Genomic DNA, 144,179 nt, shown 5'->3' with positions numbered 1-144,179 from the left:
AGCTTATCCTTCAAGATGAACATCACTCTTGAGGAGTTAATCAATAAAATTTCAAAGACGATTCATGTTGGAAGTACTAGAAGATTGTCCTCACTTAAGTACAGATTTCCAACATCACTATTTTCGTTAACTTATACAGCGTTCGAACTCTCCAATCATGACAATGTTGTTATGATGGTTGATGCTCATAATCAAAATTCAGACTCTGTTTCACAAATGTATGCCACATTTGTTGAAGTATCTGTAATTTGTGGTATGTCATTATGCTCTCACTATGAGCTGGCTCAACAAGCTGATCAAGTTTACAGCACAACTCAAGTAATGTTTAACGATTTTAACTCGTTAATAGGAAATCCACATCTTGGTATCATCCTATCAAGTTCTATGGGGAGACATTCATTAGCAACTTGTTACAATCTCTACCGAGGTGGCTTCACGAACAATCTGTATGTTAACATCGCTTCCAGTTCAAGAGTAAATCATTTATCTGTCAATTTCTTTGACCTTAATATGGAGATGCCCTCGACGCAATAATCTGTTCAGTACTTATTTGACACGATGCCTTCAACTTTTAGGGGGAGGATTCAACTACGAGCTTCTTCGACCTCAATATGGAGATGCTTGCGACATAGTGCTCAGTTCAAAACCCGTTTGACACGATGCCTTCAAGTTCAATGGAAAATCATTCAATTGTCAGCTTGTTTGACCTAAATATCGACATCACAAAGGAACCCTCATATCCACCAGAAGAACCTCATCGTGAGCCATGTGAGGATGGTACAGAGACTGGACTATTCGTTGAGCATGAATCACATCAGTTCAACATGGACTCCATTGATAATGATGTATAAGAAGTTCCTATAAATACGATATACATCGAATCTCCAGTACACATGTATGAAGCTGACTATATTGCAATGTACAAGCCAAAATTTACAGATATGCCTAATGTTAGTGAGTACAAATTTAACTCATCAATCAACAATGGTGACCTATATTAGGGAATGGAGTTTCCTTCCAAAGAATAAGCGATGATTAAAATTAAGAATTACAACATTCATAATTCTATTTACTGCGGAGTCAACCGATCATCGAACGAAAAGTATGTCTGCCACTGCGTCCAACGTGATAACGGATACAACTGGATGGTTCGTGTATTGAAGAAGAATAGGAAAAACAACATATAAGAACTAACAGTATACAACGGTCCTCATACATGTTGTTCTAGAGAGATCAACCAGAATCATCCCAACTTGGACTCTGACATTATCTACCAAGCCATCATGCCCATGGTCAAAACAAGCTCCCATATAGCTATTGCAGTGTTGATTGATGTGATGGTTCATGTCGGGCAGCTAAGGACACGCTGAAAGCGCCTACTCTCCATCTACGAGTCGAGGGACGATGATGTTGTGATAATGGATGCTTTTCTCGGCGCCGATGAATGCTCATGCCTCGTGTTTCCTCGAAAAGTAGGAATGTCTTCCTGAACGTGTTGAACTACTGATAATAGTCAGTCGCAACCGAATAATGATCCACATAAATCGATTCCCTAAGGGGAATACATTCACGTTGAACCTCTTATATCATTATCCACTCCATGTGCTTTATCAGCCAATTGACATCCTTTTTGCCCCATCTATCGATGTTATGTAGATGGTCGATATTCCTAAGTGCTTCAGGAATATATTGTACAAAGCCAAATTGACAGAGCACGCGATCAACAGGATGACACTCGATAATAACCTAACATATCAGAGGGACCACCGCCATCAATACATTTGATAAGTCACTCAAATAAGGTGGGATGCACAACCTAATTTCTTTAGTAGAATACGGAGTTCATTCAAACTAAAACAAATATATAATTCTTATAAATAAAATATTCTAATTATATAACAATAATGAAAGGTAAGTAATAAAATTTAAATACATACCTCTGTACCATCCTTCCTATCAATGAGTAGCCAAATTTCTTCCAATTCATCTGGTATATCAAGATGATCTTTCCATCTACGTGATCACCTATTCAATGTAAAAAGAAATTCATTATATACTCACAATAAATTATTTATAAACGAACTCAGTGAAATTACCTCAACAATAACGAGAGGACCAATAAGTTATTCACGATCGGACATAAAAAGGGCATGTGATACCACTCCCAATATTGGAGAAGAATGAGACATCCGCCGATAGCATTTTTTCGATAATCATTTGCCTTACACATTTCTCTATACAAAGATATCAAAACTGTTGAACCCTAACTAAATGAGTCGATAACGTGAAAATCATCGAGGTGACATAACCACATACGATGAACTTGGTTGCGATATTTTTCGGGCATCAAGATCCCTCCTATGAGTTGTAATATGCAAGCTCGATCAAGTCTTTTAATTGTTCCTCATAACAGTTTTCACTCAAATTTTTAAAATTTGTAGCCAATTATGTTAATGGCATTCGACCACCGTTGAAAGTAGGCAAGATACCTCCAAGATACTCCTCGCACAAGGAATACCGATCACCATCCGCCACACCAAAAATAACTGTCTCATCTATCAGAAACCCAAAATGTATGCAAATATCCTCCAACGTAATAGTGCACTCCCACACAGAAGATGAAATGTGTGTATCTCTGGTCTTCACCTCTCAATTACTGCGGAATTAAGGGAAAGTTCAAGGTTACAGTACCCTTCATATATCGCTATGTAACCGAATCTAGCCTCGGCTAAATACGATTAGACACAATTCGATATCTCTAACTTAACGTTATGAATAAATAGATCTAATATACGATCATTCCCATAATTAAATAAATATTATATAAATTAAAATCTAAACTGATACTAAAATAAATAAATAAATAAAATATTTACAATAATTAAAATAACACAATTTAAATTTGTTATCGTATCGACAAAATGTCTAGAGATAACAGAATTTGCTTAAAGCTTACAATAATGATTGATAAAAGGAAAATAATAAAATTTTTGGTGTGGTTTGAGGGTTGCATTATGGGTATTTATAGGTGGAGAGGGAAGGGGGACAGGTGGAATTAAAGGGGATGGGGACAGTTGGATGATATTAAAAGAGATATTTTGGGGAATAAATTCGCGTCTTCCAACAAGCGTCAGAATCCCATCAAAGGTGTGTCTGAGGATTCGCACTTTACCCCGTGGCGCCAGCTTGGACGGAAGACACGCTTGATGATCCGCACCTTTCATCCACCTGTGTAAGGCACGTTTGGTCAACCGCCCTTTACTGCCAAAGGGTGTTAGATCGATAATATTGGAGAAACGATACATGATAGGTAAATAATATATTTTTGGGTAAAAACGCTAAAAAAATTACTTTAATTTCTAAAAACCATATTTTAATTTACTAAAATAATGGATAAGTCTACGTCATATTCGTACACTACAATATATCACTAAAGCGATTTACAAAAACATACTACTAACTAAATTATTCTTATTAGGTAAATATTAAAAGGTGAATCGTACATTAGTACTTACACAATTATTTTTATTTCATTCTAATATGTTATCACGTTATCACGTTGGACAAAGTAACAAACATATATTGTTCTTTTGTAGTCAGCCTGTACAAAATAACAAGTAGTAATGACGTACAGACAATAGTATTTTAATTTTTAAAATACTCCGCAATCGCAGGTTCTGTCACGTAGACTGACAACTTATGCATTGTGATGTATATCTTCCATTGGCCTCGATATTCCGAAACACATAATTTATTTTGTTCGCGGGAGATACATTGTAGTGTAGTTCTTTTCCATCTCGCAGACGAGGGGATCGGGAGGAACCGGTTTGAGTAGTTGAACGGTTAGGAGATCCTTGAGTACCTTAAATATACCATAACAATAATTAGTCCTTGACCATTCGATTAAATTAATTGAATAAAATCACTTAAAAAATATGTTTTTTTGGGTTTACGAGTCAGTTAGGAGGCTTTCTGGTTTGAATTTGGAAAACGAACTTCGAAATCAGACACAGGATGTCGAAAAACATAAAATGGAGCTTTTCGAAAAAATATTGACTTTTTTGTCAAAGTCAACGATCAACGGTCAGACCGATCAAAGCGATTCGGGTCGAGTAGGCGGGTCGGTTCTGCCTATACTGGTTCCATAATGTTATTGGACCGACCGAAGACCTCCACGTGCACTGTCGGTGCATGCGGCATAGTCTGGTACCTATTTCACCGGTTGAATTTTCCCAAATCAATTATGGCCTCAATTTCAACTAAAACCAATACAATAACACAAGTAAACCAATCCAACCATCACTAAACAACCAATTGTTAACTTACCCAACGGTGGTCGACGACGGGACGTCAATGGTGAACAAAACCGGTCGGGTTTTGAGCGCACAACGACGGTGAATCCAATGGTACAAGCGGTGAGGTAAGATATCGTTGGAGGCGGCCGAAAACGTCAAAAATTAGCGGCAGTCGGGAGTTTTTCGACGAAACTTCCTAGTGTATTTCACGGTGAACGGCGGCGATACGCGACGGGCTAGGGGTCGGGTTATGATCATCGTTCGACGGTGAGTCTATAGGTGGTGGTGGCTCGAGCTAGGGTTTAGGGATTTTAATTTTGGTTCTTTTATTCGGGTAGTTGATCTAGGGGATTAGTTTTCATTGGGTAACAAAAATTGGTAAATTCAAGTTCTAGTCCCTAAATTTTCCTACAACTTCTAAAGAAGCCAATAAATTCTGGAATCTTGCATTTTGTCCCCAAATTTTAACCAAATTAATTCTTTTATTTAATTTCTAATTTTCTAAAAAAATTGGGTTATGACAAAAATTTTCTTATATACTATGTCAATGATATATTCTCACCTTCATCATCATAATCTTCATTAATAGTGGAACAAGCACGTGTTTTTTCAAAAGTGTCTTTGTCATAAATAAATAAAAATTACATTATAGAATAACGTTAAATATAAAATTAAAATGAATGAAGGGGAATAATATAACTACTAATAAGTATAAAAAACAATCACATAAGAACTCAAGCGTCTCCCTCTATAAAATATTTATATATATTGTAAAATCTATTATGTCATTTATATATATTTATAAAATCAAATGTGGGCTTTTCTATAAGCGAGTGAACGAGTCTAAATCCGATATCTTAGTGTTATATCCGAACTCGGATCCGTATTTGAATCAGAAAATCCAATTCATATCCGAATATGACGGGTCCAAAATTTTAAGATTTATATCGTATGAAACGAATCTGGATCTACGGATTCGGGTTTGGTCCAAGATCCGTTGCCATCCCTAGTCACCACAGATAGAAGAACTCAAGGACCCTGGCTTCATCTTCTGGATCTCCTCCCTTGAGTATATACAATCTTGCGAACCATGGCACCAAAAGAATTTCACTTTTCTAAAATATTAAGTTCTAATATATACAATAACATATTATATACGTTATTAATTGATTAAAAGATAAGTAAATATTTTTTAACTAATTAAATTATTAAAAGAAATTCAAAAATTAAAACAGTGGTTGTCATTATTAGCTAAAATGAAATGCTGCATAATTAAGTGGTAGGAACGAGAAACTGAACGGCAAGTCAAGTGTAAATGAAAAGTGTCATCGGGTACAGTATGATGGGACCCACAATATTGTCTAAATCAACAAATGGTGGAATCTTTGTCCCAAAAAAAACTTACATGCAGAAAGAAAAATGAAATGTGCAAATGTACAGTAAGTGATTAAATTTTACTTTATTTTTCATTTAAGTCCGTAAAATAAATTTTAGTAAACACGTGTACTTAGAGTTTTTTTGTCAAAATAAGTATCTAAATTATTTTACGTCAAAATAAATATCTAAATTATTTTAATTTTTAATCTAAACTCTAAAAAATTGACATATGATATTAATAAAATAATACTTTAGACACTTAAATAAAAAAAAATTAAATACTTTAGATAAACATTGCAACCAAAAAGGAAACTTAAGATATTTATTTGATTAAAGGATACTTGAAGTACTTAACTGAAAAAATGATATACTTAACATACCGACTTTACTATTTTAAGTAAATATTAGATTATAAAATTTATCGATTGTGGACATTTGAGAGATTTGATCATCATTGTATCAAGCTTTAATATTTTGAACACATATTAGCTTACGATTATTTAATAAAAATAATAATTAACAAAATGTAGATAGTAAACCTAATTTATCAATTTCGCTCATATCGTGTTTTCGCATCAATTTAGCCCTCGAAGCTGCTCAGTTGCATCATTATGTATCCTACCTCTAACTTAAACCCTAAATCTTAACCCCATAACTTATAAACCCTAAACCCTACATCAAGGTTCATAATGCAAGGTTTTAAATTAGGGATAAGATATAAAATGATGCAATTCAACAATTTAATGGTTAAATTGATGTGAACATACGATATGAGCAAAAATTATAAATTAAGTATACAACAAAACAAAAGAGAGCAAAAATAATCCTTAAGCCTTAACAAAATAGTATATAAGAAAACATCCATAATCAGAGTGTAGGTAAATCGAGACTGACGTGTAGGTTACATTGAGTATATAATCTTATTTATATTAGCAAAATTTCTTAAATAATACAGCAAAAAATGACTTAAATGGGTGATGAGAAATTTATTTTCTCAACTCTAATGTTCGTTATGCTATCTATTAGGAATCCGTGGGAGATTCCAATGTCTCTAGAAAGATGATCGGATGATTTTGTGATTTATGGACTGTATAGTTCACCAAATCGTATATAATATGAGTAAGATGTTATATTTTTCATACATCTTTCGAAAAACGTTAAGTATTTTTAGCATCTTTTCAAAGATTTGTATAGCAACAAATATTTTGCAAATACGTAAAAGAATATAAAATATCGTGTGAGTAAGGTGAAACATCAGCGTCGGTGAAGTTGACACGACGTGCATCTGGTGGCTGTAGCAGAGCAGGGAAACAGGCAGACCCAGAATCAGGACTTACCATTCCCGGTAACGGGCTGCAGGAAAATATTAAAAAACCATAAATAAAGGTTAACTTTTATCGGGATAATACTATAAATAATCATAATATTTTTTAATTACAATTAATAAGTTATGTAAGATGCGTGCGTTAGTAATCAAGAAAATTTTAAATAAATATTATAATTATCCACACTATTAAAAAAAATTAAAATTAAGGGTTTTAAAAGCACGTAAGTTACATGTTTAATAATCAAATTAGCATTTTAGTTATATGTTAGCACTCAATATTTTTTTAAATCATCACTCATATTACATTTTTATTTTTTTTTCTTAATATCACTATTACTTTTTCAATAGCGAAGGACCAAAACAAAACGTTCGTGATGATTTAAAAAAATAAGGGTAAATTACACATTTAGAATGTAAACTATCCATTTTTGTCGTTTGAGCATTTAAGCTTTCAATTTTTTCGAAACAATGCCTAATGTTTTGTTTATATTTCATTTTAGTACCTAACCGTTAAAAACTTAACATGTTTAATATATAAACTATAAATTTTCGTCTGTTTTTGTACCAAAGCTTTTAAAAAAAATTCAAAACTCAACGTTAAATTTTGAACGAAATATTAAAACAAAACAAAAATTAAAGTGTATGTATGATTTTTAAAAAATTGGAAGATTAGATACTAAAATAGATTAAAATTGATAGTTTAAGTATTAAATGCGTAATTTGCTTAAATTTTATTTGGTGTAATTTACCTATAGAGTAACATTAAATAATAATTGGTTTTTGTTAAAATGGCTTATGAGTCACCTTTGCCCTGTAGTCGACCTAATTTATCACTTTCGCTCCTATCGTGTTTTCGCATCAATTTAGCCCGCAAAGTTGCTCAATTACATCATTCTATATCTACCCCTAACTTAAACCCTAAGTTATGATTTATAATTTAAGATTTAGAAGTTATGAGGTTGTGATTTATGGTATAGGTCTTATAATTGAGCAATTTTATAGGTTAAATTAATGCGAAACACGATAAAGACGAAAGTGATAAATTAATCTAATACAAAGGCAAAAAATTACCCTTTTGCCTTGTTAAGATTAATATTTGTAAAAATTTTAGCGTTTAAATAGATATTTTAACTGAAATAGTAAAAAATAATAACAGTAATAATAATAATCAAATTGTGACTGATAAAAAAACTCGTTATTATCGAGTATCGAACCTAGAAGATCTCTAATAAAATACATATATTGAAAAATGAACGGCAAGGGAGTAGCGAATCAGAGAAAAGCGGGGCCCACGGCATTGTTTTCTGTTAAGTTTTAAAGTAATCAGGTACTTGGGGGCCCACTTTACTTCTGTCCCCCTGTAGCATCTCTGGACAGTTCCTTAAATCTCTGACCTTAAATTTTTGACCCCTAACCATAGACAAAACTCCACGCCTCCCTTAATCAGTAATTTTATTACTAATTCATTTTCTTAAGGTGTGGAAAGTTTCTCAATTTTTTAAAAAGAAATTGAAAATTTAATATTATTTTAAAAATATTTTTAAATATCGAAAATTATTTAAAAAATCGACGTTTTATTTTACTAATATATTATAATAAAAATTCTTTTTATGATTGTAAAATATTATTGATTGTATCATTATTCGCCACGTAAAGAGTAAGACCAACAACGGTTACGGACTTGAAACGGGGATTGCATTACGGTTTTGGATTACTGCGTTATTTTCAACGGTAGTTGCGGATCTAAAATGAGAATCGTATGCGGTTTAAAGTATGGAGAAGCTGAAGGGGAACAATGGTCGTGTGCCACGTGGTAAAATGTCAGCATCTGGCGACACGTGGGCATCACAATTAAATGCCAGAAATGTCTTTGGACGATTCCTTAACTTGGGTAGAATTGGTTACGTCTTATCACGCAGGTTGCGTGACTTTTTGTTAAGTGGAGGATCGGATTTGTTTATTGTTACGAGCTTACGTCACTGAAGCTTTTATTCACGTTATTTTTGCTATTCTTTCTGGGACTCGTTTTTGTTTTACAAGTGTAAATTTTTTTATCACTAATTTAAATTATCAATTCATAATAATTTTATTCTTATACTATCCGTTTATAATATTTTAATTTTTAAAAATAAATATGGTTAGATTGATTACATGTCGTTTTAGTAAAAGGGTTACTTTTAAAAATGTGAGTTTTTGGGAAGTGATATGTAAAGGTCATTTCAGTTGGATTATCAAAAAGCTATTGAAGCGGCTAGAACTTTGTTCCTTCCTAGTACTGATTGGCATTTAATTAGCAGCAAATGGATATAGGGAAAAATCAGAACTAGTAGAGAGAAGGTTAACTGGCACAAAATCATTTGGTTCCCTGCCCATATTCCGAAATGTTCTCTCATTTCATGGATGGTCATCCTTAATAGACTGCCACTAAGGACAGGTTGATTCGGTTTGGTCAGGAAATGGACAACGGTTGTGTTATGTGTGGCAATGGGCTGGAAACACGTGACCACCTATTTGTTAATTGTCCCTTTGCTAAGGAGGTTTGGAATGTGTTCTTGTCGTGTGTGGGATTCGTTTGGTCTGTACAGCTGGGATGAACGAATGGACTGGCTGGTTGAGAACTTGAGGGGTAAGTCCCTTCGAGTGAGGTTTTTAAAGCTCGCCTGGACTGTTTATTTGTATCACATCTGGGAGGAGCGTAACCATAGGGTTTTTAGGAGGTTTTCGCGTTCAGTTGATGCGATTGTTACAAAGATTAAAGATACTGTTCAATACAAATTGTATAGACACTCTACACATAGAAGAGATAATGTATATAGGCACTTGTATATGAGTTGGGGATTGATATAGTGTTTACCATTGTTTTGTTGCAGCTTTTGCTGCTTTATTTGGATGAATACAAGTTACTTATAAAAAAAAAAATTAATAGATAATAAATATCAATTTTATTGATTTTGATGGGATAACATTGATGTTAAACTAATAATAAAATGGTATATATTATTTAATAAAAAACAACATTATCCCAATAAAAATCAATGCCCGCAAGGATTAGGGATGGGTACGAGACTCGAAGTTGGTGGGTTTCGACCCGAATTGATTAAAAAATTGAGTTCGAATAAGATTTTCTTGAATAGAAGTTTGGGTTGGTTTAAGTTTAGAATGAAATATCCGACTCGGTCCAAAAATAATATAATTTTCTCTTATATATTTAGTGATAATTGCAAGAATACTCTCCTTTATATTATTTTATTTCAATTAGATATTTGTTTTATTGAATGAAATTAATAACTTTTTATAAATATATTTATTTTGTTTGGATCGGATCGGATCGTATTTGAATTTTATTTAAAAAGCTTAGGTCGAATTTTCGGGTCAAATGACGTTACCTTAAACTCAGATCAGATTCGTATAGAATAATTACATTTTTCACATCATGGCGAGTTGAATGAAAATTTGACTCAACCCGACCTATTTCATCTCTAATAAGTACTTTATGGTGGTCAATATAAGCATCCTTGTTTTGCATTCAAAATCGAATTCCAAAGCCTTAAACTAGTGGCTTCTTTTCTCCTTTTAATCATAAGAAATTTGTGAAGCCGTTTTCAAGAAGGAGCCAAAACGACAGAACCCCTTTTGTATGGACTTCTCAACCACAACGTAAAACGACATGGACTTAGACTTGATAGATGCTCGGTATATCCCTAGCCCGAAATTGGTAATGCACAAGGAGATGCTATTTGGGTAAAGGATAAGCTGTGTCACTTTTGTTGTTATATTTATTATTATCATTATTCGTTTTCTATTTATGGGCGAAGATTGACAAATTCAAACATTATTAATTAAAAACAGCAGATTCCACAGGAACATACTTTCACACACTCGTTTTTCAATTCACGTGGAAACGAATATTCTGCATTTAATCTTGGTTCTGTTCTAGAATTAGAAGTCACAATTCATCATTGATCTAAAGTACAATGTTATTTAATGAGAATGCTTAATAATATTATTCAATTGACGCGTTCTTTTGATTCTTATAAAAATACAAAGGTCAAATAATGTTAAATTAATTTCTCAAATTTTCTAAATTCAATAATCTAGACAATTTAATGATTTATTTCCCAAAATAGACATGAAACCTAACAGCAGATAATTTTCAAAAAACAATGAAGAGTCGGTCCATACAGGGTTCCATGTCTTAGCTAGGGTTGAATTGGTGGTTTATTTATTTTGTTTTCGGATATAGTTTATTTTGGAAAGAGCATTACTCCAACACGACACTAAAATCTCGTAGAAAGTGTGAAGCCCCACCTTCCCCACTTTCTACCACGTTGAAATACATGCGTGGTGACCCAAACAGTTTTCCCCATTACCGCAGTGGCAATTAGGGATGGACGGTATCAGAATCTAATAGAATTTAATTTGATTCGATTCGATCAAATAAAGTTTTCTTTAAAAAATTCGAGTCCAATTCGGATTTTATCTCAAAAAGTTACATTGGATTCAATCCGGATGAAATCATCCTTAAACTCAAATTAGATCAAATTTCAAATAAAAAAATATATTTTTATTCATATTAACCGAAAATCCAATCCAACTCAACCTAACACGTATCCATCCCAGAGGCAACACCAGAAAACAAAACTGATGAGTGATGACAAATATAGGAGAAACTGTTTCCCAATGATGACGACCAACAGCTAGTGCGATGTGCTTGGTGATGAGATAATGGGAGCATTTTATTAAGATATGGTAGATATTATTTTATATTCATAATTTATTTGTTTTATGAAATTTTATGTTTCCGTTTATATAAAATCCTTCACTTTTATTTAATGTTATGATGAAAAGAGTTTCGATGAATATAAAATTCGATGACTCTTTAAATAAATGGGATCTTTTTCGAAAACATTATTTATATTAATACAATTAATTTAATAAGATATCTGAAATAGGCTTTTTTAGCCATTCGACCCACTGCCTTTATGGAACAAATCTAGTCCGTGGACTATGGTCCAATTACTTATTTTATGTGGTTAAAATTAGAATTTTTAAATAGACTTGATATCAAAATAAATACCTAAACTATATTATTTTTCTTTTCGAATAGGTGCATAAACTGTTTTTTTTACTCATCCCGATGCCTAATGATACAAACGTTACAACTTTAGGTGCTTGAGCTGTCAACGATATTAATTTCTCCCATTAAGTGACACGTGTCATAATATGACAATTTTAAAAATTTATTTAAGATTAAAAAAACAAAATTATATATTTTTAAAAGAAAACATGTAAATTTTAAATAACACAAACACTTTGAAAACCTTCATTTCAATCTCTAAACTCACGTCGGCCGTTGCCCTTTACCATCGACGAAGCTCCACCCGAACACACCTCCCTTCGGCGACCAAAACCCCTATGAAATCGTGATTAATCAACGATGAACGACGTTTTATACCCTGCGAACCCTATGATGAAAATAGCAATCCTACGCGACTCTGACGACTAATTGGCGACAACTATGGTGACATATGACTAGGAGGGTGGCAGGGACAACATGGGGATGGTGGTTGTGGTCGGAAAGGGCGGCTGCTAATTAAGGTTAGGATTTGGGGATTTTACGGATTTAGTTTTTTTTTTATAATTTAATATAAATTAAGTTATATATATTAAAATATAATTTTAAAAAATAAATTTCAAAATACCATATTATGACACGTGTCACTTAACGGAGAAAATTAACACCGTTAATGGGCGGACACTTAAAATAATAAAGTTTGTAACGTTAGACATTTGGATGGATAAAAAAATACTTTAGGCACCTATTCGAGAAAAATAATATAGTTCGAACACTTATTTTGGTATTAATCCTTTTAAATATTAATTTGTTATTAAATATAGTTACATTAATTTTTCTTTCCAAATTTCCGTCTTTTTCCCAAGAGAACGTCATTTGTAATAGTAACAACAAACGCTCAGTTTCCTCCTACTTCATTTCCTTCTAATTGTTCATTGTACCAAGCACGCACCAAAATCATTTTCTTTTCTTCCTTTCCATCTTTTTGAATTTTCAATTGTACAAAACATACCTAAAACACAATCATTTCTGGTAGAGAGTATTGGACCCCCTCCCATATTTCCTTTCAGATGAAAAAAGAGAGAGGAAAAATTGTACCCATAGTGAAATTGGAAAAATGTGACCAAATTGGACCACACAAATATCAGTCTCATACATACAAGTTCACTTGTTTGCCATGGGTCAATTGGTTGTATCCTCTCTTTTTTTTTTTAATTTTCTTTTTCACTTTGTTAAAGGGAAAGAAAAAGAAAATAATAATAATGGAGCACTCTTTCTTTATTGTTTTGGAAAAAGAAAGGAAAGATTTAAGTTGATAATTATATACCAATTTTTGAATCAAAATATGATGTTTACTGCAAATTTTATATACATGCCAAGAAGAAAATGTTTATGATGATTTGATTATATAAGATATAAACCGAGAATGAATCAGTGGTTGGTTTGATTATATTTAATCTTATATATTACGAATGAGTGACCGATTTGATTATATTTAATCTATATCGTTTCAAAACATTTTAATTTTAATTATAATATATAATAAATGTAATCACTAATTTAAACTATCTAAATATGAAATTCAATTTACTAACCAACCACTTAATCTAACAATTTTTTATCGACAGAGGATGCGACAACTGATCGAGGATAGATGCTCCATTGGATGGCTCTGTGCTGATTTTTGAGTCCTGCCCTCAGCTTCGTGCTCTTCTTTATACGGGTATTTAAGGTCCCCTTATCTTCGAATAACACGGTTGATACCAAGCAAAGGCTTTTGTCTTGAAACATCCTAGGAATATGAGCTTGATGAATCCAAGAATCATGTCACTAACTCTAGGGATACTGCCATCATCTTGATTGAATCTTTAGGTTATCAACTTTAACATTGGTAAATCTAACATCCATGAAAAATAAGTCTCCGCTTGGCATTATTTTGAATGCTTAGTTGGCCACTCACGTATTTTCAGTTGCAGTTTTTGTATTAACTAATGATGTTTATGTACTTTACGTTGATGGTTATTCTTTGGTCACGAGAATAGCTGACATCTCATAAGTTTTGTTTGCTTTAGAGTGATCCTATGGTGGTGGTTTACCGTGCATGCTGAGGAATGCTTTAGCTCAAAGACTACAGCAGAGATGACGTTGAAATGTTTAAATTTAGAATTCAAGGATCTTTTCTCAAAAAGTGTATGCATTGCAGATTTCAATTTTTCTTAAATCTGTCACATTTTGTCAGGAACGTTAACTGTCATCGGTGCACCTCTGGACTTGTCTTGCAGGATCCCATTTTGGTAATATCCAAAGTCGTTGAGGGTGGGATTTCTATTCCTGTATGTAAAACTGAAGTCTTAAAGAATGATCTCAACCCAACATGGAAGCCAGTGTTTTTAAATATCGAACAAATCGGAAGCAAAGTATAGCAAGTTTTTATTCGTACTTTTAACAGAAACTTCTATTTCCTTAATTTGTTACATAGCAGAGCAAGTTGGTCTTGGCCAGTCTCAATCAGCTATATAAGTTGCAGGTGTCTCTACTTAACATGTGTAACACCCTTAACCAGTATATGTCTCGTAATATAAGCTAAACATCAGCTATATCAGTATATAAGTTATGATGACTTACCGATACTGTCTGTAGGTTTGATTTTTCATAAGATGCTGGCAAGCTCCTCACTTCACGTCTGCTACTTTATTTGAACACGCATGAAAATCATCACGCGCTAAGTAAAACTTAGTGAGACAGAAATATAGTTAAAACATAAAATCCATAAAATATAAACAATAAACTGAAAATTTAATTAAAAATAATTAAAACTTCAAATCGGGCTAGTCACGCTGTTTTCTTTCTAAAAACCTGAAAATCATTATCTCATGATTTTATCAAAAATCATGTAAGTCTTTATCAAATATCATAAATAACTTTTTTTCTTTTCTTTCGAACATATTTCATAACTTTCTTTTCAATTATATGTTCTTTTCTTTTATATACTACCATAATTTTCACACTTATTGTTATAGTCCAATGTATATGTAAGAGAATATAAGGTACATGAGTATAAGGTGCGCACTAGGCATAATACGGTGTCGAATCATAACTGAAATTGTGATATGATGCACTTCAGTGCAATCATAACTTGAGCACCAACGGTGCTGAACATTTGTACACGAATGCACCAGTGCTGAACTAATAACTGATAACTAATAAATGATAAGCATTCACTTAATGACATGCCAAATATACCTATGACTCTCAATGCAACATACAATGGGCTTATATGTATCGTCATAGAATCATTTTATTAATAACTGTAAACATCTTATAACTGAAAATCATCTGATAACTGTAAATATCTGATAACTGTGAAATGTCTGATAACTGTAAACATTAAGAATTCATCATCATAAATATCATACTTGGGCAGTTCATATCCAAAATCATTTATAATATAGAAATTTCATACTGAAAATTTATAAATCATACTGGAAAATAAAATGAGGTTGAATTATCGCAAGTTGTCCTCGATCAGAGTAATTAAATAATAAACTAGACTCATTTGAACAATTTACTTATAAATCAAAATATAAGTCTCACTCAGATTTAAAAATTGCTTCCTCTACACAATTTATTAAAATTTCATATTCTGGCAGTTTGCACTATTTTCAAAGAAATATTATTCTATATTAATCTATCTATTGAAAAATTATTCCGTTTGCACCACTGAAACCTAGAATCGAATACGAATCTAACCATATAAGGCACTCCATCTAGTTCCACTAGTACAATTTATAGCGGATTTTCAAAGTTAACTGAAATAAACTGTTTTTGGACAAAATCTGTTGTCCTATTTTCTGACCTATCACTAATTAAAAATTCATATCTTTTTTGTATACTTCTCTATATCAGTTGACGTTTATTCTATACGAAACTAGACTGATAGAAGAATCCAAAGGTATAAGATATCCTCTAATCATTTTTGTAGAATTTCTGATGATTTTCTAAACTTACAGTTCAAAATGTAATTTCTAGGCAGATTTTACCAACTAGTGTCATTGACTTATTCGCTAGTTCTATTATCTTACTAAATAGACATATAAACTTGAATCACACTTCACATAACATTAGGAGTCACTTCGTAACGTAACTCCAACACTGGCTAATCGCAAGCTAATTTTTGGTCGAAACATATATACAAAAGAAATGCACTCACCTTTGCCTCCCTATCACACTTTTTCCATGATAATCTTGAATCTTCTCGAACTAACATAATCTAAACTAAAATATAAAATTCGATAAAAAAATCCGATACATAAATTGATAAAACTAAATCGTACTTCCATCATAATTTCAAATTTCTCAAAATATTCATTAAATTCCATGAATATTTTGTTTCACTATCAACACTTCAATATTTACTATTTTCATAATCTAACCACTAATTATGAATTCCTTTTAAAATTCGTATCAACTTTCCTATTTAATCCATAATGACCATTCACCATTATGATCATTTCACATTAATCACATAAAATTTCCAACACCTCAATAAAATATTCAAATAAATACTTAAACATTCAAAAGCTTGAAATTTCATCCTAACCTTTCTTAGATTTTTCAAATTCAACCACACAACTTGATAAACTTAGAATTAAATCTCAACTTAAGAATTAAATCCAAAAATCAACATATTAAATAAATTTCCAGCATTACAATAATTTACTAAAATGATACTTCCACATTTAATAAACTTAAAATCAAGTCCCCATAATATTGGGACTTTTCGAATTCCACCCTTAAATTTTACCAAATTTGAAATTTGGTTTCAAACAAGTTTCCAACTTAAATTTCCAGCATTTTCAACTATAAAAAAATCAGCATTAACCATTCAAATATTACATTCTTGCAATAATATCCCACAATTCTTAAAACTTGTATATTAATCCTTTTACTAACTCAAGGCTCCAAATTGATTCAAATTGATCTCCAAGTCACATATAACACTTCTAATATCAATTCTAGACCATAGGAAACTTTTCAATATTTTCCCCTAATTTTTTTCCAATGGCAGAATGTCGCTATGATAAAAAAAGACTAGTTTTTCATTCAATTTCAAGCATGAATTCAACTTATACAAGAGCTGATTTTGTGCTAATTTTCTTGATTAATCTAGTATTAATTAACCTTGACACATAACATTTTAATAATATAATTGAATTTAAAATTCAATTAATGAGAAATCTAAAAATTACCATTAATGAAACTTGATAATTACCAAATTCCATTGCATTATCTTCCATTAAAATATTCCTTAGTCAGAGATGAATCAACTTGACTTTGACTTTTCACTTGGGCCATGAAATTTTTCAAAATTGCACTTTAGTTACTTAAATTTCCACTGTACGACCAAATCTAAAAAATTATACTGTTATGAGTCAAATTTCTTTAATCTAAAATATGGAATTAATATTTCCAAGAATTTTCTAACATTCTTCAAACTTTCATAAAATTCCGGTTCGATCCGATTATCATATTTCAATATCGAATTTTATCACTTTATATCTTTTAACACAAATCTCGTACAGAAAATCTGATTACCACAAAAATTTTTGTGGTAGGCCAAACTGTTCATTTACGGGCTAAAATCTATAACTTTTCATAATTACATTTTGGTCCCTGAACATTTACAATATTTATACTTTAGCCCTCAAACTTTCAAAACTTAGATTTTAGTCACTAGTCAAAATTGGCATATTACAACATGTGTAGATGTTTACATCATTGATGTTGAGGGTTTGTCTACAAGTTACCCTTTACGTTTTTGTTACTTGATTGTTTTCTGAATTTTCGTTTTCTAAATGAACTTGCAGGATAGTCCACTAGTGATCCAGTGTTTTGACTTCAACAGCAATGGCAAGCATGAACTGATCGGGTAATTGTTGATCTTACTTTCTTATGCTCCTTCTCGTTTAAAAACTTAAGTCAATGGATAATCTGATTAAATTTCCAATTGTATATCAAAGGCGGCAGCGGTGCTTGAATCTCAGCTCAATCTGAAAAGTTTTCATTCTTAAGAGTAGATGACGGTCAAGCCTGGTTTTTGGTATCATTTGATAAAAATGAAGTTAGCTGACTTTTAAATCAATTATCATATGGCCAATTAAAGTTACATTTTAGAATTTAAAATTTAACTTATTTTTTTTATCTTTAAAATTCGATATCTAAGTATTTTCTAATATTTTTCTAAAATTATTTTTAAAAAATCACAAAGTAGATGATGTGGAGGGATGGGCATGGGACCTGAACCCAATGGGTTCTGATTCGACCCGACCCGATCGGGTCTAGTTTTAAAAAAAAAATCGGGTTCGGGTTTAGGGTGAAAAATACTCGACCCGAAAAAAATATAATTTTACCTTATATATTTAGGAATAATTACAATAATACCCCTCTATATATTATTTTTTAATTAAATCACTATTTTTATTGAATGAAAATAATATTTTTTTATTATTATTTCGGGTCGGGTCGGGTAAAATCTTATTTTGGTGGGGTCGGATCTCGGGTGGAGGATTCATTGATCTTGGGTCAGGTAGGATGGACCAAAAACCCGACCCATGTGGCTTGATTTTTGGGTTTTATCAGACAAGTGCATAAGTCACTAGCAGATTTGGAACAAGGTTTAACTCTTTGACCTGAAATTAATTTCATACTGAACTTTTTATTGAACTTATTTTTTAATTTGCAAACGGCAACGTAGGTTTTAAAAAGCAAGCTTTTTGTGGAAAAATATTCTGAGACTGTCCAATATACCTTCCTGGATTACCTAGCTGCTGGTTGTGAGCTGAACTTTATGGTTGCCGTTGATTTCACTGGTACTTTCCCGTTTACTCGTATAATTGACATTAGGCCCAGTAAAATTCTGCCCATTGCAATCCTTTATGTAAATTATTAGCGATGTCTCTTCTTCAATCTTTTTCTTGTTAAGTTGACAACAAAACATGCCACATCTTCAATAAAGTTAATCATGGGACCAATATAAACAGAAAAGCTGAACCACAGCAAACTTTTTGGGGAAAAAAGTTTAGTTAAACAAACTGTTTGTAAGAACCATTTCTGCCAAGTATATAGGTCTTTGGTTAGAATGATGCCGCAGTTCTTCATCTAAGGACCTTAGGATTTACATGTGTGAATCTGAAACTGTTGAAGTCATATGGATGAATGTGGAAAGCATCATGCTGCATGTGCAGTTCTTCAGAAGTACCATAATACATTCTTACCTTTTCCTTTTCTTTCTTAGTTGTGGTCTATCAGCTTCAAATGGCAACCCCCGCCTCCCTGATTCCTTGCACTATATTGATCCATCAGGACGGCTGAATGCATACCAGAAAGTAAGAATCGAATCTCTTTAATACTTTCCTTTTCTTCCGTTTCTTTGTATACCCGAGAAAATGTTATGTATCTTTCAATCCAGGCAATCTATGAAGTTGGGGAGGTATTGCAGTTTTACGATGCAGACAAGCGCTTTCCGGCTTGGGATTCGGAGCACGGCCCATCGATGGTCCAGTTTTTTGTTGTTTCGACTTGAATGGAAGCAGCAACTACTGTGAGGTAAGCAGTTGCTAGCGTCAATCTAATTTCAGACTCTGTTCCCCTACATTATCAAAATATCATTGTCTCCAGGTTGAAGGAATCCGAGGAAGTATGATGGCCTATACCAGTGCCCTTTTTAACGTGTCTCTTGCAGGACTAACACTGTTTGGGCATGTGATTAACAGAGCTGCAATGATTGCCAGCCAATCCCTGGCCCATGATGCTAAAAAATACTTTGTTTTGTTGATAATCACGGTAAAATCTTATCATTAGACATTCTATTAGAAAAGGTTGCTGCTGATTTTGCCACGGTTTCTGATAGTTGTTAATATTGCTCTAGGATGGGGTAGTAACTGATCTCCAAGAAATCAAAGATGCCCTCGTCAAGGCATCGGATCTCCCATTGTCGACCCTCATCGTCGGAGTCGGGGGAGCCCACATCAAAGAAACGGAGGTACTTACTACCGAATATCCCCACTTATATCCTTTTGAGGGAAAATGATGTCTTTAACGGAGCACTGTTTACAGATTTTAGATGCAGACACGGGGGAAAGACTGGAAAGCTCGACCGGACGAGTTGCTTCCCGAGATATCGTGCAATTTGTTCCGTTCAGGGATGTACAGAGTAAGTCATTTACTCATTCCGACGCTTACGAACTGTTCCATAGTCGGGGGATATGACAACCAGCTTTACTTGTTGCATACTGAAGGACTTCTGTTGTTCAATCACTTGTGGCAGAATTACCAACACAATTTTTAACCTACACGCGAAGCAGAGATATCAAACCAAACAGTCAGTTTTCACATGTCCAAAGATTGTTCATATCGAAACTTGGCTTAAAAGAGACGATGGAATATATTGGCATTGCGGCTTTGGGTTGAAGATTCATCGGTCAACATAAAGAGGGCTATCGGCACACAGACTGATTTAGAATGGGCGACTACCAAGGAAAGAGTGCCAAAAACAATGGAAAATTAATGGGCTTTTACCTATCTATAAATCAAATATTACAATAACAATTAAATCAACCGCAATGAATCGAGGAAAAAAATCCTTTAAAGCCGGACTATGTAACGCTTGTATTGTGATGTTCGTATGAAATTAAATTTATAAGATTTGGATGAATCTCAAAGTAAAAAAAAGGATATTTTATATTCCGAATTTATATGAAGAAAAAAGAAAGGTGAGCTGGAAACGTATATATAAAGAGGAGACTTTGACCAAGGAGTGGGCCTCAGTGGGGCTGAATATGCAAATAATACAAAGTATGTCTTGTCTTCGTATTTCAAGTCAAGGCAGAGTCAACCCTATTTGGAGAAAAGAAAATTGAACAAGCATTCTTAATTCAGACTAGAAATTCTAGAAATAATATTTTTTTAAAAATGAAATAACGTTTTTCAGTATTAATTTTTTTGGCATTAATAACAATAAAATAATTTTTTTTTTTATACAAGTATGTTTGTCTTCGTATTTCAAGTCAAGGCAGAGTCAACCCTATTGGAGAAAAAAAATTGAACAGCATTCTTATTCAGACTAGAAATTCTAGAAATAATTTTTTTTAAAAATGAAATAACGTTTTTCAGTATTAATTTTTTTGGCATTAATAACATAAAATAATTTTTTTTGTTTTCTAAAAAAGTATTTTAAAAAATAAAGATATATTTTCAAAATTAATTTCCAACATTTACTCGAATAATCATTTTAGTTCATATTATTTTCTTAGAACATTTTAAATTGATCATTATTAGATGAAAATTATTAATTGACTAACGACGATCAACACATATTGTTGACTTGACATTTGTATAGGTGTTAAATTATTAATGTATCATATATCACGTTGTCCAAAATTATAACATAAAATATATCACTCAAAATGATAATATGACGAATTATATTACTTAAAATGATGATATTACACCGATAAAATCAATCGCGCATTAGGAGAAAACTTAATTCAAACTATAAATTTTTAGAAATAACATTTTTCTTATAAAATTTAAATAACGTTTTCCCGATACTTTTTTTTGCATTTATAAATACAAAATAAATATAATTTTATTTCCTTAAAAAGATAAAAGCATGTTTTGAAGGTATAATGTCAAAAATAATTCATAATATTTGTTCGAATGGACGTTTTGGTCTTTATTTTTTTTAAACATTTTAACTGTTAATATTTTAATTTTCCATTAAAATGACCTATATTGAATGAAAATCATTCATGTTGCTAACGTAACATTTTCATATGTGCTAAATGACTTATATCACAAATAAGTATCTAAGTATATTCTTTTTTTCATTTAAGTACCTAAAGTGTTTTTTAGCAAAATAAATACCTAAAGTTATATTTTTAGTCAAAATAAGTACCTAAACTATTCAAAATTTTTCATCTAAGTTCTAAAAAGGTTGACATTGGACATTAATTAAAGAATACTTTAGGTACTTAGATGAAAAAATTTGATTACTTTAGGTACCTATTTTGATTTAAAAAAAATACTCCAGATACATATTTTGACCAAAAAGATCACTTTAAGTACTTATTTTTATAAAAAAATACTTTAGATACTTTTTTTGAACATTACTTTATATACTTAAATGCAAAAAATAATATATTTTAGTTACTTATTTGATATATAAGCCATGTAAAATTACTAATATGTCATATATCATATTACCCAAGATGATGGTGTGACATGAGCTATGTCACCGAAGATAGTGACGTGACACATGTTACGTGATCCAATGAATGTTGTGATGTGTGAAACATCAATAATTAAACATATGAAAATATCATGTTAGTAACAAGCGCCGACCGTTAGTTAAATAACAATTTTCATCTAGTAAGAATTATTTTGATCAAAAATTAAAATGCTGGAGACTGCTCTAGAAAAGAAAAAATAAATAAATAATAATTTAAATAAATATCGGGACTAATTTTAATGTTATACCAAATATTAAAAAGTACATTAACATGTAATAATAGTTACAATGAAAACAATTAATATTTGTTTGATCATGGGAAAACAATAATAAAAACATTTAATTAATATTACACTTCTTTATTATCATGAAATATAAGTAAATGTTATTGATATTTACACAATTTACTTCATTTTTTAATATATATATATATATAAAGACAGGAAATTAAATAAAAAAATTTATATATATTTGTTTTATATATAGAGAGGTTAGGGTTTTCAGCATTTTCAGCTATCTTCATCCTTTGTTCACACTTCAGTCGTAAGCAGACGTTTCTCCACTCTTTGCATCTCTCGTGTTGGCTGTAGCAATTCATGTTTTGTCTGTAACTGTTTGTTTCCTCCCTTTACCTTCATTTTCTCTTCTATTTAATTATTCCCATGTCGATTACTTTGCTTCATGTTGAGAGAAAAAAAAACTATATACACTATATAATCTTTGTTTTCGGTTTTGCATGAGAGAAAATAACAGATAAGCTAGGGGGAATCTCGGAAGACTCAAAGGTGGATCGACGACAAGGGAAGAGGCCGTTGCCGTCCGATCATGAATCGGAAGCGAAAGAGGAAGCCGCCGTCCATCAGTTCTACGCGGCTAGGTCTCAACAAGAGACCAGTGCCATGGTTCAAGCCCTAACTCAAGTTATTGCCAACGATAACAATCCACTGCTTCTTAAACTTCATCGTTATGATCAAAATCAATCTCAGCATCAACAAGTTCAACCTCAAGGTATAACTGTTTCTGGGTTAATTTGATTGCAATTGAATAACGGTGATAATTGATAAACCCTAATTGGATTGTGTCTCGTAATGATTTCAGAAATGGACTTGGATGATCTATTAGTTTAGCTTTAAAAACTGTATTATTATTGTGTTTGAAGGAAAGGTGAGGAGAATGCAGTATAGAGGCGTTAGGAAAAGGCCATGGGGCAAATGGGCGGCTGAAATAAGAGATCCGAACAAAGCTTGTCGCGTCTGGCTCGGAACCTTCGCAACAGCCGAAGCGGCCGCCTCAGCTTACGACGAAGCTGCTCTTAGGTTTAAAGGAAGCAAAGCCAAGCTTAACTTCCCCGAAAGAGTTCATCGGAAACCCGAATCCGGTTGTCTCACAACTAGCTACGAAGTCCAACCGCCGCTAGCTTTACTTCCTACTCCTCCACCACCACCACCACCATTTTCCGATCAGTACGCACAGCCACAGCTTCTTGGCGGCGGAAGCAATGGATTAAACTATGGTTTATCAGGTGGTGAATATGGTGGAGCTTTCAGCACAACCCTATCTTCATCTTCCACAATGTTAACATCTCGACAGCAACTACAACAAGAGGAATTGTAGTTCGGTGGCTCATCTCCGAGTCCCGATCCTGCTAAGAACAAGGGAGCGAATTATGATTATTACTACTCAATAAAATAGTTCAACTGATTTCAGGTTTGCTTCTTAATTTTGGAGAAATTGAACTGACCAAAATGGTCTTCTGGATTTCTTTTTTCTTTTTTGCTTGCATTTAGCTTCCTTATCAGCTCCTTTATTTTCGAAATGAAAAAAAAAATCCTTTAGGAAACTATGAACGAAGGTGCATTAACTTTAGCTTCTTTGCATTCAAGAAACCCGTGGGGATAAGATAAATTCTAGGGGATGAGAATCCGGTTACATAGACAGGTTTAAAATTAGAATCTTAATGATATGATACAAAGTTTTATTAAAAGTTACAAAATGATAATTCGACTATTCATATATTTCAAAATTATTATTTTCATTGAAAAATTAATAGTCGTATGTTATTGACATTAAATAGTTGAATAGGATATGGTAAAAGCATATTTTAATTATGTATACGAGCACCGTCGGTGCTTTCAAGCACTAGCTCAACGACATAATGTAAACAAAGATTCGATCCATAAAATACAACTCAAACGATTCTATGATCAAACTTTATCATATCTCAACCACCATGTAAACGTTAAGCTCTAACCGATACTTATTTTTAACGGAAAAAGGACGATTTGGAACATATGAATAGTCAGATGATCATTTTTTTTTGTATATTTTAATAGTTTGATGACTTTACAAAATAGTGATTTATAATCAGTGAATCATTTTATAACATTTAATGATCGAACAACTCAACAAAACATTGTCTCGACTATTCGTATACTTTATCCAATTACAAATCATCTAATATCTAAATACATACGGTAAAGATATGCTATAGGATACTTATATGCCAACTCTTATAAAGTACACATCTAACTACATTTAGTTCTTAAATACTGAAGTATTTGATTAAGCTTTAATTACTATTATATTATTTTCTTAGCACACAATAATTTAATTTAATTATTTAGATGATAAAATTTATTTTAAAATTTTTAAATTCAAATAGATATATTTATGAAATATATATGTTATGAATAAATTAAGAAAGTTGTGTACATTTCTGCACGAAATAATTACGCGCAGTAGCACATCCATATATCTTCGCTGCACCAAGATTTGGAGCCAAGTCTTCATGTGCTTAAGTATGACTTGTAAAAGTTCTTTTTGAATAGATAAACAAGAGGTTAAACGTTTAACTAAGTGAGGTGAAACATGTTACATTGAAATATCCATTAATTCATATTATAATTAATTTTTTTTTATTAACATAGGAAGCGATAGTTTATGTTCTAAAAATTTCTATAATTTCACAACGAATGTCTAAATACTCTATAGTCTTTGATGTTCGAATTTAAATATCTAAAAATAATAATTATTCTTTTAACAACTTAGACAATTTGATTCGTGCTGATATCATAATTAGCTAAAACGATTAAATCGGTGATTCTAATATTACGACAGCTATTATCATTGATCATGATAAAATTAAACATCGGAATGGGATGTGATAAATTAACGGCGGAGACTGAGAGCAGAGCTCTCTCGCAGGCAAATTCTCCACCATGGCTGTCGTGTCGGGTATTGGAGTCAAACTTTGCGGCAACCGCCACGTACCCTTTATGTTTTGTTTTTACGCGTTGACTTACAAATATATTCACTCTGACTCCGTCGCCATGCCAAAGTCCAGACCTATTATCTGCATTCCCACACCAAAAGCACATACCAAGTTCTTCACCAATTATTCCATCTTTTCCTCCTCTTCTTTCTTGTTCTTTTTTGAGGATAACTCTATCAAAGTTCTGAAATTATGTTGAGTCGAACAAGATTTTCAATTACGTAGAGCGTTATCAACAACTTCAATAATATTTGGGGGTAAACTACACATTTAATTCATAAATTATCAGTTTCAGTGCGTTTTAGTACCTAACCTTTCAATTTTTTCAAAAAAAATACCTAACATTTATTTTCATTTCATATTACTGTCCCGCCATTAAAGCCTTAGCGCGTTTAGTACATAAAATATCAATTTTGGTCCGTTTTAGTACTTAAACTTTTAATTTTTTTAAAACTCAATGTTAAATTTTAATCGAGATATTAAAATTGAATAGAAATTAAAGTTTCTAACGACATGTACTAAAATGAAAAACCATATATATTTTTTCTCTAAAATTGCTCATAAAAAGGTAAATTATTTTAAATAATCTCGTAAGCAGTGACAAATCCAGAAATTTATAAATGTAGATAAAAAAATCTAATATTATTTTTCTTAATTAACGAATATATAAAATTTCTTATTTTTTTAATATATTAAAAAAAATTAGTTGACCCTTATTCCCATATGTAAGGGGGTAAAAGGGAGGTATGATAGTAGGCTGCCCCTAACACCCGATTGAGAGCAGCTTCCGTAGGAGACCTCCGAATTATGAAATGCCTTCCGTGGGACTCGATCTCACGACCCCAAGGTTAAGATAATAACTAATCTAAAAGAATGAATATGCATTTGTCCACATGAGGCCATATACCTCCGCCCCTGCTCATACGGGTGGGGTCAATTGTTTCTAGAAGGGAAACAAAATCATTCGAAGGGAAAAATAATTGGAAAACCATGCACTTGTCAAAAGTGAGGCCGACGCGTTTATGAAGTTCGTCAACATATTATTTTGGGGAACATTTCATAATATCTTATACCAATATATTAACGTTCTTTTCTAGAAGGATAATACTAGCAATACAATCCTATTAATTAGAAAATATAGAGGTAACCCATATAAATTATCATAATAAATAAAATTAATCAATATATATTCAATTTAAAATATTTTAAAATAAAATTAATCTTAGTAGTAAAAGAGAATATTATACTCTTTAAATGTATTGAGTTCGAGCAAATATGTTTACGTAAATTATATAATTATTCACTTTAAACTGTTAAAAAAAATAAAACTAAAGCATAACAAAATTTAATCTAAAATAAATTTATATAATTTACGTACGATCAAGTTGGAACTTGAGTGACTTTTCAAGGGTGAAAGGACCCTCTTTTGTAATAGAGAAAATATAGAATTAGGGTTTTGAACTCCGACGAAAATTGGGCTCCGCTTTCTTGGATCGACACCCTAATAAAAGGGCTTAGAATAAGATGGTTCATCGAGTGCAGCAAACATAGTCTGGGCTTTTGATTTTAGATTTGCTTTATGATAATAATATTTAGAGTAAATTACACGTTTAGTATTAAAATTATTATTTTTATTTGTTTAACTATTTGTTGTTTCAAAATCATATTTAATATTATGTTTTAATTCTATTTTTTATTTACTTTTAAAAAATTAATGTTGATGCTAACGTGTAACCATAAAGTAAAGTCACATCGTCGTCGTAAAAATTTTAAAAATGTTATATCAATATGGTAGGTGACCAAATTAAAACTAAAATATAACACTAAATATAATTTTGAAAAAAAATAATAAGTTGGTGACCAAAATTAGAACGAAAATGATAATTAGGATATTAAATATATAATTTACCTAGGATTTAAGAGTCAATGAATAAAGATATATTAACAAAATTACCTCCAACATTTGCACAAATGATCATTTTAACCCTCAGCGTTTTATTTTGGAGTAAAATCTCTCCCATTAAATGAAAATTGTTAGTTGACTAATTACTAATGTTTTATATAGACGTGACAAGTCTATATGTAATGTCACTTCAGTGAAAAAACATTTTTAAATAAACTATAATTATAATTAATTACATATACACTTATAAAAATATATTTAAAAATAATTTACAAATATTTTTGATGACGTGACATCACATGTGGACCCACCACATCAATAGGAAACGTTGACCGTTAGTCAACTAACGATTTTCTTTCACCCAAATGACATTTTATTCTAACACAAAATGTTAAAGACCGAAATGCTTAAAAATAGGATAAGAGATAAAGGGATCATTTGTACACATGTTTAAGGTAATTTTATTATTATGCGATGAATAAAGTGATGTATACTAATATCATGAAGTTTACTTATGTCAAGAAGGTTTGGTTCAAAAGTACTAAATAACGTTTAGATGGCCGAGTTGATCCAAGGCGCCAGTTTCAGGTACTGGTCCGAAAAGGGCATGCGTTCGAATCCCATTATTGAGAAGACTTTTTATTTTAAATTTTGAAGTATAAAACTCTAATAAGCTCCCTGCGCATGCTAGTATATAACAATTTTAGGCTTAACGAATTCTTCTAATGATCATATTGTAATATTACATTTTTATTAGTTTATTTTAATTATTTATTCGTTTTTTTTTTAAGTTATAGCTAAATTATTCGTTAGTACGGCGCTGGTTGGCGCCACCGTTGCTTCCCCGCGGAGAGGAAGGTTCCACGGAAGAATTGCTATCAACATTGAGCGCCCAACGCACAAACAAAATCGTATCTTTCAAGGCACTCAAAATATCTAACAGGACCACCATCGTTAAAGTCTTTAGATATTTACCAAAGTTTTGTGGAATCTCCATCAATGCTGGCGAAAACGACTGCAGAGGTCGAAAAGGTATCAGATAAGAAGAAGATGGGAGAGAATATCTTAATGGTTAAAGCACTTCCAAATCAAAAGGAGTCAGCGGCGTTGAAAGCTAAACTACATGGCGAGTAATAGCGATAGTAACGTCACTAACCGGGATGCTTTCCGTCAAGCCGTCGTTAACACCCTCGAACGACGGCTATTCTATGTACCGTCGTTTAAGATTTACGGCGGAGTTGCCGGGTTGTATGATTATGGGCCACCCGGATGCGCTGTTAAGGCCAACGTCCTAGCTTTCTGGCGTCAGGTTAGAATTCGTTTAGTCTTATGGCAAAAGAATTAGTCGTTTGCTTAACAGTTTCGAGTTCTTTTGTTATCGCAGCATTTTGTGTTGGAAGAGAACATGTTGGAGGTGGACTGCCCGTGCGTGACGCCAGAAATTGTGTTGAAGGCATCGGGCCATGTCGATAAATTCACGGACCTGATGGTGAAAGATGGGAAAACAGGAGCCTGTTACCGTGCCGATCATTTGCTGAAAGATTTTTGCAAAGAAAAGCTAGAGAAGAAGGATGTTAGCATCACAGCCGACAAGGCTGCTGAGCTGAAGCATGTTCTGGCTGTGTTGGATGACCTTTCTGCTGATGAATTGGGTGAAAAGATTAAGGAATACGCCATTGTTGCTCCAGATACTAAGAACCCGCTTTCTGATCCCTACCCTTTTAATCTCATGTTCCAAACCTCTATCGGTCCATCTGGGTTGAGCCCCGGGTGAGTTTCGGGTTCAGTTACATACCCTTTTTTTAGCTTCATTCGTGTGTCGTGTTACTCAGACTCGGGTATGAAAAATGAAGAGTCGGAGCAACATAGTTTGTGTGTAAGGAGTCTTGATTCGAATGTTTCAAAATATGCAGGTTTATGCGGCCTGAGACAGCTCAAGGCATATTTGTTAACTTCAAGGACCTGTATTACTATAATGGAAATAAGCTCCCTTTTGCTGCTGCACAAATTGGTATGGCGTTTAGAAATGAGGTATAGAACTTTTAATACATGGTACATATTGTTTGTATTTCCTTCTGATCATATCAAGTGGTAGGGATAGGGGTTATTCTGGAAGTGAAATGGCTAACATTTCATACTGCAGATATCTCCCCGACAAGGTCTATTGAGAGTCCGCGAATTTACGCTAGCTGAGATCGAGCATTTTGTGGATCCTGAAGACAAGTCACATCCCAAATTTCCCGAAGTTTCGAATTTGGAGTTCTTAATGTTCCCAAGGGAGAAGCAAGTGTCTGGACAGCCGGCAGAAAAAACATGCCTCGGTGAAGCAGTTTCAAAGGTTTGTTGGTTCAAGTCCAGTTTAATTTCAGCCTATTTTTGCATCATGTAGTCACAATTTATTGTTTGTTCATAACTGCTCAGGGCATTGTCAACAATGAGACACTGGGGTATTTTATCGGAAGGGTGTATCTTTTCTTGACATATCTGGGTATCGACAAAGATCGATTACGTTTTAGGCAGCATCTGGGGAATGAGATGGCTCACTATGCTGCAGACTGCTGGGATGCTGAAATAGAATGCTCTTATGGCTGGATCGAGTGCGTTGGTATCGCAGATAGATCTGCTTACGATTTGCGAGCTCACACGGTAAGCAAACAATATAACTTAAGATATTGATTAACCTAGTTATACAGAACTGACTGGTATATTTCATGCATGTTTCTTGTACTCTATGATAGGATAAGAGTGGTGTTCCCCTTGTGGCACATGAAAAATTTGCAGAACCTAGGGAAGTGGAGGCAAGTCTCTGTTTTTATCAGTTATAACTGGGTGTATCATATATGTTGTTGCCTAGCTGTTTTTATCATATAACTGGGTGTTTCTTGGGCTGTGATTTCAGAAACTCGTCATCGTGCCGGTAAAAAAGGACCTCGGCCTTGCATTCAAGGGTGACCAAAGAATGGTTTGCGAAGCACTCGAGGTAAATAAAAACGAAATAGTTATTGATCGGTGCACTATGCAAACAGAGGGTGGAACATTATGCTGCATTTCCTGTTTGTATGCAGGCCATGAGTGAAAAAGAAGCTATGGAAATGAAAGCTGATTTGGAGTCCAAGGGAAAAGTGGAGTTCCATGTATGCACTCTAGCTAAAACTGTTACTATAAGGAAGAGCATGGTGACAATCGCCAAGGAAATAAAGAAGGAACATCAGAGGGTTTTCACTCCATCAGTGATCGAGCCATCTTTCGGTATCGGACGAATAATCTACTGTCTTTACGAGCATTCGTTTTACACAAGGCCCAGCAAGACCGGTGATGAGCAGTTAAACGTTTTCCGTTTCCCTCAGATCGTAGCACCGATCAAATGTACCGTGTTTCCACTAGTGCAAAATCAAGAATACGAGGAAGTTGCTAAACACATTGCTCATATGTTAACTGCTGCTGGGATATCATATAAAATTGATATTACAGGTATGCACCGATGTTGCTAAACAACCAGTCTTGGATTTGCGGTCAAACCAGATGAATTTAGATGGACTTGTTTGTATTTTTCCATCTACAGGTACGTCTATAGGGAAGCGTTATGCTCGAACGGATGAACTTGGTGTACCGTTTGCCGTAACAGTGGATTCAACTTCCTCGGTGACAATCCGGGAGAGGGACAGCAAAGTTCAGATCCGTGTTAACGTGGAGGAGGTAGCGAGTGTGGTGAAAGAAGTGACAGAAGGTCAAAGCACTTGGAATGACATGCTCTCGAAATACAATGCTCCACAGGTTCCGGACGATGAATGACCTGAACCCTAGAGATTTTAGCTCTGCTAGTTGCATATGGACTGTGGAATGATTCTTCTATCATCCGGGTTTTACTTTTTTCAGTGCTCATCTTGTTAATATGGATCATACTGCTCTACTGGGATATTGGTTATTATACAGTGAGATTTGGAACTAAAGTTTGAGATTCAAATACGACTTTCCACACATTAGACAAATGCCTAACTAGTCACCCATCTCTCTTCCCTCAATTTAAGCAAGTCGCGAACAACTCGCGACGCTGTAAACGGAGCTAGAACCCGCGTCAGTGTTCCGTTCGAGATAACAAATGTAATAAGTAATCCCGAGAATCTTCCGGAGTCTGCACTACAAATTCTGGGAATTTTGAGTTGTTGAATGAAATCAAGCAATCTCACCCCATAATCTACCTTTTCATCTGTCAACCACTTTAACAAATGGAGAAGAAGTTTACAAAAAAGAAATGACAAATATTAACTAAAGAGCAAAGCCATGGAACTTCACTCAAGCTTGTGTAAAAGAGTTCGAATTTTACAGATTATGAAGGGGCAAAGTTTAGATTGAAACTAGATGCAGACACAGGCGCAGGCTTGAATTCATAAGGACCTTCCTTCGCTCCCCAAACCTGATTTCCATCGTCATCATAACCCCTATCCCAGGTATGTATCTCATTGTTCTTCAAAACCGACAATTCTGAAGTGCAGTGTGTTGCTCCATTCTGGTAGGAAAGCGAGGAAAAAAAATAGAAATGCATAAAACATCTTTCATTGCAATAGAAAAGATCCGGACTAATTACTTGTTAAATAATCATCCACCACAGTGATATGAGATAAATCATGTCGTTATCGTAGTCCGGATTGCAAGGTGCACCACAAAGTAAATGACAAACATGATTGAATGGTGAGGAATATACCCATGAATTTGGGAATCCGCCTGGTGGAGTTGAGCCTTCGTACAGACAGCGTTTCCCCCTCTCACAGCGTTTGAGATGTATAGTTGTCAGATGTTCAGCAACATCCTGTTAAAAAATGCAATATAATTAACAAAATGCGATGCAAAGTTGCTAAAATGGCTAAATCTCGGCATTCAACTTGAATCTAAACAGGATGATTATTGGTAGTTAAATTGCAAACAATTACCAACCACCTAATGGCCAAAAATGAAAACGATAAGCATAATAAGCCATAAGCAAGATAGAGACAGCCAATGTGCGGAACATGCAATTGAAACCCGAGAAAAGCTTCAAAATGCGTAAGAAAAATCAGAGGAACCATATACATGCCATGCACGAAAGATAATAATGTGAAAAGGCTTACATCAATAACTTCTTCAGGCAGAGGGCGTTGATCCCTTGCACGATCACAGAAATTCTTGTATTCATCCATGTCTCTAATCGCATAAGTACCTACCTGTGGCCGTAAAATATAAGTTGGAAATCAAAATGCCAGCTACTTCCAGTGGGATCATATGAACGTAATGGGTGATCGAATAGATATTTAAAAATTATAAGCAGATCAGTATAGGTGAGCTTGTTTATAAACCCCTCAAACATAAGTGAGATTGTTCCACAGTATGCTTTTCACCTAATATCCTAAATATAAAACCATTCAACAAAAGAGTAAGGTCTTATGACAAATCAGAGCAGATTCAAACCTCTACATCACACTTCAAATCTTTCGGACAGGGCTTCACCATGTAAAACCTCTGCAACCAAAAGACTATCAGAATAACATGAGATAAAAGCATTTCACCGAAAAGTGATGCGCCAAGAACAAAAAACACAAATTCACTAAAACTTTCATCATCATAGATCGTGTGCTCGGTGTATCCTTTCGCAACATAGATTACCTGCCGAAAAGGTTTATGGGGAGTCCTCCAAAATGCCTAGTCCATAAGAAGTAAAAACAACTAAATTGATGAACATTATGGAAAATCGAAAACAAAAGATCGAATCGGGCATTGCGTCGAACAAACCTGTTCCGAATATAAAACCTTTGAACCATCCGCCATCTCTGTTGCCGGGCAAGTAAGCGTTCTACAATGATAACATTTTCTTAATTTTAGCATTATATAAAACACACACACACATAAGCCATAACCTAAACTAATAAACAAAGGCTTATTGTTTCCAAAGATGCATATGCTTTCCTTCAAGCTGAACCAAACAAACATGTAAACTAAATTAATTTCTTTCGTTTTTCCCCCTGTATACACGAAATTATTACACGGTACCTGATGTTGAAGTAACTATCTGGATTTCTAGAGGCTTGCTCCTGCGAGAACTACCATTTGGAAAACAGGGATTGAGACGAAAACGAAATGAAAAATGCTAAACAAAATTTCATAAATCAAGATGAAGAACCTTCTCGCCGCTAAGAGAGCGAGCAAGGATTTTGGCGTGGTCCCTGCGAGTGGTGGATTTGGTTAACCTTTTGAGGAGAAGAGCGCCTCCAATCAAAAGCAGAGTCTTCAAAATCAAACCTCGAGCTCGACTCCATCCATTCGAGTCCGACTCCATCCAGAGTCTTCTTCTCACCTCACCCAAACACCCACCATTTTTTATGATTATTCCTTGTTTTTTTCCTTTTACAGAAATTAAGATTTTGTGAATGGAAAGGTGAAGGATTCGAAGCTTTTCGTCTTTCTGAAACGAAATGAAACGGATGGGGAATTGGGCTTTCTGGTGTGGAGCACTACGAGTGTTCTCAGCGTTTGCCACGTATTCATAACTGTAATTACTTTGAATGGCACACATTAATTTATAAACTGGACTAGGATCTATTGTAGAAATTTAATTTATTGATAAAAACTAATTTAATAGTAATTTTATTTTTTCTATAATAATTAATAATATTTAATTTTTTATTGTTTACAAAATTTCAGAAGATAAAAAATTATATATATATTTTTGGCCAATACACATACTGCTAACATTAACATTCACTAGAAGCAACGATATCTTCTTGAAGGATATACAAGATTTCGGTTGGGGGTTCCAAGAATTCATGTCCACAAATGTAGCACCAAGCGATCGGTCTGGGAGTGTTTTAACTGTTGGACAATGTTCCGAGCATCGCTTTCCACCGCAACCGTCGGAAGCTAGAAGTCCACTGCCATTCTGATGCCATGGTGGATCGCTAAAGCTTCAACTAAACTGGATGCCCGATGATCTGGTAACGGAATACCACAACCAGAAATAACACGTCCTGCAGAATCTCGAAGGATGACACCAATGGCCGGGGAAGACGGGGATGATGGAAAAGCGCTGTCGACGTTTATCTTGAATGTTCCAGGCGGTGGTTTTGTCCAGCGTTGCGGATGCAGCAAAGAGTTCCGTATACCAGTCGATGATACCCATGGCATTCGCATAGGCCAATTGAATACCATGGCCAGTAGCGATAAGTTACCAACCCCGGATGAGTTGTCCTTCATGGAAGAACAGGTTCCGGCGATGCCAAACCTTCCACAGCAGAACTAATAAAGTGATGAAACGAAGGACAGACAGCTGATTCATCTTATGATCTAACCAGGCACCAAACGACGGAAATAAGATGGGATCGTCTGGCAAGGAGAATATAGGGTGGACATCACCACAATCTCGTAATACATGGGATACTGTCTCGTAACAAGCCATTAGAGGAGACCATGCTATCATTCTCTCACTGCTCCATCCGAATTCGCTTTTATCCGATCATTTTCGGGCCGTCTCCACTCCGACTGGACAGGAAGGAAGTCATGCTTCGATTCTGCTGCATGTGCATTTGCAGATGCAAATTCATTTGTCAACCTTAAACAACACAAAATAAAGTCTTCTCTTTGCTCAAACTCATGATCAAACTGCGAGCTACACCTATCTTTCCACAACTGCCAACAAATTGTCGTAAAAATAATTGTCCGATAAAAAATATAAAAAAAAACTTCAATTATATAAACACTAGCAACAAAAATGTCTAATTACTGGTATCATTGCTTTAATTATGTTTTTGGTGCCTGCCATAAAAATTTGTCTCAACCACCTTATGCGCAAATGCACAAAATTATCATACCCAAGGTTATAGTTAAGCTACAAAGTTCACGCCTATTTGAGTTTTATCGTATACAAGTTATTAATGTGTATTTTACAAATTTTATTTGGATTTATTCTGATCTTGATTCAAATTTATTTAATTATTGTCCAAAGTTAACACCAACAGAAGATTTAGACAAATTTATTATCATAAGGGTAAATTACGTGTTTAGTATCTAAACTATTAGTTTTGGTTCGCTTTATACATAAATTTTCATTTTTTTTTCAAAATCATACCTAAAGTTTAAATTTTGATTTCATTTTAGTATCTTGTTTAAAATTTAACGTTAAATTTTAATTTTTTTTTAAAGTTTAGGTGCTAAAATAGAATAAAATTAATAGTTTAGATACTAAAAGCATTAAGTTTTTAACAGTGAGATGCTAAAATGAAATTAAAACTAAACATTAAATATAGTTTTTAAAAAATAAAGTTTAAATATTAAAATAGGTGATATAGAGTTGGATTATGTTGAAACCGTTGGGTTTGCCAATGGGCCTTGGCCCGAACCAAAGTCAATTAAGAAGATCATATACTAATATCCTTCATAAGCTCTGTTGCCGATTGGGCTTACGTGGGAATTAATGATTCATTTGTTACACGTGGCATTACGTCCACTGCAACGGATATTATCTTCAAAATTCAGCAGAATACAGTTACAGCTTTGATTTTAGTCTTAGATTTAGATTCAGATTAAAGCAATCTATATATATATATATATAAGGAAAAGATTTTCAATCATAATCACAGTTTAAGTTTTCGATTGATGATAATGGGGCGTTTTGCGCTGCTTCTCTTCCTAGCATTCTCGACAGTGCAGTTCCTCTGCTTCGCCGCTGATGGTGATGATGATGTGGTAATTTATTTTTATATAATTATATTCACATCGATTTGCTATTTTAATCTGTTTTTTTTTTAATAAAAAAAGTGTGATTTTTGTTTGTTTGCATTGGCTATAGGTATTCTATGATTCATTTGAAGAGCCATTCGATGGGCGATGGACTCTCTCCAGTAAAGATGATTATAAAGGTGATTTCCTTTTTCGTTTTCTGTTTTGTGCCATTTCGTGTTGGAGATTGAGGTTGTCTGAACCTCCGGATGTATCGTTTGTGTTATCGACACGTTTTTCGAAATGACCTTGTTATATGATCTTCTTATTAGATGTTTTTCGGGGTGACATGTATATCGATGTGGTTTTCCGGGTTGCAGGTGTATGGAAGCATTCAAAGAGCGAAGGGCACGACGACTACGGGCTTCTCGTGAGTGAGAAGGCACGGAAGTATGCAATTGTGAAAGAGCTCGATAAACCTTTGGGTCTCAAGGATGGGACCACTGTGCTTCAGTTCGAGACTCGCTTCCAGAACGGACTTGAATGTGGTGGTGCATATCTTAAATACCTTAGACCTCAGGGGTCAGGATGGAAGCCTGAGGACTTCGACAATGAATCCCCTTACGCTATCATGTTTGGACCCGACAAATGTGGGCTAACAAACAAGGTGCACTTCATCCTGAAGCATAAGAATCCTAAAAGTGGGGAATTTGCTGAGCATCATCTCGGTAACCCGCCGGTCGTTCCATCGGACAAGCTTACTCATGTGTACACTGCCATCTTGAGGCATAACAACGAGGTTAGAATTTTGGTTGATGGACAGGAGAAGGCGAAGGCGAACTTCCTCTCAGCTGACGATTTTGATCCTCCACTTATCCCTTCTAAGACAATTCCGGACCCAGATGATAAGAAACCCAAGGACTGGGATGATGATGCCAAAATTCCTGATCCAAACGCTGTGAAGCCAGATGATTGGGATGAGGATGCACCTATGGAAATTGAAGATAAGGAGGCTGTAAAACCGGAAGGGTGGTTAGACAATGAGCCTGAGGAGATAGATGATCCCGAGGCATCCAAGCCTGATGATTGGGACGATGAAGAGGATGGTGAATGGGAGGCCCCCAAAATCGATAACCCAAAATGTGCAGCAGCCCCTGGTTGTGGTGAATGGAAGAGACCGATGAAGTCGAATCCAGATTATAAGGGAAAATGGAATCCTCCTCTAATTGACAACCCCAATTACAACGGTATTTGGAAGGCTCGGGATATCCCAAACCCGAAATACTTTGAGGTCGACAAGCCTGACTTTGAGCCTATTGCTGCAATTGGTATTGAGATTTGGACCATGCAAGACGGTATATTGTTTGACAATATTTTGGTAGCCAAAAACGAGAAGGTTGCTAAGTCATATCGGGATACGCAATGGAAGCCGAAATTCGAGATCGAAAGGAGAAAACTGAAGGCTGAAGAAGCCGATGGTTCGGACGAGCTTGAAGGTTTCCAGGTAATGCATCTGCATGCATTCTTGTTATTCAAGATTTTATAACTTAAAGTTGGTTATACCTTTCTTGCAGAAGAAGGTATTCGATGTCATATACAAGGTTGCTGATATTCCTTTCTTAAGCGCATACAAACTTGAAATCCTCGTAAGTTTTTCTGTAACATGTTCTTTCATATGCAAATTAATGTTTCAATCAGCGGATATCATTGAATAAAACGTCGAGTTTTTTTCTTTTAGGATTTAGTTGAGAGGGCTGAGAAACAACCCAACCTCACCATAGGTCTCCTGGTCTCAATTGTGGTGCTCATTGTCACGGTTTTCTTCATGTTCATTTCTGGTGGGAAGAAACAAGTGAGTCTTCCGAACACGCCGTGAATGGTAACTGTGTTTTGGTTTCGGTTTGAATTACTCATTCGATAACGATGTGTGCAGCCGAGTGTAGAGAAAAAAACAGAGGTCGCTGAGACGTCAAAGGATCAAGGAAGCAGCGGAGAGAAGGAAGGTGGAGAGGAAGAGAACAAAGAAACGGCCGGTGCTCCCCGCCGGAGGAGACGTGAAACTTGAAACATGTCGAAGAAAAAGAAGAGAGCGTTGCTGGTGATTATAAGTTTCACTTTTGGGCAAAATTTTTGCTATTTTGGTTGGTATTTGTTGATTTTTTTTGGTTTCACTTCCGAATGTGCAGAGGTGTGAATGAAAGAAGAGAGTGTAGATGAGACGTTTTGTTGTTACTGCCTAAGCACGGTTTGAGCATTTGAAGTTTATTTATGAAATGACTGCCAAAGCATGGCTTTTGTCAATTAACTTCAAGCAACCCGATGGATGCCATGGTTGTTGAGACTTCGACAATAAATTTCAATCTGACAAGGCTTTTTCTCTTTACCAAAACATTTTACTACATATAAATTATAAATTTAGTTATTATACTATAATTTAATTGTAATATTTTCAAGATTGAACAATAAAAAGACAATAGAATTAAATTTAATGATATAAAAGAATCAAAGTAATAAATAAAAATTAAATCTATTATTTACGTGTGTTGTTGAAAAAATATTATGGGACGAGAAGTTATAGGTTAGTGACCAAAAATAGTATGGGTTAGTTATGAGTTTAAGTTTAGACTTTTCTTTATGCTATTAACGATAAAAGATGGAAGTTTATCTTATTCAAAATATTCAATGTATCAGAGAAAATAACAATTTGACAAGTGATATTAATCAAGCGAGTAATGAAAAAACTGGACATGAAATTAGGAAAGATTGTTAAGCTTGTAATAACCAAGCGGCCATCTATATTAGTTATGAGCTGACCAAACATGTACGATAACCAAGCAACCTTGGGTATTGCAAAGATACTGTAAATTAATTGGAAGCTCTTGTTGACCAAAGACTAAATCAACATATTTCACATAAAAAGAAAATTAATTATACTGGAGTACCATAAAACCCCAACCTTGAGTTGTTCTTGTCAAATATAGTATTTATCTCTTGTATCTTAAAATGATGGCTTTGATGTCTTTTTCTTTATGTTATCAAATTTAGTAGTCTGATATTATAATAAATTTTAAAAATTACTGGACCCATTTATCGACCCAAGTGATTAAAAAAAGAAGAATTGTTTTCCCATTTATATGATAGAATAAGAAAGATTCTGCACTGAACAGATATTACCTCAAATTTGGACAGAAATTTCATGTCTCCTGATGGTTATAACCGTGTCAATTTCTTGCGAATCCACCGGCGACCATATATGATTACTAAGAGGCTGCTTGTTTACTTCAAAATGATTAAGCGTTGAATAATTCAAATATTGAATGATTTAAAAACTCTGTATGAATTAACTCTAAATGTGACATGATGTTTGATAATAACTCTGAATTATTCAGAATGTACTTCTGTGCTAATCATTCAACACTATTTTGCTGAATCAGACAACACAAAATCATTCAGAATCATTCAGATGTGCAAAACAAACGCGTTAAATGCTGAACAGTTCAGCATTGAATGGTTCCATTAAGAGACAAACAAACAAACCCTAAATCAATTACTACACTCACCACACACGTGCTTCTAAAGTTAAAAATACACAAATATATCCATAAAGTAACTCTTCTTAACGGGGGCAAAATTGTCTCTAATGTCTCCCTCGCATGGAAACAGAACAGAAACGCGACAGTTCAGCTTATTTAAACATGTTCAAAACAAATGTCAGCCTGGCTACCAAAAAAAAAGTCACATTTAAGCAAGTTTACGTTGAGAATCTCTTCTAGATATTCTTACTACTACCTATATAACTAAAAGAACTCAATTGGGGTAACCCCAACTCCCAATTTAATTCTGTTCGGGTTTATCTGAACTGATAAAATTATTAATATTTTATCGCTTAGCAGCCCCCGTCTTCTTGGCAACGGCCACCGAAAGAGGAGGGAGATCCTCATCATCATCCGACCCCACATCTCCATACTGCCAAATGCCACGCCTACCGGTTTTTGCCTCCTTCTGGAAGTTCTCTAAATTGTCGATCACTGATTTTCTGTCCTTGGATTCCCACCTCTTCCTTTTCTCCAGCCTAGCTAATCCATCCTGAAACAGTAACCAAGCAGTGAATAAGTGATATACGAGCATGGTACAATAATATGCCCTACATGTCCTACTCAAATCAAACCTGTAGCATTGCGGCATTAATGCTGAGGTCCGACTTCTCAGCAACGAGAGTTACAATGAGAACGGTGCCAGTTCCTTGTCCCTTGACTTTTCCACCGGAAACATCTCTTTCTTCTATCATAGCAGTAAACGGCAGCGAGCTCCCCAATGTCTGCTCGCTCAAAAACAGAGCAGCCTCGCTACCAAACTCATCATCGAGGCTTGGAACTTTAAGAAACGCAAGACTGCATAACTGAGCAAGCCCGGGAGATGCCGCTACTGAAGGATCAAGTGGTCGTAATTGACTGTATGGGACCTCCTCTTGATTTCCATAATCAATATAAAATACTTCAAACTTGTCATTTGGAGATTGAACTCCTCCTCGAGGTGCATTGACAATCTTCACAAGAGAAAGGAGGAACACAAAAGCATGTCAAATGGCATACAGAGATGAATAACAAGCATGCATACAGACAAGCATAAAATGAAAAAGCCAACCCCAAAAAAATTTAAAATATAAACCATGTTTCCTAATATCTTGTTACATAGAGAACCTTATGCATTTTCACATTATCTATCATCAATTTTGAATATGTTTAAAAACAGAACTCGTCCTTCAGTCGGCATTTAAATCTTATTAGGGTGTTACAACCACAGATTTTATAAGCAAAGTCACAAGGAAGATTAGGCGCTTTGAAAAAATAAAAACATAAAGGATTGAAAACCAAGTAGATGGAACTAACCATTGCACGATTCCAGGAATTATCCATGCTAAACTGAGCAAGGACAATGTCACCCTTCTTAGGATTAAAAGCACCGATCACAGGAGCTTCTTGAATATTTAAAGATGCAAGCTGTTTTTGAATAGCTGATACTCTCTGATCTCCCACTGTCTGGACATAAAATTTTCCACCACCCAATACTTCTGTAACAACCACCTGAAAATAACAAGAAAAAGTAATTCGCCAGTTCATGTTAGTTAGAAAGCACTGTTTAGTTGAGTTCCTAGAGCACCTGTAGCAGTTCTTTTTGTTTGCTTTCGACAGCGGCTTGTCCATTGGAGACTTCCTCTCCTTCAACATAGTTCTCCCAAATCTACAAATAGAAGCGCAAAGATAAATAAATACAAACAGTTCAACTAGCACTACCAAAAGAACAATGGGGAAAAAGAAACGAACTGCTTCTTACTTTAAGCTTCTGCCTCTTGGCTGATTGCTCAGCCTGTTCAAGAAGATGAGCATCAGGAATCCTATCATTTCCAAATGAAGTTTGTAGCTTAGCCAAGCCAGCCTCAAGGAGCGTCACAGCCATATTGGTTTTCGACTCCCACAAAGATCCCAAAAATGTTCCGGTTCTATCAACAGTTTCAATTTCAACCTATGTAGAAAAGCATACATTAAACAAAACAAAAACGAAATGGCAGACAAGTAGTTCACAGAGAAAGAATGATACCACAACATCTCTCTGCATGATCTTTCGTCTCATCAGTGCTATGGCTTCATCCGAGTAGGGCTCCTCACGACCAGGACACCTGACACCAGAAAATGAAAAGGCAACACTACAAGTTTCCTTCGGGATCAGTAACTTAAAACGATGACCACTTAGGACAAATTCCACAACAGCTGGAATCCTGCCCCGATTCAAGAATGGCAGGAAATCTCTAGCTTTCTTGGCTGATGCCTGGTATTAGACAAGACAGACATATATGGAAGTTGGAATTCAGACAAGATATAGAAATATTCCGTCAAGAAATAATTAACATAAAAGGAGAAACTTCTAACCATTGTAAGGTCTTGTATATGCATGACTGGAGGATCCTTCGCAGAATGAATGCCTTTCTTTCCAGAAATAGAACGGGATTCAGCAGCCAGAAGGGCATCATAATAGTTTGATCTTTCCTCAAAATCTCTATGTCTTGTCACAGTGCCAAAGCCGCGTCCAACGACCAACTCCGCCAAATTCAAGCCAGGTTGCTGGTTGCCTGCTGTGGATGGAGTTGTAACAGCAACCTCATCACCATCACCCTTGATAGAAGACATAAGCAAAACTGAGCCAAAATCCATTACCCTTGAATCTCCAGGTGCAGCAGCAGCAGCAGCTCCATCTGCCATGGTGACCTTCCTGGAATATTCCATTTGTACAGTCACCTGACAAAAGCAAGTTGACAAATTATAAATAAATGTTCAACACTACCACAATAAGAATTGAAAAAGTATTCAAACCTGTTTTCCAATAAGCCGTGTTCTTAAAAACTCTTTTGCTTCACGGGCATAAGCAGCTGGCTTTTCATCTCTACGAGGATTGCCCATTTTTGGACATCTAATGCTTGAAAGATTTACTCGGCGCTCTGCAAGAGGACTTCCATAAGGGATAGAATCATCAGCCACAACAATGCAGTCCCCACTAACAACCTCCACAACCTGAGAAATTATACACCATAAATAATTACAGAAGCAATAACTTGCTAATACAAATAACATAAGAAATTAATTCTACTACCTTTCCTGTGAAATTTTGATCACGAATTGCCTTGGAGTTTGTAGCTGGTGGTACATAGTTTGTCCACATCCTCAGCCGAGCCTTCTTGGCTTGAAGTTCTGCAGACTTCAACCGCCTCTTGTTATCATCCTCCATCATATTTGCACTCCACTCAACATATTTTGCTAGACCCTTTATTTGAGAATAAATGGTTAGGATGATAGATGAGGGGATGTGGAGAGGGAGAGAGAACTCAAAATATATCAACACGAATTCAAGAAAAGGATGCATGCGTAGTTTGTTTCATAAAAATATATGGATGAAAAGAACTCTGCTTGACCAAGAAACAGTTTTAGTTATAAACCCATGGAATTACATAATACAGTTTTAGTTATCAAGTGTCCATAGTTGTTAGGAAAGAGAAGGAATGCTAGAGAGCTAAACCAAAACATTCAAAGAAAAAAATTAACAATTTGTTTTAGAGAACAGAAATCAAAGATTAAAGATATTTCAAGTTAATCCTGTTTTATAAAATCTTTTAAAGAAGCATTATTTAAAAAAAAAGTTAATCTTTAAAAGATATTTCAAGTGTACAAAATTATCTAGGAAGGAAACATGATCATAGAATCATTGTTATCAAGAAACTGATGTTTTGAGGGTATAAAAAATTCAGGCATAGTTCAAAGTTGACATCATTCATTAGAATATATTTTAAGGTCGAAGCAAAACAAAATCCAAGAACATACATTTTCCACAAGCTCCATAGCGAGGTCTTTGGCTGTATCACCTTCAGGATAATAAACTGACCCGATCAAATTGCTAAATTTGTCAGCACCTTCAAGGACAATACGTATCTACAAAAACAACCTTGAATTTAGTCTACCATTCAAAATGAATGAACACAAGTCATCCTAAAGTATTTGTTCTCACTTCTCTATTCAGACAGCGAACTTCTGTGAAATACTTTGCTTCAGGTCCAAAGGGATCAGGGGAAACTTCAGCAGAAGCTGTCGACGAGGCAGCGAGCCTCTGTGCAGATGTTAAGGCAGCCGGTGCAGCTGAAACATCTCCATTTTGTTCATCTAAAGTAAAATCTGTTTCGACAACAGTTTCGGCAGCAGCCCTTCTACCCATTGATGGGGCCTAAATAAACAGGGTAAGATATTAAAAAGACAAACTCGTATGATAACCAAAAAATTAAATTAGAAAAAGGTCATGAATTAGATCTTATACCTGGATGCCAGCAACAAAGACTTGCACAAACTGAAAATCTGGAAGTAAATAGACTCGAACAGTACTGCCATCGCGAACCTGCTCAACAATACCTTGCATTGGCCTGCCCTTATTTGCAGCTAGAAGACCCATGGCATCCAAGTTACTTGGGTCACCAATGGCAGATGGAGGTAAATTACGTATAGAAGCCTCGGCAGCACCAGGCACCTACATTCGCAATTACAAGGACCATGCTCATTTAAAAACTACCCTTTGCTAGATCAGTGAGTCAAATATGTAATGGCTTTCACAAAGGGGGAAAAGATTACCTTGCTCCATCGGCCCAAACCTTCTTGTTTGGCTTGTTCTTCAAGACGTAGCAATTCAGCTAGAAAAGGACTCGCTTCCCCTTTCTGCTGTCCTTGTTCCCTAACCTGTACAAGCAAGGCTCAGTCAGTCTGTGTACAAAAGAAATATGGGGGAATTAACCTTTTCCAACTATTTTTACAAACCGAAAAGCAAATTACCTTTGCCCAGCCTCCAGAGACAACAAGCATTGCCACATTTTTGTCACCACCGAGATAAACAGACCCAAATTCTCGGCCTATGCTCGGTACTGTGTATTCAACTCTAAAAGTGACTTCCTGAGAACAGAATAAATTAATTAGATCCACAAAACCTTTTAAACAATCAAAGGCCACCAATAACAAGTAAAACAATGACCAATTAATTAAAAAGAAGCAGACTTTTCCAATGCAGAGCTTCCTTAAATACTCTCTGCTGTCCCAGGCAAATGGCTCATCAACACCTCCTCTACGGGCCTATTAATGAGACAAAAAGGAAAAGCAAATAAAACATCAGCTCCAAGTTTTCCTCAGAAGACATGCACCGGAAATTTTTATCTTAGATCTTCGCAATCATACAGTCAAAACACATAAACCAGTAAAACTCTCAAAAACAACTCTCATCCAACAAAATCATTATCCAAACAAAAAATAAATTAATCGGTAAGAAAAAGTCAAACATGCGAATCATAAATTTAATAGGAACCAAGCCAGAAGCAAACTTGCACTCGAATGAGCTTTACCAGTCTAGGAGCAATGAGAGATGCCAAGGTAATGGTTTTCTCAGGCGGAGGTCCAGGCCTGTTAGTGGTCAAAGCCGTTACCACCAAGCTATCACCCGATGGAACTGCTTTGACTCTCCCTTTGTACCATCCCGTGCCACCAGCTGCAGGTGTCGCCATCGTCAAAAGCTAAGATCTACATAAAAAAATCAACAAACACTCCATACACTAAATCGGTATTTCTATAAACAAAGATACTTGCAAATTCAAAATAACACAATTAAAGAAAAATAATCCAGATCTGTAACATCAGAATAATAACTTCATCAAAACGATCGAAAATTCATCGTTTAATATTACAACACGATACATGCAACACGAAAACGTCAAAATTTTAAAAACTTGATCTGTTAATTTCTCAAACAAGAGCAGCGAAAAAAACAAATATAAAATCAGTGCATGCAAAATCAGGTTACATCAATGCAAACGGAAGAGATCTAACAAAAAATATGGAAAATCATCGGCACTTATATCTTGACCTGGATCAGCTGAGGAAAACTGGAGCCTTATTGATCTATCACAATAATGGATAGAGAAGATACAAGATAGAGACGGCTATCGGGGAGAGATATAGGAGATCGTGTTAATAGGAGGGGCCAATGCGGTAGGCGATGTGGGCGATGTGGGCGATGAGTATTTATATACCCTCCTTTTTAGGAAAAATTACATGTTTGACACGAAATTTACTTAAATTGATCAGAGTGACAGGTGAATTTCCCTTTTGTTTAGCTTTCGGTAAATCATAAATTTTATACTTTTTAGATGTTTTCTGTTTTCATCACACTCAAATTTTACTTTTAACTTCAATAAAATTTGTCAAAAGGCACACAAGGTCCCTGAACTTTCCCAAAAAAAATCAATGTGGCTCTTATCATATTTTTTTGGATCAATGTGACCCTTCAACTCGAAAAAATAACTCAAAATGACCCTTTAACTAACGTTTTTCGTCATTGACCAACGATTCCGTTAATTCATATTGTAATAAATTGGGTAAATTACACTATTCATCACTCAACTATTTTCTTCTCTTCTATTTTGGATACTAAACTCTAAAAGTTCTTAATTTCAGAAACTTTAGAGACTTCAAGGACTAAAACTGTATTTAGCCCATTTTATTTTAAGTGCAAAATACACAAATTATCACTTTTGTTTCCGGGATAAATTACTAATTATGAGTTTTTTTGTAAACCCAAAATAATTCACGGATAAAGTATTAATTTACTTTTTTTGTAAACCAGATAGATTGAAGAATTTAAAATCGATTCATTCACCATTGGAGATATATGCAGGAAATCAAGTGCCCTCGATTTTTCACCTCATCAAATGAGAAACAAATTATAAAAAGCTTTTCGTTCTTCCAGTAAAGAATAAGGTCGATCAAGAAGATTGTGGTTGGTATAATAGCATAAATTCTAGCATACACAAAAATGGGCAAAACTTTCGAGATAATGTTCTGAAAGAAATTAATTCACGAGCTAATGCACTCCCAAGATTAATTGCTCAAATAGGGTGAAATCCACAGTGTTGGCCGTAGGTCGCCATGCACTCCGGGCGACCTACCCTTGCTCAAACATAGAGAATGAACGTGAGACTGAACGTGTTGCATGGCACATGCACGTCCTAACACATAGGTCGTCATGCCCTCCGGGCGACCTTGTAGGTCGCCATGCCCTCCGGGTGACCTTGTAGGTCGCCATGCACTCCGGGCGACCTACCCTCGCTCGGCTTCCCTCGGATTCTCTCGCATAGCTCGCTCGGTTGCCCTCGGATGCCCTCACATAGCTCGTTCAGATGGCCTCGGATGGCCTCGGTCGGATGGCCTCGGATGCCCAGCGTGTTGGGACGTGCATGGCACATGCAATCTCTTGTAGCTCGTCGGGAAGACATGGTGACCTAGTAAGTCGCCCGGAAGGCATGGCGACTTACGGCCAACACTGTGGATTTCACCTTATTTGAGCAATTAATCTTGGGAGTGCTTTATCTCGTGAATTAATTTTTTTCAGAACATTATCTCGAAAGTTTTGCCCAAAAAAATGCATCATTCTTGATGATATTTTTCAAAAAAAATCTTGAAAATAAGTCTGAATTAAGCCGAGTTATAACTCATTAGAAGATAATAATGTAATTTCTTAAAACGACAGTATATCTATCGAAGAGGAACAAAGGTGACATAGAACATACAATATACATAAAGAATATCTTGCGGTCCTAAATCATAATTTCAAATTAAAAAAGAATAGAGAACAAAAATAAAAAAGAATAGAGAACAAAAATCATTAATGGACTCAATAGTCAACTCTTAAAATGTTCAATTCCATGAATTCAAGGCTGAGTAAACTTTCTCCCAATAGAAAGCAAAACCCCCCAAACCTGATAGCACTCAAGAGACGTGTCACCTAAAACATCAAAATTTTAGGGACGGGAAACAAATAAAAAATCGAAAATTATAACTACTCATTTGTGGTGAAGAAGATAGGTTTGGAGAGGAAAACATATGAAAAACAAGGTAAATTGATATTATATCTCTGAATTATTTTGAGTTTATAAAAAGATCTATAATTAATAATTTATCCCTGAAATAAAATTGAGAATTTGTGTAGTTTATCCTTAAAATAAAATGGGTTAACTATAGTCTTAGTCCCTGAAGTCTCTAAAATTTTTAAAATTAAAAATTTTTAGAGTTTAGTGACCAAAATAGAAGAGAAGAAAATAATTGAGTGATAAACGATATAATTACATAGTTTATAATAATATTAATTAACGGAACCTTTTGTCAATGATAGAAAACTTAGTCCAAGGACCACATTAAGATTTTTTTTGAGTTGGAGGACCACGTGGATTCAAAAAATAAGATGAGGGGGATTTTTTTTAAGTTCAAGAACCTCAATATCTTTTTACTCAAAATTTTAATTTTTAATCTACAATAACTTCAAACCAAACTTCAATTATAGGGATGGTAAACGGGCGAGTCGGGTGCGGATACCCCCCTCCCCCATCCCCATACCCACCTAATATTTTTCAATCCACCACCCGCCCACCACCCATGATGGGTACAAATTTTCAAATCCACATCCGCCCACGCGAGTACATTCTCAAATCCATCCCCACACCCACTACCCACTAGCTACGTACCCGTCTAGACCCGCCTGACAGCAAACTTAAGTTATACATAAGCAACAAACATAAAAAAAACATGTCCATTAAGAAACATAATAAAATAATCCAAGGATTATCTAAGTTAAGTGTTAATATAGATCTTAAAATACATAAAACACCATAATAAAGGACATAATTAAAGTCTAGAAACATAAATGACAAACACATAATATTTTTGTTCTTTGGCACAACATTCTAAAATTTCAGGCAATATTTGTGACATATAATACTCCAGTATTACTAGGGCTGAGCAACGAAATCGAGAAAACCGAAAAACCGACACGAACCGAGTAAAACGGTTCGGTTCGATTCGGTTTGGCTTTAAACGGTTCGATTTTCGGTTCGGTTTAAAGGCTTCATTTTTTTGATTCGGTTCGGTTCGGGTTTTCCATATGAAACCCATTTGTTCCATATTGAACCGAATAGGCAATTTTTGTAAAAAAAAATTATAGTTTCAAGTGATTTTTTTATTGAAAAACCGATAAACCGAACCGAACCGAACCGAAAAACCCGAACCGTTAAAAAAACCGAACCGAACCGAAAAAACCGGTTTCGATTTTTTCGGTTTTTTTAACTATTCGGTTTCGGTTTCGGTTTAAATATTGAAAACCCGTTTATTTCGGTTCGGTTCAATTTTTGGTAAAAAGCCGAACCGAACCGAACCGAATACACCCCTAAGTATTACAATCATCATTCTCTATTTCCTCCAACTGAGAGCGCTCCAATTTAAATTCACTACTACCTACATATATAATAGAAAGTAAAACTAATATAAGTTAGTAACTAAACTTTAATAAGATAATTAAGCACAATTTGACAACTAATATAAATTAAATAATAATATTACCTTTAATATCGGCCCAAAGCCAATTTTGAGCATACATTAATGCTTCAATCGTCTCCGAAAATAGTCGACTACGATAAGGACCAATTACTCTTCCACCTATACTGAATACAGATTTTGATGGGACAGTAGAGACAAGAATGTCCAAAATATCATTTGCTATTTGTTGGAGAGTTGGATAAATTACATGTTATATCTTATACAATATTAGAATTTATAAGTTAGTCTCTAAAATTACACCTAAATTCATAATGGTCCAAAATTTAATGGATATTTAGCTGGGCGGGACAATGTGGGGCGGGCAGATGCGGGGCGGATGTGGGGCGGGTAATGTCTTAAACCCATTACCCGCCCACCACCCGCGACGGGTACCACTTTCTAAATCCATACCCGCCCACTACCCGCTAAAATTATACTCATCCCCGCCCTAATTGGAGCGGATACGGTGCGGAATCCATAAAATTGTACCCGTTTGTCATCCTATTCAATTCACAGTTAAATCATATTTATATTTATTTTTTCTCAACTTTGAAATGAATCGTATTTAAATAATTTTTAATTGAAATTAATATATTTATTACTATTTAATTTTACGATTAAATTTAGTATTTGTCATCAATTCAATTAAAAAGTGCAGTAAAATTTTCATAACTTTTTGTTATTTTATATTTATATAAATTTTTAATAAATTTAATAACGTTCATTAATTGTGTTTTGAGCTATGACTAAAAACTCCCTCATGTATGTCTTTTATCGCATCATTTATTATACTCTAAACATTGTTTTGTATAAATAAAAGTGTACATAAACATATTTTTAAGTATTTATATTATTATTTAAATATTTTATTAAGTTTAATATTATCAGTTAATATTGTAAATAAAAATATTAGAATTTATTATTTATAATTCAATTTTATCACTAAAAACTTTTATTCCTAAATCTTTTACTACAAAATTTGTAATATTTGATAATTTTTTCATAAAGATTTATAAGTATAATTGTAAACGTAAACTAAATTTAAAAAAGTTAAAAATCTAACCAAAATACTCGAATAAAATAAAGATTTAAAAGTATAATTGTAAACGTAAACTAAATTGTAAGATATTTTCCTATAATCGTTGATACAAAAATTAACCACCTAGATAACACAATGACCAAATAAGGAAAAAGTTAAAAATCTAACCAAAATACTCGAATAAAATAAAGATACAAACAAATCCGACTGCATCGACAAACGAATCACAAAAGAGGATGAAACTATTGAAAGACTCTGACAAATCACAAATTAGATTCAAGTGATATGAAAAACTATCTACGAACGTAAAACACGTATTCAAATCAATATGAGAGTCCAAAGCAGGGAATATCATCATGATAACAAATTAGCGTCATCTTAATCAGTCGTGACAATATCAAATATAACCCTGAAAAAATGAAAACAACAGAAAAAAATCGAAAACTATAAAAAAATAGAGATAAATGTACCACAAAGACAAATATAAACATATCATAAAGACATAATTATTCCTAAAAAACTAAAAAATAAAGAAAAAAATACAACCAACGGTCAACAATCAATATCTAAACTGATACCTACATCGACTAAACAAAATAAAAAAATTGATTTAATTTATAAAAAATAACACAAATTGTAAAAAAGAAAAAGTAGCGGCTATAGTTTAAAAGAGATTTCTATATTATTATTTAATTCAAACCAGACTCCAATGTTATATTTAAAATATCAAATACCAAATTCTAGTCATATTAATTCTTTAAAAAAATATTTGACAATTTTTTTACTATCTAGACGTTAAATATATTAGGGTAAACTATAACAATGACCACTTAATTATAGTTCTTTTTCATTTTAATCACCATTTTTGAATTTTTATCCATCATGTCACCCATATATTTAGATCTGTTCAATCATACCATCTGTCGTTAACGTTTAAAGGAAATACTAACACGGGAGTTAATAAAATTAATATAATTATATATTTAGTCCTTATTACTTACAATCTATCAAAATGATCATAATTTTAAATTAATTCAATATATTTAATCCTCCAATCATATGAAGGCATGTGTTAATGGTCACGATATCATTGCATAATTTTTAAATTTAATTTATATTTGATTTTAATATGTATCCTCTAATCATATGGTGACACGTGGCACCGTTTGATGGAAGGAAAATAAGAAGGCAAAAAAATATGAAAAATAAAAGTAATAATAGAACGACTCGAACCTTGGCCTCTTACTAAGGATGGGCATGGGTGGGGGGTGGGCCGGTTTTTTTGGGCGTTTCGACCTTAACTTGAAAATATATTATCTCGATCTTGCCTCGTCAATGGTTGCTAGTTTTTCTTCGCTCTGAACCTACCTCGACTTTTAGATTAAAAATAATATATTTTATTAAATTTATAATAATTAAAAAATATTTTAATACTATAAAAGTAAAATTTTCTAAAATTTTAAATATATATATATAATAGGTAAACTAATAATTTATATTAATTGGGTTATGCCGATAATTTTCACCTCAAATTCGGTCTCGTCCCACCCCAAAGTTATATATTATATAACCCGCCTCATCTCATGTTGAACCCAAAATTTCAAAAAAGAAAATCGTCCTTATTGGATTAAGTTTGATCAAAAAGTGTCAGGTTCAAATATTTTGACCATTCTTACTTATTACAAAATATAAAAAGAAATTTAACCTATCAAAAACAAATGTAATTATTAGTTAATAACTAAATACATGTTATATTTATCTAAAAATTAATTAGAATAAGATTTAATTTTAAGTCGTTATATTACTACTTTTGTTTTTACTTTTTTGTCATTCGTTATATAACCCGCCTCATCCCACGGTTAAATAATGAATACAATGGCAAAGAGTTGTTGCTGGCGCAATGGCAGAGGCCTGCTTATTTCCCTTGGAGACCATGGTTTGAATCTCCATAGCTAAATATAAATAAAATTAACAAAAGGCATACTACATTATCGTGACACGTGTTTTTACATGATTGGAGGATTAATGTATTGAATTAATTTAAAATTATGATAATTTTAATAAATTATATAGGTAATAAGGATTAAATATATAATTATAATAATTTTATTAACTACCACATCAATACTTCCATTAAATGTTAATGACAAGTAGTTTGATTAAATGTATTTAAATAGTTGAGTGACGTGATTGATAAAATTTTAAAAGTGATGGTCAAAATGGAAAGAGTTATAGTTAAATGGTCACGATATAGTTTACCCTAAATATTATAGCTCAACTTAACTGACTACACCAGGCAAGTAAAAGACAAAGTATCTCAGAAACTATATTTGCCACGTGTCTTTAAAGAAAGGCAAAGGGCCACGACACTCGAGTGATGAGTTTGATTGCTTGGTGGTACCGCACACGGGAATAAAGTTTGTTTGTTAAGGGACGTGGATAAAGCCTACATCACTTCTGCCCAAATTTGGTGCTTCCCATTGCTTATGGTGATTTTTGACAGGCTTGAAGCCATTGCCGTTGCCGGTGTCTGCGTTAAAGGGTGTTTAAAGAATTGAGTTCGCAGGATATATGTATATAACACTGAGAAAATTATAAAGAGATATTACTTTATAATTATTTTCATACTATTAAAAAAATTCTTATTAAACAATTAATTAAATTCTAAAAAATTTCGGACTTCTCATATTAAAATAAACTAAGTAACATTTTAGGTTAAAACAAAAAAAATATTAGGTTCTTCGTAACATAACAACTCATGTTAGTTGTAACCAAAACTTGTTTCATGATGGAGCCAATAAAAAAAACCAGATTAGCTCAATTGTTTCATGTAGTCATCCTTAATATCTGACATATAGCGGTTTGAAGTTACAAAACTTGGAAACTCATCCTACTCTTGAACAAGTTGATACTTAACAACGCAGTTAGGGAATGATACCAGCAATAAATTCAGAAACATTATCTCTACCCTCAAACCTAAATCATCTTACCGTCGATACGTTATTTGTAACCCCTAGACCCAGTCTATGCGTTTCGACTAAGTCTAGCGGATCACATCCATAATTTTTAAAGACATTTTCCGAAACCCTTATTCGATCAATGTAAAATCATATTATAAATACATTTATAAAAGGATATAATAAATTATGATAAAACCTAACTCATGAATATAAAACTAAATAGTTAAAAATTTAATTTTCAAAACATGTCGTAGAATTTGGATCACTATAAACCAATTATCAATAGCGGAATAATATTCATTTCTGAAACAAATACTTCAAATAAAGGCTCATGCTACCAAAATAAAGTCAACTTGAAATATAAAAGCATTACAAATAGATGTACTTCAAGATATATGTTGATTCTCCAAGTGCTCGATCTGGGGTATCTAACCAACAATATCTGAAAGGGAAAAAAACATTTTCGAAAAGTGAGCTAGGCTCAGTGTGTCTCAATAGTATAATAAAATCATAGTAGGTACAATAACCGAGTAATAGTTCAGTAAATCATCATAAAATCATAATGAAGTTTAACTTTTGAAACTCATAGTTTAACTTTTGAAACTTATAGTTTAAATCCCTTCTCCTGTACACCAACCGCAGTTCCCCAGAACTGCGTCCGTAGGGCTACCTTAAGCACACAACAAAAAGGAAGCCTACCTAAGGATAAGCTTTTGGGCCTGTATCCTTAGGTCCGTAGGGCTTACTCTAAGCACAAAGCAAAGAGGGCCAACCTAATAGAGCATCTTGGGGCTCGTGAGCCTACCCAAGAGTCCATTAAATCCGTAAGGTTTACCAGCTTGATCAAAGCTATACCTCCCTAATTCAATCCAACCCAAAATCAGTATTTCAAAAATACTATTTATGCAGTAAGCATAATTTCCATAAATAAGTAAACATCGTTATCATATATTAATGAAAATCAATAGTCATATATCAGTCATTGTCCATAAACCATCAATAAACAATAAATCATAGCTTTCAATGTACCATATTTCAAAACAGATAAAACAATTAAATAGTACTTAGGGAACACACCTCGATAATAAGATCAAACTGTAGATCTACTGAGTACTGGCCTCGCCACGCTCTGCTACAGTTTTTGAACCTAATTCATAATAACACTACATTACTAGAGGGTAACATAATCAATTTCTGAAATTATAAGATTTACGGGTCTTACGGGTGAATACTGGCACTCGTGGTTTAACTGATCTAGAAGAGCTGGGTCGAGCTGTCGAACGATCCGTAGAGTCTCTTGTACCTTCAAACAATAATAATTTATTAACCCCAAGTCTTACTTAATTGATCAAAGCTAAAATTCTTAAGTATATAAGCATTTTCGGGTTTGACTATTAATTTGGAGGATTTCAAGTCTGAATTTGACCAAACGGATTGCGGAATCAGAATCAGGACGTCGAAAAACATAAAGTATGACATTTCAAAAATTCAAACTCTTGGTCAAAATCAAAGTCAACGGGTTTGACTGATAATTTGGAGGCCTTCGGGTTCGAATTTGGCAAAGCGAACTTCGGAAACGGATTCGGCACGTCGAAAAATGTCAGAATAGGTATACTCTAACAAAATCAAAAGTCGTTTAATGGCCGTTTAAAGCTGGTCAAAGTTATGGTCAAAGGGGTTCAATAGTCAACATTCGAAAATTTCCAAAATGTCACCTTTTTCAAAATAATTCTTATAATGTCACCTTTTTCAAAACATTTCCTATAATGTCAACTTTTTTTCAAAATATTTCCCAGAATGTCACATTTTTCAAAATATTTCCCAGAATGTCATCTTTTTCACAAAAATTCCCAGAATATCATTGGGTCGGGTCGATCAACGGGTCGGGTTAGATCAGTCAAACCGATTCAGATCGGTCAAATCGGTTCAGACCGGTTTGGACCGGTCAACATGAAATCAATTAGTTCGAAGCTCCCCCACGCGCAGGGGCGGCGCGTGGGGGCGCGTGAGGCGTCGTTCGGTCTCCAATAATTCATGAAAAAAATTCTAAAATTTTTTTTAAGCGATTTTGAGTCACTTACCAACAACAACAACAACAACAAAACCCAATTCCCATATGCAATGGGGTAAGGGGGAGGTAGGGTAGTAGGCTGCCCCCAACGCCAGGTTGAGAGTAGCTTCCGTGGAAGACCTCCGGCAGTCAGAAAATTAAAAATATAGATAAAATGCAATGCATGTATAAATAAATACATAAATACATAGTTGTACAGTATTCATCTGCAGTCATTAATATCATTAATGTCATATGCGCGTCTGTAATGGGCAGTAATCTTTGTAAATTGACAGAAACGTAAGACCCGACTAAATTCAAAAGTGGAGAGAATGATACACAGAATTCAAACGATAGCAAGGCCAGTTCTAAGCCTTAAAAAATACCAATAACAGAAACGGATAAAAAGTAGAAGTTATGTAAATTACTACAAAGGCAGTAAAAGAAGACAGAGATGATACACCCTAGAGATGTGACCCACACTACTCGACTATCCTAGTCTTAAGTCTCCATACTTTCCTATCAAAGGTCATGTCCTCGGTAAGGGCTAAATCCATCAAATCAGATCTCAAGCAGTCTTCCCACTTCCGCCTTGGTCGTCCTCTCCTTCTGGCACCGTCGACTGCAATCGACTCTACCCTCCTGACCACATCAGATGGTAGTCGCCTAAGGACATGCCCAAACCACCGTAGTCTTCCTTCCCTCAATTTCTCGGAAACAGGCACCACCCCCAAGGACATCCTAATAGCAGAGTTTGTTGTCATATCCCACAGAGTCCTACCGCATGTCCACCGAAGCATTCTCATTTCTGCGGCCTCTATCCTCCTTACATGATCCTTCTTGGTTGCCCAACATTCTGATCCATACAATAGTGCTGGTCTTATTGTCATTCTATAAAATTTTCCCTTAAGTTTTAGAGGCACATTCTTGTCACACAAAACTCCAGTAGCGGCCCTCCACTTTAGCCATCCCGCATTTATACGGTGTGTAACGTCATCATCTACACCCCCATCTTTATGTATCATAGACCCTAGGTACTTGAAACAATCCTTTGAGGGGAGAACGTGTCCTTCTATGCAAACTTCTACATCGTCTTCGTTTTGGTCCCTACTGAAGTTTGAACATAAATACTCTGTCTTATCAATATTGATCCTTAAACCTTTTTCTTCCAAAGCAGTCTTCCAGGTAGCCAGTCTACTATTCAACTCAGATTTTGTTTCAGCCACTAGGACAATGTCGTCAGCGAAAAGCATACACCATGGTACACCATCTGGTGTCGCACAAAAGATGTCATCCATAATCAAGGCGAAGATGTAAGGGCTAAGAGCCGACCCCTGGTGGAGTCCGATTTCCACCGGGAATGCCTCAGTGTCGCCAACTGTAGTCCTGACGTATGTAGTAGATCTACAATACATATCACGTATCGTCCGGATATAAATAGTTGGGATCCGTCTCGTTTCCAAAGTCTTCCAGATCGTATCGCGGGGAACGCTATCATAAGCCTTCTCAAGGTCAATGAACGCCATGTGAAGATCTCTAGACTTTTCCCTATATTTCTCCATAAGTCGTCGAAGTAGATGAATTGCCTCCGTGGTAGACCTGCCTGGCATAAAGCCAAATTGGTTTTCCGAAACCTTAGTAACTTGTCTCAACCTAGCCTTTATCACCCTTTCCCATAGCTTCATGGTATGGCTGAGTAGTTTAATACCTCTGTAGTTACCACAACGTTGGGGATCTCCTTTATTCTTATAGATTGGTATCACCGTGGACTCTCTCCACTCCTCTGGCATCTTGACAGTCTCTAAAATAATATTAAAGATGTTGGTCAACCACTTAACTCCCTCTTCTCCTAGGGCCAACCACACAGTGATAGGAATTTGATCAGGACCGACAGCTTTGTCCCTTCCCATCTTTCTAAGAGCCATTTTGACTTCCTCAAACCCAATCCTACTTGTAGGGCAGTCATTGGCCGATGTATGATGGTCGGATGACCCATCAACGGTACTTTCTCTACAGGGAGAGGCACCGTCATTAAATAAATCAAAGAAGTAATTACCCCAAACCCTCTTAATATCATGATCTTTCGCTATAAGAACACCATTGTTGTCCTTAATAAATCTAATGCTACCTAGATCCTTTTTCCTATTCTCCCTAGATTTTGTAAGCCTGAAGATGCCGTTTTGTCCTTCCTTGGTGTCTAATCTCTTGTACATTTCCTCGTATGCCTTATCCTTTGCTTTAGCCACCGTTTTCTTGGCTTCCCGCTTTGCCTCCTTGTATCTTTGTTTAGCTCTCGACCTTTCTTCGTCGTCATTGCTTTGTAGAAACTCCTTGAAGTAAGTTTGCTTTGTCTTCACCTTAGTTTGAACTTCGTCGTTCCACCACCACGATTCTTTATGTTCCTTGGCCTTCCCTGTGGACAACCCCAGGGTGTTTTTGCCCACCTCTCTGATGGAATTTGCCATATTTTTCCATAACAAATCTGCATTATTTGAGTTTGTAGTTCCAAAACCTGTATTAGACAAAACCTTACTCCTAAAGTCATCAGTTGTCGCTCCATGTAACTTCTTCCAAAGGATCCTAGGTTTACCCAGTTTAGCCCTCCTATGAGTGTTCTGCCCGTGCGGAACGCAGAACACCAAAACCAACAATTTGTGTTGCGATGCACATGCCTCTTCAGGGGACACCTTACAGTCAATACAAGCCCATCGATCCCGATTTCGAACCAGGATGTAGTCGATTTGGGTACAATGTCCCCCGCTATGAAACGTAATCAAGTTCGCATATCTCTTATTAAATAAGGAGTTAGTGATCACCAAATCGTGAGCAGTAGCAAATTCAAGCAACGTACGCCCCTCATCGTTCCTGCTACCATAACCGAAACCCCCATGAACACCGTCATACCCGTCGGTTGCACTACCTATATGGCCATTGAAGTCTCCCCCTATGAAAACTCTTTGGTCCTCCGGAATGCTCCTAAGTACATCATCTAACTGATCCCAGAAGCAACGTTTCTCCCCCTCCCCTAGGCCAACATGTGGGGCGTACACTGAAAGGACATTCACCACTTTCTCTTCTATAATAACCTTAATCATCATGATACTATCCCGGTATCTACAAACTTCAACTACATTTTCCTTGAGCCTAGAGGAAACCAAGATACCCACCCCATTTCTAGCGTTATCTACGCCTGAATACCACAACTTGTACCCATTACACTCTCTGGCGCGAGCCCCTTTCCACCTAGTCTCCTGAATACAAGAAAAATCTATTTTCCTATTATTAAGTGCGTCGGACAGCTCCAGAAGCCTAGCATTTAATGTGCCTACATTCAACGAGCACACTCTAAGTCTAGTCTCCTTGTCACCACTCTGTCGAGCCCTCCCCCTATATGCCCCATGGGCTCTAAAAGAAGGACATGACCTCAAGAAATCATCTATAGTCGAAGCTATGAGAAACTATAAAAAATGAATCCAAAGAAGACAGAAGATGCACCAATAAAACGCTAGAGAATTTAGGGGGTACTAAAAAGCCTAGTTGGTTACTAAGTAGGATTTTAATTTATTACTAGTTGGTTACTATTGTTATTATTATTACTAAAAGCCTAGTGTTAAAAGGGGAGGAAATAGAATAAAAATGATTTTTATCTTCAGATAAAAAATGATACTACTAATTAGAAAATTAAGCACTACGCAATAACTAGCCCGTAGGTTAAGAAAGAAGAAAGATTAAGAAAACAAATAAGAATACTTAGCTGGATGAAGATAATAGCAGACTGGAAAACAAAGAGCAGAAGTTAAGTTAATTCCAACAAAATCTAATCAAATAATTTTGAGGTATTTACTGTTTCAGAGAGTAAAATAGACCAAATCCAGTAACAGAAACTATAAGTTGACAAAACCAGTGAAGATGAACATCAAACCCAGAAAATTTTACAGAGAAAATGATAATAAGCAAGCATATATATCACTATTGAGGTATTCACTGTTCTTGAGATTTTAAACAGACCAAACCCAGGGGAAAAAACTCTAAACTACAATCTGAAGATGAAGATGAACATCGAATCAAACCCAGAAAAATAAATAAACCAAAAACCTCTAAAATCTGAAGCGAAAAGGAGATGGAAACAAAGCTAAAAAGGTTGCTAGGGTATTTAGCACAAAATTTAGTCTTTGGTAATCAAAGAGCCTCTAACTACCAAAAAGTAAAGCTAATTGATGATTCTAAATATACAGTTCGGATTAAACTTCAAGAAAATCACAGATTGAATTTAACGGAAACTATAAACAAAGTTAAAACAAAATCAGAAATTGAAGTGAAAAGAGTCAAAATCACAGTCAAGATTTAAGGCTTTATGGATCTCAAAACAAACCAAGAGAGATTAAAGAATAAAATGAGGAAAGCAGCAGAATCGAATATAATTCAAGAATTCAAGAATCCATATCACAAAGCTATCAACAAATTAACTCTAAAACTAAAACTAACCAAAACCAGCAGAAACATTAGATTGCAAGATAAATCAAGGTAAACCCAGAGGTAAAAAGGGAAAATCTGAAATACCCACAGAGGGATTATGAGCAAACAAACCGATTCAGATCAGAACCTTTGGAGAACTGAAAAATATATCAAGATAAAGAGGAAGGAAAGCAATACAGGGGAAGGAAGAGAGATCTGGTGAGGCCAAGCTGGACAGTCTGTCTGAACGGGGTGTGTAAATCCGGCAGCAAGAGAAGAAATTCATATATACCTAAAAACCAGAAGCAATGAGCAAACAGAAGCAAACGGCAACAAAGCCAAAGCTCACCGGAAGCTGCTAATTTGAGTCACTTACCAACCTCGGTTCAAATTTTTGAACGGTGGAGAGCTCGATTCCAACTCGACCGAATCTTTGACCGCTCCACCTCCCACACGCGCCGTCGCCTACAGAGATAAGGACGACACCGTCAGACTCGAAACGACAACAGGAACACGATGGTGCGGGAGGTGTCGAAAACCGATCAACGATCGGAGATGAATTTAAGATTTTCCAGGCGGTGGTGCTAAAAAAACATCGAGACTTTGACTCGAAATTCACGTCGTTTGGCAGCGCTTCGCTATAATTGGTTTACTGGGTTTTGATCACGGGTCGAAGATGAACATAACGGTGGTTTTAATTTTACGATTGAAGCTCGGACGGCATTTGAATTGAGCTTGAAAGAAGGGTGCGGGAGAGTAAAGTTTTGCAATTGTTTTCTGGTATGAAACTAGAAAACACATTGCACATATTTATGATTATAAGCTGCCGACACTCTTTGGCAAAATTGGGGGATTGGTCCCTAAATTTCTTTTACTTCTAAAATGGACTACAAGATTTGCAAACTTTTTAATTAGTCACCAAATTTCACCAAATTTCAACGATTTAATGATTTTTTCTCTCTCTCGGGTTGTTACAATTCTTCCCCTCTACAAGAAATTTCGTCCTCGAAATTTACCTTATGAGAATAGTTGAGGAAACTGAGCTTCCATTGACTCCATTATCTCCCAAGTAGCTTCAGATGGGCTTCGGTTACTCCATTGAACTTTTACCATCGGGATACGTCTATTCCGAAGAACTCGCTCATCACTTTCCAAGATCTGAATGGGCTCCTCCTCATATGACAAATTAGGTCTTAGCTCTACCTCTTCAACCTGAATGATGTGACCCGGATCTGGACGGTATCGCCTCAACATTGATACATGAAAGACATCATGAATACGATTGAGCTCAGGAGGCAACTCAAGCTGATATGCAACATGTCATATCCTCTTCAAAATACAAAATGGTCCAATAAATCTTGGGCTCAATTTACCCTTACGCCCGAATCTCAATACTTTCTTCCAGGGTGATACTTTTAAAAAGACATGATCTCCAACTTCAAACTGAATATATTTCCTCGTTTGATCTGTATAAGACTTTTGTCTATCAAATGCCTCTTTCAGACGGTCACGAATCAATTTGATTGTGTCCTCCGTCTCGCGTATTAACTCAGGTCCCAAAGTCTTCCGATCACGCAACTCAGTCCAACATATCGGAGTGCGATATTTACGCCCATAGAGTGCTTCGTAGGGTGCCATACGAATGCTGGTCTGATAACTGTTATTGTAAGCAAATTCAGCCAACGACAAAAAGTTCTCCCAGCTACCATGAAAATCAATTACGCAACCCCTCAACATATCCTCCAGAATCTGAATCACCCTCTCCGATTGGCCATCAGTTTGTGGATGAAATGATGTACTATAATCCAATCTTGTTCCCAAAGCTGTATGTAGCGCCTTCCAAAATCTCGAAGTAAATCTCGGATCTCAATCAGAAATAATAGACAATGGAACACCATGCAATCTAACAATCTCCGAAATATACAATCTCGCCAGCTTGTCCAAAGTATAATTTAACCGCACAGGAATGAAGTGAGCTGACTTTGTAAGTCTGTCCATAATCACCCACACTGAATCTTTTTTCGAAGGAGTCATAGGTAATCCGGTAACAAAATCCATAGTAATACGCTCCCATTTTCATTCAGGAATCTTAAGTGGTTGTAATAAACCTGATGGATGTTGATGCTCTACTTTAACTTGCTGACAAGTCAAACACCTAGCCACAAAATCCGAGATGTCCTTTATGCCGACCCAATTATACCACTCTCTCAAATTCTGGTACATCTTATCTCCACCGGCGTGCATAACATATGGACTACTGTGAGCCTCATTAAGAATAATCTACCTCAACTCAGCATCATCAGGCACACAATATCGACCCTTAAAGCATAAAACTTCATCCTGATCAAGGGCGTAATCTGAGCTTGTCCCCTGCTCTACTTGCTCAAAGATGGATAGCAAGGAGCTATCAAGGGGCTGCTTAACTTTAATTTCATCGACCAAAGTCGACTTAACTTGTAATTCTGCTAACAAAGTGCCATTGTCATATAAATTCATCCTAGCCATTAAAGACCTCAATTCCGATACCGCCTTTCGACTCAAAGCATCCGCCACAATGTTAGTTTTATCAGGGTGATAATCAATCACACAATCATAATCCTTTAGAAGCTCTAGCCAGCGCCGTTGTCTCAAATTAAGCTCCTTCTGGGTCAGAAGATACTTTAAGCTCTTATGATCAGTGAAAATGTAACAATTCTCTTCATAAAGATAGTGTCTCCAAATCATCAAGGCAAAAATCACTGCTGCTAACTCCAAATCATGAGTAGGATAATTACACTCATGCGGTCGCAGTTGACGGGACGCATAAGCCACCACCTTACTTTCCTGCATTAGAACACATCCAAGTCCTGAATGTGAAGCATCACTATACACTGTAAAATCTTTCCCGGACTCTGGTTGAATCAACACTGGTGCTTGAGTCAAAACCGCCTTTAATTTCTCAAAGCTCTCCTGTTGTGCCTCGCCCCAATCAAACGTCACGTTCTTCCTTAACAGCTTTGTCAAAAGAGCAGCAATGATCGAGAAGCCCTCGACAAAACGTCGATAATATCCAGCCAAGCCCAAAAAACTACGGATCTCAAAGACATTCTTGGGTTGTTTCCAATTCACAATAGCTTCGATCTTGCTTGGATCGACCTGAATACCTCGAGCAGAAATAATGTGCCCCAAAAACGACACTTCTTGAAGCCAAAACTCACACTTGCTTAGTTTGGCATATAGTCGATGCTCTCTCAATGTCCGCAGAACAATCTTCAAATGCTCGTCATGCTCTGCTTCCGTTCGAGAATATACCAGAATATCATCAATAAAGACAACCACAAATTGATCCAAATATGACCAGAACACACGATTCATCAAATCCATAAAAGCTGCGGGAGCGTTCGTCAAACCAAAAGACATTACTAAGAATTCATAATGACCATATCTAGTGCGAATGGCTGTTTTTTCAACATCGGACCCCTTAATTTTCAATTAATAATACCCCGAACGAAGATCAATCTTAGAGAATACAGTAGCTCCTCGTAACTGATCAAATAAGTCATCAATCCTGGGTAATGGGTACTTATTCTTGACCGTCATCTTGTTCAACTTCTGATAGTCAATACATAGCCTTAGCGACCCATCATTCTTTTTCACAAACAAAACTGGAGCTCCCCAGTGTGAGGTACTATGCCGAATAAATCCTCGATCGAATAATTCTTGCAATTGGACCTTCAACTCCTTAAGTTCCTTTGGAGCCATGCGATAAGGTACCATAGAAATAGGTGAAGATCCCAGATAAGTCTCAATCTCGAACTCTACCTCTTTATTAGGAGGTAACCCAAGCAACTCCTCCGGAAAAACATCAGAAAACTCGCTAACTATACGAATCTCCTCGATCGTGGACAAGGAACCTTTAGTGTTCGGATACAGGCAATGAAAGTCTCATACCCCTTCATGTTCATACGATCAATTTCCATAGTTGAAACAATATTGGAGAGATAGCCACGCCGTTCACCAATTAGCACAATAGTCCGACCATCTGAAGTCTTCAGAGTAGCACGCTTGTATTCACAATCCAAATTTACCTTGTGTTTATTCAACCAATCCATCCCAAGAATTAGATCGAACTCCTCTAAAGGAAGTTCCATAAGATCAGCGAGAAAAATTTCTCCATGAACCTCCAGTGGACAACGCCGAAGTACTTTATTCACTAACACTGATTATCCTACTGGACTCGTAACCGTAACCGTATTATCAGTGTTCTCAATCAGAATCTGAAGGTTTCAAGATACTGAACTCGATATATAGGAGTGTGTCGAACCATTTTCCAGTAATGCAAAGTATGGAATAGAATAAATAGTAAATGTACCTGCAATAACCTCAGGCTCATCTCTATCATCCCGACGTCTGGTGGCATAAATCAAATCTGGTTGTCTAGCCTCTGAAACTGCATGCTCTCGACTCTGCTGGGGTCGAGCTCTACTATCGGCTCTGGATACTGATCCATAAGGCTTTCCCTGATTACGACCTCTAGTTGGGGTCAGTACTGAAGTCTGAGAACGCATAGGAGTCTGGGTAGCGGTCCGCTCTGACGAAGCTAATTGTGGACAATCCATCCGAAAATGATCACTGGATCCACACTGATAGCATACTCTCATTTTCTTACGACACTCTCCTGTGTGTCGTTTACCACAATACTCACAAAGGGGTCCATGAGGCCACAATGAAGAACCACCTCGACTGACAACTGAGGATGAATATGGTGCAGGCCTAGAACTGGTATTTCTTCTCAAATGACCCGAAGTACGAGTCTTCTTTCCAGGACGTGCGGATAGCTCGTTTGGGCCAGAAAATCTCCCAGGCCGCTCTCGATCAACACGGTCTCTTGCTGGATCCAAGGTCTCTACCTCCTCAGCATCATTCGCTCTGTCTACCAGCACATCAAAAATCTCATTCTGATGGGTCACAACCTGCCTACGCAGCTCGTATATGAGTCCAAGGGCAAATTTACGACATCGATCTCTCTCGGTAGGTACCATACTGACTCCATACTTTAGCAACTTTAAGAACTCGATCTCATACTCAGAAACGGTCATGTCTCCTTGAACCAGGTCCTGGAACTGCTTTCGTCTCTGAGCTAAATAGCGCTCTCCCAGAAAATGGCTCCGAAAACGCTCCTTAAAGAAACCCCAGGTCAAACGATCAACCGAAACACTACTGACCACTGACTCCCACCAGGTGTGAGCATTGCCATCTAACATCGCAACTGCACCCAGATATCTCTTAGTTGGGTCCAAACCCAACTGATCCATGCGTCTCTCAGTATCCTGGAGCCAATCTTCAGCTTCAGTAGGAGCTCCACCAATCTGTCCCCCAAAAGTTCTGACTCCATTGACAATTAGAGTCTGCAAAATAGGAACCTCGGATACAACACCAACAACACTTATCGCTCCCTGTATCAACTGTAGAAATTTTCTGCCAAAATTCTCATCCAAAGCAACTTCGGTAGACTCAGACTCAATATCGGTCGCTCCTATGATCGGTGTAGTCATGCCAGTAGCAGCAGTATGAGGCAAATTCGTCGGGGTCGTAGGAGCAGGATCACCTGTCGGAGGTGGGGGATCTACTCGAATCTCATCGATTGGGTCCACAAATCTAGCCATTCGACCTCGTCCACGGCTAGTTCGACGTCCACGTCTAGCACTCATTTTGGTAGATCTCTAGTTTACTACAGAAGGTAAAACTTAAGGTTAGATAAGCACTTAGAGTCTCAAACACAATTAAAATCGTAAAAACTTTGAGACATGGCCTTAACAACAAGTTTTGTAAAGTATTTCAAAACCGTACTTTAAATTTGGACTCATACACATTTTCTGAAACCCTTATTTGATCAATGTAAAATCAAATTATAAATACATTTATAAAAGGATATAATAAATTACGATAAAACCTAACTCATGAATATAAAACTAAATAGTTAAAAATTTAATTTTTAAAACATGTCGTAGAATTTGGATCACTATAAACCAATTATCAACAGCGGAATAATATTCATTTCTGAAACAAATACTTCAAATAAAGGCCCATGATACCAAAATAAAGGCCCATGCTACCAAAATAAAGTCAACTTGAAATATAAAAGCATTACAAATAGATGTACTTCAAGATATATGTTGATTCTCCAAGTGCTCGATCTGGGGTATCTAACCAACAGTATCTGAAAGGGGAAAAAACATTTTTGAAAAGTGAGCTAGGCTCAGTGTGTCCCAATAGTACAATAAAATCATAGTAGGTACAATAACCGAGTAATAGTTCAGTAAATCATCATAAAATCATAATGAAGTTTAACTTTTGAAACTTATAGTTTAAATCCCTTCTCCTGTACACCAACCGCAGTTCCCCAGAACTGCGTCCGTAGGGTTACCTTAAGCACACAGCAAAAAGGAAGCCTACCTAAGGATAAGCTTTTGGGCATGTATCCTTAGGTCCGTAGGGCTTACTCTAAGCACAAAGCAAAGAGGGCCAACCTAATAGAGCATCTTGGGGCTCGTAAGCCAACCCAATAGTCCATTAAGTCCGTAAGGTTTACCAGCTTGATCAGAGCTATACCTCCGTAATTCAATCCAACCCAAAATCAGTATTTCAAAAATACTATTTATGCAGTAAGCATAATTTCCATAAATCAGTAAACATCGTTATCATATATTAATGAAAACCAATAGTCATATATCAGTCATTGTCCATAAACCATCAATAAACAATAAATCATAGCTTTCAATGTACCATATTTCAAAACAGATAAAATAATTAAATAATACTTAGGGAACACACCTCGATAATAGGATCAAACTGTAGATCTACTGAGTACTGGCCTCGCCACGTTATGCTACAGTTTTCGAACCTAATTCATAATAACACTACATTACTAGAGGGTAACATAATCAATTTCTAAAATTATAAGATTTACAGGTCTTACGGGTGAATACTGGCACTCGTGGTTTAACTGATCTAGAAGAGCTGGGTCGAGCTGTCGAACGATCCGGAGAGTCTCTTGTACCTTCAAACAATAATAATTTATTAACCCCAAGTCTTACTTAATTGATCAAAGCTAAAATTCTTAAGTATATAAGCATTTTTCGAGTTTGACTATTAATTTGGAGGATTTCAAGTCTGAATTTGACCAAACGAATTGCGGAATCGGAATCAGGACGTCGAAAAACATAAAGTATGACTTTTTGAAAATTCAAATTCTTGGTCAAAATCAAAGTCAACGGGTTTGACTGATGATTTGGAGGCCTTCGGGTTCGAATTTGGTGAAACGGACTTCGGAAACGGATTCGGCACGTCGAAAAATGTCAGAATAGATATACTCGAACAAAATCAAAGGTCGTTTAAAGCTAGTCAAAGTTATGGTCAAAGGGGTTCAATAGTCCACATTCGAAAATTTCCAAAATATCACCTTTTTTTCAAAATAATTCTCAGAATGTCACATTTTTTAAAACATTTCCTAGAATGTCACCTTTTTCAAAATATTTCCCAGAATATCACTGGGTCGGGTCGGGTCGGGTCAGACCGGTCAAACCGATTCAGACCAGTCAAACCGATTCAGACCGGTTTGGACCGGTCAAGCCGGTCAACATGAAATCAACCAGTTCGAAGCTCCCCCACGCGCAGGGACGGCGCGTGAGGCGTCGTCTGGTCTCCAATAATTCATGAAAAAAATTCTAAAAATTCTTTTAAGCGATTTTGGGTCACTTACCAACCTCGGTTCAAATTTTTGAACGAAGGAGAGCTCGATTCCAACTCGGCCAAATCTTTGACCGCTTCACCTCCCACACGCGCCGCCGCCTACAGAGACAAGGACGTCACCGTCAGACTCGGAACGACAACAGGAACACGATAGTGCGGGAGGTGTCGAAAACCGATCAACGATCGGAGATGAATTTAAGATTTTCCCAGCGGTGGTGCTAAAAAAACATAGAGACTTTGACTCGAAATTCACGTCGTTTGGCAGCGCTTCGCTATAATTGGTTTACTGGGTTTTGATCACGGGTCGAAGATGAACATGACGGTGGTTTTAATTTTACAATTGGAGCTCGGACGGCGTCAGAATTGAGCTTGAAGGAAGGGTGCGGGAGAGTAAAGTTTTGCAATTGTTTTCTGGTATGATTATAAGCTGCCGACACTCTTTGGAAAAATTGGGGGATTGATCCCTGAATTTCTTTTACTTCTAAAATGGATTACAAGTTTTGCAAACTTTTTAATTAGTCACCAAATTTCACCAAATTACATCGATTTAATGATTTTTTTCTCTCTCGGGTTGTTACATTATTATTTCTTGCTTTTACTCCAAGCGCCATCACCTGCGGTGTTCCCTCCGGACGCCGCCTGCGCCGCCTTCTTTGACCTGTACTATTATGCTTGTCAGAAATGAGGCTTCGGCATTATTGAAGAAGTCCCTGCCGCTGACTCAACGAGATCCCGTTGCTTCTTTGCATGTTTAGTCATCCCACCGATAGAGTAAGACTTAATCATGGTTCGATATTTTCAGATTTACATCCTTTCTGCTTAATCATTTCAAGCACTCCCTTCATCTCTGCAAAACATCCCATCCTGCCATAAGCATCCACCAGACAGTTGAAAAAACACAATGTCCAACGTTACATCAGAATTCTCAACGAATCGTATCCAGCTTGACCATAAACACTTACTAGGGAGCAAAGGGTGACACAACTAGGTTTAGTTCTTTCCTACCGCATTAGCCTAAACAAATACTCCATTTGTTTACATCCTTAACCTGCATTCATTTCCAAATATAAATTAAGGAGGTAACATGCTTATGTTTAACCGTTACTGTTCGGAAGAGTAAAAAAATTATTTATTTTAAAATCTCTTAATTTAACGTTTATTTTCATACTATTTAACTACTCAAAATCATGATGTAATATTTTAATTTCTAATTTACACTTGATCTTACTCAATATCTAGGTAGTTTAATACTATTTCATATAATAATTTAAAACTTCCTAATTTAAAATTTAACTGATTTATCTTTATAACATAAAATTTTAATACACTCATACGTAGCTACTTAGTATCATATCATATTTTGAGCTTTCCTTATTACATTTCTTATACTATATTATTTCCCATTTGAGCACGTTTTTTATAATTTTCTTTTTCTAACACTATATATAAAATATCTATAATCAGACTTGTTTAAAAATAAATTTCTCTTGGTTGTTGTCTACTACCACACGACCACTCGCTGACAACAACTTTTATTATATTATCATCATTACATAGATATACATAACATTCATATGTCAATTCAAACCAATATAACTTCTTGTATATAAACCATTCAATGTAATTTACACTATTATATTTTTATATAATATAATAATTAAAATTGTATCGTTTTTTTTCCCATACGTACTCTTTTTTTGTACTAATCCTTTCACTATACAATTCTTTTTCATGTATCATTTCTTTCACCGTATTGTTTTTTAGTAGTCTGGACGTTGCTCGACTACTAAAAAAACAAGATGCCACATCAAGGTAGATCCTTGATTCTTCTACATATCCGAGAACTAGAAGACAGAAACTAGAGTATACGATTCAAACATGTGCCCCATAACGGCAACCGTGTGGCCGGCCTCCTGGCCAAGCATGCGTCACCCGCAGACCTGGAGATTCACCGATTAAGCAACCCATTACCAGAAGAAGCAAGCCTGCTCATTGGTGATAAATCCTTATCATAGCTTAGGATAGAAAGCTTTCTTTACTTACCAAAAAAGGGGACTGAAGTAATGGACCCAATAATTCAAATTTCGATTTCAAGAAAGTGGAGAAATGGTAAATATGTAGAAGCAAACCAGAAAACGAGAATTAATTTATCTCTTCTCAATTGACATTGGATCAGCATAGCATGTTCTAGCAATCCAGTACTGCCAATGAGGCAATGACAATGTATGCATGGCATGGGCTCTACTAAACCTTAATTAGTTCCATTCTTTGCATACATTTGAAATTAAGTTTAATCCCTCCTTCCACCAAGCCCTTTGTTATTCATCAACCTTTGATCATATTGAAATGGATTCGAGTTTGTTCGAGTCTGCTCCGACCGAAAATGTCGACGATTTAAACAAGTTACTAAGAGTAAATCCTCTGATCCTGCACACCATCTCACTTTTATTATGGTGGAAATCCCTTGCACATTGCCTCAGCTGTAGAGTAAATACTATTATTAATTCAAAAGGAGGATAATATCGTTTAAAGAGGCCCTATGAATATTGAGCGTTGTTGTATATCATCAAGCCCAAATAAGCAAAGGAGAGAATTCGGGCCGGAATAAGGACTTGTGGCTTCAGCGATCTCACTGATTTTTAGGGTTAGGTTGTTATCCTCATTCTTTTACCAAAACCCTAATTTTTATCCATATAAATACATAACCACCAGACTATCCTTTCGTTGCAGCTTTGTTAGTATTACTGTGCAGTACCCTATCTTTGATCTACACTTTAGTTCTTCCTCTCTGAAGAATCTTTTTTCCCCCAATTTTCGATTGCTTTTGTTTTTTTTTCTTCTTCTGCTCTCATCGGAGAAGTTAATCGTAGGGAAGATCGCAGTGATGACCTCATAAAATTCAAGCTCAACAGACCGGAATGCAGATTTCTCTTATTTGAGAACTTTGCGTGTCGATAACCCCGCTGAACTGAGCGATCTTTTTCTCTTTTCTGATTTTTTTTGAAAACGTGAAATCTGAGTTTGCGATGAGGATTCACAGCTCCCTCTTCCGATTAATGTTGAAGAAATCGGCTGGCAGAATCGAACCTATAACTTTATAGCCGCTACTGAGCAATCTCTTGATTTTTTTTCATGTTTTAAAAAATCTAAAGAATTTTCTCATCATTTTTTAAGAGCTTAATGTTTTCTAGTGGATGCTGATGGGTAAAAGATGCTTATATAATCCAACACTTGACCTGAGATAGTTCACTATCGAGTGATGTTTAATTCATTTTCTTCTGAATCTACCTTAAGTTATTCAATTGTATAAATTCGACTGTTTATGGTTTGATTGCGCTTAAGAATTTTGCAGGCTTGCGGAATCATCAGATGATGAAATTGGAAAATCTTAGGACACCTTCCTACATAGCTTTAAAAGCTATGGATGAGAAGAACATTTCCTTTCTGATGATGATCCGTCTACAAATTATTTTTTATTTACAACATTGTGTGAAATTTTAAGAACATTGTATAACATAATTAAATATTCAAAAATAACACTCGATGTGCACATGGGACCAAACGAATCCATATTTTCTCCTAAACATCTGAATCTTGAAAAATTTCTAATCATTCTAGACCTGAAATGGATCAAACGTTTGGATTTACAATGATAATTGGTATGATTGAAGTTTTTGAGCATCAGGTTTGATGAATATTATGCAAAAGTGAATCAGCATTGATTGGATGATATTGAAGGAATTGACCTATATGGAGGATGCTTGATTTGAGGTAACGATGCCGTCTGAAAATGTTGTTACATTATCGAAATACCTACAACACTTTGTGAGGATTTGCTTTCAAAACAATACCCTTGTTCCGTGTTGTTCGCATCACCCTGCTTCCATTACTTCTGTCTTGAAAAGCCCTTGCAATTGATTTCCATTCTTCGATGCTCCATATGATGCTCAAGACTACCAAATGCTACTGCATTCTTTGGCGTTCATTGAGGATTATTCTTCTTACAATGTTTCCAATTTCCTTCTTGTTGATACCACTTGCTTTATAAGTGTCTCTAGTATGTCTTTAGTACTCAAGTCCTGTGTCACATAATCCCATGCGGACTACTGAAATTCCATGTCATTGGTTAAGGTTGGGACAAGATTTGTCACAGGCTTAGCTATATCATTGTCTATGCCGATGATATCCGCCATGAGGAGATGATCTTCTCAGCTTTTGAACTCTCCCCTGCAGTTCTGATCCCTTTCTCCAATGTTTCTTATTTGTTTAGGTTTCATAACTGCCACATATATTAACGTTTCTTTCTTGTATGTAAAGTAGCTCATCGGCAATCTTTGGGCAATGTTTACATTCTTTGAAAATAGAAACCGTGCCTTTTGAATAACTTTTTTATCTTGAAGGAATCCATCTTGAGGACGAAGGATACATTGAAAGATCAAATTCAGTAAATACCGAAGTCTTCTCCCTTTAGGGTCCACTAGTAGAAAGGACTCTATCATTGGCATTGTTTTCTTCTTAATTAATACATTTGCTTAGTGCTTTGCCAAAATTTCCAGTCATCTACGGTGAATGTGATGCCAATTGACTTGACCAAAAATACCTGTGCCTTGATGAAAAAAAAAAAGAATTTTGTAATGGTCCTCTTGGTTATGAATTAATTTTCCTTTGTTATCTAATAGAACTTATGGTTTTCCATATTTTTTAGCTCCATCTCATTTCTCTTCTTTTTTATATTTGTCCATTTATATGAATCTGTCATGGGAATTTCTTGCTTTCCAAAGCTGGTGTTAGCCCACTTCTTCCTGTTGTTTATAGAACATGTTCATTCACTAAGTTCTGATGAGTCGTTTGCTCTTCTGGACTTGAAAGCCTATATAAGTCCTCCTGAATCTCAAAATGTCTTGGCAAATAACTGGACTACAGCTACTTCAGTTTGCAATTGGATTGGTGTCATTTGTGGTGGCCAACCTATGAGGGTCATAGCCTTGGACCTTTCTTCCTTGGGTATAGATGGCACCCTCCCTCCAATTGGTTAGCTATTTTCTTTCACTCCAATAACACTTTTATGATTCATTTCCAAACGAGTTGGCTCAGTTTTGTACCTTTCTCCCAGCGGACATGGTCAACCGACTTCCGCACTTAAAGGAGCTCTATCTCTCTAGGAATCAACTTTATGGACAGATCCCAAGCAGTTTCTTCAACTACAGACGGCTGGAAGTACTATCCTTGTCTTCTAACAATCTCACAGGAAACATACCGATAAATCTTGGGAACTTGACCATTCTCAAGCACTTGGATCTTAGCAGTAACAACTTGGAAGGTATGGCTGATGCTAGCTCTATTTAAATCAGACCATTTTAGCAAAGCTTTCAACTAATGAAACATGACAAGTTCTTTTTGTCTTCTTTAGTTATACTAGTCTGGAAAACCAATAAGCTTTCATGAATTCAACTATTAGAACCGTCCTATTAGCGTAGAACTAATTAGTTGTACATTTCCTATTAGCAGGTTCTTAAATTTGATCACAAAATATATTTCTATATCTTGTAATTAAATTTCATTTGAGATCGTTATATAATCTTAAAATTGATAGAAAAATAAATTTTGAATATTTCTCCGTAACTTTTTTTCAATGTAGGTCACATTCCAAGCAGTATTGGTAACTGCACATCGCTCGAGATATTAAACTTCAGACAAAACTACTTGGAAGGTATCATATCAGAGTACTCATCTAGGTCAGCTTTATCTTGTGTCCCAAAAATGGAAGCGTCATATTGAAATGTTTTGAATTAACTGCAACATCTGTTCTTGTACTAGTTGATCAAATAGATCTTGACACAAAAACATAACAAGAGAAAAATTGATGTCCAAGTCAATGTGGTTCAAGTCGTTTGTCTTAGAGGAGTATACTGATATGTTGCTTGTACTTTTCACAACATTGTTTTTGATGTATGTCAGATGCATACCTGTATGTGAAATTCACATGCAATTCTGAGTATACATAGGTATATGTATGCAATCCTCCGAAAAACTGGCATAATCGGCACAATATTTCATGGACAAAAACTCATTTGCATTACTAGTTACAGGACTCAATATTTCATGCCTTTCTCTGACTTAGGCATATGGGTGTTTTGTCTGGCAGGTGCATTACCATCAAAGATTGGCCTCGTCTTTCCACATCTTCTTGAGCTTCAACTCCGTGAAAATGAATTTCAGGGAACCATCCCTAGCTCCATCTTTAATGCATCGAAGCTCACTCTCTTGGACTTGGCTGATAACTCATTTACTGGCCCTATTCCCATGACAATTGGCTATCTGAAAAATCTCCATAAACTTGATTTAGGCCATAATCAGTTCAGCAGTGAATCCCACACACCAGAGTCGAGCTTTATAAATGCATTGACATATAATAGGCAATTAAGAAGGATAGTTTTATCAGGCAATCCTCTAGATACCATGCTTCCTATGTCGATCAGAAATCTCTCCTCTTCTCTTGAATATCTAGAGTTAACTGATTGCAAACTTAAGGGTATCATTCCGACTGAAGTTGGCAGCTTAAGCAGCTTGATTTCATTAAAGCTAGGAAACAATGCATTGACGGGTGTTATTCCAGATACAATCGGATGTCTGAAAAACCTGCAAAGTTTGCAACTTCAAGATAATAAATTAAATGGATCCATTCCTTATGATCTTTGTCTATTGAGAAATTTGTTTGAATTGTTTTTAGGTGGTAATGAGCTCTCTGGTGCCATACCAGAATGCCTAGGTAATCTTGCTGCTCTAAAGAACCTCAGCTTAAGCTCTAATAGATTGACTTCCACGATACCGTCCAGCTTGTGGGGCCTTTTGGATATACTGGCCATAAACCTGTCATCAAATTCTTTACAGGGCTCTATCTCATCAGAAAATATAAATTTGTACCATCTGATTGAATTTGATTTGTCAAATAATCAAGTGGTAGGTTACATCCCATACAGTATTGAGGCACTGAAAAATCTAGCTTACCTCTCTTTGGCAGGAAATAGATTGCGAGGTCCTATTCCACAAGACCTTGGTTTGTCTGTAGCCTTGGAATTCTTGGATCTCTCTCATAACAACCTGTCTGGAGTAATTCCAGAATCCATGGAAGCTCTTCTTTACCTTAGATATTTTAATGTGTCCTTCAATGAACTTGAAGGGGAGATTCCCAGTGGGGCATCCTTTGCTAATTTCACAGCACAATCATATCTGATGAACAAAGCACTTTGTGGTGCAGCACAATTGCAAGTTCAGAAGTGTCCATATAGCAGGACTGGTAAAAGATCACGGAAAAGTAGTTTGCTTCTTACAATGATTCTGCTGCCAGTAATTGCATCAATTTCTATCCTATTACTGATATACAGGGTGAAAAAACACTGGCTATCACTGATATACAGGGTGATAAAACACTGGCTATCACTGATATACAGGGTGATAAAACACTGCCTGGAAAAGAAGGATCCACTCTTAATAACAAATAGAACAATTTTGTACCGAGAAATTGAGCTAGCAACGGATGGATTTAGCGAAAGGAACCTGCTTGGCACTGGGGGTTTTTGTTTTGTTTACAAGGGAACAATGAAGGAGGAGAAGAACGTTGCCATAAAGGTTTTCAATTTGCATCTCGAAAGAGCAATGAGGAGTTTTCAGATTGAATCTGAACTACTAACCAAAGTTCATCATCCTAATCTTGTCAAACTGATGAACAGTTGCTGTGATGGTGATTTCAGAGCCTTGGTGCTAGAATACATGCCTAATGGGACCCTGGACAAGTGGCTTTACACTCACAATTATTCTTTGAATTTTCAGCAAAGACTTGATATAATGATAGAAGTTGCATCAGCTATTAGCTACCTTCATTCAAAACATATCATCCACTGTGATCTGAAACCTAGCAATGTCCTGCTTGATGAAGACATGGTTGCTCGTGTAAGTGATTTCAGCATTGCGCAACTATTAGACGAAGGCCGTGCTGCAGTGCAAACAAGGACTCTAGCCACTATTGGGTATATGGCACCAGGTGGTAATGTTTGTGTTTGCTTTTTGATTTATGTCTGTAATTCATGTGGTTTGAATATTAAAAGTGGATTATTATTGATGCATTGTACTTTAACTGTAGAGTATGGATCAAGTGGACTTGTATCTGAAAAAGCAGATGTGTACAGCTTCGGTATTCTACTGATGGAAACATTCACCGGAAAGAAGCCCACAGATGATATATTCAATGCAGAAATGAATTTGTGGAACTGGATATGCGAGTCATTACCTCATGGAGTGGACAAGCTTTTTGATGCTACTTTGCTGCAAAGTGATCAGGAAGACACAGCAGCTAAAACAAGATGTATAAAATCAATCATGAAAGTTGCTTGGATTTGTACTGCAGAGTCATTTTCCGAGAGGAAGACTATGACAGAAGTTGAGTGCAAGCTCCATAGGATCAAATCGCGCCTTCAAAGAGATACCGGGTTGATAGAATGCGAGGAAATGCAAAGGGAATTATATCCTAGGATTTCGTTTCACGAGCTTAAGTTAGCAACAGATGGATTTAGTGAAAGAAACCTGCTTGACACAGGGGAATCTAGCTTTGTGTACAAAGGAACACTAAAAGACAAGTGCGTTGTTGCAATAAAGAAATTTGATCTGCAGAAAAGAGGGTTAGAGAGTTTTGAAGCTCACTCTAAAGTACTGTTGGGTATTCGTCATCGGAATGTTGTCAAAATCCTGAAACGATGCAGTGAGGTTCGTTTCAAAGCCTTGGTGTTAGAATATATGCCCAATGGGCCACTCCAAAACTGTCTGCACTCTGGCATGAATTTTTTGAACTTCCGGCAAAGGCTCGATATAATGATCAACGTTGCATCTGCATTGAGTTATCTCCATTTTATGCATGTCATTCACGGCAATTTGAACCCAACAAACGTGCTGCTAGATAAGGATATGGTAACTAACTTATACTGCTATTACCATACATTCTTATGTGATTCATCTTATGAGTATGTGATGTCGATATGTATGTACTCAATATTTTGGTTTGGGATGTGATAGGTTGCTCGCATAAGTGGCTTCAGCTTTGGCAGATGCTTAGACAAAGACGCTGCTGCAACAAAAACCACTTCAATTGCATCGACTTATGGATATATGGCACCAGGTGATTGTATCTCTACGCTCTAGTTCATCATTATAATGTTTTCAAAAGTATGGATATAATGTATCATTCTAGATTTCTTACATTCCATTATTAATATCTTTTATGCAGAGCTTGCATCAACCGGGACTGTTTCCGAAAAATCTGATGTTTACAGCTTTGGTATTCTATTGATGGAAACATTTACCGGAATAAGACCGGAGGAAGAAATGAACTGGAGGAGCCGATTCTTCTTTTTTCAGCAGTTGACGGAACTTTCGCCTTCGATCCTGAGTTTGATTCATTGTTGCACTGCAGAGTTGCCTGATGAGAGAAAGACCATGACAGAAATTGAATCATTGCTGGTGAGGTTTAAAGAACAGTTTTTTTAAGTGATAGGTAATAGATAAACCAGCCCTTTACGATATTTTGTTTTCCATTGCTTTTGTATTTGATGTTTTCTCATTTAGTGTTGAAACAATTCTCAATTCAATCATGATTCAAACCCATCATTAAAACCATTTTTACTGTTGGTGACCAAAATTCAATGTTAGTAGCCAAACCAACCTATAAATCATGTTTATAAAACATGCATTTCAACCTCCCATATTCATTTTAAAACAACTTTGAAGAATCAAATCGATACGATTTGATTAGAAGCAACCAATCAACAAATTAAAAAAGCAGGGACCAATATGTAAATTTATAAAACTTTAAACACTCGTTTGGGTTTGATTACAGAACTATGACCTTTATCAAATTATGAACTCAACTGCAAACTATTAGTAATTTCTGGTTCCAAATTTGTCGCAATTGTTCGCTCCGCTTTCACACTAAACAACAGCTGCCAAAAGGCAATGGACAAATTGGGAAGGTCCCATTCTTAGACGGTATGAATCGAGAAGAGTATTAAATTTATAGAAATTTTATGTTCTTCCTTGATTCGAGAAGATAAACATTAACAACAATCTCTTTGCATAGTAGTACCAACTTGGAACGTACCCTTTTAAGGGGTCCTTATTGTTTTAGTAATTAGACTAGGAGGATAAGATGATCTAGGGATGGATCCGAATATGATGGTTACCGACTTATTCGATTCAATCGGATTAGGTTTTTTTTAAAAGAAACTTGAGTTCGGGTTATTTTTTAGAGAATATGTTCGGGCCGAGTTGGGTTTGAGTTTAGGGTGAGAATTATCTGACTCGATTTAATCCAAAAAATAATATAAATTTACATTATATATTTAAGGATAATTGCAATAATTATCCTCTATATATTATTATTTTTCAATTAGATCCTTATCTTTATTGAAAAAAATTAATATCTTTTACAAAATATTTATTTTGGGTCAATTCCAGATCAAGATTAGTCATAAAATATAAATCGAATTCGGATCGAATGAGATCATATTTAAGCTCAGATCGGATCATATTTAAAAAAGAAATTATATATTTTTGAATAGGATTAGATTCACTAAAAACCCGACCATGTCCCAGCACACAAACTTTGGGGTGAAACTCAAACCCGTGTGCAAATATCCTCCCTCTGGACAAAACCAGAACAAAACAATAAATTTCAGGTGAGTCCCACTCCTGGATTTCCAGGGCCATTGCACCGGGATTAAACGAATATATCACAATTCGATCTAATTAATTGTATTATATTTTAAGAGCATAAAATTAACATTATCTTTTCTGGCACTCACGTATTTTCCTAAAAATTTTGTCAAAATATATTTTTAAAAATTCGAATATGATTTTTTTAACAATAAATGAATATATATATATTATATATAAATTACACTCATATATAAATGACTGTCCTTTGTTCCCATATGTAATGGAGTAAAGGGAAGTAAGATAATAGGCTGTCCTCAACATCAGGTCGATGACAGCTTCCGTAGAAGACTCCCGAATTATGAAATGAGACTCGATCCCACGATCTCAAAGTTAAAAAACTCCGTGAGACTCATATATAGTGTGTTCTAATTTTGGACTTTTGGAAACACACTTATCCCATTTATGGATGGATTAGATCAAAGTTCAGTTATGAAACTTATCCATTCATAATTTCCATTCTAATAAAAAAATATATATATTATGATTTTTATTCATTTTCATCCTTAAAAAAGTGATGTTAATAATTTCAAATTATGAATATTTTCTTTCTAAATTCCCTGTATAAATACTGCGACTCACTCACTCCCTAAATTAATTCCTAAAAAACCTTGAGAAAATGACCACCTTTGAAGAATCAACGACTCTGGATTTCATTCAGCACCATCTCCTCGCCGATTTTGCTTCCCCGGAGGCTTTTATAGCTACCCTTGATTTTGGTCTCTCTAACCTGCAAAATTACCGCTCTCCCGAGCTAGATAAGCTTCAATCCCCTCTACCCGACCCGAATCACCAACTCTCCGGAATTTTCAGCCACGACGTTAAACCCGAGGCCGCCGATTTCGAAACTCCGGTTTCCTCGGTTTCGGGGTCGAAAATGGAGTCCGAGGAATCGGTTTCGGAAGAGAGGAAGCATTACAGAGGTGTACGGAGGAGACCCTGGGGCAAGTTTGCGGCGGAGATCCGAGACCCGAACCGGAAAGGACGTCGGGTCTGGCTTGGTACCTTCGATTGTGATGTCGATGCTGCCAAGGCTTATGATTCTGCCGCGTTTAAAATGAGGGGTCACAAAGCGATACTGAATTTTCCGCTAGAAGCTGGACGGGCCAGCCCGCTGGCGACGACTGGTCGAAAAAGAGGGAAGGATAAGAGAATCCGGTCGCCGGAAAGTGAAGTCATGTCGCCGGTGAGTAGTGAGGTGGCTTTGGAGGTGAAAAAAGAAGAGGACTAGACTGCTTGACGGTGAGAATCACCTGTCACTGTTATTAAACTAGAAAACGTGATAGATAACGTGAATATAGATAATTAGTGGTTGAATTAATGCACCATTAAGAATGTATTATATGTGTAATTAGCGGTTGCTTGCAATTTAAGTTAAGATTTCATCAGTGATTACCAAGTTCAAAATTGGTTGGAATGTTATCAATCATCACAGCGACATCGATCGATAACGATTAAATTTAATTGTAAAAAAAGAATAATTTTAATTGTATGTTTTTCTTTTTTATATTTTAAATAAATCATTAAATTAATAAGAATTGTTTATTTTATTAAATAAATAAAGAGAAAACAGTAGCAGCCCAAATATTTAAGATGATTATAAAGATATATCATTAATACGAGAGATTCAATTTAAGAGTTTAAATCAAAAATAGATAAATAAGATAATTAAATAAATGATAATTGAAGTTACTGATTAAATTTAAAACATCAACATCAAAATCAGATACTAAATAATATATTAATCCTTCAATTTTATCAAAATATCAGCAACTTGTGCCTTGAACCCCGGCCCTGCATGTGTGTTTGACAAAAACCAGGGAGAAGACAAAAAGCAAGTGAAGCCAAAGCAATCAATTAGCAGAAACTAAAAGCCACCTTGATATGCCCGCACGATGTTGCCGCTGTAATTTGTTTAACCTCCAAAGGGTGAACTTGGCATGAACGGAAATTCCAAGCAGAAAGCGATGGAACAAGTTGCAGCAAATGAAAGTAGTTGCCTGGGTGTTGTCCCCATGTGCGTTTGAATTTCCTTATCCCAGGAGCCAAGATGTGTACTATCTATATATATGATCAAATGGTGCATTATTCAATTCAGCGGTTGTAAATGATACATACAGGATCTGAAGCACTATATGTACCATCATTCCTCGCAACTTACTCGAGAGCTGAGACTTCATAGTGTTTTCGAGGTTCCGAAGCACAATTTTTGTGAAAATTTTGGCTTGGATAGGGCCTGCTGATGCCTCCGCCGTATAGCGTAAGACCCTTCCGGCCCCTGCCTTTTCAAGGAGACCTGAATGGTGCATCGTGTACCGTCCTCCGGGCAGGGTAAGCTGCAGGGAGGAGAGGAATCTTAAGCTTTAGTAGCAATGTATTAATTGACTTTCAAAACAGTCATTTTTAATAAAGAGGAGAGGGAGAGAACATGAGCTTGCCTGCAAAAGAGCACAAATGCAGAACAAGACTTTAGTATGGAACAAGAGCCTCCTAACACTCTCACATATCTGTCAATCTCAGCTCCACTGAAGAGACATGCAAAAGGAAAGAGAAATGGAAGATATTAGAATACAAGATGATTATGAAACATATTAGCAGGTATTATGACTCGCGCAATCGGATTACACAAGAATGTAAGCTAACTCATATGACTTGGTTAAATATTAAATAGATTAACAGGATATACAATTTGCATAAACGCTAGCTGCTACTTTTTAAATTTTACTATCAAAACTAGAAATGAAATCAGCAGTTTCATCTTTAGAACATAAAATAATAATGCCGAAAAAACCGAACCTGCATCGTATATGCCCTGCATCTGGTATCCTTATGGCTTCTGCTATCTGTGCCAAAGCTGTGGGGACTAATGTTGAAGCAGCATCAACATTAAAGGCTTGTGGATCAAAAGATGATATCACAAATTCTTCAACATGTTTCAAGGCCAGCCTTCCAACCCCATCAATGTTCTTCATCTTCGAACTGCCCGGTGACGAAGGTGGATACTCGACTGCTACAGCTACATCTACTCTGTAGATCGATAAGCCAAAATTTACATCTCTAAAGTAAATTTTAGAACCAATGCCATTTCTTTACCAATACTAATTCTGATTCTTTTCTCTTCTTATTTGGTTCTACTCAAAGCAGTCTCAAAATGTTTTCCCCACAATGAATGTGTCTTCATATTAGTGTTTGCCTATTCATGATAACTTTCAGAAAATAGTTATACATACATCTCATCAAACGTGTAAACCAAGGCCAATGCAGCCATAAAACGCGCCATTTTTGAGTTCGACGAACAGCATAGATGAACCAGGGGTTGAACTCCATCATCTTGTATTATACGAAGAGCATTATCATGGTAAAAATCCAAATTCCAGAGTGCTCCAGCAGCGAGCAAATGGATATCCTGAAAGAAATAAAAAGAAATGTACTAAGAACTCTATAGGCAGTTTAGACAGCTAAAAAATGATCAGTCCAGATGAATGCATGTTGCACTTTGTTAGACGACTTATTTTATACTAAAGTTTTGGGCTTAAGGATTGCACACAGATTTCATATTCATTTATGCCAAATAAAAAAGATGGAATTTGTATCATAAAGTTGACACAGTATTCACAGAAGGCTTACAACATGCAAAGAACATCATCTTGAACAATTTTGATAATAACGACTCATTTGAGCGAGTCGGGAATGAAAAACTTACTTCGACATCTGAGCATGCCAATGCAATAAGTGGAGCTATACCACCTTGTCTTCCAATAGCAATTCTGCACACATAAAATACATCAATATGTATCATAAATTGCAAGTATATATATATATATATCAAAAAGACCATTGAGACATGGAACACTGAAGATGAATTAAGTGCAGACCTTCAGATTTATACACAAATACTAAATAGCATAAACAAGGCCATCATCGCTTCAATTTGGTTAAATGGAAATGTCTTGATGTAATGTTACATAGTAACAAAGCAAAGGCGAACTTATTTCACCTAAGAACTTGTTCTACATATATTATTGAATGCTTTAAAGAGTGAACAATTATGGCAAAGAAGTTTCGGTTTCGTACTACACCTGTTATTTCCAGACAGTAACAACGCCCAAAGAGCACCTGCAACTCTTTCTTGAAGACTTTTGGAAGCACTTATGCTAGATCGAGCCAGGGCAACCTAATCATGCAAAATCAGAATAAAGTTTTAAGACCTGAAAGGAAGCTGATAGATAATAATATTTCTTTCTTCAAAGCAACAACAACTGGAGGGTTATCAGTTAAAGGTTTAAATCCAAAAGAATAGTAAACTTTGTTCTTGTTCAGAGTTTGTTTAGGAGGCAGTTGTTAACACTAACAGATCCATCAAGACAATGATTTATCAATATAAATTGCTCTCACAACATCAAACAAAATCATCTCAAGGAATGCATTTTTCTTCCAATTCCGACATCAGACACAATTAACTTCACTGATTTTTACATAGTTTTTGTTGATTTATAGAAGAATCCTCCAAGAACCTCTCAATTCGCACCCAAATCTCCTCTCGTAGTTTATGAACATCTAAATGCATCATGATTTCATCACCTCACAAAACCGTCTCATCAACAATATTGGGTAGTATTCTTAGTATTACAGTACTTGCAACTGCAAGCTGCTTAGAACTTACCAAGGGAATAGTCGTAACCAGGCATATGATCATACGAGGCTAAGAAACATGATAGAACAATTTTATAGTTCAACAAATAATGCAAAAACTGAGATAATGGCATATTTGATCCACAGTGGTAAAACTTGAAAATATAAAATAATAAAATTTAACATGCGATTCACCGTACCAGTGCCTCAATACCACCAACAGCTGAAATCACTTCTCGATTTTTTTCATCAAATGACAAATTCCACAAAGCAGTAGCCGCTTGCTGCCTGCTTTTCATTAGGTATAAAAAAATGGTACTTCGAAGGATGGACTTATCCTTGTTTTAATATACTAAATAACCAATTGATGCATAAGTAAAAGAATAAATGCATGAAACATGTAAGATAAATTGCAATATCAAGTAAAAGAGATTACCTTAGACCTGCAATTTGAGAGTAAGTAAGTTGTACCAATGATTCCAATGCGCCTGCCTCTTGCCCAATGGCAGCAGAATTGCTGTCACAATCCCCATAGGCAGCCAAATTACTCAACGCGCGAGCGGCCTAGCAAAGAGGATAGAATCTTATTTCGCCAGAAAAGTTATGGACCATCTGATATAACATTTGTTTGTATACAAATGTAAAATTCAACCGAGCTCCATGAACGGATACTTGATTTACGATGAAAGTTGAAAGTAACTAAATGAAGTTCAGGACCAAGTCTTCAACATGCAAAGAATCCTCATGAAATGTTCTACTTATTTTAGGCAAAGAAGACCAACTGATAATTTAGTCAATCAGACGAGCATCAAATTCATTCTCCACAATCCTTTTCCAGTGAGATCAACGAAAGAGAACAAAGGTTTATGCTCACACTTCTTTACATGTTTCATTCTTCAATTTCATGTCGGATAATAGTAGAGTGGAGGAGCTATAAAATATATGCATTCGAGTGAATATTAGATGCGCATTCCATGCTAAATGCAAAGATAATCTGAACTTCAGTGCTCAATTCCAAGTTACTAATAACTACATCGCCTTAGCATGGAAGACAAATAGTTTTGGACTTTTGGTCAATGCTGTAGTAATCTCATAGTTCTCAGTAATGCAGATCCATGTCCTTCTCGAAAGGGATTCTAAAATATCCATTTATGATCCTAAAAAAACTATATTGATCAATGTGAAGAGAAAGGAAACCCAGAATACCTGCTCCTTCACGCATTCAAATTTGCAAGTCAGAGCAAGCATCGCTAAAGCATGGATACCAACAGCCGAAGCCATCTCCTTGCTGCATTTCTCATCAGCTGCCAAATTTGCCAGTGCTCCAGTTGCACGTTGCTATCATTCAGAAAAGGCTCACAATTTATCTCTAACAAGGTTACAAATATACGTTGGAAGGAACAGTTAAAGGATACATACAAGAAGTAAATCAGTCCCGGAAGGCCGTTTGAGTATGAGGTCAACTAAAACCGTTACACCGTCCGACTCTGCAATAGCTCCCTGAAAAGAGACTGTGTTGAGTAAAGATAGCTATTTGGAAGATAATCTCAAATAAAGTTCTTCAGGTTTCCCTACCTTAAGCTCAACCACTACAGAAAGATCCCACAACGCTCGAGCAGCCTACTAATCTGTTCTTTGATCTTGCTAAACTAGTGAGGACATTGATTCCTCCACTATCAGCAACAATTTTTGCAACTTTTGAGTCTACGGACATGTTTGCTATAGCCTGCATCCAACCAATAAAATCGGCGAGCATGCGGTTTTCAAGCAAATCATTAAAAGGCATAGTTTCTAAAATGATATTTTGAAGTTCAACATCCAACTTCAATCTTAGTGACTTCTAAAACTAATTCCTGGCAACACATACTTTAACCACTTTAAACTGAAGGCCTTCCTAGCAAGATCTTGCAAGGTTCAAAAGCAGCCGTACGCCATCTCCTCGTAAAATCGCCTCGGTTCTCTGGCAGTCAATAGTAGCATTTTTATTATGAATCACTAGAAAGGTTGCAACAACAGTAGCTGCTCTTTCTTGAACTTCCTCCTGTGAACTCTGCAATAAACTGAGCAATACAGCTGCTCCTTGTGTGAGCCAAAAATCATCGAACTTTTTCAGATTGCTTTTTGCAATACAGAAAAGTGAATGTGAAATGGTCCATTCAATCAAAAAATCAATCTCATACAAGTTTTTATCTTCGTTCTTTATTTCTTCCAATGCTGAAACACGTCAATGACATTTTCTAAATTTTCAGCAAACAATGATGCTACTCCCTTGAGCATATCACTAAACAAAGAAAGCAATATTCTGCCTGTGTTATCATGCATTTTGTTTCTGTCAACTTCATCTTCAAAACAGTTCAAGGCAGTCAATACTTTCAATTTTGGGGACTTGTGACAACACTTGGATTTACATCAGTTCTTGAAACATCTAAACCCACCAAGTTAGGTAATTCACTCCAAACTTGTGCTGCAGATCCCCATTTTAGGTTTCTAGTCCCAGCAACAGAGAGAAAATTAAGAGAGCTCAAGTTTCCAATAGCCACGTCATCAAAGTTGTTGGATTCCACAAACCCGATATCGATTAACTGCCTACAATGCTTAGCCAAAGCATTTATGGCATCTCCATTAGCTTCCCTTACACCTGACATCCAAAGCCTCTTCAATCTTGAGCAGCAATATGCAAGTGCTTTAATTGCCTCGCTGCTGATCTGGGCCGAGTCGGATGCTCTCAAGCATCTCATGTCACAACAAAGATCACTACTTAGTTCTCGAAGTTCCCTTGCTTGAAGACTAACTATCGCATCTGCCGAGTCAGCTGAACGAAGTTTAAGCCTCCGGAGATTCTTGCATCGTGAGGAGAGTGAGACTGCAGCTGCAGTGTTGAATTTGTAAGAACGGAGGTCCAATGACCCCATAAACAGGGCAACGAACCTAAGAGCCTAAATGTTCGACAAGTTGATGCCAAGATAGCTCGATCTCGATAATTTAAATACGAAAAGAGTTGAGTAACTGTGGGATCGGGCAAGGTTGTCCAATCAACTCCACGAATTGTATCTGAGTTCAAACATCCACTACCTGGGGCCTTTGAACTAATGTTTCTCTGATAATTTTCCTCACCATGTGAACAATTTTTGCCTCACTCTTTGACTCATATCCTACAAGTTCTGGAGCACTGCTAGCAAGAAATAATGACAAAAACAGTATGTTCACTAATGAAGAAAAAAAAAACCATAAGCTTGAACACAAGTAATCATTCAATTGAAAAAAACATGCACGAATTTCAAAACTACAGAGGCAGTGAAGGAAAAACTTAAATTTCAAGTAACAAATTACAATCCCACTTTCCCAGGAACTATAAAATAAACATTGAGCATGATGATCAATCTTGAGTTTCAGTAAAACAGATGAAATATCTGATCAAACAAACTTCATTTTCCCCATTAATAAAAAGTCGTCGAATTTAATCAACATGTAATCAAAGAAGAATCATTTCGACAATTCCCAGACACCCAGAACGTCAATTCACCAAAAACTCAACCCAGTTCAGAAATCGAGAGAAAAAAATAGTCAAAGTTCAACATAAAGAATCAATGAATATACCTTTGAGATAGCAGAAATTGGTGAGAAGGAAAATACTTCGAAACCAAGAACGAGCTTAATATATTTAAGGTCATTCATTCCTTTTTGGCGTTTAAAACGTCAAAACAACAGTTAAAGACAAGAAAAAGAATCGTTGCGTGCGTCACAAGCTTTTTCGATTTACGGACAAACAAGAAAGCAATGGTGGTTTTCATCATACCTTCCAAGAATTTGCTTCCTCGATTCTCCTTTTTAACAGTACTGGTAATAGATTTGTGATCTGTTTACACTAATTTAGTGTCACTGCTAAGTATAATCAGTGTTAAAGGTTAAGCAGATGATTTCTTATGAAATATACATATATGGATTATTGAGTTTTTTTAATATAATTTGCGATCTTTTGGTGTTTTGAAGATGAAAAAGATGGTTTTTGCACCTAAACATGGTAGCATGTTAATCGTTAAACTTTGTTTAGATTCGAACAGAAACGTCTTAACAATCATAACAATAAACACAATGCTTAAAAGATGTCTTGATATCCATATTATCCAGCAACATATTAAACCGAAACGCATTCCGTCATGTCGTCAAATGTAGATTCAATGGGTTCGAGCTCGAGCCACACCCACAATAAACAGGACTAGAACAGACAACACCATTGAGATTCTCAGCTTTGCATCGAACGTGTCTGCTGTTCCTGTCTCTTCACTCGGAGGCAGCAGCTTAAACAACCCAGAGAAGAGCTTAGTGAGTTTATCAAATACCTCTAGGATCTTTCCTCTAGTGCTGTCGAAAATCCACTTCACTATGTTTATGTTCATTGTCTCGCTTGATTCGTCGGATTTCTCACCCGAACTCTCATCGAAACTCAGTGAACCACTACTGTCTTCAGCTGCAATCATCATCAAAAAAGTTCATTGCGAATATATATATATAGATATACTTGACCAGACAAACACATTCATGCATTTCAGACCAACCTGCACAATACGACTTCCTCAGCTCCTTCACCACCTCATTGTTTAAAACAGCATTCCAAATCGCTTCATCGGAAGATATCGACATTACCATCTTCTGCAAAACACAACTGTTTAGGCCAACTCTATTCATATCGACATTACTCGTATAGACGCAAAAGAAAAAGACCTGAATCAAGGAATCTGTTTGCAGTAAATGTAAAGCATCATAAACGCTGTTTTGATAAACTCGAGTGTCATAGAGTTGCATCGAAGGCTCTATCCACTCGAACTCAGATCCAGTAGAACGAACCCGGTGAACCGAGACAATATCCGAGCTTGGAGAGTGATAACCTGTTTCCTCATCAACATTATAAGGAAACTTATCCCTGATAAGTTCTCTTGACGAGCTTGCACCAACAACACTATACAAAAACAAAAGAAAGGCAAAAGTCGAGTTTATACCATAAATTCAAATTAAACTTTTTAACTGAAGCTATGGTCAACATCATGCACATTATAATATACTTCACCAATCTATAGCTAACACGTCAATATATTAAACAAAACAAAACAACAACATCAACTTAGTTGATTAAACAACGTTAATGGCAACCTTTTGTTCTAATAAATTATTTCATTTTCCATATTTTTGGGTAAATAAATTAGAAATAGAGAAGAAAAGTTAAATCATCGGTATAAAAGTTGATCTTTCTTAACCGTTGATAACAGTCAACATAGACATAACCTATGAATATAGTTGATCGAACCCGAAACCTCAAACGAGAAGAGCACTCCCTTTAACAGTTCTATCGTTCTAATACATACAGAAATGGGTTACGGTTAATCATGTAATATTATTTTTCATTTCGATTCAATTAAACCGGCAATAAATGAATTTAAAAAAAACTGACTTTTGAAGAGCAGAGAGAGCATTTTCGACTTCAGCAACACAAGGAACAGGTCCCAAAACAAAATCATGTGGCTGCCTATTGTCCTGCTCCAAGGTGGTATCGATAGACACCCACTCAAAGTCATCAAAACAAGGAGAACCGGAGAAGGAAGGCCAGTTATTTGCAGTGATGGGGAGACCGTCATTGATGCTGCTACAAGAACCCAAGGAAGAACTCCCAGAAGAAGACGAAGAAGGAAGGTAAAGATGGCCATTGCTGGTGTTGTTATTATGCCTCCGGGTAGCAGAACTCGTGGAAGAAGAAAGGGGCTCTTGGAAAGATGCGGAGGAAGCCCTGGAAACTGCCGCTCTTCCGACTGCTCTCAACATGTTGGCTCCTCCTGGTCCGCCGCCCATGCCTTTGCCGCCTCGACCAAACATATGTGTTGCAGTTTCTTTTTGTATCAGTTGTTATCCTTTGAAACTGAAAACCACATATATATATATCTCTTTTTTGGATTCACTCTATCTTGGCACTGAGCTTAACCGACCGATCTGCGGATTCTCTAAGGACAAGTTGAATTTTGACAGGCGGTAATTTATAGGCCGCTTTTATGCTTAGGGGATTTTTTTTTTTTAAGTTTGGACTTTGGATAGAACAAGGTAGGCTTCAAATTATTGTTTTCTAAATGATAATATAATTATATAGGATTATTATATAATTATATAGGATATGATTCAATTGGAGAAGAAGTACGATCCATGTAGGGGATGGGCATGAGACCCGAATTTAATGGGTTTTGATTCGACTCGATCATGTTGAATTTTTTTTTTAAAAAAAATTATGTTCGGGTCGAATTTTTAAAAGGTGTTATTTGGGTCAAGTTGGATTTGGGTCGATCCGATCCTAAAAAAATATAATTTTACCTTATATATTTAGGAATAATTACAATAATATCTCTATATATTATTTTTTCAATTAAATATATATTATTTTTTTCAATTAAATCACTGTTTTTATTGAATAAAAATAATTTTTTTATTATTTCAGGCCGGGTCGGAACGAGTTCGGATTTTATCTCAAAAAGTCGGGTCAGATTCAGGTCAGGTGGAGGGTATATATTTTCTGGGTCGGATAGAGTTGGCTGAAACTCGACCCAAACCCAACTCATGCCCACCCCTAAATACATGGGTATCCTAGCGTCTGCTCGGGTTAATATATAAAGGATAAATTATGTATTTAGTACTTAAATTATCAGTTTTAATTCATTTTAGTACTTAGACTTTTATTTTTTTCAAAATCAAACATAAAATTTATTTTATTTTACTTTAGCATCCATATTCAAGATTTAACGTTAAGTTTTGAAATAAAATTTGAAAGTTGAGGTACTAAAATGGACCAAAATTGATAATTTAGGTACTAAAAGCATTAAATTTTTAACAGTAGAGCATTAAAATAAAACAAAAACTAAGGGTTATGTATGATTTTTAAAAAAATTGAAAGTTTAGTACTAAAACGGATCAAAATTGATAGTTTAAGTACTAAATGTGTAGTTTAGCCATATATAAATTATTTTTTAACTATGGATAAACTACGCAAATGGTCACTAATGTTAGGGTAAGTATTTGTTTTTACCACTAATGTTTAAAAAGTCACAAATCGGCCAATAACGTTATTATTTGTTATAAAATAGTCACTCGACGTTAACAGCCGTTAATAGGCGCGATGAAAAACGTAGGTGGACCATTATATGCTGAATTGGATCGTTGACTAACACCGTTGGATCATTTTGACCGGCTTTTCTTCTTCTTCAACCCGTTCTGGCGTTCCCCATCTTCTTTTTATTTTCTTCTTCTTCACTTTTCTTATTCTTCTTCTCTCTTCCCTGTCAAATATATAAACAAAACCAACAAATTATTCTGCTAAAAATGTTATATATTAATTTTTTTTTTTACAACAAAATGAACCTCCAAATGAATGAACCCAAGCACATTCAGCTTGGATTTTCAAAGAATAAAGAATTTGTAACAATAAAGAAGAAGAAAAATTCAAAAAAAAAAAAGATATCTTGATGTTCTAAAAATCCAGAGAATCAATACACTCCAATCTAGGTCTATAAGGCTTCAACAACTTCAAAAGTTCAGTGGCTTTCTCTTTGGTTTCACCGCTGCACCCAACTTGTATGAGCAACAAAAGCTTTTGAAATGCTCCAACTTGAAGAGCTAGCTTCCATCAACCATTGTTATGAAAACCAAACCGGACCGGCCGGTTCAACCGGGAACCGCTGCCTAGTCCGGTTTAATCTACACCGGTTGAACCGCTATTAGTGAACCGGCCGGAATCGCTATTAGTGAACCGGCCGGAATCGCTGAACCGTTAAAACCAGATCGGCTGAAAACCGGGAAAACCGCCAATTTTGTTTTTGTTTTTAAAAAATTAAACCAAAAGATATCGTTTGTTAAACGAGCCAAGTCGAACTCGAGTATTGCTGAGCTCGACTCGAACTTGAAAACTTTAAAAGTAAGCTCAACTCGACTCAAACTCACGAGCTAAAAATTATCAAGTTCAACTAGAACTCGAAATATAATATTGAAACTTGAACTCGAAAAGGTTTGAACTCAAAAAAAAAATTAGAAACTCAATTGAAGCCTAAAATTAGAGTTTGATTGAAGTGAAAGAATAGTTCACTCAATGCTCACCAAAAGACTCCATGATTTTGAATGTCAAATTACCTTTATTATTTATAGAAGTTAGTTGGGATGCTCTTCTATGTTTCTTAGTTATGTGAGATTGTTTTGTTCTCATATTTTTCCTCTTTAGACTTTTGGGATGCTCTTCTATGTTTTTTAGTCATATGAGATTTTTTTTTAAAAAATTAAACCAAACAATATTATTTTTTTATGATTTTTTTAGCCCCAAATTTATTTTTTAATTATAGTTATATAATTATATTTATTATTTAATATGTTTTACCTTAATTATTATGTTGTCGTTAATTTGAATCATTTTGTTTCACTTGATTTTATGATTTTTAACTTATATATGTTATGACTTGCTTTGAATATGATTTGTGATATAAAAAATTATTTTTTATTAAATATTTTTGGTATTTTTATTTAATTTTTTAAATAATTTTGACGTCGTCCGATTCTTCTGACTGATCGAACCGGTTCAACCGATTAAATCAATGAACCGATAGCATAATCGGTTTGTTAACCGGTCCGGTTCTGAAAACCATGCCATCAACACCTTTTCTTCATATTTGCTTAGCTTCCATATGGCCGAAACAGAGTACTCGGTTGCCAGTTCCGAAACACGCAATATCTTCTTCATCAGAACCGGCATTGCCAGAGCGTCATCGTAAGCAAATTCCTTCCCTTGTTTGGTCTCTCACAGCTTTTCTATAACACCCAAGGCCCTCTCGAAGTAGCTCTTTTCGGATTCGGTTATGGATTCTAATAGTAAAGAAACCAGACCCGTTTCTACAAGTTCAGCCTTGGTTTTCTTGTTTGGTGATGAAACCATGTGGTAAATCACCATGAGAGAATCTTTCGTGATCGAAGGAGAAATTGGGTCTTCAATGAACTTGAATAGGATTCCATTGACTCCATCAACGGCGGCCGACTGTTCTCCGTATAGCTGGTCGCAAGAAGTAAGCTCTTTCAGGATGCTGATGGAATTTTGCTTCACTGAAATGTCGTTTGATTTAAAAACCAGACCATGCAACACAAAGAAGAGGAACAATTGAGCTTCTTGAGCAAGAGGGAACATCCAATTCATTACATACAATATTTCCTCCAACACATTGGCATTCTTCTCCAATGAGTCGCTTGCGAATGGGTCGAACGCAGCGGCGAGGACTCCGGCGGCATAAGTGCGCAACGATTCATCGCATGTTTCGCTCGCTTTCGAGACCCCATTTCTTGATTTTATGAACGGAATTCAGACAGTCGCATCGGTCCAATCGTCTCTTCGTGTCAGGATCCTTTCAACGCCATGGCTCCGATTCTCCACGCACCAATCTCGGATCATTTTCCTGAGAGAATGATTGGGTATCTGATCGAAACTTGTCAGGACTTGATTCCATTGAAGTGACGAGAAGGAAATGTTGATCGGTTTTGTTTCGTGAAGGCGTTTGGCCGGAATTGAAGTGCTTTACTGATGGAGGAATGGGACAAATTCCATTGAAGTGGCGAGGAGAAGAAAAGTGAAGAGAAAGAAAAAGAAAAATGAAGAAGAAGATGGCGAACGGGTTGAAGAAAAAGAAGAGCCGGTCAAAATGGTCCAGCTGTGTCAGTCAACGATCCAACTCAGTCGATAACGGTCCAGCTGTGTTTTTCGTCAATCCTTTGAACGACGTTGAGTGACTATTTTGTAACAAACGGTAATGTTAGTGAGCGATTTTTGACTCTTTAAACATCAGTGATAAAAACAAATACTTACTCTAATATTATTGACTATTGACGTAGTTTATCTTTTAAATAATTTAGAATGGTTATAAGATAACATAATTTAATAAGGGCTTATATTATAAATAGTATTTTTTGGACAAAAGGAATATATAAACTTATATTTTTTGTCAAAATAGGTACGTAAAGTGTTTTTGGTCAAAATATTGCAATATGCATGGAGATGTTTTGTTTCGAAAGCCAATGAGGTAGACTTCTTCTATTTTCTTATTTTCCCTGATTTACAAACTGGTAATTTTGGAGTAGTGGTAAACTCTTGTCGCTCATTTTGGAGTAGTGCTCTCCTGAGACTACCCCAAACCCACTTCATCAAATTTAGTAGGGGAAATGAGGGTTTGAGTCTCTTATCGCTCATTTTCTTGATATGCTTCTAATCTTAGAGTCAAGGCTGCTGAGAGAGATGACCTCTTCCCAATTTTAAGGTAGCAGACCAAATTTCATTCATAGCTTCGTAGTTGATTAACATGCCTTATTTATACATTTACATAATACCTATATATACTCTCTACACACATGCATACTTCCCTTGCTTTTGTGGAATCTCGTGTTGCAAAGGCATGCCTTTGTGTTTTCGATCTGATATTGGTATTGTCATTGGTATATGAATTGATACAGGAAAACAAATAAATAAATAAATATTAAAGAGTCTAATTACAAACCACTCCTTCCCTGCATAAGGCTTCTGGGTGTCCACTCCTTCTGCATTTATCCAAGAAGAAAGCTTGTTCAGTCCACCTCCATGGGATAACAGGAAACTTCTCAAGGGATACACATACACGTCCAAGTATGTAACTATCATTTGCAATTGGATGAAAAACCCTGCAACTAATAAAATAGTATTAATTAGTAATTTCAATTACGTTTTCTAATAATTATTTTTTTATAATTTGATCATTTAACTTCACATTTTATTCAATTTAATCATTCAAAATTCTTTCTTTTTGTCAATTTATTGACCTTTTATATTATCATCAATTATTTATTCTTAATTTTTTTAAAATAATATTATAAATATATTATATAATTTGAGATAATATTTATTTCATTAAATAATATTATTAAGCTTGTTTACACATGTAAACAAATATTTAATATATTTAAAGATAATCATCAAAATTAAAATCAATCAGTACAAATAATTATAACTAATTCAAATAAATAAATAAATTTAAATGATAAAATAGTACCGGTCGACAATTTTTCCTTGACTCAAAAGTTACTCTTTTTTTTTTGTATACAGAGTTCTGGACATCATAAGTTCCAATCACCAGAGCTTAAAACACCTCCTCGAAAACACATTATTTATTTATATCAGATTACATAATATCATATTGACAAGCCTATCCATCAATGGAAAGAATCAGGCAGTCATCATCCGCTCATTTAAGCTGTTTCTCCGTTTAGAAGATCCACCACAACTCCCCTGATGCTCCCATTGTGCTTCTTCAGCAGCATTTTGTTCACGCGCTTATCACAGAAGCCCTGCACTCATTAACATAATCCCAATCAACACGAGAACGAAAAACAAACAAACAAACAAAATACCACAATTTCTGTACATAATTCACCATTTCCTGCAGCTCCTCCTGCATGGGATCCCATTCAGATGCTCCACAAAGATCATCGATAGACTTCTCCAAATTGTATTTGTTCATCCTCAAGATCTCTTTGTTCAGATTAACCTCCTTGAATCCCATATCTTCAAGCTCCTTCAGTAGAGTTTGCTCGATGGCGTTTTCACTTTCGTCTTCGGATGGTGTGAGAGGGGATGGCTCTTGAGAGGCTATTGCTCCTCCGGCAGTAGCTGTTTCTGAGAGATCGATGATGGGATAAGCCGACAAAGATTGAGTATCGGGTGATGTAGGGACCGGGAAGCCTTTAGGGATAAAGGGATATGCCACGGATGAAGATATTGTGGGTGGCGAAATAGGGGTGGGGACATCGCTGCTGTAGTTCGATGTCTTCTCTGTTGTTGATTGTTCATTTGTCAGGGGCTTCACCGGTGCGGTGTCTGCATTAGAGTTGCAAATCTCAGTGTCTTTCGGGCTGGTAGTTTGGGGAGGCAAATTCAAGTTCAAGCCCTGAAAGTCATCACTACTCGTATCGTTCGGAGAGGCGTCAACCTGCATTAACAATCATAATCAGAAGTGATTTTGTTGTCGAGAGATCAAAGCTCGGAAAGCATGTCAACCTTTTAGAAACATGAGACTTACAAGGATGAGAACCCAAATATATTGCCCGAATTTTACTCCAGCTTGTGATGCCATCCTCCAGTAAGAAACATATCGGCCAGGAACTGGCGGTGCGGTAAAATCAACGGCAATATCAAGTTCCCCATTGACAGGAGCACCATCAGCAGGAATCTGTCATAAGTTGGGAAGACCAATAAATAATTACATACCCCTTAAACAAAATCATGAAGATACTGGACACACATGATGACATGAAAGAGTGCACTTGCAATTCGATGTAAAAGCTAAAACACTCTCACCTCTAAATCAACTGAAGTTGTATTTCTTAATTGGTCTCCCCCAATCCAGATAAGTTGCAACCCTTGAAACCAAGGTGTAGTACCATTATTGCGCATCCGCCAGATCTTTGTGAATGGAGTAGATGGAAGCATTACAGTCCCATCTATTATACTGATGTCTGAGATGAAGCAGCTTTCCAGCATAGGCTCAACATGATTCCTCGAGACAAGCGGGAGTGCGCCTGGAATCTATAAATAAAAGTGTAACGAACACTGTTGAAAAGAAATTTACAGTCAAGAGGAAAATTTCAGGTATGAAAATTACATGATCGTTCCATGCCCTGGGAAACCATGGAGTAGAGGAATACACAGGCCTGTTCATTCTGATGTAATCAGCTTCATTTCCCCTTTTGGAAAAGCAGATGCTGCAAAGATCGTAATCATCTTTTCTGCATTCCCAATTAGAGAAAAATTGTCATTGGCAATTAAGAAAAGAATCCAAAAGGAACAAATAACTGATGGCTAAAACATTTCTTACACTTTGGACTTGAACCGAGGTCCGGTAATGGGAAGAACCCCACAACCATCGCACTGAATTCCCTTGTGGAATATACCCAGCATGTCATTTCCATCAGTCGAAGCGAAGATACTTTTACTATGACTAAAGGGAGGAAGCACAACAGGGTCACTTGTTACCGGCACTCCACCGGAGGGGCATTCATTTGAAGCATCACTACCCATCATGTTGGTGGGATCATATTTCTTTGTAGCATCAATAAAGGGAGCTGATGTATTGAAGCTAACATTCTTCCCCTTCTTACGACCCATGCTCTCCTTTGTGTTTTTCTGATCATCACAAGCAAAAATGCTCGAAGGAGAATGTTGAGAAGATACGTGTTCAGGATCAGATATAGCGGGTGCATCCTCGTTAGCCTTGCAAATTGAATCAACGTCTGTAGGTTTTGGTAAAACTGCTTGTAAGCCACCATCCGGGTCAGGTGCAACCGATGAGGTACGAGGGCTCCCAGAAGACACAACAGGAATGCTCGAATCAGAAGCAGCTCCAGGCTTCGAAACCGGACTCAGGTAGGATTGTCCCATCTTAGACAAGCACTCCACAATGTCACCCAACACCGGCCTAGCAGATGCCGCTTTCAAAGCAGCATCAAGGGAGAGCTTTGAGAAAGCATCACTAATAGCCCCACGCAGAGGCTCCGGTAAAGTTTTCAGAACATCAGCAGCACCAGCATTAATCCCCTCTGATGGAGGCTGAAAAGGTGGGGATCTCAAGGTAGAAATCCGGCTCAATGCACCATATGGTTTACAGAGCTTATCATTATCCCGCTTCACATTAATCCTCAAGAATTTGAGGCGCTGCCGCATTGCGTCAAGCAGATCATCATCATCCACAAGAGTAATAACATCCCCATCTTCATCGATATACGTCAGGCTAAATTCAGTATCAACAGGAAAATAAAAAAGGCCCTTGATTTTTGCCCTGAGTCCAGCCATATCAAGACCCAGCTCTTCGCCGTCATCTACACGAGCAGAGAAACGCCTTAGAGTATCGCCGTACTTAACCTTTGCAAAGCCAAAAAGAGAAACAAACAAAAATGATAGGATAAGGGATACAGAATAAATTTAAGAAATTGCTATATTTTAAACAAGATTTCAAATGGAACAGTTATGATCAATCATGAACCCATCCCGGAAATGAGTGAATGACATCATAATTATCACAGGTGCACGATATTCACGAACACAACTCATAATTTTAAGGCAAAACTTTCTCATTATGAGCATAATCTCAGTTTGAAAAGAGAAAAAGTTTCCCATTTTCCTGCACCACATTTCCTCAGGAAACAAACAGAAATTCAAATGATAAAGAACAAAGTCTCAGACTGTGAGGTATCGTAAAAATCGAAACTTTCCGGTCAAATAAAAAGCCGGGAAAATGAAAATCGATTAATCATGAGAAGCGGAAAAATGAACCTTGATAACGAGATTGGATTCCATTGGTGAGGAGATGAATAGCAACAAAGATGATAGCCGCGGGTATTAGAATTAAAGGGAATTATATAACCCTAAGAAAGGTTAATTATAGAGAAACCATTAATTGGGAGACGCTAATAGAGGTTTGGGTTTGCTAATAATCTCCTTGAGGGAGTAGAAGCTCTAGGTATACGGATCGGAAGCCGCGGAAATCCGTAAAGCGCAAGCTCTCTCTCTTCCTCGGTTCCAACTTCCAACTGCTCAAGCTCTTTGGCGTTTATTAATAGTATGCAAATCAACGCAAGGTTCGATTAATCATTCAAATTTTTCCTTCTTTTATTTTGTTTGATAAATTAAACCAATATTATCATTTAAGAAATTTACATGGTTTAATGATATATCTGGTCTTCATATTTTCTCAAAAAAATTATTTTCAAACTAATTTTATATTTAATGTAGCCTTAAATTTAGAGAGAGACAAAATTAATATAACTTTAGATGAATAATTTTCGTCGTTAATCGTTATAATTCTAATGTTATAATATTATAGTTTAATTATAAAATAAGTATTTAAACTATATTCTTTTTCACGAATAAAGTCTAAACTTTTTTTAATCATTCAGATGTCTAACGTTACAGATGTTACCATTTAAGTGTTCGGTCGTAACAGTTGTCAAAAATCCATTAAGTGACACGTGTCGTAATTATATATTTTTTTAAAAATATTTTAAATAAAAAAATTTAAATATGATTTTTTATAATAAAAAACCCTAAATTATTTAAAATTATAAAAGAACCCCAAATCTCTATCCATTTTTCAAGGTCGTTGGCGACTGCTCCTAGAATCTGTCGAATGGGCTCCTGGGCTTCGTCGAGGGGGCTTCACACTGGTGAGAGTGATGACGTTAGACAGAAATGACGGGCCGATCTACGTTGGAGAGGGACGATAGATAACTAGGCAAGCGATTCATTCAACCTTTTCTCTTCCATTTGTTCCTCCTTCATTGGTGAGATTTGACGATGACAACTCGCGACGGATGACCGACAGTGAGTTTCGTTGACGGTGGGTGGGTGTTCACCGACAGTGATGACAGCTGACTACAGTGATAGACTTTTAGGTTAGGGATTTGAGGGCATTTAGGGATTTAGAGATTTTTAGAAATTTGGGTTTGTAATTTTAAAGAAATTAGGTTAGAGATTTGATGATCCGAACACCTAAAACGGTAACGTAATGTTAGACGCCTAAATGATTCAAAAAATCAGGTACTTATTTTATAATTGAGCCTAATATTTTCTAGCATTGATTATGTCTTATTTAATCTTTCTAACTTGCCAAGTGAATAGTAAATTTGTATTGATGTTAATTTGTTACATTTTTATTAAGTTAAATGGTTATTACAATGTAGTATATGTTCCAGATACTCTGACAATGAATGTTGAATCAGTTTTGTTGTCGTTGTTGGTGTTCGAACCTAATACATCTAGGGATAACAATCATTCCTTAATCACTAAAAAGATTTAGTTCATGCTAATTTGTTAATTTTAACTGTGAATTGTTAGAGAAGATAGGTTAAAGAAATTCACAAATTAATTAGATTTTTCATATCTGTTCAGTTATAATTTCAGCACATATATATGCTTAATGTAATGAGTTTGTTATCCTTTTACTGTTGAAATATTTAACTCTTCTATAATAGAATTTGCTTGTTGGTTATAGACATTGGATAAGTCTTTACTAAAATGGGCTGAGCAAATAGGTTACAACATCATTAGGCATGCATTGTGGGCTTCCATTCTTTCTATTTGGAACCCTTTTCTTCTATTGGACTGCTCCACTCCAGTATTGGGCCAGATTTTCTTTTTATGACCTGATCAATGCATGTATCGTTATTTCAATTATTAAGAGATTATTGTTATTACGAGTGTAAATGAATCGAGCTTGAATGAATATGATTATGTATGTGTTCGTTTGTTTACTTTTAAAGGTGTTTATATTCGGTTTGTGTTCGTTTATTTATTTTTGAAGGTGTTCGTATTCATTCATTTAACGTTCACGAATATGTTTATGAACATGTCCACTTAGCATTGGCGAACATATTCATTTAACATTCATTTATATGTTCTTGAATATATTTATTTGACGATCGTGAACATATTCATTTTAAGCTAAAAATGGTAAAATTGCGCCACTGGTGCTTAAACTCATTAAGCTTCATAGTTTGAACCTCAAGTTTCACCATGTGTTCAATTTAGGCCCTACATTTACCAATATTTGATATGTAAAAAAATTTAAAAAAGTAAACGAACTTCTAAATGTGTAAACCCCCAGACCAGGTCTGTAAGTTAGACCCAAACTTAAGTGGTCACATATCTCATTCAGAGGTTTTTTTTTATATCTTACAATACATTATATTAATACAAACCAAAATATTAATAATACAAATATATCCAAAACGATAGCAAATACATGTCACCAGATACAACGGAAAACATGTAGAGATATATGTTCGTACAAAATAAGTAGTTGATCTCCCCTGATGCCAAATCTGCTAGCTTACGGTCTGCTGTTATATGAAAAAGGGTAAAAACTATAGAATGAGCTAAAAAGCTCAGTGTGCTCCATACAGTGTATAAAAATATATTAACAAAATATTTTAATAAAATTTGTTTATGCAATATGTTTTGAAAACATGAACACTACCCCCATCCTTTCACAATCTGTTTGTGTAGGTTCTCCAGAACCATACACCTCGCACAACCAGTAAGGCCCTGAGCACACAACCGAGGAGCCTGCAGATAATCTTCCTCCAATAATATTCCCCCCAATGATAATAATGAACATGAATGTATGCGCGTAAAACAATGAATAATTCTTTAAAAACATAAGAATGTTTCAAGCTTGAAAACCATAAACAGAAATACAGAAATCAAAAATCAAATCAGTAATGTATGGTAATTCAGATGTTGGGTAATCAGTATTCAGAAAATAGTATAAAATACCATAACCAGAAATCATATCAGAAATATACAGTAAATCAGAAATCAGATACACAATATTCATATATTTATATACTTTAAAACAATAATATAACACTATCAGGAAACACACCTGTAACAGTCTGAGAAATCAGATAGGGAAGCCTATCACTGGGTTTATCGATCACGCTCTGCTGCAGCGCTAGATCATACGAATTGGAAAAATCCATATTGGAATCCTAATATAAATAATCTTTATTTAAATAATATACGGAAACCTACGGGTAATTCTTGTAGTACGCGATTCAAGCTGATCTGACGAACGAACAACTCCAGACCTAACTGATCCTCGTTCAGGTGAAACACGGGTACCTTCATAAAATATTTTACTGAATTAATTCCTTAACCAATTCTCAAATAAATAATCAAAATACTAAAATACTAAGCCTTTTTGGGTTCACATGCTTGATTCGGGGATTTCGGGTCAGAATTTGACAAAACGGACTTCGGAATCAGATTCAGGACGTCGAAAAACATAAAGTATGACATTCCGAAATTCTGAATTCTTGGTTAAAATCAAAGTCAACAGGTTTGACTGACAATTCGGAGACTTTCGGGTTTGAATCTTGTGAAACCAATCCCAAAAACGGATTCAGGACGTCGAAAAATGTCAGGATAGGTATTCTCGGAAAAGATTAATGGTTGTTTAATGACCGGTCAAAGTTCTGGTCAAAGAGGTTAACAAACTGTCAACCATTTTACAGAAATATCACCATTTTCGAATTAATTCCCAAAATAGCACATTTTCGAATTAAATACCCAAAATAGCACTTTTTCAAATTAAATTCCCAAAATAGCACCTTTTCGAATTAAATTTCCAAAATAGCACCCATTTCGAATTAATTCCCAAAATGTCACCTGATCAACGGGTCAGGTCGGAACCGGTCAAACCCTTTGAAAACCCGATTAAACCGGTTATTTTAGCCTTCCCCGGCGCGTGGGGGCGCGTGAGGACTCTTTTAGCTGCGTAAAATTCACGGAAAAATTTCTAAAAATTATTTTGAACGATTTCGAGATACTTACAAAGATCGGTTCAAATTTTTGAACGACGGAGAGCTCGATTTCATCAAATCGGAAACTTTGACCGCTTCACCACCATACGCGCCGCCGCCGCCGGAGAAAAAGAGGACACCGGTGGACTCGGAACGGCACAAGGAACACGATGGTGCCAGAGGTGTCGTAAACGGAGCAACGATCGACGATGAATTTATGATTTTCTCGGCGATTGAGCTAAAAAACGTCGAGGCTTTGACTGAAAATTCCTGGCATTTGGCAACGTTTCGCTTCAATTAATTTAAGGGAATTTTTCCTCACTTGATAACGAACACGATGGTGGTTTCAAAACGACGATCGGAATTCGGACGACGTCGGGATCGTAGTTGGAAAATGGGTTATGGGAAGGGAATTTGGGATTAATTGGTTTCTGATTTTCAGAAACCAATTCACGCATATAATACCACATACCTAACATTTTAGGGTAAATTCATGGCTTAGTCCCTGAATTTCCTTTAACTCTAAAACAAGCTATGAATTTTTAAAATCTTTCAATTTAGTCCCTTAATTTCACCAAATTACTTAATTAAATCCTCAAATTACAAATATTTTTTTTTCAAATTTCCGGGTTGTTACAATTCTCCCCCTCTACAAGAAATTTCGTCCTCGAAATTTACCTTATGCAAATAGATGAGGAAATTGAGCCTCCATTGACTCCAATGTCTCCCAAGTAGCTTCTGAGGGACTACGATTACTCCACTGAATTTTAACCATTGGAATTCGCCTATTCCGAAGAACTCGTTCATCTCTCTTTAAAACCTGAACAGGCTCCTCCTCATATGAAAAATCAGGCCTCAGCTCTACCTCATCAACTTGAATGATGTGATCTGGATCTGGACGGTATCGCCTCAACATAGACACATGAAAAACATAATGAATACGACTGAGCTGGGGAGGCAACTCGAGCTGATAAGCAACAGGTCTAACTTTATTCAAAATACGATATGGCCCAATAAATCGCGGACTCAGTTTACCCTTACGTCCAAATCTCAATACCTTCTTCCATGGAGATACCTTGAGAAAAACTTGATCTCCAACCTTAAACTCGATATCCTTACGTCGCTTATCTGCGTATGATTTATGCCTATCGAATGCCTCTTTTAAGCGATCACGGATCAATCTGACAGTATCCTCAGTCTCCTTAACCAAGTCTGGACCCAAAGTTTTTCTATCATGCAACTCTGTCCAACATATAGGAGTACGACATCTACGTCCATACAGAGTCTCGTACGGTGCCATGCGAATACTTGCCTGGTAACTATTATTGTAAGCAAACTCAGCTAATGGCAAGAAATCTTCCCAACTACCACGGAAATTAATCACACAACCCCGTAACATATCCTCCAACACCTGAATAACTTGCTCAGACTGTCCATCAGTCTGTGGATGAAAAGATGTATTGAAATTCAAACGAGTACCCAAAGTCTCGTGCAAATCTTTCCAGAACCTGGAAGTGAATCTCGGATCTCGATCAGATATGATAGGCAACGAAACACCATGAAATCTAACGATCTCAGAAATGTACAACTTAGCCAGTTTGTCCAGAGAATAATTAACCTGAATAGGAATAAAGTGCGCTGACTTGGTGAGTCTATCAGCAATCACCCAAATAGAATCCTTTTTGGAAGGAGTCAGAGGAAGACCAGTAACGAAGTCCATTGTAATGCGCTCCCATTTCCACTCAGGAATCTTAATTGACTGTAACAATCCATATGGATGTTTGTGTTCTGCTTTAACCTGCTGACAAGTCAAACTCCTCGCCACAAAATATGAAATATTCTTTTTCATACCAGTCCAGAAGTAGCGTTCTTTGAGATTATTGTACATTTTGTCCCCGCTAGGATGCATAGCATAAGGACTACTATGAGCCTCCTGAAGAATAACTCGCCTCAAATCATCATCTTTAGGTACGCAGTAACGACCATGAAAACACAAAATACCATCCTGATCCATAGTATACTCTGAACTCGATCTTTGTTTAACTTGCTCAATAATGGAAAGCAATGATCTATCCAGAAGTTGTTTGGTCTTAATCTCCTCGGCCAAAGTAGGCTTAACCTGCAACTCTGCTAACAGACTATTATCATCAAATAAACTCAAGTTGGCGAATAAGGCTCTGAGATCTGATATCGCCTTACGACTCAAGGCGTCTGCCACTACATTAGCCTTCCCTGGATGATATTCTATCTCTAAATCATAGTCTTTTAGAAGCTCCAACCAACGTCGTTTCTCAAATTCAATTCTTTCTGAGTAAGCAGATACTTCAGACTCTTATGATCAGTATAGATATAACACTTTTCTCCGTAGAGGTAGTGTCTCCAGATCTTTAAAGCAAAGACCACAGCAGCTAACTCCAGATCGTGAATAGGATAGTTATGCTCATGCGGCTTTAATTAACGCGAAGCATAAGCGACAACCTTCCTATCTTGCATCAAAACACAACCTAATCCAGAGTGAGAAGCATCACTGTAGACAGAAAAATCTTTCCCAGATTCAGGCTGAATCAGTACTGGGGCTTGAGTTAGAACAGTCTTCAGTTTCTCAAAGCTAGCTTATTGGTCCTCAGACCAGACAAATGGAACATCCTTCCTCAATAGTTTCGTCAGAGGAGCTGCAATAAGGGAGAACCCCTCAACAAAATGACGGTAGTAACTAGCTAAGCCCAAGAAACTACGGATCTCCGAAACATTCCTGGGTTGCTTCCAGTTCAGAATAACCTCCACTTTGCTTGGATCCACCCGAATACTATCAACAGAAACGATATGTCCAAGAAAAGTCACTTCACTAAGCCAAAACTCACACTTGCTCAACTTAGCATATAACTTATTCTTCCTTAGAGTCTGTAGAACAATCCTTAAATGCTCCTCATGCTCTGCTTCACTTCTAGAATATACCAGTATGTCATCAATGAACACAACTACAAACTGGTCCAAATAAGGTCGAAACACCCTATGCATCATATCCATAAAAGCAGCAGGGGCATTTGTTAACCCGAATGACATCACTAAAAACTCATAATGCCCATACCGGGTACGGAAAGCATTCTTTGGAATATCCGAGTCTTTCACTTTGAGTTGATAATAACCAGACCTCAAGTCTATTTTAGAAAAGATAGAAGTCCCTCGAAATTGGTCAAATAGATTATCGATCCTGGGCAGAGGATATTTGTTTTTAACTGTGAGCTTGTTCAGCTTCCTATAATCAATGCAGAGTCTCAATGTTCCATCTTTCTTCTTGACAAAGAGAACTGGGGCTCCACACGGTGATACATTGGGTCGGATAAATCCCCTATCCAACAGCTCCTGGAGTTGAACTTTCAGTTCCTTAAGCTCCTTTGGGGCCATACGATAATGAGCCATTGAAACCGGAGTGGAACCTGAATAGATTTCAATCTCAAACTCAACTTCTCTATCTGGAGGTAATCCATGCAACTCCTCGGGAAAAACATCGAAAAATTTCTTGACAATCTGGATACATTCAATATCAGACTGAGAACTCCTAGTATCCAATATATAAGCAAGAAACGCCTCGGAACCTTTCCTGATCATCTTCTCAACTACCGAAGCAGACACAACATTCGTCAGAAATCCACGACGTTCCCCAATCATTACAATCTTTCGATTATCCGGGGTCTTCAGAACAACTCTCTTAGTCTCAAAATCAATATTTACTCGATGTTTGTCCAACCAATCTACGCCGAGAATCAAATCAAACTCTTCCAAAGGTAACTCCATCAGGTCGGCCAGAAAAATCTCTCCATTGATCTCAACAGGGAACTCTCTATAAATACGATCCAACATAATGGACTTGCCTAAGGGACTTTGAACTATCACCGAATGCTCAATATTCTCAACAGGAATATTTAGACCCTCAGAAACAGAATGCGATACACAATAATTGGTAGAGTCACTATCAAACAATGCAAAGTATGGAACTGAATGAATAGTAACAGTACCTGCAGTCACATTAGGCCCATCACGATCTTGTCGAAGTCTGGCAGTGTAAACCAATACAAACTGTCTGGCATCAGATCTGACTGGACCCCTATTTTGAGATACACGGCCTCTACTAGTCGATCCGGATGATCTTTCCTGAGTACGACCACCCGCAGAAGTCTGAACAATACTCTGAGTATGAGCGGGAGTACGAGCTGGTGTCTGAACTGAATGAGTTAACTCTGGACAATCCTTTACAATATGGTCACCTGAACCACATCTAAAACATATACCTAATTTCTTCCTGCATTCCCCATAATGAGGTTTCCCACAATAATTACATGACTAAAAAGATTGCGACCCAGAAGATCCACCATGTCTAGAAGGCTGAAAAGTTGAAGAACCAGATGCAACAGGTCTGACACTCGCACCGCCTCTCTGAAATGACTCACCCCTGCCTCTCTTGCTAGGGTATGTAGAAGAATCAATAGAACCAGAAGGCCTCCTGAATCGATTTTGGGCTCGATCACTATCTCTCTTGTGCTCCATACCCAATCGCTCTATTTCCTCAGCAGTCTTGGCTATCTAAACCAATGCATCAAAATTCCACTCCCGGTGGGTAGCGACTCGACTCCTAATCTCATACCGGAGTCCATTTTCGAATCTCAAGCATTTATCTGTCTCTGTGCCAACAAGTCCAGGAGCATAACGGCTCAATCGGATGAACTCAACCTCATAGTCCATAACAGACATATTACCCTGCTCCAGATCCTGAAACTCCTGACGTCGCTCCTGCAAGTATCTCTCTCCGATGTAGCGACTCCGGAAGTGAGTCTTAAAAAGATCCCATGTTAACTGGTTTCTCGGAATACTACCAGAAATTGATTGCCACCATCTAAAGCTCTCTTTCTTCAACATAGTTAGGGCCCCCTTCAACTTCTGCTCAGGTCCGAGGTCTATCTCATCTATAATCTTCTCTGTGTCCTCCAGCCAATATTCAGCGTCTGTCGGGGGTCCACCAGTAATACCCTCAAATGGAACTACACCAGCACCAACCAGAGAATTTGAAATCTCCACTGCATTCATGTTACTAGGGGCTCTAGCAGCTCTCTAAAACATGCGGAAGATAGCTCTATTAATGGCGTCTTCATTCATCCCAGTATCCTCATCTTCAGTGATGGGAGGGTCTCTCACAGGAGTAAACTAGTCATCATGAGAAAGGGACAAATTTATTTGCAGAACAGGAGGATCACGTGGAGACATCAGATCGTCGATCGTAACAGAAGGTCGAGCAACTCGCCCTCGACCACGACCACATCCTATCCTACGACCTATAGCCGCACTCATCGTTGGATCTATAAGGCTCTACAGAAAGAATTTGAAACATATGTCAGATTAGCATCAGGGATCTCGAGAAAACTTTAACTCATAAAATAAGGTAACATTTTTTTTCTTCAAAATTTCTTAAAAATCCAAAGTTTAGGACCTATATACAGTCCAAGTGTTTAAAACCGAAAGCTCTGATACCACCAAATATAACCCCCCAGACCCGGTCTGTAAGTTAGACCCAAACCTAAGTGGTCACATATCCCATTCAGAGGTTTTTTTTTATATATTACAATACATTATATTAATACAAACCAAAATATTAATAATACAGATATATCCAAAACGATAGTAAATACATGTCACCAGATACAACGGAAAACATGTAGAGATATATGTTCGTACAAAATAAGTAGTTGATCACCCCTGATGCCAAATTTGCTAGCTTACGGTTTGATGTTATCTGAAAAATGGTAAAAACTATAGAATGAGCTAAAAAGCTCAGTGTGCTCCATACAGTGTATAAAAACATATTAACAAAATATTTTAATAAAATTTGTTTATGCAATATGTTTTGAAAACATGAACACTACCCCCATCTTTTCACAATCTGTTTGTGTAGGTTCCCTAGAACCATACACCCCGCACAACCAGTAAGGCCCTGAGCACACAGCCGAGGAGCCTGCAGATAATCTTCCTCCAATAATATTCCCCCCAATGATAATAATGAACATGAATGTATGCGCGTAAAACAATGAATAATTCTTTAAAAACATAAGAATGTTTCAAGCTTGAAAACCATAAACAGAAATACATAAATCAAAAATCAAATCAGTAATGTATGGTAATTCAGATGTTGGGTAATCAATATTCAGAAAACGGTATAAAATACCGTAACCAGAAATCATATCAGAAATATACAGTAAATCAGAAATTAGATACACAGTATTAAGATATTTATATACTTTAAAACAATAATATAACACTATCAGGAAACACACTTGTAACAGTCTGAGAAATCAGATAGGGAAGCCTATCACTGGGTTTGTCGATCACGCTCTGCTGCAGCGCTAGATCCTACGAATTGGAAAAATCCATATTGGAATCCTAATATAAATAATCTTTATTTAAATAATATACGGAAACCTACGGGTAATTCTTTTAGTACGCGATTCAAGCTGATCTGACGAACGAACAACTCTAGACCTAACTGATCCTCGTTCAGGTGAAACACGGGTACCTTCATAAAATATTTTACTAAATCAATTCCTTAACCAATTCTCAAATAAATAATCAAAATACTAAGCCTTTTTGGGTTTACATGCTTGATTCGGGGATTTCGGGTCAGAATTTGACAAAACGAACTTCGGAATAAGATTCAGGACGTCGAAAAACATAAAATATGACCTTCCGAAATTCTGAATTCTTGGTCAAAATCAAAGTCAACGGGTTTGACTGACGATTCAGAGACTTTCAGGTTTGAATCTTGTGAAACCAACTCAAAAACGGATTCAGGACGTCGAAAAATGTCAGGATAGGTATTCTCGGAAAAGATTAACAGTTGTTTAATGGCCGGTCAAAGCCGGTCAAAGTTCTGGTCAAACGAGGTCAACAAACTGCCAACCATTGTACAGAAATAGCACCCTTTTTAAAATAATTACCAAAATAGCACCCTTTTCAAATTAATTCCCAAAAATAACACTTTTGAATTAAATTCCCAAAATAGAACTTTTTCAAATTAAATTCCCAAAATAACACCTATTTTAAATTAATTCTCAAAATGTCACCCGATCAACGGTCAACGGGTCAGGGTCAAACCCTTTGAAAAACCGATTAAACCAGTTATTTTAGCCTTCCCCACGCGCAGTGGGGGCGCGTGAGGACTCTTCTGGCTGCGTAAAATTCACGAAAAAATTTCTAATAATTATTTTGAGCGATTTCGAGATACTTACAAAGATCGGTTCAAATTATTGAACGGCGGAGAGCTCAATTTCATCAAATCGGAAACTTTGACCGTTTCAGCACCACACGCGCTGCCGCCGCCGGAGAAAAAGGAGGACATCGGTGGACTCGGAATGGCACAAGGAACACGATGGTGCCGGAGGTGTCGTAAACAGAGCAACGATCGGTGATAAATTTAAGATTTTCTCGGCGATTGAGCTAAAAAACGTCGAGGCTTTGACTGGAAATTCTCGGCGTTTGGCAGCGTTTCGCTTCAATTAATTTAAGGGAATTGTTCCTCACTCGATAACAAACACGTTGGTGGTTTCAAAACGACGATCAGAATTCAGACGGCGTCGGGATCGTAGTTGGAAAATGGGCTCTGGGAAGGGAATTTGGGATGAATTAGTTTCTGAAAATCAGAAACCAATTCACGCATATAATACCACATACCTAACATTTTAGGGTAAATTCAGGGATTGGTCCCTGAATTTTCTTTAACTCTAAAACAAGCTACGAATTTTAAAATCTTTCAATTTAGTCCCCTAATTTCACCAAATTACTTAATTAAATCCTCAAATTACAAATATATATATTTTTTTTCAAATTTTCGGGTTGTTACAAAATGAGTTTATAAATAAGTCATTAAATGAGTTTGTTCATGAGCATAAACGAACAAGATGATAAACGAGCTTGTTCGTGAATATAAATGATTCGAATACACCTCTTTTTCGTTCGTTTATGAAATGCACATAAAAATTTTGTTCATACTCATTTATTTAGCTTAACAAATGAACGTTCTACAATCGATTCACGAATAGTTCATTGACGCTCTGTTCATTTACATCTCTAATCATTATTCCTTAAGATATCGGGTTCGAGCATCACGTATGCATGAATATAAATGTTCGTTTTCAAAATGATCGAAAATCTTTGAATATACATTGCCTTATATTCACCCGACTTATAGAAAAATATTTTTGATTCAACAATCCTCTTTTAAATCCTAATTATTTTTGCTTCCAAATTTTGAACTTCTAAAAATTTTCCTTATCACATGCTTTCAAATGAAAATGGTTTGAATCTTCACATGACAATTTTGGTTTTCTCCTTGATCAGATTCGGCCTGATAGACAAACATTGTACTGGAGTGCAACATGGCCAAAGGAAGTTGAATCGTTAGCGAGGCCGTTTTTATGCAACCCGTACAAGGTTTTGTAATGAAGTTTATGTGGCATCTATTTTGCATATCCTTTTATATATGTTTCATATATATATATATATATATATATATATATGTGTGTGTGTGTGTGTGTGTGTGTGAGGGTCCTAGATGCATGTTCTTGATTTTCCAAATTCTTATGATGTTAAGGTTATTATTGGATCACCTGATCTGAAAGCAAACCAATCTATTAACCAAGATGTTGAAGTCATGACAGAGATGGAAAAGTACAACATGTTTGTTTTGGCAACTTGTTTCATGGAAAGTTTTTTTTTTGATATTGTGATATTAAATACTGATTTCATGGAGACAAAGAAGGGATGTGATCAAGTTACTAGGCAGCTCAGAATGGACGGATGGCCTGTCCTGTCCATCCATGGTTATAAAAATCAGGCTGAAAGAGATTGGGTCCTGGCTGAATTTAAAAGTGGCAGAAGTCCTATAATGACTGCCACTGATGTGGCTGCAAGGGGTCTTGGTAGGATCACTGTGTTTTGAGAGTCTTAGCATTCTCATGTAGATCTTGAAATGGTGAAGGTAATCGAGTCTGCATGCTGCTTTCCAGTATCCTGAGACAATAATTTGTGGCCTGGGCGCGCGGTGCCATGATGTGTAAATATTTATATTTTTTGACTGATAAGCATGATCCTCCACTTTAAGGGAGCTATGAGTTGGACTGAGAGGCATATTGGTTTCTTATATACACGGTATCCCTTAAGATTATTGTCTACTTCCTTATGCTTACAGCTCATGTTTCATGGGCACAAGGAGCTTTTGCATAGACAACTGAGGTGGTGATCTATAGTTTGACGGGGTGTACAATACAAAGCTCGGGCTACTCTGTTGCTCTTTTTGAGAAATAGTATGTCCCTATTTTAGGTTGGGAAAAATGAAAAATTAGAAATCTCTCTTATGTGATAGTTGTATGTACTTCAAGTGTAAGTTATATGGTTGAAGTGGAAGTTAGTGTTGCCCATCCACAGTTATGGAGCTGGTTTATTGCGGCAGCCTAGCTGACTCACATTTGTTATATTCTTTGATTGGGAACGAAAATGGTGGTGGTATACCTTATCCCTGCAAAGTTCAGGTGGGCACATTTATCTAATGAATGTGTTATCTTAATATTGATCATTTGGATCGTAGGTTGCAGGGATAAGGGAGTTCTTTAAAATTCTTAGGGTTCTTAATGTATTGAGCCTGCTTAGTAAAAGAATATTGCATGCAATATAAGTTTTTAATTACCTTCGGTATTCATTTAATCTAGAGTAGAAAACAATGTCAATTTTAGTAGCTAGGCCTATCTATCTTGTACATTGTTTTATGCAAATCCCTTATGTTACTCAAAGAAGCTACTTAGGTTTTTTTAGAGCCCTCAATTTATCACAAATTTATCTTTTTGTTACTCTACAACTTTTGTTCTGATTTTCCTTCTCTTTTCTATAGATGTAAAGGACATAAAGTGTGTTATCAACTGTGATTTTCCTACAAGTTTGGAGGATTATGTACACAGGATTGGTAGAACTGGACGAGCGGGGCCTAAGGGAACTGCTTTTACCTTCTTCACAAAGGCAAATGCGAAGTATTCTAGGGACCTTATGAAGCTCCTACAATATGCGGGGCAGGTTGTAATATCCCAAAATCAGGGTGAGTAACTAAAATGGATTTTTTGAAACTTTGAAGTATGATTTCAACAGATGGTAAATAAAGGGACTTATTTATAAATATTTTTGAGGGATTGTTGGTAATTATTAAATGAAGTAAAGGGTAAAATGGTCATTTGACAAGGAAGACTTTTATTTTTCCATTATAAGATAAGGAAACCACGTGGGAAGAGAGAAAAGGTTCCAGAGTTCTCTTCTCTTCTTCCTTCTTCATACGTGAAGGCTTGAACAAAAGGTGAGTCTTCTATTTAGATAATCTCGGGTTAAATTTAAGGTTAGGTTATGATCATTAGATGATAACTAAGCTTAAGGAAAGCTTAAGTTATCTTAAAATCAAAAGATAAAGGAGTTAGGGAAGATTAAAGATTTGGAGTTCTTGAATGAAATATTGAAATAGAGTTTATAATAAAAATTGAAAGTTGATTTTGACTTGCCATCAATAAGAATAAGAGATTTATGAAGTTAGAAAGGATTAATAACAAAGTTGAAAGTTTAGTAAGATTCTTAAATTTTAAGAATCATGCTGAGATATGGAAGATAAATATGGTTTATATGGATATAAGTTGGTTTAAGTAATGGTAGTTGAGTTTAATGACATGATAGGGGCTTAAAATAGAAGAATTGAGTGAAAAGTTGATGGTTTTCGGGCTTAAAATACAAATTCTGGGCAAGGTGTATCGATGCACATTCAATGTGTATCGATGCACTCTTTAAAAAAGAAACATCGAATGCAATTAATGCATCGATGCATAAGAACTGCATCTATGCACCCCCTTAAAATGAAAACATCGAAGGTGATTGGTGTATCGATGCATGGGTAGTGCATCGATGCACTTCAAAGGGGAAATATAAATAAACCTTTCTTTTGGTCTAAGAAATGATATATTAGAGTATATCAATTGGATATTGATATGTATTAATGTGTGATTATGTAGATATCGAATATGAACAAGTTCCGGAATGATTATCAAGTTAAGATTCGATCGAAAGAGAAGAAATCATAAGTGGATTGGAACGTAGTGAAGCCAAGGTGAGTGCAGTTTATTTTTATAAGATTATATGGAAATTAGACTTGTGATAAGTCTATTTCCTATAGTAATAGCTCACTAAGTCTTGATCATAAGTATGTTAACAACATGAAGTGTATGTATGTTTGATTATATGAATTGATATGTTTTTGTATGTGCCATGTGGTTTACGTAAAAAAACTATTAAGTGTTAATGAGAGAATATAAAATAAGTTATGAAATTATAGAAATATAGAAGATAAGTTAAGTGATATATGGAAATGGAAATAGATGTCTATGAAGAGTTATAGGAGAACAAATATAAGTCATATGATAATGAAATATAAGACTATGTGAATACATGGTTATAAGATAAAATATGTAATAATAGGTAATATGATGAAAGTGTGTTGAGTTAATCGATCGACGAAATCGACCAAGAGGGGGGTGAATTGGCAATTAAAATTTTGGTGGAAGCTTTTGCAGAAAATTGAAAGTAATTGCACAACGATTTAGAGTGGTTCGACTTTCTCAATCAAAGTCTACGTCCACTACCTTAGCTATCCACTATATGGATTTTCCAACAAATTCACTAATTTGTTATTTCTTTTGAGGCCAAAGAGATAACCTTACAACTCCCTCAAGAATATACCCCAATTCTTGAGAACACTATTTCTCAAAGAGAAGATTACAAATCTACAAACTTACAAGGAAATCCTCACAAGGTCGATTGTTTGCACAATTCTAGAACAAAGAAAAGAATACTAAAAAATGAATACAATTGAGTAAAAGTAGTGTTCTTGAAAGAAAAATGAATATTAAATGAAAAATAGGCTTGAAATGCTCAAACTTGAGGTTTGATGCTTTCTCTTTGATTTTCTCTTGATTCTTGTTGATTGTTATTTCTTGTTTTTGATCAATGGCTTCTAAGCTTGTTTAAATACACCTTCAAATGATTCTGAACATTGGGGATGCTTAGTGGAGTCAATATAGCCGTTTAAGTGTGAAAACAATTAATAAATTCAATTGGGAGCGTCAGTGCATCGATGCATACCCATGGTGCATCGGTGCATCAGTGTAAAATTCAAATATTTTGATCGTTGAACCCTTAGTGCATCGGTGTACTAAGAGTGCATCGATGCATCAAGTGCATTCGATGTTTCAAAATAGCCAGAGTGCATCGATGCATCAAATGCATTCGATGTTTTCATAAAATCCTCAGTACATCGGTGCATGGTAAGTGCATCGATGCATGAAATGCATTCGATGTTCAATTTAACTCATGGTGCATCGATGCATGGATTGGTGCATCGATGCATCACTTTGATAAATTGATTTTAGGCTTGATTTTAGTTCAAAATACTTTATGAAAATTATTTCAAAAATAGTTTAAGTATAAAACACAATTTTACATATTTAGTAAGGTTTGAATTTGAACTTGAAAGACTTGGAGTAATAATTTGATATTCGATTAATTAAATCGAATATACTTAGAAAATCATTTGTAAAATCTTAAATTCATTTAAACTTAATTTGTTATATCGAAACACAAAAATGTTTTCAACAATCTCCCCCTTTTTGATATAACAAAACATTTGTGTTATTTTAAGATTTTCTAAAAATTTGAAATCAATTTTGAAAAAATACTCCCCCTTACTATAGCACTCTCCCTTTTAACACTTAATATTTCTCTCCTTTTTTGTTAAATCAAAAAGATTTAAAAAATTGATTAGCCAATTGATTAAATATATATATATAGCTTAAGTTGCTAAGATGACAATCAAAAGAGAGATTAACCATTAGTTTCATAAACAATATTCATAATTGTTTTAAACCCAAGCTAGTAGTCCTAGTTGGCCCAAAAAGATCTATATGGATCAATTGTAATACTCTACTAGTTGATACATCATTAATGGATTTAAAAGAAATTCGCTTTTGTTTTCTTTTAGCACAAGCATCACAGATTTTATCATTATCAAATTTAAGCTTAGGCAACCCTTGAACTAAATTTCCTTGAATGAACCATTGCAAAACACTCATACTAGCATGTCCTAGTCTCCTATGTCATAATCAACTATCATGCTCATCCTTAGCAACTCGGCATAAATTAGTCATATCAATAGAGTTTAAATGCACCATGTATATGTTTCCTATTCTATGACCAACAAGCATAATTCGATTAGATGCAATGTCAATAACTTTACAACCATTAGTTTCAAACATGACATTGAATCCTTTATCACATAATTGACTAATACTTAAGAGATTATGCTTTAATCCATTCACATATAAAACTTTTGTAATTTGTATGGAAGAGGTATTACCTATGGTACCTATACCTTCGATGTGACCTTTTGAAGTATCACCAAAAGTCATTTCTCCTCCATTTTTGGCGTTAAGCTCTATGAACTGGATTTTGTCTCCGGTCATGTGTCTTGAGCATCCACTATCAAGGTACCATGAGTTTGAATTTGTTTCCCGTGCCTTGTAGCAATGCTCATTTTCCTACAAACATAGATTAATTTCTAATTTTTGGTACCCAAATTATTTTAGGTCCATATTCATTAGTTTCCAAAATCCTAATCCCCTTAGGTATCCATTTGTATAGTATATCTTTATCTTTAGTAGTAATGAGTCCTTTAGGAACCCATAAACTTCTAACGATTTTTCCATTAGAGGTTCTTCGGGGACCTTTATGATTGTAGTTTTTAAAACTTTTTCTAACAAAATTGGATTTTGAATTCTCTCCACTTTCAAAATGTTTTGTTCCAACTTTATCAAAAGAAGCTTTAAGATCATCAATTTTCTTTTGATTATCATTATTGACCTTTGAAAGTAAATTTTGCAAATCCAAATTTTTCTTTTCAAACTCTTCTAGTTTGATTTGCAAATATTTGATTTTACTTTCAAGATAGTTGTTGGTTTTGGATATGAGTTTATTTTCATTTTTCAATTTTGAAACATCATTTTTATATTTTAAAAACAATTTCTCATAATCCGAAGCCAACCCATTATATTCCTCTAATAGCTCATCATAAGATAAATCATCAAATTCAGATGAGTTAGAGGTTACCTTAGAATCTTCCCCGAATGCCATCAAGCACAAGTTTGCTACTTCTTGTTCCTCTTCATCGGAACCCTCTTCATCGCTCCATGTAGCCACATGAGCCTTGTGCTTATTTTTTGATTGACCCTTTCTTTTGAATTATGGGCAATCAAATTTGACATGCCCCGATTTTTTGCATTCATAGCAAATGATAGGGTCCTTCTCTTTTGGTTCATTTTTTAGGCCTTCATTTCGTTTGAATTTTCTTCCTCGGTAAGGTCTAATCATTTTTATGAACAGTTTGGCAAACAATTCCATTTCCTCGTCATCGCCATCTTCATCCGAATCACTCTCATCTTTTGTGGATTTGAGAGCAACTCCAATGTTTTTCTTCTTCTCATTCTCCTTTGGTGTCTCGTCAATCTTATCGAGGTCCACATCATCTTCAAACATCATTTCATGAGTTAGGAGGGAACCGATTAGCTCTTCAAGAGTTAAGGACTTTAGGTTCTTAGCCTCGATGATTGTCGTCTTCTTGGATTGCCATGATTTTGGAAGTGAGTAAACTAACTTCCTCACAAGCTTTTCGTTTGGAATGATCTTTCCATATGATTTGAGACCATTAACAATCATTGAGAATATATCCGCTATAGCTTTGATATCTTCATTTGGTTTCATCCTGAAATTTTCATAGCTATGTGTTAGAAGACTAATTTTATATTGTTTTACCTCGTCGGTTCTTTCATGAGTGACTTGTAGTTTATCCCATATTTATTTGGCGGTTGTACAAGATGAAACTCTTCCATATTCATCTAGTCCAAGAGCACAAAATATGATATGGGTTGCTTTGGAGTAGAGCTGGAACATTCTTGTCTCTCATTCACTCCACAATCTTGGATGAGTGAGAGGCTTAATATATCCGTCTTCTACAACATTCCATGCCCCCATGTCACTTGCTTGAATGAAATACATCATCCTATTCTTCCAATAGGCATAGTTAGCTCCATTGAAGAAAGAAGGCTTGTTGACGGGCATCGAATCGAGACTGGATTCGACATTTGAAGTAGAGGCCATTGATGACTTGATAATCGATGTAACTCTTCTCGAATCGACTCAATAGGCGATTAAACCTTTAAATGAGTGAGGCTCTGATACCAATTGTTGAGTTAATCGATCGACGAAATCGGCCAAGAGGGGGTGAATTAGCAATTAAAATTTTGGTAGAAGCTTTTGCAGAAAATTAAAAGTAATTGCTCAACGATTTAGAGTGGTTCGACTTTCTCAATCAAAGTCTGCGTCCACTATCTTAGCTATCCATACTAAGGATTTTCCAAAAAATTCACTAATTTGTTCTTTCTTTTGAGGCCAAAGAGATAACCTTACAACTCCCTCAAGAATATACCCCAATTCTTGATAACACTCTTTCTCAAAGAGAAGATTACAAATTTGCAAACTTACAAGGAAATCCTCACAAGGTAGATTATTTGCACAATTCTAGAACATAGAAAAGAACACTAAAAATGAATACAATTGAGTACAAGTAGTGATCTTGAAAGCAAAATGAATATTGAATAAAAAATAGGCTTGAAATGCTCAAACTTGAGGTTTGATGCTTTCTCTTTGATTCTCTCTTGATTCTTGTTGATTGTTGTTTCTTGTTTTTGATCAATGGCTTCTAAGCTTGTTTAAATACACCTTCAAATGATTCTGAATGTTAGGGATGCTTAGTGGAGTCAATATAGCCGTTTAAGTGTGAAAATAATTAATAAATTCAGTTGGGAGCGTCAGTGCATCGATGCATACCCATGGTGCATCGATGCATACCCATGGTGCATCGGTGCATCAGTGTAAAATTCAAATATTTTGACCATTGAACCCTTAGTGCATCGGTGTACTAAGAATGCATCGATGCATCAAGTGCATTCGATGTTTCAAAATAGCCAGAGTGCATCAATGCATGGATGGTGCATCGATGCATCAAATGCATTCGATGTTTTCATAAAATCCTCAGTGCATCGGTGCATGGTAAGTGCATTGATGCATGAAATGCATTCGATGTTCAATTTAACTCATGGTGCATTGATGCATGGATTGGTGCATTGGCGCATCACTTTGATAAATTGATTTTAGGCTTGATTTTGGTTCAAAATACTTTATGAAAATTATTTTAAAAATAGTTTAAGTATAAAACACAATTTTTACATATTTAGTAAGGTTTGAATTTGAACTTGAAAGACTTGAAGTAATAATTTGATATTCGATTAATTAAATCGAATATACTTAGAAAATCATTTGTAAAATCTTAAAATTCATTTAAACTTAATTTGTTATATCGAAACACAAAAATGTTTTCAACAAAGTGAGTTCATGAGAAGTAATAGGAACTAGGTAAACATGTGTAACATTATATGCTTAATAGAAACATGAATTGGACAAGTACATAGTGGTATGATCCATTATGAGAATTAGTATAATAGAGCTTTTTGATTTAATGAGAGTTAAGGGAACTAAATAAGATTGAATTATAGAATGAAATGGGAATTGTATATCAATTAGGAAACTTGAATATAAAAAGGATGATATGAATATATAAGGTAAGTTATATGCTAAAGATTTATGGAGCTATATGAAAAGGTTATAAGGAATATATGAAATTGAATTAAGTAAATATATTAAATTAATATATAAATAAAATACTATTAAATGATATACATTTAGAAATACGACATAGTTTATGTAATCTAAGGGAATACAAAGAAATGAAGCATAAGGTAGATGATGTGACATAAGTTATTATATACATATATGATATATGTTATCAAGTAATATGAAAGGACTCGGAAAAATTGATATAAGCTATGTGGAAGTGTTCTAGGTGTTTATATGTGCTATATGAAGTATATATGATTATATGTGAACAAGATATGATATGATCTACGTGATTATATGCACTTTGGATATATGTTATATGACATGGATCTATGTGACTACGTGAGAAAGAATATAAGCTATGTGACGTGTAAATGTGAATTATATGAAATTGTTCTACGCGTAAGTGAATTATGTGTATATATGAATATGTGAAATGACATAAATGATAATGCCCATGTTATGTGTCATGAGAGCTAGGGATATAGTTGGCATGCCAAGAGTCGAGGGTCTACGCGGTCCTTCGGGACATATATGTATTCCTTGGAACATGTGTGATGTCTTTTGAGACACATACTTGATCCTTTGTATATGTATATGATTCTTAAGGAATGTTCTACGTGGTCCTTAGGGACATTTTATATGGCACTTCGGTGCAATTCTACGCGACACTTTGGTGCAATTCTACGTGGCACTTCGGTGCATTTATACGAGCTGTGGTGACAATATTAGTGCACAACCTCAATAGACTCACATATCTATAGTTCTCAAAAGTGCACATGAGCTAAACAAAGAGATAACAATGAAGATGGAACTTGTGAAGTATATGTTTTTGTGATATGAATTGTGTTATATGATTGTTATGATGATGTGTGTATGGTTTGAATGAGTAATATGTTGATGAAAAGTATGATTAAAAGATATAAATGATAATAATGTGGATAATAGAATAAGATTGATGATGGAAATAATGTGTGATGTGTATATGTGTACATTATATTATATATAATGATTGTGTGACATCATGAAGTAATATGTTCATACATGTTTAAGCATTTAGAGTTTCCTTTATAAATTTAATGCCTCACTAAGTCATAGACTAAGCGTGTGATTGTTTCACACGTAGGTTAAAGAAGCGAGAAGAGAAGCGAAGAAGAGCAAGACATGTTCATACATGTTTAAGTATTCGGGTCAGGTACGGGATAGGGGTGTTACACAGGTCGTCTCCCCCGCATTGTCCACATTGGCTCGCTCTGCAACTTCGAAGTTTGGAGGTAATATTGGCAAAAGTAATGTGCGGATTAAGACTTCCCGAGTATATCCTTAGCTTTAGATACTCAACAATGCTTGTTTTGGTTTTTAGGTTCTGGAGGAAACTTCTGCTCCAGAGGACGTGGCGGCTTCGGTAACTGGTCTTTGATATCAGGATCTAATGCTGTATCTCTTGGTGGAAAGAAGAGGCCCTGGTAGCTCGCCTAGAATCGGTGCCGCTATGAACCCCCTGACCCTTAAGGGTTTATTGTAGGAAATTATATCTGTGTTGTGTTGTAGGATATTGAGGTTTCCTAGATTGTCTTTAGATTTCATGTCATCATATCTTATTGTTAACCTTTAACAATCAACAGATAGAAAATGTTAGTTTGCTAGTCAAGTTAATTGTTGAAAGATTGCTTTCCCACCAAGTTTGTGCAGTCTGTCTGATACCAGAAAGATTATCACCAATTTGAGAATAGAAATCTGACATTTTTAAGTCTTTCTCCATATATAATTGTTCATGATCTTTATTAATGTCATAAAGTAAAAATATAAATAAAATGCTTGAAAATATAAAAACAGTATGAAGTTTATTTTCAGGGCAGCGTCCCAGAATTTATCAGTACTTTACAAATTGAAGCTTCTAAGGCAATTTATTCATTAACAAAGGTTTACAAATTGAAGAATGCTTAGGTGTCTGTCATCAGCTTATACTTTCATCATATTACCACCATGTAAAGCTGTAATACAACTTCCTTATGAAATAATAGAACAGCCACAAAGAACCAATTGTGAAGCACATTTTGTGGAAAGGGCTAATCTTCTGCAGAAAACTTTGATCCCTGCATGTGACAGAATAATTCTGGTTAAGTTAGACCAAAGCAAGGGATAAAATAACGGTTAAATGCACGTTGGTATTACTCTGCTTCAGTTTCTGCTGCAGGTTGAAGTTCGGGTTTATCCTGTGCTGCCGCAGGTTTCGGTTGTCCCGGTTTAGATTCTAGAACAGGTGCTGACTGAGGAGTTTCGGTAGGCAATGACGGTGCCGGTTTAGTTTTCGGAGATTTTAGTTCTGCTTGGGTGTGTTCAGATGGAATAGGCACAGTCCTCGCCTGTTACATTAACTCATGAGAAAAATATATTTGCGTGCCATTTATATAAATGATGATGTCCAAATTCACTCACCAATTTCCTGAATTGCAGGTTGAAGATCAGTTGAATGTATCTTTGCTTGGCTAGAATTTGTTCTTTGTTCAACTGCCTCCAAAATCCATTGGTGGATCCCATGTTCAGCAGTTTGTTTGCATAAATCTCCCATGTGTAGCTGCGTTTTCAAGTGCAAGAGACAATAATTGAAGCTATTCAATGAAATATTTCTAGGCTAAACATGTTTCATTGATTCCATTTTAGTGTATCGCATCGGTACCATTCGTTTATGCGACAAAGCCCTTGAGTTGACACCCTGTTCCAATGTTGAGCATCCATCTTGCACTTCTCGAAGAAATCAGCTATGATGTTGCTGGACTGGTCCCCATTGTTCGGATCAATATGGAAACCCGAGACCCCATCCACGATAATCTCGGCCGGGCCTCCTTTGTTGGTTGCAAAGGTGGGTAATCCGCAGTTCATTGCTTCGATAACAGTGAGACCGAAGGCCTCATATAGGGCGGGCTGCACGAAAGCTCCCTTTGTATCGGCAATGCATCGATACAGCTCTCCGTTGCGAAGTCTATCAGTCTGGGCTGCAATCCATCTGAATTGGCCCTTCAGTTGATATTGCTCTATCAGATGATGCATCTTTTTTATTTCTGCTTGCTCCTCTCTGTCATGGGACTTGGATGGATCAAAGAATCCAGCAACCACAACGAGGTTTACCAAGTCTCTAAGCCTTTTGTTCTTTCCATACCACTCGGTTAGACCTGTAATGTTCTTCACAATATCAAGTCTTGCCATGGAGAAGATAATCGGCTTCCTCCGGTCTGCCAGATATCCACTGTTGACAAGCATTGTATGATTAAGATTACCATTGTATGTGATGAACAACTATACATGTCACGGAAATAAGTCACGTCTGACTTACATGTGTTCGTTGTTATCGTTCTGGCTGTAGAGTAATTCTTCAATGGCTGGATGGAAAGACGATAGACGCCTGTTTTCCTCTGTGTAGGGAAAGTAGACGGACTGGTCGGCCCCCGGAGCAACTATGTTGAACTTGGGATCAAATATATTGATGCCTGAGACAACCCGGCAAAGCCCAGGCATGGTAAAGGCTGCATGACTTTCATACTGTCCAGGTTTTACTGAGCTGCGACAAATAGAAAATTCACCACTTTTCAGTTAAATACTAGAGATTAAATTAGTCTCGTGTTTTTATAACATGGACATATCATAACTAAACAACCTGCCGGCGATTTCTTGATAGGTGCTGCTTATGATGAAATCAGCAGCATTCATTGCTAGTATGTCAGCTGTATATTGACATGAAAAGTGATACTTTGCTTCTAGCTCTTTCCACTTGACATCTGAATCTTCATACTTGGTTTTCTCTAAAGCATGAGCTATTGTTCCCAGAGGGATTCCAAGTTTTCTAGCCATTAGAGATGCCACCAAATTTCCGTCACTGTAGTTTCCGATTATGAGGTCCGGTTTACATCCCATGTGTTCAAGGATTTTCGCTTGAGCATCCTAGTCGTGGAAGACATCGATTTCGAGTAAGTTATTTAGATAGTAACAGAAATGCAAGGATAAGTGATGGACACGAAGGAACATATATATATATACCTGTGCAAATGTCTCTAGATACGGATAGATGTCGAACCGTGAGACCCATTGCTGAAGTACTCCTTTATCCGTCTTGAATGGGACTCTGAGAATGTGGGAATGCTTGGTGTTGATGATTGGCTCGAGCTCTTGGTTACATGTGGTTCCTCGAGCATCCGGTATAAGTCGAGTTACCTACAATATTGCAAAACGACATGATGATGACAGGATTGTAAATCATTATTGAAGATATACCGTACGTATATATATGTTGCTTACCACAACAATCTGAGGCGTCACGGCCAGGCCTTGTGATTTTATTCTTAGTAGCAAGGCTTCCTCCAGAGCTTTTACTTGATCAAGAATGTAAACCACCTATTACATTTGCAAATCAATTCTGTAAGTACTTAATTACCTCAGTTGAACCCATCTTTACCGTTTTATTATATCATTACCTGGCCTCCGGTATCTGGCAAGCCGAGGACATCCGCCTGCCCGAAGTAACCGTGAGATGATACGATTACGATCTTAAACACAGTCGGGATCCAGCTAAAGAGCGAGTCAAGTTTTGCAGGCTCCGGAGTTTGTAACACCTCGGAAAGGGTCATCATTGTCTCCTTAACTCTTTCTGCATTTTCCCCCCATCCTTTCTCGAAACCGAGCTCTTTTAACCTGATATTAATTGCCACCATTCAAACGGTAAGGAAATGCTTTTCCGGTTTTATATATTTTTTATGTATCAAGTAGTAGTTTCAATCTAGACATAACCTCGGCTCAAAATTTTCGTATGGTGTTTCCTTCGGTAATGCGGAGACGGTACTGCTTGCTGCCAGCAGAGCTGTTTTAAGCTTGTCGACCGTATTTAGATTTCCATTTATCAGGAGATCCTGCAACTCCAAGTACATTCACACATGATTCTCACAAACAGAGGAAGAAATGGAGCTAAACATACGTGTGTGTGACATATTTACCTCCCCTTGGTGATTAAGGGCCAATAGGTAGTCCAACAGCGGGCTATCGCATTCGCAGCTCTCGGATAGCTTAGAGAACATGAACTTCGAGACGTAGGTGGCTCCATTGCCGATACTAGAGGGAAGGGTTAAATGAGGAGTAGTGTAGTTAATGGATCCGAAGTCGATTTCCAAAGCATTCTCATCGGTCGCCCTGCACCATAGCATAAGAATGATTGCTGAGAACATTGTAAGGATCCAATATAAACTGCAGGGAGAAGTAATCTGCTAATATTAATTATACCAATTTTGGTCGAATATCGTTTCCTTGAACTTCAAGTACTCCGAAGGGTTAATGCCGTCGACATGGAGGTTCTCCGAGTTCACCTTGACGAACTCCCAGAACCCCGGATTCGGTCTCACGGCAAATGCAACATATGGTGGAACCACAGCTGCCTCCTGCAGGGAAATTTTTTTAGAGCTAATACATTTAAAAAATTAGACTTTGGGATCTGATTAAAATGTAGGACCTGTGTGGATATCAGAATGAAACCAATTAGTCCCTCCAGGATCTTGCTTTTCTCAGCCTTGTCTTCTATTGAGTTCTCCACTTCATCCATCAATTGCTGTCTTTTTAGTAACCTTTTTCCCGATTCCACCAACCTTTTTTTTCGATTTTACAGCATATTAGAGGATCAAACTATAAATACATATATATATATATATATAAAGATGTAAATAAACAAAGTATTTGATGAATTATTTGTGAACCGTTAGTATAACGTTTGTTTAGTAAGCTAAATAGAATGAAAAAAAAATTATGTTCATTTAATAAATAAAAGAAAAACAAAAATGTGTGTTATGTTTCTTTATGTTTACCAACAAACTCGTTTACTCGGATTTCCTTTTCTTTTTATTTTTTAACATTTTAAATGTGAGTTAACATAGGAACTAAATTGAACATAGAATGAACTTTAAAATCCAAATTGTGAAGCCAAAGGAATTTATTATTGAGTGGTGTAATTTTATCATTTTTCTTTTTCTTACAAATATAAGGATAAAAATAGTGTTAGTTATCGAATATGTTCATGAATGTTAAACGACAGAACATGAACATCTTCACAAACAAACAAACATGGTATTAAAACTTTAAACGAACACGAATAGAATATAAACCAGTTTGAAAAACAAACAAATGAACACGAACGCAACAATATTCATTCAAGCTCGGTTCATTATATATAAAAAATGAAGTATACCTGGTGAAGCATTTCTTCATATGGGTGGTGCTCTGCTTCAAAGCATCAGGCATGGCATCTGCAATGGTATCCGATCGTTTCAGTGATTGGCGGGACTCCATTTTCAGCGAATAAACTACTCCAGAAAATACAAGGATTGTTGTTATGGATCGACAAGGGCTTGCATTTTGGCTTATTAATTGGAATTGTTTATATACGTAGAGGAGTGAGTGAGATGAAGAAATCAAAGGTGCAAAGAGTAGGGAAGGAATATAAATATTATTCTTTGATGTGATTGGTGGGAATTCTAATTTTGACAAACAAGAAATTCATTCTTCATGCATTCATGGGGTTGCCTTTTTCCAATGCTAAGGAATGTGTGTCTAGGTTGTCCATTTGATTGCTTTACTCTCTCATATTCTATTATATTGCAGGTAAAGTATACAAATGATCCCGATCATAATATATTCTTTTACTAAACATTTAACTATTAAGTCTTTAATTATTAAAAGTTATAAAATAGTTCTTTAATTATAGAATATTGTTTTATTAAGTACTTCAATTATTAGAAGTTACAAAATGATCATTTGTTATTCATTATGTTTTAACTCGTCATTTTCTATTAAAATATTGGTTATTGTTTAAGATGAAAATTAACATGATGACTGAGATATAATAGTCATTTATAATTTTGAGATCGGATTTTATTATATTACAATCAACATGTTAACGTTCGGCTCATAATATTGTCATTTTTTAACGGAAAATGACGAGTTTAGAATATAATAAATAGTCGGGTGACTATTTTGTAACTTTTAATAGTCGAGAGATTTAACAAAGTAATATTTTATAATCTAAGGATCATTTTGTAACTTTTAATAATTAACTTAATATAACAATAATCTATAACTATAATCGGACCGTTTATATACTTTACCCTATAGTGTATTTCCAGGTAAACTACACAAATGATCTCGATCATAAGATATTCTTTTATTAAGCATTTAACTATTAAGTCTTTAACTATTAAAAGTTATAAAATGGTTCTTTAATTATAGAGTATTGTTTATTAAGTACTTCAATTATTAGAAGTTACAAAATGATCATTTGTTATTCATTATGTTTTAACTCGTCATTTTCTATTAAAAAATTGGTTATTGTTTAAGATGGAAATTAACATGATGACTGAGATATAATAGTCATTTATAATTTTGAGATCGGATTTTATTATATTACAGTCAACATGTTAACGTTCGGCTCATAATATCGTCATTTTTTTAACGGAAAATGACGAGTTTAGAATATAATAAATAATCAGGTGACTATTTTGTAACTTTTAATAGTCGAGAGATTTAACAAAGTAATATTTTATAATCTAAGGATCATTTTGTAACTTTTAATAATTAACTTAATATTCTATAACTATAATCGGATCGTTTATATACTTTACCCTATAGTGTATCCCCCCCCCCCCCCCCCCAACCAAGCATGAAAGGTTACACGGTCTCTCGAAGTGTATAACACAATCATGGGTTCATTTTGTGCTTGAAAGGTACCCAACAAATTCATGCATGCTCAAATCAACCTGCGTAAGCTTAAGGGATAGAACCATGGGTAGGATGGGCATGGGTGGGATCAGATCATATTTTAAGTCAACTTAATCTTAACTTAAAAATATATATTCTTCATTTAAACTCGATTCAATCTGAGTATAAGGGTGATTTCATCTGATCTGAATTTAGTGGTGGGTCCAAAAATATTTTTGAGGGTTAGCACATATATTTTGACAATATAAAATTTTTAAATGAGATAAACATAAATAAAATTCAATAGTAGACACCATCAATTGAGTAATCGAAGAAAATTCGGATTTCGGAGTGGGTAAGTACCTACCCTCAATAGATCTGCCACTGCCCGAATACGACTTGATTTTTTGAAATAAAATTCGAATCTAACCCGACTTGAAATAAATATATTTATAAAAAAATATTGTTTTTATTGAATACAAATAGATATCTAATTGAAAAAAATAATGTATATATGATTATTATTGTAATTATCCCTAAATATATAAGGTCAATTTTTATTGTTTTTTGAGTCGAGTCAGGTCGGATATTTTCATCCTAAACCCGAATCAAAACTGACCCAAACATATTTTCTAAAAACTCGACCCGATCTAAACCTAAAATTTTATATAAAAAATATGATCTGATCAGATCAAGTCAGATCAAAACCCATCAGATTCGAGTATTGTGTCCATCCCTAATAAAAAGGAATATGAGACTCTCAATTTTTTTGATAAAATAATATTTAAATTATTATTAATTTAAATATTAATATTTCTCAATGTTTGATCATAACTCCATCTCTATTTAAAGTTTTCTTTGACCATAAAGATGAAATAACATCCATAATTAACTTTTGAGAAAATAACCTCAGTGATCGAAAATACCTTATAATATATGATTTTAATCAACTTTTTTTGGATTTGCCAAAATGACCAACTAAATCGCAATGCGATCGATAATTCGCAACGCGATCTCCTGTATCGCAAATCAGTTTCCAGATTCGCAACGCGATTCTGACTATCGCATTGCGCTTTTTTAAATTCGCGTTACGATTTTCCGACTATCGCAATGCGAATATGTAAATCGCAATGCGATTATGACTATCGCAACACGATTATGACTATCGCAACGAGATTCTGACTATCACAACGCGATGCTGACTATCGCAATGCGATTTTTAAAACACCGTTATTATCGCACCGCGTATTTTTTTTTCAAATTCCAAACACGAATATTAATATATCGGAACACTGAACCGTCCACAGTATATCCCGTAATCGCAACTCATAACCTAAAACCCTAAATCACAACTCAGTCCCATCTCCATCTCTCACTCTCTAAGGCGATATCCGTCCCCGTCTCCGACGAAATCAGTCCCCATCTCCGACGAAATCCGTCTATCTCCATCTCTCAGAGCCACCCTCACAATCATTCACGGTCAGAAATGGAAAATCAACCAAATCAACCACCGAGGGTTGGTTTTTTTAATTATTTTTATTTTGAAATTTTTGCATTATTATTAGGTTTTTCATATTGAAATTGATGATAAGTTTACTGGTAATTTCAATAATAGATTAACCATTTCATTTAGATTGCTTATTAAAGTCATTTGATTGCTGTTAATACTGCTAAACTGTTTAGTCTTTAAACCCTGTGAATTTAGTATTTGTCTTTGTTTTGTCTTTTGGTTGAAGTAATGCAATCCATTCAAGTTTCAATTTTAGTATTTGAAACCGAGAATCGCAACGCGAAATGAAAATCGCAACGACATAATCGCAATGCGATTTTAGTTTCGCGTTGTGATTTTCATTTCGCGTTGCGATTTTCATTTTGCGTTGCGATAGTCAAATTCGCGTTGCAATAGTCATTTTCGTGTTGCGATTTTCATTTTCGTGTTGCGATTTTAAGTTTCAGAAACTATTCTTCTTCTACAAATTGAAACTTGAATGAATTGCATTACTTCAACAAAAAAACAAAGACAAATACTAAATTCACAGTATTGCAAATTTAAGTTTGAAGAATAAACTACTACTCTTTATGTTTATTGTTCTTGGTATATCTTCACAGTATAGTTTTTGGTATATCTAACTTGGTATGTTTATTGTTTTTGTAGAACTTTTATTCATCTCAATTAACCTTAAGAAATAAAGTAAGCCTGGCCAAAACAATTGCGTCGAAGCTTTCACCTGAACAAAGAAAATTATTTGAGGATACTTGCTTCGGGCCATGGCTGAAAGTACAAATCCGGGTGGAGATGCTATGTTGACCCATCTGTTTCTTCAAACCATGACTAGCGATCTACCAGAGACTATACAATGTCGTGATGAAGAGATATGGTTTGATTTTCCACCGACGTATACGTGTTTTGGGCGGGAGGAGTTTTGCTTAATCACCGGTCTACGCTTCGGACACGATGATGTAGGTCGGTACACTAGACATATTACCCGCCTATCATGGTTATCCCGGGTTCTTCCTGAGCTGTCAATGGAGAAGCCGAATTTACACGTGGAAGACTTGACGAGATTATTGAATAAGAAAGATGATTTTACTCTGATGGATGACGTCGATGTTGTCCGAGTATGCCTTCTAATACTTTTGCATGCCGGATTTTTAGGCAGAGAGGCCATACAACCTATTCCTAATGATCTAATTAAATTGGTATAGGACCTAAATGTATGGAACCTGTTTCCGTGGGGTTCATATCTATGGAAAGCTACATGGAATAAGTTGTCGTCTGCCTTTGATGATCGAAAAAGTTTGCGTGACAATGGTTCCGAATACACTTTGTCAGGCTTTATTTGGGCCTTTAAGGTAAGAATTTTTATATAATGTTTCCAAAATTATAATTAATTATTTAACAATTACTAATGTTTGTTATTATATTGTTTGTAGATTTGGATATTTGAGGCCTTTTCCGCCATGTAGACATATGCATTAAAAACTTCTAAAGATATTCCTAGGGCTATTTCCTGGAAGAGGAAACGGACCTTGCAGCAATGGGAAGATTTACTACCGTATACGATAATAAATAATGTAAGTTAACACAAATACTACCATATGTTTATAAACAAGTTATTACTAGTACACGTTTAACTTTGTTTGAGTTTTTATATTGTTAGGAGGCCAACACTCCATTACAGAGGCTGACACCCACGGAAGCTGAGCTTGCCACTGATTGGTGGCAAGCTAGTAAGCGTTTTTTTGATGGCACGGATGATGAGCAGCCTTCACTTCGAGAGTTATCACCTCACTCAGAGCCATCACCTGATCGACCCGACTATACACCTCCACAACGAGAGCCATCACCTATTCTGTCACATCATCGAGCCTCTTCTCCACCATCACCTCATGATAGGCGACCGACAAAGATGCCACGATGTTTATCTCCCTGTTCTCCACCTCCACCTCCACGGGATGAGTTAGGGGAGTTACGTGATGAGGTCAATGCCTTGCGTGAGGAGGTCGGTACTTTACGCGATGACAATGGTGCATGGCGTGTTGAGGTGTCTACTTTACGTGGTGAGGTAGCCGCTCTACGTGAGATGGTAGCATCATTGCAGAATGAGGTTCATACTCTACGCAACGAGGCAAGTTTAATATTTTTCATATTTAACTTGATGATAAACTTACTCGTAATTTCACTTAGATTAACCATTTCACTTAGATTGCTTAGTAAATTCATTCGGTTGCTGTCAATACTGCTAAACTGTTTATTCTTTAACCCTGTGAAGTTAGTATTTGTTTTTGGTTGTCTTTTGGTTGAAGTAATGCAATCCATTCAAGTTTCAATTTGCAGAAGAAGAATAGTTTACTTTCGCAACGCGAAAATGACTATCGCAACGAAAGAATCGCAATGCGAAATGAAAATCACATTGCGATTCTCACGTTACGATAGTCAAATTCGCATTGCGATAGTCATTTTCGCGGTGCGATAGTCATTTTCGCGTTGCGAAAGTAAACTAATCTTCTTCTGCAAATTGAAACTTGAATGGATTGCTTAGTAAATTCATTCGGTTGCTGCCAATACTGCTAAATTGTTTATTCTTTAACCCTATGAAGTTAATATTTGTTTTTGGTTGTCTTTTGGTTGAAGTAATGCAATCCATTCAAGTTTCAATTTGCAGAAGAAGAATAGTTTACTTTCGCAACGCGAAAATGACTATCGCAACGAAAGAATCGCAATGCGAAATGAAAATCACATTGCGATTCTCACGTTACGATAGTCAAATTCGCATTGCGATAGTCATTTTCGCGGTGCGATAGTCATTTTCGCGTTGCGAAAGTAAAACTAATCTTCTTCTGCAAATTGAAACTTGAATGGATTGCTTAGTAAATTCATTCGGTTGCTGCCAATACTGCTAAACTGTTTATTCTTTAACACTGTGAAGTTAGTGTTTGTTTTTTGTTGCCTTTTGGTTGAAGTAATGCAATCCATTCAAGTTTCAATTTGCAGAAGAAGAAGAATAGTTTACTTTCGCAACGCGAAAATGACTATCGCAACGCAAATTTTACTATCGCAACGAAATAATCGCAATGCGAAATAAAAATCGCATTGCGATTCTCTCGTTGTGATAGTCAAATTCGTATTGCGATAGTCATTTTCGCGTTGCGATAGTCATTTAAGTTGAATGCATTGCGATTCTATTCTTCTTCTGCAAATTGAAACTTGAATGAATTGCATTACTTCAACCAAAAGACAAAGACAAATACTAACTTCACAGTGTTGAAAATTTAAGTTTCAAGAATAAACTACTACTCTTTATGTTGTCATTGAACCTGCACTAAACCTATATGTTGTCCTTTTAAATGTTTATATAAGTGATTACTTCTGGAATGTTATCTGATGCATTTTGTGAACATGATAGAATAATGACTTGGGTGAATACCGTGCAAGTTTAAAATATATTTGTCTTTGTTTTCACTGTTTAATATCATGTCTGTTTATTTACTGATTTATGTATTAATTTATTTTTAGCGGCCCGCTAAGGTGGATGCTCTACGTTGGGTTTTTCTTGCAAGACGGAGTTCACGCATCAGACGGCGTACACGTGCCATTATGTCTCCGTTCACCCCAATAGTGCGAAGAATCCGTAAAAAAAAACCCGACTCACCTGTCATCATTCAAGAGGCCTCCCCTATCATTCAAGAGGCCTCTATCATCCCTCAAGAGTCCCCTCCCACCGTTCAAGAGGCCACTGTAATCGTTGAAGAGGTCCCTCCCAACATTCTAGAGCCCGATTCACACGGCGTAATATATCGAATTATTGAGAAATCCCCTCACGTGCCGGACATGATGGATGACTGTTGGCTTTCGTATATGTTACCGGCCAGTACCATTCCGGCAGATGAAGTGGAGAGGAAACAACTACCGGAAATAATTCTGGATAATACCCTTTGGGCTAAGACCGCAGTTGATTTTTATATATATGAGCGGAGCCAAGGGTTTTACGCTGACATATACAAACTCAACGATGATATGCATTTGTTGATTGAACGGTCTTGGTGGGGTGTGTTATTAGGGGTTGAAGACAATGGCTATTTCGATGGGGGGTAAGTCTTATATTTCTTCTTATATTTCATTTTGATTAACTTTTTTTTTAAATTTATGTAATTCACTAATATATGACTTTTTTTGTAAAACAGCATATTGATGCATGTGTGTCACGTCTTCTAATAATAAGGAAATTGAAGAAAAAAAATACACGATATACAATTATACCAACATCTTTTCACGTAGTTCACTTGAAGAATCAATGACATGAATCATATGTGTTGGCTAATGGACAAGCTAAACTTTATCCTGCATAGTGGGAGGTCGATAAGGTTAGTATTTATTTGTTTAAATATTTTAAAGGTGTTCATAAATAAGTGCGCAATTTGAATTATTATATTTCGATGCAGGTGTTTATCCCTGTTTTGGAACGTACTCATTGGCTTCTCGTCGAGCTTCATCTCTCATCCCTAAAGATAATAGTATATGATAGCATGATAAATTACATATCATTGTCTGATTTGAGAGATATTATTAAGGGATGGAGCTCTCATTTGGCTAAATTCTTGGATGCGATTAATTATTGGACTTATTCTGGAAATAAGAAGCCAAAGAAGTTCAATGTTACAGTTATCAGAGACGAGACCGCGCCACAACAAACTCCGGAAGCCAGAGGGGATTGTGGTCCTCTCGTATGCATGTGCTTGGAGCGTTTGACGATAGGAAGTACACAGTTTCTACCTCCCACTGAAAGAGATAGAGGTGCAGTAGGCTTGTGGTTTCGGCATTTTATGGCTAGAGCGATATATGCGAGACGATGCCTACCTGCATCCGCGTTATGAAAGTGTCCATAAACAATTTGTAAGTCAAATGCAAGTGTTGTTAAGTACCTAGAATTCAATAATAATTTGTTGTTTGTTGGTTTTAGATGTGTAGAAAGTGTTATTTGAGCAAAGTTTGGTTTCTGCAGGTTAATCCTGAAGTGAGCTGCGTGAAATTGATGTATGGTGCATAAACAACTGTCTGGGGTACATTTTTTTTGATTGTTTAATTGATTCTTAAAAGTCTGATTTGTTTAATTGATGAGGAAAATAAGAATTATTATCATTTTTTGCTTTTTTAATTGATTTATAAAAATTGATTTGTAAAAGTTGATTTGTTTAATATTGATGTGTAAATAATTCTTATTTGTGCTTGTTTAATCGATTAAAATGTAAAAATTGATTTGTTGATTTCAATCTGCATCATATTGAAGGCAAAAGACCTGTTGGAGGTACACTTTCGCAAAGCTAAACTCAAAATCGCAACGCGAAAGTCAGTTCGCGTTGCGATAGTCTAATACGCTTTGCGATTTTCTCATTGCGATAGTAAAATACCCATTGCGATAATCAAATTCGCGTTGCGATAGTCAAATTCGCGTTGCGATTTTCTCGTTGCGATAGTCAAATACCCGTTGCGATAATCAAATTCGCGTTGCGATAGACAAATTCGCGTTGCGATTTTTGTGTTGCGATAGTCATATTCGTGTTGCGATAGTCAAATTCGTGTTGCGATTTTTGAGTTGCGATAGTCAAATTCGCGTTGCGATATTCAAATGAATGTGTAATAAGTGATAACAACTGAACATATCATAGCAATGTTCAAACTCAAGTTACTAATACATGCCTAACTGAAAATGTTAAAAGTTTACACATAAAATACACATAATAGTCAAATTCGCGTTGCGATATTCAAATGAATGTGTAATAAGTGATAACAACTGAACAGATCATAGCAATGTTCAAACTCAAGTTACTAATACATGCCTAACTGAAAATGTTAAAAGTTTACACATAATACAACGTTTGCATTTAAAAATCACCTAAGTTAATAGTCCCAAAAGGTGAAGTCGATTGTGATTGGGATTTTGATTTTGATTGCGATTTTGATTACCTTTTTCTTGACACCATATGAGCTTTGGATTTTGATGAGGATCCATATTTTGGTAGAGGAAAAGATGATTGTGATGGCACTGGTGATCCACATGTCAACCTTGTATGACCACTTTCCTTGCACCGACTACATGTTGATCTCTTCTTCTCTTCACCCTTAAACGGTTTACGATCGTGACTTTTTGGTCGGCCAGGTAGCATTCTGTCCATGGCTGGTGGCAAAACCGTTTGTAAGTCATCTGGTATATCCCACTCAGAAGGATGTGGAATAGGGTAGATAATCTCGGCATAAGTATGTCGATATACTTTTGTAGTGTAGCAATCCATAGCATATGCGCTTGAATCATCTTGGTTTAGATGAAGAGCAACTTTTATAACATGCCCACACGGATAACCAGATGTTTACCATTTCATACAACTACACGTCTTTGTATTTAGATCGACAAGCCCATTTAAGTTATTATCCAGTACTTCAAACAAAGTGTTTGAACATGGTTCAACTCTCCATGACGTTGACTTCACAACACGTTTCGTTATCTTTTTTTCAGTCCATGGTGTAACACGATGTTCCAATGTTCTTGTAAATTTAAATAAATAATACTTAGTAAAATATATGATAAGTTACGAATTTAAAGAAATAATACATGCATGGTTTCTTTTCTTGTAATACCATTGTTGAATAGAGGCTCGAAAAAACTCCATTAACATAGTAATGGGTAATTTCCGGGAATGACGACTTAGAGCGTTGATTGATTCTGCACTATTAGACGTCATGAAACCATATCTTGCTCCAAGTTGATGTACTCTTAACCATCTTTCAAACCCGACATCTTCTAGTGTTTGAGCACACTGAGGTAAAACCCGTCTTAAACAATTTATATGTTTATTAAAATCCACTTTCCGATAAGCTTTTACAGCCTTCCAGTATGTCCATTTGTGATTTTTTATACCAGCAGACCTTGATTTTAGATTTCTATATAAATGAACACCACAAAGTCCATGAAAAGCATGGGAAACACCTTCTAACAGCGTTGTCAATTGAGTTTGCCCTATCGGATATGATTGTCAGATTGCTAATAGGACCCATGCAATCCCTAAGATGCCCCATAAACCATGTCCATGAATCAGAGGTTTCAGATTTGCCAACCCCGTAAGCTATTGATAGTATCCCATTGTTAGCATCCATGGCTACTGCTAATAAGTTTACTCCAAGGTATCGACCTTTTAAATGTACTCCGTCAACTATAATAACTAGGCGCATGCAAGTAATAAACGAACGAATCTACAAAATCATATACACAAGAAATATAATCATTTAAATGTGAAATGCATGTAACTAACAAAAATGAGTCAACAAAATTATATTGATTTACTAACCGCAGCACCAATGGCGATAAACAACAACTCAAAGCGTCCATCTCTATCTGTTTTGATATGAGTTACCGACCTAGGATTTTTCAGCTTTAAATTGTGACAATAAGCCGGCAGTTGGGCAAACGATGCTTCTGGCGACCCCCTCAACAATTCCAAGGCATAACATTTGGCTCTCCAAGCTTGAGAATATGGGATACTAATCTTGAACCGAGCATTCATGTCAGTCATAATTTCATATCCCCGATATACCCTGCCATTCAAAAACATTAACTCAGCCAGAAAACCACCCAATACCTTTTTGTTTGTCTGTCTATGGTAGGGGTGTTCATTCGGTTAATTCGGTGGCCGAACCGACTGAACTACCATTTTCGAATTAACCGAACTTTTTTTTCTTTAACCGTTAACCGAACCGAACTATTTTTCGAAAATATTAACCGAACCGAATAAATTTCGGTTAATTCGGTTAATTTTCGAATTAACCAAAAATTTTTAGAATTTTAGAATTTAATATTTTTTTAATTAAAAAAACAATTTATAATTAATTTAAATAATATCTAATTATAAATAATATCTAATTAATTTGATTCAAACATTTTACATTTAGTTTTGATATTATTTTAATTAATTAATATTGATTTGGGTTTTAAATGAATTTTAAATGGATTGGGCCTCTTAATATAATTATATTTAAAGGTTAATTCGATTAATTTGGTTAATTCAGTTAATTAACCGATTTCGAACCGAATTAACCGTTAACCGAATTCCAAAAAATCCTTAACTGTTCCTCGACCGAATTAATTCGGTGGCCGACCGAATTAACCGAACTAATTCGGTTCGGTCAGTTAATTCGGTTAAAACCGAATTTTGAACACCCCTAGTCTATGGTGAGGAAAAACTTGGGTTCTTGAACATGTATGTTTATCAATAAAAGTCCTAACTTGAAACATTTCGCAATCTTTTATCCTCTTTGCAATCATACGCCACGTACAGTTTTTGTCAATCATACACCTTGTTTCGAAACGATCTTTGCTTGATTTGTTAACTTTTAGTTGATAGCCATCTTCCACACATTTCGTATACAAAGCTATCTTCAAGTCTTCATTTGTATCAAAACAATCATCTTTCTTGATACGAATAATTTTTATGTAACAATCAACTGCTATTTTTACCAACTCTTCTTCTGGTATCTGAAGTAATTATGGCATATTCCAGTTATACTCCCATGGCATTTTCTTCGAGGACTTTTCTTCGGGGATTTCTTCTTCTTCTTTTTCTTTTTCAGGGTTATATGAATTACATAATGGATGTTCAACATGTTCATTCACAGTCGTAACTTCCTCCTCGTTATCATCAACAACATCTTCCTCGGCAGCGGCTGTTTCATCATCAAAATTCGGGTATTGACCAATATCAAAATCATTACACGCAGGGTCTGTTTCTTCTTCTGAAACATCATCAAAATTCGAGTATTGACCAAGATCAAAGTCCGGGTATTGACCAAGATCAAATTTCGAATACCGACTAGTACTCACAATTTTTTTTGTTGGCTCATCATCGTCTAACTGGTTAATACGAAAACCGGAATTTGGTGCTGAAAGTTGATTGAGATTTGGATTAGGGAAAGGTTGTGGGTTTTGAGATTGTGTTTGGTATTGAAAATGTGGTGAAACAAAATTTGTTTGGTGATGAAATTATGGTGGAACCATTAAATTTTGAGCACCATAAACTGGGGTTGAAAAACTTAGTTGATTACTACCAGCTATTGACCCAACTTCACTACTTCTAGGTTCAACAACATACAATGTAATATCATCTTGCGAAACACTAATGTAAGCAATGAATCGTTCAACATCTTCATTGTCGGTTAACAAATAAATTTACCTTTTCTCTGATAAGATAGCCTAAATCCACTTAAGGGCTCTAAATTCAATTTATTTACAACACGTAACATTAGAGTTTCATAAGTTAACTTTTTTAATGACAGTTTTAGTTGAAGATTCATGGGTAAAGGCATATATTGTAAAACACCATGAACATTCTCCCATGACCCTCCAAAACACAAATCTATCTAAACATGATCAACATTAGATGATTTCATTATTGTAAATTAATTTACTAAACAAACGAGCTGCGCAACTAAAACCTGTTGCCGGATGGGGAAGGATGTCGTTGGATATAGGAACGAATGTCGCCGGAGAGAGTGATAGATGTAGATGGAATGAGTTGTGATTTAGGGATTTAGTTTATGAGTTTCTTCTGCTGCGTAGTTATATACCCAAAACATTTGTGTTGCGAAAATAAAACCTGTTGCGAATTTGAAATTCAGTGTTGCGACAGTCAGAATCGCGTTGCGATAGTCAGAATCGCATTGCGATTTACATATTCGCATTGCGATTTACATATTCGCATTGCGATAGTCGGAAAATCGCAACGCGAATTTAAAAAATCGCAATGCGATAGTCAGAATCGCGTTGCGAATCTGGAAACTGATTTGCGATACCGGAGATCGCGTTGCGAATTATCGATCGCATTGCGATTTAGTTGGTCATTTTGGCAAATCCAAAAAAGTCGGTTAAAATCGTATATTATAAGGCATTTTCGGTCACTGAGGTTATTTTCTCTTAACTTTTTCATCCATTGTATACATAGTGACCAAGTTCCACAATTAATTTATTCGGATAAATAAGAATAAATAGGTGTATTTTATTTTATTATTTCAAAATTTTGAATTTAAATATATTTATTTAAAATAAAAATAAAAAATAATTAGTAAGTCAGAAGTGAAAAAGGTTTATATCTTGCCATATTGACTTGAAATAACTACCTGCCATACAATATCCACTCAAATCAACGCGCTAATGTATTAATATAAAACTGGCAAGTGTCTTATGTTCGTACCAAGATTTTAGTTCATAATAAATTTTGAATATGTAATAGGTAATTGTCTAGTATGACAACTTAATTTAAAGTTAAAAGAATGGTAAAAAATAAATACATTAAAAATATTATAAAAATTATAATATTTTTGATTAGTCGAAGTTCAAAATGTTAACTTTTTAATATCTTAAATGTTATGGATAATGTAACATTTTCGGTTATCGACTGAAAATGTTATAAATAAAGTTTTCAATCGAAAAATGTTAAAAAAAATTATCATTTTAAGTTGCGTCCAACTGAAAATATTATGACTTTTACAACATTATTTTACCACGCATTTCCTCAACCTTAAATTAAGTTGTTTTTCTTTAGACTTTCTCATATATAATAGTATAGCGTTAAGTAATGGAACCACATCGTTGTACGATATACCTCTAAAATTTTTAAATCAAATTATAATATTCCCTATATTTTTTTTAAATTATACCAATTAAAATTTATTCTCTTAAATCTTTCGAGTAAATTATTTTGTAAATCTATATTGATTTTGAAATTAGATAATTAAACTTTGACCTAATTTTTCTAATATTAATGCTTCTTAAGTCCTTATTAATTTTAATATTAGAAAAAACAAGTAACATTCTTGTCGTTTCTGTTAAATACTTCTTATATTGATATCAATTCTAAATTTAAACAAATTAAACCCTAATTTTTAACTTTTAAAATTTAATTTAACGCTGGCTTATTTTTATTACTATTTATATTTACTCTTAATCTTTCATGCTAATTTGTCTCAGATAAAATTTGATACATACCGTAAGATTATATTACCTAAAATTATTTTCGTCAAATTAAATATAAATGAATTATTTTTAATGCTTATATTTTATTAACAAAATATATAAAAAAAAGGAAGTAAAAGAGAAATTAAAGTAAAGGCTTTTCGACACGCACGCCCATAAAAGTTCCTAGATTTTGTGGACGATCCATATGAAATGACAAATGGGCCCATGGTCCACTGCTGCGTCATGCTCACTGGAGCGTGACCAAAAGGGTCCTGTTTACTGTTATTTATGTACAGTGTACACTTTCTCTCAATTATTGTTGTCTTTTAACGTGGGTTTGGAGCTCGATTAGTGACCAAATTAACATGAAGATTTGTATTGTCTCGATGAGATTAGGCTAAACCAAGCTTTGCAAGTTGAGATAAGTAAAATCCTAAGATGCTTTTCTATCTAAACATCTTGTCCAAATCTTGTTGATAGATTTGATGGTTATAATTAATTATAGAATAAACTACATATTTAGTACTTAAAATATAAACTACAAGTTTTAATCTGTTTTAATACATAAACTTTCGATTTTTTTAAATCTTATTTAAAATTTAGTTTTTGTTTCATTTAAGTACCCATGTTCAAAATTTAACTTTAAATTTTTTTAAAAAAAATCTCGAAAGTTTAGGTACTAAAACTGATAGTTTAAGTACTAAACACGTTAAGTTTTTAACGGATGATAATAAAATAGAATAAAAACTAAACGTTACATATGATTTTGAAGAAAACAAAAATTCAGGTACTAAAACATATCAAAACCGATAATTTATGTATTAAATGTATAGTTTACCCGAAATTATAATATCATGATTTTAAGTCTCATTGGCATAAGACTTTAATTCGATAAATTTTGATCTAAACTGATTTTATTTGATTAATTTTCTTAAAAAATAAATTAAATTGAATGAGTTATTAAATTTTGATAATAGTTCAATAAAAGATTATTACAAAACTGTTAAATTAGTCTTCCTTTTAAAATATTTCTTCATTTTATGTTAAATTATATATATATATATATATATATATAAGAACTCATGGATAAACCTTCAAACTTCTTATGCCTTTAAAAAACTAATTATTTTATTTTATTTTTTAAAATATAATTTTTTGATATAAATCTTATGTATAAGCCTTTAAACTCTTAACTAATTATCTTCAAATTATGTTATTATTGTAATATACAAATTACATTTTTTTTAAAGGAAGGATTACATTTTTTAAATAAATAATAAAAATTTGAATATTAACGTTTGAATTGAAAGATATATTCTTATAATAAATTTAAATAAAAATTAATTTAAATTAATCAACAATAAATTAAATTTAATCATAAAAAATAGAATAGTTTCCTTGTAAGAAATGTAGTCCACATATCTATAGATAACAGTCAATTTCAAGATGAGTCGTTGGATAAGCTTGGTCGACGTGGCAGTATTAGAGCCTATACGGAACAGTGCTGTCCAACAACGGTGAAATGTACTTAACAATAATTTTAAACCTTATTTTTACAAATATCCATAACACATTTTATATTTATTATTAAAAATTGAAAGAGATAAGTAAAGGTATAGCTTAAAAACATCAAGAGTAAACTACATTTTTAGTAATTAAACTATTAGTTTTAATCTGTTTTAATACTTAAACTTTTAACTTTTTTAAAACATATCTAATGTTTAGTTTTTGTTTCATTTTAATATCCGTCGTTAAAAATATGTGGCACACTTTTTATGAGTAAAATGTATTAGTCATCACTCAACTGTCTTCTTACTTTATTTTAGTTACTAAAATTTAATTTTTTAATTTAATTACTTAACTTTCAAATTACTCCTAATTTAATCACTCTTAACTTTCAAATTTTTTTATTTTTAACTATATATTAATAAAATAATAATAAAAATGTCATGTCACAAAAATTATTAACAAAATAAATTAGAGTGATTAAAATAGGAGTGATTTGAAAGTTGAGTAGTTAAATTAAAAAAATAAACTTTAATGCCAACATAGGAGTGAGAAGATAATTAAGTTTTTAACGGTGATGTACTAAAATTAAACAAAAATTAAACTTTAGGCATGATTTTAAAAAAAATATAAGTTTAATTATTAAACTGGACCAAAACTGATAGTTTAAGTGCATAATTTTCCCAAAAAGTAAAAACCAAAACTAATTAGGTGTCATGCTTTCACCCCATGCTTTAAGCCAACTAGTCAGTAGTCACAGCTCACCAAATCATGGACAATAGGGGTCCAAGTCCTTCAATTAAAATGAACCAAAATCCACTGCTTTAATTGACTTCATTTGATTAATTAATACTATATTTAAGTTGGTGGTGGTGTGGTTCTCTATAAAGATACTACACCATACTTTCTCCTCTCTGCCCAAATACCTTCCTTTTTCTTCCTCTGAAACTGCTGCCGAAGAAGAATGGGAAACTGTCAAGCCACTGATGCAGCAACTCTGGTTCTTCAGCACCCGTGCGGGAAGATAGAGAGATTCTATTGGCCTTTGAGTGCTCGTGAAGTTATGAAGATGAACCACGGTCACTATGTGGCTCTGCTTATATCCACCACCTTTTATCACTCGAATCCTCGTAACAACGATAAAGCTCCACGGTCACAACAAACGAATGCAAGCCCTGTTCGCTTGACCAGGATTAAGCTTCTTCGACCGACGGATACTCTTCTTCTCGGTCATGTTTACAGGCTCATCACCACTCAAGGTACAATAAATTAATAATATTACGGTTGTTGCTTGTTTTTGTAATCTGATTTTGACTTGGGTTTTCTTTTTCTGGGGTTTTCAGAGGTTATGAAAGGATTGAATGCGAAGAATCATGCAAAGACGAAGAAGAACCAAGAATCTGCGGCCGAGAGATCATATGAGAAGGCTGCTGGTCAGAGATCTGAACCGGATAAGGTGAGCAAACATGAAAGACAGCGATCGAGGTCGAACTCTGCGGCCAGATCAAAGACTTGGCAGCCTTCATTATACAGCATCACCGAGGCTACAACAACCTGAGGATATTTTTCATGTTTTTTTTGCCACATTAAATTGCTGCATAAGAGACATAAAAGAACCCCCCAAGCTTCTTTTTTTTAACATGTAAAAAACCAATACACGCAGTTTCTCTCACTTTAGGATCCATATGTAGTCTAGGGAAACCCAGAGAAATTACCAGACCTTTCTTCAACCTGCAGATCTTGTACATCCAAAAGAAAAAGAAGAAAACCCGACAGAGTTTGTAACATCCAGCACTGTTATGCAATGGAGTCCTAGTATTTTTTACTATTTTCCACACTGATACCATCATTGTTATCTTAGAATGCAAGAAAATCACAGAGCCAAAAGTTTCAAAGTCAGAGTTTTGATTACTGTTTTTACGAAATTACAACCAGTAAAACTGTCAAACAAACTTAATCATGATGAGAAAAAGCATTATCTATTTAAAGGTTCCATCCATCTCGACTCCGAATATAATCAAAGACGAAAGATCTCAGAAAGGTTGATTAATTATCAAGCAACAACAATCTCATTTGTTAGGGAAGCATTGCTGCTTTACAGAGCAGATATTGAAGATAGTGTTACAAGGGTTGGGCATCTCACCCGAACTCGAAGGGTTCCGATTTGATATAATCTTATCGATTCTTTATTTTAAAATTCAGAATTCGGGTTAGATTTGAATTTATAATAAAATAATTGACTCCACTTGATATTATATTATAGTTAAACCCTCATAAATACTAGATTAAATCGAATGTATATAAAGGAGACTAATTTACGGATCAAATTTAAATAGACTAAAAATTCCACCCGACTCATAATTATTTCTAACAGTGTAAACGAGGTACTTCCGGGAATAATATGAATGCAAAGTACGCAAGGGAATGTGGGTATGAATCAACAATAATGGTTATGCAAGTAGGCCATATATCATATCAATTCTAGTGTATATTATAAATAAAAATCACTATTTTTCAAACCAATAGGCTCTACTAAAATACAAAGTAATCGAGGTCGTAATAATTGCCTCCATGGACCATAGCTTTTTCCTCTCTTATATGGTCCCTAAAGTTCCATGACCATGAATAGATAATTAAAAGTACATGCACCAGCTGATAATGTCCCTCCTAGGTTAATTTTTATAGTTTGAAATCTACCTACTTAAATATATTTTTATATTATAATTATTATCACAATTTCATTTAATTTATTGAATTATAAAATATAGGTTTAAGGGTATACCGTCTCGGTATTAGACTTAATTTATTATTTTCGTTCATATGATTTTTTTGCATATATTTAATGAGAAGTTATTTACGGTGTTCATCCTAACTCTCGAAGTCTGTTAACTGTTTTGACTGACAGAACTGTATGTCTTTTGGGTCTATGGATTATGTGATTAGGTTAAAATATTTAAGTGAGATTAAGGATTAGGTCAAATTTTGAGGATTTTTTCTAACTATTGTATTTAGTAAATATCTTATTATTTGTTCTTTAAATAATGTCATGCCATCACTAAGCCACGTCAGTAATATTGACTGATCTAGAAATTGTTGGTTTGAAAAACGTAGAAGACTAACGTTTTGTTACTCAAAACGGATTTTAAAGGCTAAGATAAACACCGTAAACAACTTCGAGGGCTAGGATGATGCAAAAAAATTATAGAGACAAAAATGATAGATGAGTCTACTATAGGAGCAAAAGTAACCCTTAAGCCTAAAATATAAGTCGAATTTATATTTTTAAATTTAAATGAGTGCACCTTATAAAGAAGTATCAATTGATTTAATGGTATTCATTCTGCATAAGGTGTAGATGATGGGATAATGTTAATGATAAGGCATGAACAATTTATTAAATTAGAAGTAGCAATTATTATTAATTATGTAATAATTTGGGGTCCATTGAAATAAAAAAGGAATCTTTTGTAATATTTAAAAAGCATGATTTGTTCTTTTTTGTTTAATAATGTAATAATAAAAGTAATGCTCCACTTCAGTCTTAAGACAATATTGGAGTGAGACATCTGCAACCAACTTAAAAGCAGTCGGATCATTCTGCGTAAAGCGTGAGGGGGAGAAACTAGTTTATTTTAGTGGATTTTGATATTTTTGTTGGCTTGATTTCTTAATTTAAAATCCACATTTTCTCACAATATTAATTTAATTTAATTTAATTTAAAAATAAATTGAATAATAAAATTCATCATATAAACCTACTAATAATCCGTTGATTTAGTGAGATGAAACGCATAATTATTTAAGCAGGAACAGATATTCAAATCCTGACTATCATAAATAGAGTAAACTGGGTAGGAAGAATTGCCCTTACCTCTGCAGTACCCGATCCAAATTAATCAATTAATAGATCGAATATCGGTGGTTAATGGTAGGTAGGGCTGAGCAACGAAACCGAGAAAACCGAAAAACCGACACGAACCGAGTAAAACGGTTCGGTTCGGTTCGGTTTGGCTTTAAACGATTCGGTTTTCGATTCGGTTTAAAGGCTTCATTTTTTTGATTCGGTTCGGTTCGGGTTTTCCATATGGAACCCATTTGTTCCATATTGAACCGAATAGGCAATTTTTGTAAAAAAAATTATAGTTTCAAGTGATTTTTTTATTGAAAAACCGATAAACCGAACCGAAAAACCCAAACCGTTAAAAAAACCGAACCGAACCGAAAAAATCGGTTTCGATTTTTTCGGTTTTTTAACTATTCGATTTCGGTTTAAATATTGAAAACCCGTTTATTTCGGTTCGGTTCAATTTCAATTTTTGGTAAAAAACCGAACCGAACCGAATACACCCCTAATGGTAGGCACTTAAAGTGTGACAGAGAAAACATTATACATTTATTTTTAACAAAAATTTCTTTAAACATTAAAA

The 144,179-nt window shown here is 35.5% G+C and overlaps 12 protein-coding genes, 4 non-coding genes and 3 pseudogenes across 17 annotated transcripts; 12 read left to right on the top strand and 7 right to left on the bottom strand.

Moving 5' to 3' along the window:
- The first annotated feature begins 8,772 nt into the window (after positions 1-8,772).
- On the top strand, positions 8,773-20,542 carry LOC120181394 (annotated as a pseudogene).
- Positions 20,543-23,056: 2,514 nt separating this feature from the next.
- Positions 23,057-24,017, top strand: LOC120181328 (ethylene-responsive transcription factor ERF115-like). Its single transcript, XM_039186490.1, has 2 exons — positions 23,057-23,369; positions 23,521-24,017. Exons 1-2 carry the CDS (start codon positions 23,261-23,263, stop codon positions 23,973-23,975), a joined length of 564 nt encoding a protein of 187 aa, XP_039042421.1. The 5' UTR covers positions 23,057-23,260; the 3' UTR covers positions 23,976-24,017.
- Positions 24,018-28,621: 4,604 nt separating this feature from the next.
- Positions 28,622-31,516, top strand: LOC120181242 (glycine--tRNA ligase, mitochondrial 1-like). Its single transcript, XM_039186408.1, has 9 exons — positions 28,622-28,844; positions 28,920-29,305; positions 29,449-29,566; positions 29,679-29,873; positions 29,957-30,181; positions 30,274-30,333; positions 30,435-30,515; positions 30,601-31,006; positions 31,098-31,516. The coding sequence occupies exons 1-9, from the start codon at positions 28,659-28,661 to the stop codon at positions 31,325-31,327; spliced, it is 1,887 nt and encodes a 628-aa protein (XP_039042339.1). The 5' UTR covers positions 28,622-28,658; the 3' UTR covers positions 31,328-31,516.
- A 331-nt stretch (positions 31,517-31,847) lies between these two features.
- Positions 31,848-33,960, bottom strand: LOC120181243 (chromophore lyase CRL, chloroplastic-like). Its single transcript, XM_039186409.1, has 8 exons — positions 33,687-33,960; positions 33,557-33,606; positions 33,299-33,359; positions 33,173-33,208; positions 32,978-33,028; positions 32,641-32,733; positions 32,238-32,342; positions 31,848-32,042 (listed from the first exon to the last, which is right to left on the bottom strand). Exons 1-8 carry the CDS (start codon positions 33,840-33,842, stop codon positions 31,863-31,865), a joined length of 732 nt encoding a protein of 243 aa, XP_039042340.1. The 5' UTR covers positions 33,843-33,960; the 3' UTR covers positions 31,848-31,862.
- Positions 33,961-36,027: 2,067 nt separating this feature from the next.
- LOC120181311 (calnexin homolog) lies at positions 36,028-38,518 on the top strand. Its single transcript, XM_039186475.1, has 6 exons — positions 36,028-36,244; positions 36,348-36,417; positions 36,598-37,721; positions 37,792-37,863; positions 37,956-38,069; positions 38,151-38,518. The coding sequence occupies exons 1-6, from the start codon at positions 36,155-36,157 to the stop codon at positions 38,280-38,282; spliced, it is 1,602 nt and encodes a 533-aa protein (XP_039042406.1). The 5' UTR covers positions 36,028-36,154; the 3' UTR covers positions 38,283-38,518.
- A 1,295-nt stretch (positions 38,519-39,813) lies between these two features.
- On the bottom strand, positions 39,814-45,765 carry LOC120181365 (ribonuclease TUDOR 1-like). Of its 2 annotated transcripts, none has more exons than XM_039186519.1 (17): positions 45,659-45,765; positions 45,141-45,315; positions 44,800-44,874; positions 44,581-44,697; positions 44,383-44,487; positions 44,075-44,281; positions 43,772-43,984; positions 43,588-43,695; positions 42,863-43,033; positions 42,586-42,783; positions 42,145-42,510; positions 41,816-42,043; positions 41,552-41,740; positions 41,378-41,458; positions 41,107-41,301; positions 40,386-40,763; positions 39,814-40,303 (listed from the first exon to the last, which is right to left on the bottom strand). In XM_039186519.1, exons 2-17 carry the CDS (start codon positions 45,297-45,299, stop codon positions 40,097-40,099), a joined length of 2,997 nt encoding a protein of 998 aa, XP_039042450.1. In that variant the 5' UTR covers positions 45,300-45,315; positions 45,659-45,765; the 3' UTR covers positions 39,814-40,096. The 2 variants fall into 2 exon arrangements, with proteins under 2 accessions (XP_039042450.1, XP_039042451.1); XM_039186520.1 differs by having other exon boundaries at positions 40,133-40,293.
- A 24,502-nt stretch (positions 45,766-70,267) lies between these two features.
- On the top strand, positions 70,268-70,371 carry LOC120181479. The gene has a single exon (XR_005521758.1). It is a non-coding gene; the product is annotated as a small nucleolar RNA Z107/R87 (small nucleolar RNA).
- Positions 70,372-70,409: 38 nt separating this feature from the next.
- On the top strand, positions 70,410-70,508 carry LOC120181477. Its single transcript, XR_005521756.1, has one exon. It is a non-coding gene; the product is annotated as a small nucleolar RNA R30/Z108 (small nucleolar RNA).
- A 76-nt stretch (positions 70,509-70,584) lies between these two features.
- Positions 70,585-70,681, top strand: LOC120181480. Its single transcript, XR_005521759.1, has one exon. It is a non-coding gene; the product is annotated as a small nucleolar RNA snoR31 (small nucleolar RNA).
- A 73-nt stretch (positions 70,682-70,754) lies between these two features.
- LOC120181478 lies at positions 70,755-70,848 on the top strand. The gene has a single exon (XR_005521757.1). It is a non-coding gene; the product is annotated as a small nucleolar RNA snoR31/Z110/Z27 (small nucleolar RNA).
- Positions 70,849-72,096: 1,248 nt separating this feature from the next.
- LOC120181393 (probable LRR receptor-like serine/threonine-protein kinase At3g47570) lies at positions 72,097-76,947 on the top strand. Its single transcript, XM_039186533.1, has 6 exons — positions 72,097-72,424; positions 72,507-72,713; positions 73,032-73,103; positions 73,539-76,354; positions 76,460-76,562; positions 76,671-76,947. Exons 1-6 carry the CDS (start codon positions 72,151-72,153, stop codon positions 76,928-76,930), a joined length of 3,732 nt encoding a protein of 1,243 aa, XP_039042464.1. The 5' UTR covers positions 72,097-72,150; the 3' UTR covers positions 76,931-76,947.
- A 1,768-nt stretch (positions 76,948-78,715) lies between these two features.
- Positions 78,716-79,522, top strand: LOC120181301 (ethylene-responsive transcription factor ERF107-like). Its single transcript, XM_039186465.1, has one exon. It carries the CDS (start codon positions 78,774-78,776, stop codon positions 79,383-79,385), a length of 612 nt encoding a protein of 203 aa, XP_039042396.1. The 5' UTR covers positions 78,716-78,773; the 3' UTR covers positions 79,386-79,522.
- Positions 79,523-80,069: 547 nt separating this feature from the next.
- On the bottom strand, positions 80,070-85,935 carry LOC120181392 (annotated as a pseudogene).
- Positions 85,936-86,811: 876 nt separating this feature from the next.
- LOC120181300 lies at positions 86,812-88,688 on the bottom strand. The gene is made up of 4 exons (XM_039186464.1): positions 88,233-88,688; positions 87,509-87,743; positions 87,343-87,436; positions 86,812-87,254 (listed from the first exon to the last, which is right to left on the bottom strand). Exons 1-4 carry the CDS (start codon positions 88,649-88,651, stop codon positions 86,962-86,964), a joined length of 1,041 nt encoding a protein of 346 aa, XP_039042395.1. The 5' UTR covers positions 88,652-88,688; the 3' UTR covers positions 86,812-86,961.
- Positions 88,689-90,272: 1,584 nt separating this feature from the next.
- On the bottom strand, positions 90,273-93,479 carry LOC120181391 (annotated as a pseudogene).
- Positions 93,480-93,897: 418 nt separating this feature from the next.
- On the bottom strand, positions 93,898-97,402 carry LOC120181471 (protein JOKA2-like). Its single transcript, XM_039186587.1, has 7 exons — positions 97,143-97,402; positions 95,689-96,731; positions 95,476-95,599; positions 95,172-95,399; positions 94,894-95,043; positions 94,249-94,803; positions 93,898-94,162 (listed from the first exon to the last, which is right to left on the bottom strand). The coding sequence occupies exons 1-7, from the start codon at positions 97,164-97,166 to the stop codon at positions 94,064-94,066; spliced, it is 2,223 nt and encodes a 740-aa protein (XP_039042518.1). The 5' UTR covers positions 97,167-97,402; the 3' UTR covers positions 93,898-94,063.
- Positions 97,403-109,510: 12,108 nt separating this feature from the next.
- On the top strand, positions 109,511-119,774 carry LOC120181390 (DEAD-box ATP-dependent RNA helicase 30-like; the record flags this gene model as incomplete). The annotated part of the gene is made up of 5 exons (XM_039186532.1): positions 109,511-109,645; positions 109,806-110,133; positions 111,099-111,277; positions 119,238-119,292; positions 119,382-119,774. Coding segments are annotated over 5 exons (804 nt in total), but the record flags the coding sequence as incomplete, so codon positions are not given.
- Positions 119,775-119,884: 110 nt separating this feature from the next.
- On the bottom strand, positions 119,885-124,384 carry LOC120181470 (sucrose synthase 7-like). Its single transcript, XM_039186586.1, has 14 exons — positions 124,242-124,384; positions 123,513-123,645; positions 123,287-123,441; positions 123,004-123,196; positions 122,801-122,919; positions 122,488-122,704; positions 122,312-122,407; positions 122,054-122,227; positions 121,674-121,957; positions 121,353-121,577; positions 120,699-121,265; positions 120,458-120,596; positions 120,194-120,384; positions 119,885-120,114 (listed from the first exon to the last, which is right to left on the bottom strand). Exons 1-14 carry the CDS (start codon positions 124,340-124,342, stop codon positions 119,997-119,999), a joined length of 2,712 nt encoding a protein of 903 aa, XP_039042517.1. The 5' UTR covers positions 124,343-124,384; the 3' UTR covers positions 119,885-119,996.
- A 16,220-nt stretch (positions 124,385-140,604) lies between these two features.
- On the top strand, positions 140,605-141,554 carry LOC120181253. The gene is made up of 2 exons (XM_039186423.1): positions 140,605-141,011; positions 141,096-141,554. The coding sequence occupies exons 1-2, from the start codon at positions 140,717-140,719 to the stop codon at positions 141,308-141,310; spliced, it is 510 nt and encodes a 169-aa protein (XP_039042354.1). The 5' UTR covers positions 140,605-140,716; the 3' UTR covers positions 141,311-141,554.
- The last annotated feature ends 2,625 nt before the right edge of the window (positions 141,555-144,179 follow it).

This window comes from Hibiscus syriacus, unplaced genomic scaffold (assembly GCF_006381635.1).
Source record: "Hibiscus syriacus cultivar Baekdansim isolate YM2019G1 unplaced genomic scaffold, ASM638163v2 tig00112523_pilon, whole genome shotgun sequence".
NCBI lineage: Eukaryota > Viridiplantae > Streptophyta > Magnoliopsida > Malvales > Malvaceae > Hibiscus > Hibiscus syriacus.
Note: the sequence above shows the minus strand (reverse complement) of the source record. Positions and strands in the feature narration are given on the sequence as shown.

Bases quoted from the DNA above. Each gene is read 5' to 3' on its own strand.
- LOC120181242 (XM_039186408.1), top strand. From the start codon at position 28,659: ATGGCGAGTAATAGCGATAGTAACGTCACTAACCGGGATGCTTTCCGT. The intron at 29,306-29,448 runs GTGAGTTTCGGG...CAAAATATGCAG, and splicing joins CCATCTGGGTTGAGCCCCGG to GTTTATGCGGCCTGAGACAG. The intron at 29,567-29,678 runs GTATAGAACTTT...TTCATACTGCAG, and splicing joins GTATGGCGTTTAGAAATGAG to ATATCTCCCCGACAAGGTCT.
- LOC120181471 (XM_039186587.1), bottom strand. From the start codon at position 97,166: ATGGAATCCAATCTCGTTATCAAG. The intron at 95,044-95,171 runs GTGAGAGTGTTT...AACTTATGACAG, and splicing joins CAACTTCAGTTGATTTAGAG to ATTCCTGCTGATGGTGCTCC. The intron at 94,163-94,248 runs GTGAATTATGTA...TAATGAGTGCAG, and splicing joins AGGAGGAGCTGCAGGAAATG to GGCTTCTGTGATAAGCGCGT.
- LOC120181393 (XM_039186533.1), top strand. From the start codon at position 72,151: ATGGGAATTTCTTGCTTTCCAAAGCTGGTGTTAGCCCACTTCTTCCTG. The intron at 72,425-72,506 runs GTTAGCTATTTT...CCTTTCTCCCAG, and splicing joins TGGCACCCTCCCTCCAATTG to CGGACATGGTCAACCGACTT. The intron at 76,563-76,670 runs GTGATTGTATCT...TCTTTTATGCAG, and splicing joins TTATGGATATATGGCACCAG to AGCTTGCATCAACCGGGACT.
- LOC120181365 (XM_039186519.1), bottom strand. From the start codon at position 45,299: ATGGCGACACCTGCAGCTGGTGGCACGGGATGGTACAAAGGGAGAGTC. The intron at 44,698-44,799 runs GTCTGCTTCTTT...TTCTGTTCTCAG, and splicing joins GGAAGCTCTGCATTGGAAAA to GAAGTCACTTTTAGAGTTGA. The intron at 41,302-41,377 runs GTGCTCTAGGAA...TGTTATTTTCAG, and splicing joins AACAAAAAGAACTGCTACAG to GTGGTTGTTACAGAAGTATT.
- LOC120181300 (XM_039186464.1), bottom strand. From the start codon at position 88,651: ATGTTTGGTCGAGGCGGCAAAGGCATGGGCGGCGGACCAGGAGGAGCC. The intron at 87,437-87,508 runs GTCTTTTTCTTT...TGTGTTTTGCAG, and splicing joins AAACAGATTCCTTGATTCAG to AAGATGGTAATGTCGATATC. The intron at 87,255-87,342 runs GTTGGTCTGAAA...TGATGATTGCAG, and splicing joins GAGGAAGTCGTATTGTGCAG to CTGAAGACAGTAGTGGTTCA.
- LOC120181470 (XM_039186586.1), bottom strand. From the start codon at position 124,342: ATGGAGTCCCGCCAATCACTGAAACGATCGGATACCATTGCAGATGCC. The intron at 123,442-123,512 runs GTCCTACATTTT...ATTTCCCTGCAG, and splicing joins TCATTCTGATATCCACACAG to GAGGCAGCTGTGGTTCCACC. The intron at 121,266-121,352 runs GTAAGTCAGACG...GCTTGTCAACAG, and splicing joins AACGATAACAACGAACACAT to TGGATATCTGGCAGACCGGA.
- LOC120181301 (XM_039186465.1), top strand. From the start codon at position 78,774: ATGACCACCTTTGAAGAATCAACGACTCTGGATTTCATTCAGCACCAT.
- LOC120181311 (XM_039186475.1), top strand. From the start codon at position 36,155: ATGATAATGGGGCGTTTTGCGCTGCTTCTCTTCCTAGCATTCTCGACA. The intron at 37,864-37,955 runs GTAAGTTTTTCT...TTTTTCTTTTAG, and splicing joins CATACAAACTTGAAATCCTC to GATTTAGTTGAGAGGGCTGA. The intron at 38,070-38,150 runs GTGAGTCTTCCG...CGATGTGTGCAG, and splicing joins TTTCTGGTGGGAAGAAACAA to CCGAGTGTAGAGAAAAAAAC.
- LOC120181328 (XM_039186490.1), top strand. From the start codon at position 23,261: ATGGTTCAAGCCCTAACTCAAGTTATTGCCAACGATAACAATCCACTG. The intron at 23,370-23,520 runs GTATAACTGTTT...TTGTGTTTGAAG, and splicing joins TCAACAAGTTCAACCTCAAG to GAAAGGTGAGGAGAATGCAG.
- LOC120181243 (XM_039186409.1), bottom strand. From the start codon at position 33,842: ATGGAGTCGGACTCGAATGGATGGAGTCGAGCTCGAGGTTTGATTTTG. The intron at 32,343-32,640 runs GTAAGCCTTTTC...ATTTTTTAACAG, and splicing joins TGCCTGAAGAAGTTATTGAT to GATGTTGCTGAACATCTGAC. The intron at 32,043-32,237 runs GTATATTCCTCA...CTTTCCTACCAG, and splicing joins GCGGATTCCCAAATTCATGG to AATGGAGCAACACACTGCAC.
- LOC120181253 (XM_039186423.1), top strand. From the start codon at position 140,717: ATGGGAAACTGTCAAGCCACTGATGCAGCAACTCTGGTTCTTCAGCAC. The intron at 141,012-141,095 runs GTACAATAAATT...TGGGGTTTTCAG, and splicing joins CAGGCTCATCACCACTCAAG to AGGTTATGAAAGGATTGAAT.